General features: G+C 37.5%; 1 protein-coding gene across 7 annotated transcripts; it reads right to left on the bottom strand.

Moving 5' to 3' along the window:
- Nucleotides 1–44,529: 44,529 nt before the first annotated feature.
- On the bottom strand, nucleotides 44,530–111,578 carry PTBP2 (polypyrimidine tract binding protein 2). 7 transcript variants are annotated; one of them, XM_060202124.1, is made up of 15 exons: nucleotides 111,244–111,578; nucleotides 109,447–109,477; nucleotides 85,015–85,090; nucleotides 70,380–70,552; nucleotides 69,048–69,191; nucleotides 65,466–65,630; nucleotides 65,271–65,381; nucleotides 62,178–62,373; nucleotides 60,046–60,168; nucleotides 53,178–53,332; nucleotides 51,704–51,737; nucleotides 51,194–51,286; nucleotides 46,547–46,763; nucleotides 46,376–46,453; nucleotides 44,530–46,105 (listed from the first exon to the last, which is right to left on the bottom strand). In XM_060202124.1, exons 1-15 carry the CDS (start codon nucleotides 111,249–111,251, stop codon nucleotides 45,973–45,975), a joined length of 1,737 nt encoding a protein of 578 aa, XP_060058107.1. In that variant the 5' UTR covers nucleotides 111,252–111,578; the 3' UTR covers nucleotides 44,530–45,972. The 7 variants fall into 7 exon arrangements, with proteins under 7 accessions (XP_060058107.1, XP_060058105.1, XP_060058106.1 ...); XM_060202122.1 differs by having other exon boundaries at nucleotides 44,530–46,102; nucleotides 111,244–111,374; XM_060202123.1 differs by having other exon boundaries at nucleotides 53,178–53,317; nucleotides 111,244–111,374.
- Between the last annotated feature and the right edge of the window lie 32,601 nt (nucleotides 111,579–144,179).

Below are 144,179 nucleotides of genomic sequence, written 5' to 3'. Positions count from 1 at the left end.
GTGTTTATTTACATTTTCTGATAGTGAGTGATTTTGAGCACTTTTTCATGTCTGTTGACCTTCTAGATCTTTTCCTAGTGAAGATTCTGTCCATGTCCTTGGCCCACTTTTTAATGGTATATGTATATATATATATATATATATATATATATATATATATATATATATATCCCTTTTGTTGCCCTTGTTGTTCTTGATGTTGTTGTTGTTAGATAGGACAGAGAGAAATGGAGAGAGAAGGGGAAAACAGAGAGGGGGAGAGAAGATAGACACCTGCAGACCTGCTTTACCGCTTGTGAAGTGACCCCCTGCAGGTGGGGAGCCAGGGGCTTGAACCGGGATCCTTATGACGGTCCTTGCTCTTCGCATCACGTGCACTTAACCCCCTGCACTACTGCCCAGCTCCCAGGATTTAGTTTTTTTATTATTAATGATGCTGAGCTTAGTGAACTCCTTATATATTTTAGTTCCTAACCCTTGACCCCATAATTTCCTTATCCAGTTATCTGCTCCTGAGCATTTTTATGTGGCTTTCATATTTTGGCTATTGTAAATGGTAGTTATGCATCTAGGGATGAATTTATGCTTTTAAATTTGTGCTTTCATATTCTTTGGATATATTTCTAGGAGTGGTATTGCTGAAAAAAAAGACATTTTTTGCTATATGCTTTTTTGAAAAAATGCTGATTTATACTCTAGAATATTAGACTCAGAAAATGAATTGGGGGATTGGAAAGCTAATTATAACCATTACTGTAGTCTTTCCCTGCTTTCTTAGAAAAGTCTTGTCAAAAAACATTTGGTACAGTTCAGGAATTAATACTAATTAGATTTTAATACGTCATTTTAATTGAAGAGGAGGATACTGTTTGAACGACAGAAATAAAAGTATCCTTTATGTTTATTTTGTTATTTTCAAGTAAAATATCACTTTATTGAGGGAATTTTGATTTACAGGTTGTTGCCACAGTGGTACATTTCCTCAAGACAGGTGTCAGTACATTTCACGCTCCACTGAACCAGCATCTCCAAGGCCCCCTTACCTCACCTCCCTTCCCCCATCCAAATCCTCAGATATACTACAGTACATTACAGCCCATTCAGACTTATCTGAAGACAAAATAGAATTGTGTGCAAAGTATGCGAAGAAGCATGCATCTTGCTGTGGCTCTTTTAATCATATGTTTATACATCATGCCTGAAGTTTTGAGCCGGGATGATACCTGATAGCATTCTCTATGCAGAAGAGGTGAAAAGACAAGAAAAAGTCAAGGAGCCACTGACCCAAGAAAGGCATGTTTTCTATATTCCTCCATTTAGATTGTTGTCAATTTATTGTTGGTTATCATTGTTAATATCTTTTTTATTTATTAGTTTATATATTGTAATAATGAAAAGTTCCCCCAAACCACTTTTGATTTGCATAAAATATTTCTACTTTATTGTGAAATTAAATAAGATCTAGAAATTTAACAAGAATAATTCATATTACTTTAGCCAAATATTTATGTTTTAAAAATGATAATGATACATGTGGTCCAATGAGCTGTGAATGTTTGGTGTTGAGTTTCTATTCAGTTTGACTAGGCCCATCAAAATGTTCAAATAATGTTCCACAGAAATATTACACATCACCACTTCACTAAGTGTTGAAGTGAGTGTACTCATTTTTTAAATGCAATGGTACTATTTTAGTGATTATTCTCACTATATATAATACATAAAACAGCTCAAAAGGCAAGTTCTGGCAAAATTAAAATTCATTGTGTTCTATCTGCTCTTCAGATACAACAATGGGTAGGAGTACTAGCACCTTAGCAAAGCTAATAAGTTCTCCTCCCGTCTGCTGCAGTTCTAATATCTCACCAAAATCTACTCCAAGAACAAATCCTCAGAGTTTTTTTATTCTCTTTCCTCTATGACTTCAGCAAATAATCACTAAAATAGTCAACATAAACATTATTTCTAATTTTCATAGTATCTTTGCAGTGTAGTTTTTATAATTTATTTGATAAAAAAATCTAGTTTGAGGAAGATTAAATAACTTACGTATATATCTTCACTAAGTACTGAAGCTCTGAGTAAAGTCTGACACGTCTGATTGTAAAACCTTGATCCAGTAATTCCTAATTGTTCCTCTTTGTAAAGACTTCTGTTCTGTTCCTGATACCCTCATTAACAAAATTAAGTACACATCACTTTCCTCTTAACTTCAGAGCCTGCACTCCCCCACATTCATCTGCCCCATGCTGCTGTTACCAGTCTTAGAGTAATTTGAATAGGTCAAAAGGCTTCTTGAAAATCTCCCAGAGGCCAGGCAGTGGCACATCTGCTTAGGTGCACACATTACAGTATGCAAAGCCTGGGTACAAGCCTCTGGTCCCCACCTGCAGGGGGAAAGGGTTTCAGATGTCTTTCTGTCTCTTTCCCTCTTTATCTCTCCCTCCCTTCTCAATTTTTCTGTCTCTATCCAATAATGAATAAATAAATATTTAAAATTTTTTTTAAAAAAGAAAATCTCCCCAGTTGAGTCACAGAACAAGATCTCTTCTATTGAACTTTTATAGAATGAATTCCCTGTAAACTAATATTGTTCTGATATCTATTTATTTATTTATTTATTTGCCTCCAGGGTTATTGCTGGGGCTCAGTGCCTGCACTACAAATCCACTGCTCCTGGAGGCCATTTTTTTTCCCTTTTGTTGCCCTTTCTTCTTGTTTATCGGTGTTGTTACTATTATTGTTGTTGCTGTTGTTGAATAGGACAGAGACAAATTGGGGGGGAGACAGAGAGGAGGAGAGAAAGATAGACGCCTGTAGACCTGCTTCACCGCCTGTGAAGCGACTCCCCTGCAGGTGGGGAGCCGGGGGCTGGAACCCAGGTCCTTGCGCTTTGTGCCATGTGTGCTTATCACACTGCGCTACCGCCCAACGCCCCCTGATATCAGTTTATTTGTTAGTCTAAAATAAGGATTAATTTGTCTATGTATAATAATTTTGCCAACTCTTTTTCTATTAGAATCAGAGACTTTAGCAGGCAAGAATTTATACCTAATAAATATTGTTTACCACACGAAACACTTATTTTTCTGCTACCTAAGTAAATTGAGTTGGTTTTTTTCTTTGAAGTAGTTATTTTTTTCTTCCTTAAGATCAACAAGGTATTAAAGGAAATACAATAACAGATTTTACTTACCATGAGAAAACTTTTTTATAAATATGTTTACCTAGCACAAGAAGACAATTCATTTTCTCCAATGGAGACTCATGCATCATTTAAAATAACACTGAAATGACTATCTTTGCTAAATCTCCCATATTATTGCAGTCTTTGCTAAGAATCTGGGCACCTGGGAGTTCAAGGTAAGATTTTACCGACATTGGTATAAAGTAACACTGTCCCCTCCTGTATTTCAAAAATCACTTTATATTGTCTACACATCTCAAAATAGCATTGCCTTTCTTTGCTGTACCATTGCACTGTGAACTCCTGTTCAATTTGTTATCCACCATCCTCCTCAAATCTCACTCAGCATGACAGCTTCCTGAGTAATACGCTCATAATTTGAATCTGTACTGCAAGTTATTTTCTCTTGGGTGCATATATTATCTTGCATGTCTTTATATTAAACCCCATCTCACTTTTGTTCAACCAGTGCCCTGTATTATCTGTATCCTGCTGGATTTGGAATATATCATTGACTTTATCTCTCCTACCTGCAAGCCCTTATGCTGTTTGCAAATCTGGTCAATATCACATTGACCTTTACAAGGTCAATTGTGAAAATAATAGGATGGTAGTAATGAACTCAGGTCTATAACCTGATGGAACACATAGGACTCACATCCCAGTTCTGTGCTTGCCCTGATAACCATTCTTTATATCCTTTGTGTAAGCCAATCCAGTTTATCCACCAACTTTCATTGTGTTCCTAACAATACATGTCTAATCTCTCAGTAAGCTGTGTGTAATAGGGGGTCAAGTGCCCTGGGACTATTATAAGCATAAAGGTGAATAGGGCAACATGTAGTACAAACTTCTTTTTTTTTTTAACCTTTCAAATAAAGGTATTAAAAGAGCACACACCATTTGGTTAACAGCAATGGTGTGCTTTATCCATCATCTCATTTTTAGATGTTTTAGCCTTTCTCTTCTGATTTTTCAACACAACATGTGAAGTTTCTCCTCTTAGAGTTCATCATCTGATGTTTTTTTTTCAGCTGAGTACTTACTTATGAGTATTTACATCTCCCAAAATATTTGCCTATCTGAATTCACCCGTTTATGTTAGGCTTATTCAAATCACCAGAGTTTCAGACTAGCTTAAATACCCTTTCTCTACCTGTCTGGATTCCAAATAGGAGTCACTACTATTGCTACCGTGTAATTCTGAATATCTTGAGCAGGAGTTAAGAGGTCTGCTTTCAATCAGTGGCTAAAGGATTAAAAGGTATGACTGAGGCTGCTACTCAGTTCTGCGTAATCTTGTTTCTCTACTGTCATGGGATTATTTGGTGGTTTTATTTGGTGGTTTTTGTAAAGAGTGAATTTTGTGGGGTTTTTTTTTTTTTGGTCTCCAGGGTTATCACTGGGACTCAGTGCCTACACTATGAATCCATTGCTCCTGGAGGCTATTTTCTCCCTTTCGTTGCCCTTGTTGTTTATCGTTGTTATTGTTATTGCTGTCATTGTTGGATAGGACAAAGAGAAATCGAGAGGGGGGGAAGACAGAAAGGGAGAGAGAAAGACAGACACTTGCAGACCTGCTTCACCACCTGTGAAGTGACTCCTCTGTAGGTGGGGGACCGGGGACTCTAACTGGGATCCTTTCGGAGGTCCTTGCACTTCATACTATGTATGCTTAACCCACTGCACCACTGTCCAGCCCCCCAGTGTGGTAGTTTTAACATCTCTGAGAAACATTAAAATCTATGGATTGATTTATAATTTTTGACAAAAAAAAACTTGAAATGCCTCTTGCTTCTATTATTACTCCCCTTTAATGTTCATGAGTCTGTCATCTCCTCAAATATTGTTTTAGGCTATTCAAAGAACTCAGGGACAGTGCAGTGGTGCACTGGGTTAAGCACAACTAGTACTAAGTGCAAGGACCCACACAAGGATCCTGGTTTGAGCCCCCAGCTTTCCACCTGCAGGGAGAAGGGGTCTCTTCACAAGTGCTTAAGCAGGTCTGCAGGTGTCTTTCTTGCTCTCTCCCTTTCTATCATACTCTCCCTCTCAATTTCTCTCTATCCTATCCAAAAAAAAAAAAAATGGAAAAAATGCCCTCCAGGAGCAGCGGAGGCATAGTGCAGGTACCAAGCCCCAGCAATAACACTGAAGGCAAAATGAAATGAAATAAAATAAAATAATAAAAAAGAACTGTCTCAGAGACACATTAGCAAATGAATGTCATCATTATACCTGTTAGATCTAGCCAAGGTCAGGAATTTCTCAACATGTACAAAACTTTTAATTCATCCCACTGTGGAACACTGTGGAATAATCTAAAATCAGTGCAAGTTAACCATCAGTTTCCTGAGAACAACAGTGCAGCAGTAGTGTACCAGACTTGTATATCCCATGTTCAGCTCCAACACCTACTACATATGAGAGCTGGACAGTCTCTGTGCCTTCTCTCTCTCATTAAGATCTTATGTTTTATTGTTATCTGTTATTAGTGGTGTGTTATAAGATTATAATGTGTAGCTCCATGCCACACTCACCCGTAAAGTTCTGTATCTACACTATCCACACCTCCTCAAAGACATGCGCCACAGTTCTTACAAGTCTTACAAACAATGTGCTTGCTTCTGATTTGGATTTTGGTGATTTGTCTTTTTTTTTTTTTTTGGCAAGTTCATGGGACTCAATTCTCTAGATTCCACATATGAGTGAAAGAATCTGGTAGTTGTCTTTCATCTCTTATTTCACTAAGCATAATCACTTCCAGTTCCATCCATTTTGTCCCAAAGGACACAGTATCATCTTTTGTGATTGCCAAGTAGTATTCCATGGAACATATACCCCATAACTTCTTTAGCTGGTCATCTGATGATGGGCATCTTTCCTATGAGTCATCTAACAATTATTGTCAGGACAGTTAAAGACTCACTTTTAAAAAAAAAAGAAGAGACATTTTTTATAATGTTGTTCAAAGTGTCACATTGTCAGGGCTAGAAAAGCAAGATACACAAAATTTTACTCAGGAAGACAAGTTTAATGTCTGACTGAGAGCCTTAGAAATAACTATCCTGAACACACATCACTATAGGAATGGAGTGGCCCAGAAAAAACTAAAAACCCTTTCCTTCAGACCTTGCCTTTCATGTGGGAACAACAATGGCTGGGTCAACCTATACACCACTCCAGGAAGACTGGTCCTGAAATGAGTGCAGCCTAGAATATTCCTAGCTATCACCATGGAATGAGATCTCAGACCTACAGGGATACAGAGATTACATAGGTTCCTGTGCTGAATATGGGCCCTAGATTAGATCAATGGAGCTTATAGATAATGGTATTTATATATTTTTCCCATATTTGGGAGCTCTTCTCTCTCCTGATTCAGCTTTCTAGTCTTATTTCCAACTCTGACACCATCTCTCCAGACAATAACTTTAGCCTACTTGCATGTTAGCTATCAGACTCAGGCAAAAATTAGTAAAGTTATGGGTACCTTGGAATATACCTAAAATAGACTTCCTAGCTTTTCCCAAAATGGAGACCCCAAATCTCATCTGCTCTATTCTATCTCATCTGCTCTATTCTCTAGTCTTATTATAAAGATGTTGCTGGTTATTAAACAGTTTGTTCTGCTTTATATCTTAATGCTTTTCAACCACCAAGTTGCAGATCCTACCATGACACCAATTTGAATTTCCTGAAGTCCATGACCTCACCAATGCGTCATGGAGCCCCAGCTCTCCAGAGCCCTGCCCCACTAGGGAAAGATAGAAATGGGCTGGGAATATGGGTCAACCTACCAACACCCATGTTCATCAGAGAAGCAATTACAGAAGCCAGACCTTTCACCTTCTGCACCCCATAATGATCCTGGATCCATACTCACAGAGGGATAAAGAATAGGAAAAGTTCCAATGGAGGCGATAGGATATGGAACTCTGGTGGTGGGAATTGTGTGGAATTGTACCCCTCTTATCCTATGGTCTTGTCGATCATAATTAAACCAGTCAATCAATCAGTAAATAAGTAAATAAATAAATAAAAGAAGTCACATGCCTTATTCAGAATATGAGATCAACTGTCTTCCATATCCTTTGATCAGTGCTGTTTACTCTGACTCCAACTTGTAGAATACAATCACTTTTCATTGCTGGTCTCTCTGCTCACTAAATACTCATCAGTATTCATTATCTGTGTTGTCCCATTAAATCTGAAAGTAATATTTAGGGGAGTGCAGGACTATTTGATAGTGAAAGGTGTCAGAGGCTGTTACAGATAGCTGAAGCTTTCTTTCTGCACAAGTAAGGAAAAGGAAGACTGTGGTCCACAGAAGGAATGAATGAACAGTACCTCTTTCCAAATAATACCAGCCGACTCCATTCCACTCCCTAATTACAGGTCATGTTCACCTCTGAGTGCACTGCTGTGTGGAGGCTGCTGGTGAGGGGGTGGTTCTCCTCTTGAAGAGGTCTGTGGCTGTGAATTCTTGGCAGCATTAGGGAAAGTGACACAGCTATCACTAATCAGATTCCTGGTGAGTGTCCTCAACTGCATGAGGTAGAAAATTAATTGGAGAACAGACCTACCATGAAGAAGTGAGACAACCAAGAGAATGACTTGATGTATGTTGTACTTGGATAGAAAAAAAAAAAAAAAAAACACGAAATCCTTAAAATTAATTACCAGGTCAGAATGAAATGAAGTAATCTCTCTGGTCCAGCAGTCAATTTCTTTCATTTTTCTTCATCCCCTTCCCTTTTCATTTTTCTTCTTTTTTATTTCTCACTAGCCTCTTCTACCCCCTTATTAGGTCATTCAAGTTGATCACTTCAGGGAGGTCCTTTTGTCCAGGAAGGACATAAAAGTCCTGAACCCTCAACAGGAACAAGAAAAGAGAACGGGGAAAGAAATTGTTTTTGTAACAAGTCTTGTACACCTAAAGGAAAAGAAAATTGAGACTCTTGCTGAGACCTTAGTGCTAGCAAAGGGTTGTCAATCTATGGGGTAGTGGTGTCTGCTTTTATTCAATGAGGTCAAAATGGGATGAACAGACAAATTAGAGTACATGGAGAAAGAAGAATTGAGGCAAAGGGACTGAAGTTTACAGGGAGGCACTGAGAATAGGGAGCCATGATTTGTATTCTCACTTCAATTGACTTAGTACAGTGGGTGCTTTGTTCCAAATAATATAATGTTGTAAACGCATCAGACTAAAGTTTTTCATTCCTGAATAATTGACATCTTAGGGTGTGTTGTGATCTGTTTATATAGTGCTATGTTTATCTTAATGGGAGACAGAAGACAGAGGGGAGAGATGGAGAGACTGGAGCTTTGTTGCATTCTATCTCCCTGCCACCTACTTTATTTATTTAATTCAATTTAATTGCTATATTATGTGTCCATTCTAATAAATGGTGGAAGCCCCATCTCAGTCTAATTGTGGTATCTCTCTGGGGTATTTTCAGAGTTCTGCTGTATGTGTGTGTGTGTGTGTGTGTGTGTGTATGTGTGTGTGTATGTGTGTGTGTATGTGTGTGTGTGTGTATGTGTGTGTGTATGTGTGTGTGTATCAAGGGGAACATGTTACAGGAACCTTCCAATCTTTTCCAAAAGACTGATCTGTGCAGGTTGCACCCAGGTCATCCTGAACAACCAGAAGATGACGATTTCCAATTTACCAGACATCTCCACTGACCTTCATTTTATTGATGTACTTTGTGAAAAACTGTAATACTAAAATTCTCCTGCACTTTCTTCATAAGATCATTCTATCCCCACCTGCAGGGGAGTCGTTTCACAAGTGGTGAAGCAAGTCTGCAGGTGTCTGTCTTTCTCTCCCCCTCTCTGTCTTCCCTTCCTCTCTCCATTTCTCTCTGTCCTATCTAACAATGACGACATCAATAACAGCAACAATAATAACTACAACAATAAAACAAGGGCAACAAAAGGGGATAAATAAATACTAAAAAAAAAAAAAAAAAGGAAAAAAGGTCATTCTGACATGCCATAGCCTTCTGGACAGAGGTTCCTCTGTGGGGTCCATGGCCAAGCTGCTTAAATGGGTCTTAGATTGCTATGTTCTCAGTCACACATGCCTCCTTCTCTCTCTTTTTCTTCTTTTTTTTTTTCCTTTTCTTTTTTTAATCAGTGCAGCTTGGTACTGGCATTATGAATTCACTAGTTCTAGTTGCTATTTCCCCTCTTTTATTTTTTCTTTCTTTTTTATTTTTGTTAGAGACAGAGGGAAACTGAAAGGTGAATGGGGAGAGAGACAGCTGCAGCCCTGCTTCACTAATAGTGAAGCTTCCTCCTTCACCCCTGCAGTGGGAACTAGGAGCTTGAACCCAGGTCCTTGCTTATGATAATCTGTGAATTCTACAGGCTGTTCTACTCCCTGACTCCCATACATCTCTCTCTCTCTCTCTCGCTCTCTCGCTCTCTCTCTCCCTATCCCCCCCCCCTCTTTCTCTTAATTGAGGGGGTTAAATGCTTTACCTATGCTTATACTTTCATTGTGTACCAGATTCCCAAATTTTTCTCCCTTTCCTTTCTTCCCCTCTCTCCACAGAGTCTTTTGCCTTGGTACAATACTCCATGTACAATCTATGTTTCACTTTGTATTCTCCCTCTTCATCCCTACTTTATTAAATCCCATTAATGAATGAGATTATTTGGTATCTGTAGTCTTTTTGGTTTTTCTCACTCAACATGATGTCCTCAAGATTCATCCAAGAGGATGCAAAAGAGACAACTTCATCATTGTTAACAGCTGAGTAATATTCCATCACGTATATATACCACATTTTTTTAGCCACTCACCTGATATTGGACATTTGGGTTGCTTCCAGGGTCTGGCAATTACAAATTGTGCTGTTATGAGCATATGTATACATAGATCTCTTCTGATAGACATACCTCTCAGAACTCTTCTCCCTGGATATGGACAGATTTTTCAGCAAAGAAGAAATCCAAAAGGCCAACAGATATATTAAAAAATGTTCCATGTCACTGATTATCAGAGAAATTCAAATAAGGACAATGAGATACCACTTTAACCTGTGAAAATTTTCATATATTAGAAAGGACAATAACAACGAATGTTGGAGAAAATTGTGGGAATGGGGGGAGAGGGTTGGAGCCCTTCTACACTGCTGGTGGGAATGTGAATTGGTTAGACCCCTATAGAAAATGGTCTTTATGCTCAAAACACTAAAAACTGGCCTATCCTATGACCCGGCAATCTCTCTCCTGGGGACATATCAAATGAAACAAATATACCCATGTGGAGAGATCTATGTATATTTACTTTATAGCAGCATAATTTGTAATAGCCCCAAACTGGAAGCAACCCAAGTGTCCAATGACAGATGAGTGGCTAAGACATTTGTGGTTTATATACACAATGGGAAACTACACAGCTATCACAATTGATGAGGTTATCTCCTTTACTTCATCTTGGATGGAATTTAAAGTTATCATATTAAGTGAGGTAAGTCAAAAAGAGAAGGACTAATATCAGATGATCTCACTTATGAGTAGAACTTAAGAAACAAGCTAGAAAAGGACAATTCAAAGTAAATCTTGGACTGGGTAGGGTGAACTGCACCAAAGCAAAAGATTCTTAAGAAGGAAGATTTGGGAAGAAGAGAAAAGGGACATGGAGTATTGATTTGCCCATATGTCAACAACCATATTGTGAATCACTAACCTCCCCCCACCGCAAATAAAATTAAAAGTAGAATAGAAACTCCCCTTCCTATTCATCTTCTCTGATTTTTGGAGTAGCCTTCCACTTCTGTTCCAACTCCTTCTTCCCACAGTAATAGAGAATTCATCTTTGATGACTTCATCTCTGGGGAGATAGGAAGGCTGCCGTTATGATTTGTTTGTTTGTTTATTTATTTCTACCTCCAGGTTTATTGCTGGAGCTTTGTGCCAGCACTACAAATCCACTGCTCCTGGTGACCTTTTTTCCCATGTTATTGGATAGGGCAGAGAGAAATTGAGAGGAGGGTAAGATAGAGAGGGAGAGAGAAAGATAGACACCTGCAGACCTGCTTCACTACTTGTGAAGCATCCCTTTTGCAGATGGGGAGCCAGGGGCTGAAACTCAATCCTTGTACTGGGTCCTTGCACTTCATACTATGTCTGCTTAAGCGGGTGTACCACTGCCAGGCCCCTGGTATATTGTTTTCTTAAATCTTTGGTTTCTCTGACCCCAAGGGCCTAAGACTTAAAAAAAGAAAGAAAGAAAGAAAGAAAGAAAGAAAGAAAGAAAGAAAGAAAGAAAGAAAAAGAAAGAAAGAAAAAGAAAAGATAAGTATACGAGGTCAAAAGATAGCTCACCCCATAGTGCACACATTTTGCCATGCGTGAGGATTTGCACTCAAGGCCCTGGCACCATCTGGGTGCTATAGTGTCTCTTTGTCTCTCTCCTTATCTTCTCTCTTTCCCTCTCTGTCTCTGCCTTAAGTTTAAAAAAGAGTCTATGAGGAGTGGTGGGATTGCACACACAGAAAAAGGTGGACTTCTTTTTATTTACTTCTTTTTCCTGGTACAGTAATATCTGAGCTAGTATATTCCTGGGAAGAGAATTCTGCAGGAATGTGGAAAAACCACTAATAAAATTAGAAAGATAGTAAGTCTATATCAGCACCTTCACAATAGTAAGAACTTTTTTAGGTAGACAGTGTAAGGACTGAAGTCAAGACCTATGGACAGAGCACATAATAAAATAATGAAGAAAGGCAAGGCAGGTGATTTGGAATAAATGAAGTTCAGCCTGTAGGGTGAAAGGAGAGACATCGTGGGAGTAGTGGAGAAGCAGTACGGGAAAGCTTTTGAATTTGAGGTGGGAAATGATTTTAAAAGACTTTTTTTTTTTTGCTTTTTAAACTATATTTTTATTTATATATTTATTATTGACTAGAGATAAATCAAGAAGGGAGGAGGAGGTAGAGAGGAAAAGAGACAGGGAGACACCTGCAACCCTGTTTCACCTCCCTGCAGGTGGGAACCCGGGGCTTGAACCTGGGTCCTTGTGCACTGTAATGTGTGCACTTAACCAAGTGTTTCGCCACCTAGCCCCTAAAAGACTTTTTAGTGATGAAGTTGTTATGAACTGAATGCTTATAATATAACCCCTCCCCAGGGTTTAATATCTAATCGCCATTTTGATGGTATTAAAATGTGAGAGTTTTAAAGATAATTTGGTTTGGAGGTTACAAGGATGGAGTTCTCACAATGGAATTACTCTTTTTTTTTAAATTTAAAAATGTTTTATGTCTCTATTTATTTATTGTATAGAGACAGTCAGAAATCGAGAGGGAAGGAGGAGATAAAGAGTGAGAGAGACAGAGAGCCACCTGCAACACTGCTTCACCATTTGCAAAGCTTTCCCCCTGTAAGTAGGGACCAGGGGCTTAAACCTGAGTCCCTGTGCATGTGTAACATGTGTGCTCAACCAGGTGCGCCACCAACCAGACCCAGATTAATCTTTATGAGTAGAAGAAGATACACTCAATTTTCTATTCTGATGTGTGAGGACATAGCAGGAAAGCAGTTGTCTACAGGTCAGAGCATTTGTACCAACTCTAGCACCCTGAACCTGTACTTGCGACCTCTAAAACAGCAAAAAGTCAGTATCCTTTGAACACCCAGTCTGTGGTGTTTGTTACAGCAGCTTGTGCTAAGACAGAGGAAACTAATGAATTTATGTGTGAGAAACCTTGTCCTGGCTTTGCAAAAAACAGAAGCCATGTCTTTTAAGTTCCTTATAGTCACAATTCTGAAGTAATTGTGTAACCTGTTAGTAAAGAAGGCAGTTTGTCGCTACATTACCCTACCTGTAAAGCAATCGTGTTATTTGTTAACTTGGTTCCACACTAAAGTAACTTAGAACTGTGTGCTCAAGAGTAACATTCCAAAAGATGTTGTGACCTCAACAGGAGTTTGGGACTATTAGCATAGGAATGACGTCAGCCTGAGGCTAGGACACAAGAGAATGCAGGGACTTAGAGCAGCTGGCTCTTTGGCTGCTGCTTCTCCTGGTCAAAAGCATCTCAGTGGAGGTGCTCCAGGTATCTGCCATGGCGACTTCTCCTGAACACTTGTGACTCTGCTAGCTGGTAAACTTTTTTTTTTAGGTTATTAAACTTCTTTTTTTTTTATTTAAGAAAGGATTAATTAACAAAACCATAAGGTAGGAGGGGTACAACTCCACACAATTCCCACCACCCAATCTCCATAACCCACCCCCTTCCCTGATAGCTTTCCCATTCTCTATCCCTCTGGGAGCATGGACCCAGAGTCATTGAGGGTTGCAGAAGGTGGAAGATCTGGCTTCTGTAATTGCTTCCCCACTGAACATTGGCGTTGACTGGTCGGTCCATACTCCCAGTCTGCCTCTCTCTTTCCTTAGTAGGGTGTGTCTCTTCTTCTTCTAGCATTTGCCCTTCTTCCGTAGCCAGTCAACAGCGTCAGGTTGAGCCTGATGTAAAGTTTCGAGACCTCCTTTGAATCTGGAGAGGTGGCAGTCGTTGACTATGTGGGTCATAGTCTGTCTGTAGCCGCAGGGGCAGTTCGGGTCGTCTCTGGCTCCCCAGCGATGGAACATAGTGGCGCACCGGCCATGGCCTGTTCGATAGCGATTGAGGAAGGCCCAATCATAACGTGCTAGGTCAAAGCCGGGTTGACGCTTGCAGGGGTCTGTGATGAGGTGTTTGTTCTTTACCTCAGCTGACTGCCAACTCTGTTTCCAAGAGTCTGGAACAGAGAAGTTCAGTGTAGGCATAGGGGACCAGATTGGGTGACGAGACGTCAAGCGTTGGACAGGGTGGGCGAAGATATCCGCGTATATTGGCAGGTCCGGTCGAGTGTAGACGTGGGAAATGAACTTAGATGATGCCGCATCCCGACGAATATCTGGCGGGGCGATGTTGCTAAGAACTGGCAGCCATGGAACCGGGCTGGAACGGATGGTTCCAGAAATTATCCTCATGGAGGAATATAATTTGGAATCGACCAAGTGGACATGGGGGCTACGGAACCATACTGGGGCACAGTATTCTGCAGTGGAATAGCATAATGCTAGAGATGATGATCGCAGTGCGGAAGCGCTCGCGCCCCATGAGGAGCTGGCCAGTCTTGCAATGATGTTATTCCTCGCGCCCACCTTTGCTGCAGTTTTTATGAGATGTTCGTGAAATGACAGAGTGTGATCGAGAGTAACGCCAAGATAGACTGGCTGGGCTTCATGCCGGATTCTCGTATTGCCAAGCTGCACATTAAGCTCACGCGAGGCCGAGGCATGGTGTAGATGGAAAACAGATGATACCGTTTTTGCAGTGCTAGGGATTAGTCGCCATTTTTTACAGTAATCAGATATCAGAGACATGTCTTTCGTGAGTGTTTCCTCGGGGATGTCGAACTTGGATGCCTGAGTTGCACAGCAGATGTCATCGGCGTAGATGAACTTCCTTGAAGAAGTTTCTGGGAGGTCATTGATGTAAATATTAAATAGCGTAGGAGCCAGAACAGAGCCCTGGGGGAGGCCACTTGAGACAAGTCTCCATCTGCTAGACTTGTCACCCAGATGCACCCGGAATCTTCTGTTTTGGAGAAGAAACGATATAGTGTTGGCCACCCATGGAGGCAGGCATCTTGAGATCTTGACTAGGAGACCACGGTGCCAGACCGTGTCATAGGCTGCTGTGAGATCAACAAAGACAGCACCTGTCTTTAAATTCTTCTGGAATCCATTTTCAATGTAAGTTGAGAGGGCCAGGGCTTGTTCGCAGGTAGATCTTCCTGGGCGGAAACCAGCTTGGGCGGGTGATAGGAATTTCTCTGTAAGATGAGAAAAATACGTGACAGAAGCAGCCTCTCAAGGAGTTTGTAACACACGGAGAGGAGAGAAATTGGTCTATAGCTGGCAGCCAGTGTTGGGTCTTTCTTGGGGAAGCTGAGGTCTAGGACATATTGGTGGGGTGCTGGTAAACTTTTAAGACACATTTACAGCCATGAGCAACCTACGCCTCAGCTGATAGTTGTTTCTCTTATGGGACTAAACTTTTGATAACTATACTCAGACTTTATGGATCTAGCATACTCTTAACCCCAGATGATAATTGCTTATTTTGCCTTTTACCTGTTTCACCTTAACAAAACCTTCTATTGTTTAAACCTGTTCTCAGCTCCCGCTGTGAATCCTAAAGTACCAAAGTCCTTCTTCTTCTAGCGTTTGCCCTTCTTCCATAGCCAGTCAACAGCATCAGGTTGAGCCTGATGTAAAGTTTCGAGACCTCCTTTGAATCTGGAGAGGTGCCAGTCGTTGACTATGTGTCAAAGTCCTAACGCCTTTTAAGTCTCTAGTTACAACACAACCTCCTGAAAACCCTTATTTTAAGTTAAAATTACAACAAAAAGGGAAATTCTGTTACTTGGTCCTTTAAATTCTATGTTGTGTTTATCTTATTCACAAATATCTGTGATACTCTTAACACTTATGCTAAGTGATGATTATATCCCAAATTGGACTTTTTAAAATTAAAGAAACTGAAATGTAGTAAATAGCTAATCAGGGTATTTTTTTTTTCCAATGATCTTAATTGCCTAAGTTCTTAGATTAATCCATGGGAGAGAAATTGCTGAGTCATAAGGTAGATCTAGTTCTAGTGTTCAGAGAAGTTTCCAGACTGTTTTCCACAAAGATTGGACAAATTTATATTCCTACCAACAACAACACTTGTGTCCATTTTTACTCCACATCTTTTTTTTTGGGGGGGGATATAGACAAAGAAAGAGAGATTGAGAGGGGAAGTGGTGATAGAATGGAGAGAGATAGAGAGACACCTGCAGCCCGGCTCCACTATTTGTGAAGATTTCCCCCTGCAGCTGGGGACCAGGGGCTTAAACCTGGGTCCTTTCACATTGTAGTGTGTGTGCTTAACCAGATGCGCCACTGCTTGGCCCTATAAATAGAATTGTAACAGAATTACTAAGAAGAGATCTTATGTCTAAGAATTGTTGATTTTCTTTGAGATTTGGTTTTATTATCCAACTTCCAATACTTTTATCTGAAAGAGTAAGTTAAAATGGCTGGATCAAATTGCTTTTCCTTTAATGAAGGGCAATTTTTAAAATTTCAGGGACATTTGAATCAGACTAGTCTGAAAGTACCTAGTAGGAGAAATTGTCAGCCAATATTGCCTTCCTTGACATTTATTTCAATAAGACATGACTTATCTTACCTCCATGTTGAAACCTCAAGCTACCTGATTCTAGAGTATGTGTTTAAAATAAGAGTCACTAAAAAGAGATACTTTAAACTTTACAGTTGAAATATTGCAAACAATATACCTTTCTGACAAAATTAAGTGCACTTAAAATTTATACTATAAAGACAACCACATTGGGTAATTAAGGTGTTGAATGTCTGTAGAAGAAGGTTTTTTTTTTTCCTTTCCTTTTCTTTCTTTCCTTTTTTTTTTTTTTTTTTGCTATTTTTCAAACTCAGAAATAATCAGCAACTCATGAAAGATAATAGCTTATTTTTCACCAGTTTACTGAAAATAGGCTCGATTACTAGAGTCACAAGGATCTTCAGGAACTATACTTCACAATGTAATTAGTAATTTACATTGCAGTTTAAACTGTTGGCTATATCACTTTAACTAGTCCAGCTCTCAGTCCTAGAATCACAGTTTACTTGTATGGTAAGCTTAGTTATGAGTTGTTGCAAATAATTTATCACCTTTAATAAACACCAAGGTGTAAGGACAATTGGTGTTTCATAAACATTAAACCAGAATCAAGACTGCATCACTGCAGCCATTTAATTCACAACTTAATACTATCTTGAGTAAAAAGGATAAAGTGGACTTAAGACAAGGCTGTTGAAAATAGAACCTAAACTACACCCAGCCTGACCCTGGCCACGCCCTACAATCCAGGTTTAGCTAACACAGTGTGGTGCACATACAGCAGCCATATGCAGTACGAGTATTGGCAGACAATAATAAAAAAAAAAAGCCATTGATCTAGTGTCACCAAAATCTACAAAATCTACACTGAAATTCTCAAAGAAAGCAGACCCAAATCAAGTTCTAAGAGGGATGCTCGGGGCCTGGTCACTACTTGACCTAGTTAATAAATATGGAGGCAAAGCAAAAATAACAAAAAGACATTATACTTGAAACCTGAAATACTGCTTTGCTTTTCCTCTGGCTTTGATGAATTGCATAGATATTTTCCTTAATCAAGTCCCAGGGCCTGAGAAAAGCAACTTAAAGCAAACAGTCTGAAGACATGCTAACAGATTAATGGAAAGGTTGAAGAGTTGAGAGAGTATAGCATGAGATAAAGTGAATAAATAACTAAAATGTAACCGCCAGGATCTTTCTAATAGCCTCCTGGGCTGCAAGATGACTCTCAGTTGATTGGGCACTAGGACACTGCAAATACATCGTAATTTAATTACACTGAAAGGGAAGGCTCTGAAAGGCTATGTTCTGAGAATTTTTAATGTTCTTGCAATATCTTTGGAATTGAGGTTCTGAAACTACATGCAGTGTTCCCATATAAATTGGATACACAGTGTCTGTGGTGCTTTCATGATGCCTCAGTATAGTGATCAGATTGAAAAGGGGAAGTGGGCTGAGACTGGCATAATTTACTCTTCATTAATAATGTTGGTTGGTGGCATTAATTGTCCTTTTTTTCATGAAAGTGGATCTTTTCTAAAATATTGCGTTGCTTACCTCTTTGCAGTTTAAGAAAACTCTTTCTTTCTTTTTGTCAAGACTATTTCCTTTGGTTAAGGATTTTCTCTCCAGCATTCCCCTTTGTTGAAAAACCACTAAATAGCATTTGAAGGTCATACCTATAAATGATAAAACTAATCTGGGATAAAGTTCATCCATACAAAAAACATTTGAACATTTCCTTTTTTAAAGTCTTATATCCTGTTCCCTATACCTAATGTTCTAATGTAGTATTTTCTGCCAAATGTAATTCTCTTTGAGAGAAAAATAAAATGTGAGTTCAGTGATTTCTTTCCTGTATGTCTCTCATCAGTAGACCCAAAGTATTGATTCCTTCCATTTGCTTTCTTGACCTTTTGAAAGAAAAAACTGTCATTATAACAAGTCAAGGATTTATGTTGTTATGTCTTCTTTAAATACATATTTCTTCTTCTAGACCATAAGTAACCTAAAGGTTGAGACCATATCTTATAATTTCACTTCCTGTCTCTGAGTCATGGTACTTAGCATGCGCCTGGTGCTGAAAAGATTCTCAGTAAATGTCAAAATGCTCTATTTTACAGAGTTCGATATGAGGGGGATATGTCAAGGGCAATTGCCCTAGTTATTCTGATTTTAATTCCATTTCTCCCTGACCTTGTCCAGAAGGACAAAATATTGCCTACATCGCTGAGGATTCAGATTCAGTGATAAGAAGAGAGTTTTTCCTAGATGAAGTCATCTATTCAGTGAGTCTGTGCTTTCTGGATTCTTATATTTTCTTTTTTGCTGATAATTCTAGTTATTTTATGAATATTATAATTGTTCACCATTATGTAAAAGAGGACATTGTTTAACCTCATTCACTTATACATTTTACTTCATTTTTTTAAAAGTTTTTTTATCTTTATTTATTGGCTAGAGACAGCCTGAAATTGAGAGGAAGGGAGAGATAGGGAGAGAGACAGAGAGACCTACAGCCCTGCTTCACCACTTGTGAAGCTTCCCCCCTGCAGGTGGGGGCCAGAGGCCCGAACTCGGGTCCTTGTACTTTGCAACATGCGCACTCAACCAGGTGTGCCACCACCTGACCCCCACTTTTTATTGTTTTATTGGAGGATTAATGGTTTTACAGTATCTTTGTTGACACATGGGTAAAATGTCTCATCTCTCTATGACAGATGTCTGCAAAACACTCTTACCTCCAATGTAGTTCCTTTTCTATCATCATTCACCAGGACTCCAAGCACCCCTCCCCCAAACCCCACCTTCAAATCTTTGCCTACCCTCCTTCCCCAGAGTCCTCTGCTTTGGCACAATACACCAAACCTAGTCCAAGTGTTTACTTTGTGTTTCTTCTTTCTGTTTTTGTTTCTTAAATTCCACCTGCAAGTGAAGTCATTTCATATTCACCTTCTCTTTTTGACTTATCTTCCTTAACATGATTACGAATTACTGCAAAGAAGATCTCATAATTCTGCATCATAGGCACTGGCAATCCTTGTATGGCCTTCTTCACCCTTCCTATATTAAGCAGTCAATTGTAGTATAGCTTCTTCTAATGGTGCCCAGAATTTTCTAAGTTAGACAAATCTGCAAAATGAGCTAGATAATTTAGAAATGCTAATGTTTCCTACTAATTGGAAATTGTGTGGCTAGGGTTTGTCATGGCAGTATGTTGATTGTTCTGAGTCTGCAGCTAAGACAATAAAACATATAGGCAAATAGGATGTTATCTCTTCTTGGATGTCTAACCCCTGGCTCCCCATCTGCAGGGGAGTCGCTTCACAAGCGGTGAAGCAGGTCTGCAGGTGTCTTTCTCTCCCTTTCTTTATCGTTCCCTCCTCTCTCCATTTCTCTCTGTCCTATCCAACAACAATAACAACTACAATAATAACTACAACAATAAAAAAAATAACAAGGGCAACAAAAGGGAATATATATATATATATAGGCCCTGGGGCTGGGGAGATAGCATAATGGTTATATAAATACTTACATGCCTAGGACGGACTCTGTGGCCCCAGGTTGAATTCCCAGCACCACCATAAGCCAGAGCAGAGCGGTCTCTATATCTCCATCTTCATCTCCATCTTTCTCTCCTTAAAACAAATTTTAAAAAATATTTTGTAATAGCAAAGGACCTGATTCCCATGGCTATTCTTCCCAGGGAGGATAGAAGGGAACAAAAAACTAAAGATACCAGTATTAGTCTGTGGAAAGACCAATAAATAAGATAGTTGGGAGCCTGAAAAACAAATTCTGGATGAGACATGGAATGCATCCAATTGATTTCTGTGCTTTCTAAATCCAAGAAGTCAGTTTCCTAACTTGACTGAAAAAAAATAACTTTCAATGAGGGGCAAAAGGTAGAGTTTCATTCTGCCTCTCTCTCTCTCTCTCTCTCTCTCTCTCTCTCATTACTTATAGTATGGTCAATTTTGGCTATAGAAACACCATTTAAGGAAGCTTTTGGCAAAGACAAATCCTTAAAGAATCAGCAGAAGTCGGTAAGGGCCCTGGTTGGCAACTGATCCCTAGAAGGTTGCTGTTCTTGAACACAAATCCCTTCCTAAGTCATGCCACCATTTGAAGCTGCCATCAGATAATCATTCACTTTCCACCAGCCAGATGATAAGTATCTTCTGGCAAAGTTGAAGTCCCCCTGGGACTAATCCCTTTGATCAGAAATTTTGTTTTATTTCAGCTTATGGAGACAGATCACAGTGAGGCTTCTGAGAGTCAATAAGCAAATGTTAATAGATTTACTCTCACTGGGGAGGCCTGTACCAGTGTTTTAATCATCTTGTGGCTGCTTAATTAACATTTGTTGGCATTATTTCTGCTACTGTTAGCAAAATGTAAATATTTAAATGGCATGTATTTTTCATGGAGCCAGAAGAGTGAGCACAGAACCTGAAGCAACGATCTGGCCTCATCTCAGTCTCAGTTCTCATTAAAAAAAAAAAAAAAGAAAAAGGAGGAGGAGGAGGAAGGAGAAGAGGAAAAGGAGTAGAAGGAATAAAGAAAAAAGAGGGAAAAAAGGAACTTTTCAGTTTGTGGTAAATGTCTTAACTTCCAGAATCTCTTACCTCCATCTCTCTCCACTCATAAATGGGGAAAACATGCAGGACTCTCTAAAAATAGTTATAAAGACTAGGTGCCAACTAGCTGGTAAAATTCTATGAAAATCAAAGTAGGCAAATACAGCACCTCCACCAATAAGTAGAATGACTCTGCAGAGAGAGGATACGATGAGCGGTGGGATGAAGTGTAATCATCACTCTATTCATTTTGCTTTCAATCTATTTGACCTGGTCAGGGTGCTTGCAGACTGTGATGGATAATAGAAGGTTTGAGAGAGTAAGCTAATGATAACTCTAAATATAAAACTGTTCATGGTAATTAAATAAAATAATATAATTTAAATGATAATAAAATAATATAAATAAATAAAAAATAAAACTGTTCATGGTGATAAAAGAAAATGGAGCCAAAAAATTTTAGGGAAAAAAAAACAAAGTAAATTAATTTCAAAAGTATGATGAGGATGTATGAAAAGGAAAAACTAATATGAAGAAATCATGGGACACTTAGAGAAGAAAATAAATATAACTTTATATCAAAGAATAAATCCAAATATCAAAGGAGCTAGACATAGGTCTCTGCATTTTTATGTGTGAAAATTCACACAACATAAGAGACTTTGACATAATCAATGGATAATGTACTTTTAAAAAATCCTCATTCGGATGGGGGAGATAGCACAAAGACCAAGCAAAAAAGACTTACTTTTTTTTCCTTCTTTCTTTCTTTTTTTTTCTTTTTTTCTTTTCCTTTTTTTGCCTCCAGGGTCACTGCTGGGCTCAGTGCCTGCACTATGAATCCACTGCTCCTGGAGGCTATTTTTTCTCTTTTGTTGCCTTTGTTATTTATCCTTGTTGTTGTTGTTATTACTGTTGTTGTTATTGTTGTCATTGTTGTTGGATAGGACCGAGAAATTGAGAGAGGAGGGGAACAAAGGGGGAGAGATAGATACCTGCAGACCTGCTTCATGGCTTGTGAAGCGACCCCCCTGCAGGTGGGAAGCCGGTGGCTCGAACCCGGATTCTTGAGCTTTGCACCATGTGCGCTTAAACCGCTGTGTTATGACGCAGCCCCTGCAAAAAAGACTTTCATGCCTGAGGCTTCAAAGTCCCAGGTTCCATCCCTGGCACCAGATATGAGCTGTGTACTGGCGTCACGCCCCCACCTCTCCTCCCCTCTGTTTTTCCCATTAAAAAATAATATGCATAAATCCTAGCTCCACTTTTTTTTGGCTTTATTTTCCTTCACTTTAACTTAAGGTTTTTTTATATTACACATCTTTACACATTGCCTTAAAACTATCCTGAAGCAAGAAGCAGTCAAGATAAACAAACACCGTGTGCTCCTTTCTGGTCATCTTTCTGTGTCTGCTTGCTCTTTTGGGGGTGGGTATGATGTACGTGGTTCTCACCTTGTGTCCCACTCAACCCAAGTAGTTATTATATGGCTACAAACGGAAAGTATAATGTTCACTGAGGTGGTACTGAAACGTTTTTAATTTTGTGATTAACAAAATTGGTCCATTTAAAATTTCCGTTTTCCATTTCCATGTACTATCTCAATCAGGTAAGAATTTTTTTTATAAAATTATGATTGGTTTTTGGCATAATGAAAGGTCCTCAGACCTGTGGGGCTGGGCAGTGGCACACACCCAGTTAAGCACACACAGTATGAAGTTCAAGTGGTGAAGTTGGTCTGCAGGTCTTTCTCCCTATCTCCCCCCTCTTCACTCATTTCTCTCTGTCTTATCCAATAAAATGAAAAGAAAAAAAAAAAAGGCCTTCAGGAGCAGAAGCAGGAGCAGTGGAGTAGTGTCAGCACCCAGCACAGCGATAACCCTGGAGGCAGAAAGGAAGAAAGAAAGAAAGAAAGAAAGAGAGAAAGGAAAGAAAGAAAGAGAAAGAGAAAGAGAAAGGAAGGAAGGAAGGAAGGAAGGAAAGAAGGAAATGTAGAACCCTATAGAACAACATTGGCTACATTCATGAATACTTAATATCTATGGAGTAAATTGATATGTTGAGGAACTAAATGGCACTTACTCTAAGAAATTATTTTAAAACTTTAATTTATTGATATAATCTTTCGTGTGTGTAGGAATTAGGAATAAGGGGGTAGCAGAGGAATTTGTTTTATCAGAGTTACATGAGTATGATGCAGATTTTTAACTAGAATAATGGAAGCCAAGGTGGGTATAAACATACACAATTCAGATTTTTCGGAGGAAAACAAACATCAGGTGTGTTTTAAAAATACTTCTTGGGAGTTGGGAGATAGCGCAGCGGGTTAAGCCCAGGTGGTGCCAAGCGCAAGGACCGGCGTAAGGATCCTGGTTCCAGCCCCCAGCTCCCCACCTGCAAGGAAGTCGCTTCAGAGGCGGTGAAGCAGGTCTGCAGGTGTCTTTCTCTCCCCCTCTCTGTCTTCCCCTTCTCTCTCCATATATCAGGACCCTAAGGCCCTCTCTAGCCCCCCACCCCCCTTCTTTGCCCGAGTCCTTTGCTTTGGTGCAGTGCACCACATCCAGTCCAAGTGTTTTTCCTTTTCTGTCCTTGTTTAAGTTCCAACTAGAAGTGAGATCATCTGGTATTTGCCTTTCTCTTTTTGGTTTATCGCACTTAACTTGAAGGCATCATTCTTTTTTTAAATATATTTTTATTTATTTCATTTTGTTTCCCTTGTTTTATTGTTGTAGTTATTGTTGTTGTTACTGATGTCGTTGTTGTTGGATAGGACAGAGAGAAATGGAGAGAGGAGCGGAAGACAGAGAGGGGGAGAGAAAGACACCTGCAGACCTGCTTCACTGCCTGTGAAGCGACTTCCATGCTGGTGGGGAGCCAGGGGCTCGAACCCGGATCCTTATGCCTGTTCTTGCACTTAGCGCCACGTGGGCTTTATCCACTGCGCTACCGCCCAACTCCCCAGCATTCTTTTTTAAAAAATAATATTTATTTATTTCCTTTTGTTGTCCTTGTTTTTTTTTTAAATTGTTGTAGTTATTGTTGTCATTGTTGTAGGACCCAGCATTCTTTTTTTAACCCATAGGATAAGAGGGGTACAACTCCACACAGTTCCCACCACCAGAAGTCTGTATCCCATCCCCTCCCCTAATAGCTTTCCTATTCTTTATCCCTCTGGGAGTATGGACCCATAATGGGGTGCAGAAGGTGGGAAGGTCTGGCTTCTGTAATTGCTTCCTGCTGAACATGGGCATTGCATACTCCCAGCCTGTCTCTCTTTTTCTCTAGTGGCGTGGGGCTCTGGGGAAGCAGGGCTCCAGGACACATTGGTGGGTTGTCTGCGGAGGGAGGTTCCGTTGGCATCATGATAGCATCTGGAACCTGGTGTCTGAAAAAAGAGTTAACATATAAAGCCAAACAAATTATGAACCTAAAGGCTGGAATATTGCAGATGAGGATTTGGAGGTCCCTGTTTTGAAGATAGCTAGTAGGCCTATTTTAGTTATATTCCAAAGGGCCCATGACTATACTGGTTTTTTCCTGAGCCTGACATCTGATATGCAGGTGGACCCAAGTTGTTGTCTGGGGAGATGATGTCATGGCAGGATAATGAATATGCTGAATATGGGCCCCAGATCAAATTTGATGGGGTCTGTAGTCAACAATATTTATACACCTTTCCCATATTTGGCAGCTACTTTCTTGCCTGATCCAACTTTCTAGCCCTTTTTCCAGGCATCAATATTCTTAAGGAAACCAGTCTCTTCCCTCAGCTTCTCTGGCACTCTTTTTTTCCTATCAAAGAGGGAAATCTTTCAGCTTTTCTCTCTTGAGTTATGATGTTAGCTGTCAGCTTGTTGTATGTAGACTTTTTGGGTTGAGATATGTTCCCTCTATACCCAGTTTGTTGAGAGTTTCTTTTTTAATCATGCTTAATTTGAATTATGTCAAATGCTTTTCTGCATATGAATTAGCCACATAATTTTTAGCTTTCATCTTGTTAACATGGCCTATCACACTTATTTGCAGATGTTGAACTATCCTTGTGTCACAGGAATAAATCTAACATGGCCACGATACTTCCAATGTATTATTCAATTTTGTTTGTTAACATGTTAAGGGTTTTACGTCTATGTACATTAGAGATTTGGGCTGCAATTTTTTTCATGTATTTTTATTTGGTTTGGCTATCAGGGTAAAGCTTGCAAAATGAATTTGGATCTATTCTGATCTTCTGCTTTTAGTTAAGTTTGTAATATAAAAGTAACAGCTTCAGGGGTAGATAGCATAAAAGGTTATGTAAAGAGACTCATGCCTGAGGCTCCAAAATCCCAGGTTCAATGCCCTGCACCACCATAAGATAGAGCTGAGCAGTGCTCTGGTTAAAAATAAATAAATAAATAAATAAATAAATAATGATAAGAGTGTGATTAATAGGTTGTTTTTTTTTTGTTTTTGTTTTTCGGTTTTTTTTTTTTTTTGCCTCCAGGGTTATCGCTGGAGCTCGGTGCCTGCACAACAAATCTATTGCTCTTGGGGACCTTTTTTTTTTTTTTTTTTTTCATTTTATTGAATGGGACAGAGGGAAATTGAGAGGTGAGGGGAAGATAGAGAGGGGGAGAGAAAGAAAGATAAACATCTGCAGGCCTGCTTCACCACTTGTGAAATGACCCCATGCAGTTGGGTATCTAAGGGGATCCTTGCTTGGGTCCTTGCAGTTTGTACTATGTGTGCTTAACTCCGTGCAACACTGCCCTACCCCCAGATTCATAAGTTTTCGAAAAGGATAGGAAAAACATTAAGAGGATTAGCCCTGGATATAAAGAACTGTTCTCAGAAACTTCAGAGAAAACATGGTTATGTTGGCAAACAGATGAGTTTTCATTTGATTATTTTTATTGGTGTTGAAATTATGAAGTTGAGAAAAAGCGTTATGAGCAGGTAATTTATGGAGTAATCTAATATATATATATATTTTTATTAAACCTACATTTAACAAGTAAGCTATATGACACTTTGCTGAGGTATGATTTCATGTTTAATAAATAACATGGCTATTAAGTTATGTGCTAAAAATGGAAATTTATCAAGATCAATTAAAATGACTGATAAGAAACCCTGAAAACTAAGTAAGAATAGAAAAACCAAAATTGTGATGGCCCCATCTAATAGCTGTGAGTCTGTCTTCATATTTGTATCCTAAGCCAAGAATGTAAATGAAGTCTGATTTTAAGACTACACTGGCAACACAGACAAAATACACTACCAAATGGCAGGTATTTACTGCCAGAGCTTGTAGGGACTTGAAATGTGGATCCTGTTTAATATACTTTCAAAAATAATGTATTCTTAAAATTTAACATTACATGTGTGACAAGCTTTCATCATAATAAATTATTATCTCTATATATTACATTAAATTCACTAAAGTTCAGTTCCAGCCTTTAATGAATTCCATTCTTTATTAGCAACTATAGTAATCTTCCAAGGAGATATTATCCTTTTATATTCAATATATATTAAACCTATGATGATCTTGAATCAGAGATGCTAGATCTTAAAAGTCTTATAGAGATCATTTAGGACAAACATAGTTTTCAAGAAAAAAGGTTTGGTGTTCAGAATTGTAGAGCTAGTTATGTATGGTAAAACCTATTTTGGGGATTTAGCTATTCTCATGTATTACAGATCAGAATGTTATTGACACGGCTATAGTGTGACGTTTTTCCTTCTACTTATTGAATCTTTTCAGTGTTCAGTTTTCCTTAGATCAAATCTCCACTTGATCTACCATTAAAATCATTACTGCTGGTAGAGTATAGCTCACTGAGTAGGATTTCTCCCTAGCCCTTCATATGGCACAGGTTCAAGCCTTGGCACTAAGTAGGAAGTGGCACTACCCTGTGGAAGCTCTAGTGCTGTGGGACCTTCTCCTTGCTATTTGAATGAAAAAGGTAACCTGTAGAGATAAAATTACACTCATAAGCTTTTCCCCTGCAGGTGGGGACTGGGAGCTTTAACCCTGGTCCTTGCACTTTGTAACATGTGCACTAACTAGTACCGGTACGTCTGTCACCCAGCCCTATTTTCAGTATTAAAAATAAAATCTGTTTTCTGATTTCTGATTTCTGACTGTCTCTATCCAATAAAAAAATAAAGATTTTTTTTTAAAAAAGAGTAATATTCTAATTTCTACTTTTTTCTTTTATCCCCCAAGGATTCCAAAGTCATACTAAACTCAATATTGCATTATTTCAAATAAGGAATCACTCTGGGTCTCACAGTCCCCAGAAGATCAAATGTAAATGAAATATAATTAATCAACCCTTCTTCATATGGACAATTTATAATTTAACCATAACAAAGAGTTCACATGTAATTTTAGGTTTGAAAACAACTTAAAATTTAGGCGCACCAAAGTAAAAGACTCTGGGGTGGGGAGTAGTGTTCAGGTCCTACCAAGAACATGATGGCAGAGTAAGACCTAGAGGGGGTTAGATGGTTATGTGGAAAACTGAGAAATGTTACACACATACAAACTACTGTATTTTATTACTGGGGCTGCACTGGTTGAGGGGGCAACACGCCACTGCAGGGAAACGAGTGGTGAAGGTGAGCGGCAGAGAAAGATATGAACCCACAGGAGTGCTTCAGAGAGACAGCAGGCAGGGTTAATTGTATAGCAGGCAGGGTTAATATACTGTTAATATACTGTTGTTTAGGGAAAGGGAAGTAGTAGCGATCCAATCACAGAGCCACATCTCATGTCACACCACGTAATGTCAGTAGCATAAGACCATATATGTCCCCAACAGGCGCTGGCCACGCTCCTGGTCATGAGTTAAGGAATTTGTGATGAGGAAGTCTCCACCCCCAGTCTTGGCGCCATTTTAGGTCCACTTCTGCCATCTTAGGTCCGTCCATTTGATAGAGAAGGGACACACCTACTGCCTCTCTTTGGGAGTTCTTGGATCTACCCTCTCAAGAATCGATGTACGAATGATAGGCTTCGACCCAGCCCAGGGGTCGATCTCTCCCACAGAGTGTAAACCATTATTCCTAAATATTAATAAAGGAAAACAAAAATTGAGTGAAGACACATAAATCATTTTCATTGCAATATGTGGTGTATTAGATATTTGAACATGTTAGATTCCTCTAAGAATAGATTACTTTTAAAAGTAATAGATAATGGCATTCAAATTGTTTATTTTTTTTAATGAAAAAAGAGTTTGAAATAGGCCTACTATCTATAAAATGGAAACCCCCAAATCTTCATCTGCACTAATCCAGCCTTTAGGTTCATGATTAGTCAATAATTTGTTTAACTTTATATATTAACTCTTTTTTCAGCCACCAGGTTCCAGATGCTACCGTGATGCCAACCAGATGTCCCTGGGCAGACAACCCCACCAATGTGTCCTGGTGCCCCACTTCCCCAGAGCCCTGACGCACTAGAGAAAGAGAGAGACAGGCTGGGAGTATGGATCGACTTGTCAACGTCCATGTTTAGTGGGGAAGCAATTACAGAAGCCAGACCTTCCACCTTCTGCACCCCATAATGACCCCAGGTCCATGCTCCCAGAGGGATAAAGAATAGGAAAGCTATTAGGAGAGGGGAGGAGATACGAAGTTCTGGTGGTACGAATTATGTAGAGTTGTACCTCTCTTATCCTTTGGTTCTTGTCAGGGTTTCCTTTTTATAAGTAAAAATTATAAAAAAATAAATAAAAATTAATATAAATGAAGAGCTTTTGTTTTCTTGAAAGGACATTTTTAAAAATTTTTATTAGTGATTTAATAGTGATTAACGAGATTGTAATATAACAGGGGTACAATTCCAAACAGTTCCCAACACTAAGAGTTCTGTGTCCCACCCCTCTACTGGAAGCTACTATTTACCCTCTCTGGGAGTATGAACCAAAATTCCTTTTTTTAATTTATTCCCTTTTTTTGCCTTTGTTTTATTGTTGTAGTTATTATTGTTGATGTCATCATTGTTAGATAGGACAGAGAAATGGAGAAAGGAGGGGAAGACAGGGAGAGGGAGAGAAAGATAGACACCTGCAGACCTGCTTCACCACTGTGAAGCGACTCCCGTGCAGGTGGGGAGCAGGAAGCTTGAACCGGGATCCTTAGGACTATCCTTGCACTTTTCACCACCTGTGCTTAACCCACTGCCCTGGCTCCCTGGACCAAAATTCTTTATGGGGTTTTGAAGGTGGAAAGTCTGACTTTTGTAATTGCTTTTCTGCTAAACATGGACGTTGGTAAGTCGATCCATACTCCCAGCCTATTTTTGTCTTTTCCTAGTGAGGTAGGGCTCTGGAGAGGTGTGGTTCCAGGACACATTGGTGAAGTCATCTATTCACAGAGGTCAGGATGGCATCATGGTAGCATCTATAACTTGGTGGCTGAAAGGCTACGGCATGATATAAAGCAAATTGTTCAATAAACAGGCACCCAAATGTGGGAAGAGGGCAAATGAAACTTGGGGTATTTGTGTGGGAGGAAGCTGGGAAGTCTCTTTTAGGTGTGTTCCAAGGGACCCATGAGTTTAGTAGTTTTTGCTGGAGCCCAATAGCTAACACATAGGTGGACTAAAAATCTTGTCTGGGAAGATGGTGTCAGAGTTGAGAATAGGACTAAAAAGCTGGGTTAAGGCAAATAGTAGCTCCCAAATATGAGAAGAGTATATAAATACCATTAACTATTAACCCCATCCATCTGACCTTGGGCCCATGTCTACTCATATTTAGCATAGGAGTCTGTGTAACCTCTGAGTCCCTCTCAGTCTAAGCTCACAGTCTGTGGTCATGGCTAGAAATGTTCTTGGCTGCACACTCATTTTCTGACCAGAGATCATTGAGTGGCAGAGTATGTTGACCCAGTCTTCTTTCAGAAAGTGGGGAAGTTGAAAGGATAATTTTAAATGAAGTGTTATATAAAATTTCTTGCTATCAGTGAATAGTTTTAAAAGAAAAATGTCCTTATTTTAATAAATAGCTGGCCTAATATTTTTATGGGTAGATCATGTATTTGACTTGGTACCAGCAGGTTACTTCCAGAATGTTAAGCATTCTTATATAGGCTGGCAAAATAGCTCATTTGGAGTGTGCCTGCTTTGTCATGAGTGCAACCTCGATTAGGGCTGGATTTCCACCACCCTAGAGGAAGCTTTGGTATGAGGGTATCTTTGCCTCTCTTCCTAGCTGAGTAAGTTGACTCAGAGCAGTAAAGTCCTGGTGAAGACACAATTTTTTTTTTCTTTCTTTTTTACTAAAACACTGCTCAACTCTGGTTTATGGCGATGCTGATGATTGAAACCTGGGACCTCAGAGCCTCATGAATTTCCATAACCACTATGCTATCTCCCTGCCCCCAAATAAAATTCTTATATAGCAGATAGTACTGTATGTATTCTAATCTCTGTTAAATAGATGCATAAAATCAGCCGTCATCTCAGATTTTTTAGTTAATAAGTAGCTCAAATCTTTTTATTATCACTACACAACTAAAATAGGCTATGGCAAACTTTCTGATGAATCTAGTTAAATAAATGAAGGTGTGTGATAATAGTGGTAGTACATACAGTACTGACCCTCAGAGGATGTGAAATTGAAGTTTATATTAAAAATCAATATAATAAGCAATAAAACATCTGTGATTGACTGATAGACATTTCTCAAGGGCTTTATGAATAAATTTGAATCCCAGAGTCAAAGCAGTATTTTAGTGCTGACTGATTTCCTATGATAAAATAAGTTTCTTGAGATTTAACTTGAAAATAAATGAAATTTCCAGCTGCTTCATTATTGCAGCAAGATAACTTTAAGATCATATTTGTTGAAATTATGATTTTATGAATTTCAAGCAAAGCTCAAGTTTAAAATGCCTCAAGCTTGTGATTATATAATTTTCTTTAAAGTGATATAAAATAACTGATGAAAATATGAAATTCTATAATATAATTCTTGTTTTAGAACCTTAATGTATTTTGAAAACATAATGCTCTAGAAAAATACCACTGAATAGCACTGATAAAAAGCTTTTTAAATATTTCACAAATCAGATAGCTAATAATCTCAACTACAAATTATAATTACATAACAAACACTAGCCCTCTATTAATGTATTGAAATGTGTGGAGTAATTTATGATGTAAAAGACTTACTACAGACTTGATAGTTATATATTAAGATCTGATAAAAAATGATAAAACTGAATGATAGGAGATTTTGAAGAAGTCAGGAGAAGATTCTGATAAATCAATCACCATAAAGGTTGCTCTTCATCAGCTAGATACAAGATATTAATTACTTACATTTTTAAATGACTCATTTGGCTTAGCAATCCTATTCAAATAATTTCTATAGTATCTTCTGACTAGGACATCTCAAAAGTTGCTTATTTAACTGAGAATCTAGTGGAACAAGGGATGTGTGGAAGGAAAGGAAACATTAAAAACAAAACAAAACAAACTTCACTTAATCCAACAGAAGCAAATATACAGAAAAAAGCCAAATCATGGAATTGAAATTCAAATGAACTGGGCTTGGATTATTTAGTCTGATTATTTAGTAGTTGGAGAGATTGACAATGAACTGATGAACTGGGTATTTAACTCTAGTAGTTGGTATGTAAGCCAAGGACTCAAATCTGTCTTCTTTCCTGATAGTTACAAGGCGGAATGTGGGCAAGGGAAATCTGGGTCCTGACCTTCTTTCCCTCCCCTATCTCTGTCCCTATAAGCAACCATTACCAGAAGAGAGGTCTGATTTGAATAAAAAGTACTCCAGTATTGGATAGCACAGTATGGCAGGCAGACTTTTCCTAAAGACTAGTATACAAGGTTTGGCTTACTGCAGTAACAGGCAGTGAAACTTTTTTGGCCTGCATCAATGTAAAATAATAAAATTTTAGCAAGTATCAGCTCATTCTCACAAAGTTTGCACGTAGATGTGAAATTGTGTGATTTCTCTGATAGATCCCTCCGTAACATATCATTACAGAATAAGCACTGATATTTTAAGCCCTCTTTTATACATTTGGTAAAAAACATACAGTAATATGTCTATTGGTCAGCCTTTCTGATTCACATATACTTACACTTAAAATAAGAGCAATAGAAATAAAAATATATCATTCACATCATTAAAAAAAAAACTTTCCAATGTTCTTGAAAAGCCTCTAAGGTGATGCTATGTCTGGAGTTATACAGTGAGTTCCACTAAGCATTCAAAATTTTCCCTGTGGTGGAATTTCATTATATTATACACCTTGCTAGAAATTACTTTGCAAATTACTCTCTTCTGCATTGAATAGAAAGCACATAAGCAAAGAAAGAAAAGTGCTTTAAGGATAAAAGAGCAAAAGGGGTTAGTTCTTAAGCAGGCACCTTTTCATGTTCCAAGTATCATTTTCTTCTGATGGGCTCTTAGAAGTATACAAGAGTTGACTCATTCTAAGCCTGCAATGAGCACAGTCCATATGGGCACAGAGAACTGGCAGAGCATGAAAAAGGTAAACATAAAAATCTCTATTCAAAGTTGTATTGCTTTCAACGTTACTAATTATGCCATTCAGATTAGGTATGTGGGGTATGGGTAGAGGGATGTGCAGCTGTAGTGCACCAGATTTATGTCAGAGACCCCAAAGGTCCCAGGTTCAATCTTTAGTAGTATCATGCGCCAGCATTAAGCAGTGCTCTGGTCTCTCGTCTCTCACGAAAACAAATCATTAAAACATAAAACAAAAACTCTACTCACTCTATATGTAACCCTATCCATTCCTCTTGCTTAAACTTGTATCTCTATAGTAGGGCCATAACACTCCCTGCTTATTATCTAATGCCACCTCTTCATATATGCTTAAATACCTAAGTGAGTGTTGCAAAAGTTCTTTAAGGGGGTTGGCGGTGGCGCACCAGGTTAAGCGCACATAGTATGAAGCGCAAGGACCCACGCAAGGATTCCAGTTTGAGCAGCTGGCTCCCGACCTGCAGGGGTGTCGCTTCCCACACGAAGAAGCAGGTCTGCAGGCGTCTTTCTCTCCCCCTCTCTATATTCCCCTCCACTTGCCTCTCAATTTCTCTTTCCTATCCAATAAAATGGAAAAGAAAAAAAAATGGCCACCAGGAGCAGAGGATTCCTACTGCAGGGAGGCACCCAGCCCCCAGAAATAACCCTGGAAGCAAAGAGAAAAAAAAAAAAAGTCTTTAAACTGAGTCTAAAGCACAGGTGGGGAAAATTTGCCCTGTAGGCCCCATAAGACCCACAAAATCATTGGCCTGTAACTGGATCTTTTTTCATAATAATATTAGGTGCTCGTTTTTAAGTTGGTAGTTCTGTATTTAGATGTTACACATATCCAAATGGCCCTTGGCAGAAAAAAAGCTTCTCCACCCAGCCATTTAATTTAATTTTTTAAAATATTTATTTTCTTTTTGTTGCCTTTGTTGTTTTTATTGTTGTTGTAGTTATTATTGTTGTTGATGTTGTTGCTGTTGGATAGGACAGAGAGAAATGGAGAGAGGAGGGGAACACAGAGGGAGAGAGAAAGACACCTGAAGACCTGCTTCCCTGCCTGTGAAGCGACTTCCCTGCAGGTGGTGAGCTGGGGGCTGGAACCGGGATCCTTGTGCTTCGTGCCACGTGCGCTTAACCCGCTGTGCTACCGCGGACTCCCCACAGCCATTTTTTTTTTCCTAATACAGTGTAAATTCTCCCTTCTTCAAATTCTCAGTTGCCACCGCCTGCACCAATAGCATTACTTTCGCTCTGCATTATTCTAAAATGTTGCCTATCTAATCTCAGTCTATTTATTGCAATCCGTCCTTATCATCCCTACCAGTTATACAAATTTGATCACATTAGTCTTTATAAAGCATCTATTTAAAAGGAAGGTTAAAATTGTCAGCATTCAACAAGAACAACTTCCCAAATATTTTACTTTTATCTCGTGTCACTCTCTACTTCCCGTACTATTGGGCTATTGGAAAAGACATGATACATTTCTGCATAGGAAAACTGACTTTTTTGAAACCCAATATATAATGTCAGTATTGAGCCATTAACACTGTAATAAGATAAAACTTTGTGCTCCCTTTCTTCTACAATCTGAGAAGTCTCTGGATATATGCAAGAAATAGTACATTTGACTAATTTTATTTTTACCTTATTTAGATCAATAAACACATTTTTTACTCCCCTAGACTCACAGCTGGACAGATCTGACCAATAGAGTCTGACAGTGGTGTTCTCCTTCCCCTTTTATTCCCGTACTAAAATATACACCCCCAATGTATCTTCTCTATATGTAGTGTATGTGCCTCCACTGAGCATGCCCATATTTCCCCTTTATAAATATGATTTCCCCTAGAAAGCTCCTAAATATTAAGAGACTTTTCTTTTTTGAAGATTGCTCTATAACTTCCGCTAGTTGGAAACTCTCACCAACTTGGGTTTCTTTCCAGTCCTTCATTTCCAGTAAAGTCCTTCATCTGTACTCAGTTGTTCCCATGATTTTTAATAAAATGAAGCATGTTTTCCCATTACTTAGTGCCTTTGGCATCCCTTCTTGCACCTAAAATTCTCTCCCTATCCGTTTTTTCCTAGGAAATAATTACTTCCATAACTCTAGCTAAATGTCACTTAGGCTGTAGCATTCACTTTCTCCCTATGCTCTCATAGCACAATCACATATATATTTCTTTTATATCAATATGGCTATTTAATGTTCATTATTGTTGTTATTACTGACGTTGTTATTGGATAGGATAGAGAGAAATCGAGAGAGATGGGGAAGATAGAGGGAGAGAGAAAGACAAGACACTTGCAGACCTGCTTCACTGCCTGTGAAGCGACTCCCTTGCAGGTGGGGAGCTGGGGGCTCCAACTAGGATCCTGATGCTGGTCGGCGCGCTTTGGCCCATGTGCGCTTAACCCACTGCACCACTGCCCAGCCCCCTGAAAATTATTTTTTAACTTAAAAAAGTTTATTATCTTTACTTAGTTATTGGATAGACAGCCAGAAATTAAGATGAAGGAGACAGAGAGGGAGAGCGACAGAGAGACACCTGCAGCACTGTTTCACCACTTTAGAAGCTTCTCCCCTGCAGGTGGGAACTGGGGGCTTAAACTCAGGTCCTTGTGCATTGTAATATTTGCATTCAACCAGATGCATCACCATCCCCACCATCATCCCCTGAAAATTATTAGTACAGTCAGATTACCAATTCTATGTGGAGAAACCAGGGAATGACTCCAGTAACACAAGTGTTTCAGAGTAAGTACAAAATCAGCAAGTTAGGAAAGAAGGAAGAACAAGCATTACTGTCAGGAGGTAAAATATGTGCAGAAGTGAATGAGTCATCTTCAAGTATCTGCAAAGTAGGAACTACATGGGCAAAGGGAAGTAAGAAAAAGAAATTGACACATGACCCAGCTTTGAGTCTGACCCCCTGACCTCTGTTCTTCCTTTCTTTCTGAAAAAAGTCACCTTGAAGCAATGAATTCTTAGCAATGACAAAAAAAAAAAAAAAGACCCATTTTCTGACTCCGTGTGATACACGTAAAATGGGAAGAACCAGGCTTTGCTTAGGAAGTAAACTCTCAAGGACTCTACCTTGGATTGAGGATGGTTCCACCTCCAGTAAAAAGATTTAAAAAAAAAAAAAAGCAGTGGGAGGGTGGGGGTAGATCACATCATAATGGTTATGTGAAGAGTGTCTCATGCACAAGGCTCCAAAATCTCAGAATTCACCTGACACTCTCTCTACACACACCACCACCACAAGCCAGAGTTGAGCGATGCTCTAGTTAAGCAAAATAAATAAAAATATATTTTAAAAACTCAGTGGGAAGTTGTTTCAGAAGAAACAAAAAAGATGAATATACAGTAGACAAATGGCTTTAGGAAGTTACATTATGGGAAATGATCAAGGAGTGTATTTAGTTAACTTTAATGTACAAGAAGTAGTTGCAGGTTCAAGAATGAGAGTCAATCAGAGCCAGCTGATGGAGTCAACAAGGAGGAACTTTATTAACATTAACAGGCCACAGAAGGAGCTTCAGCTCTTAAAAGAATTCTGGCCCTGAACAAAGGAAAGGCACAGCTTCTATAGGTGGCTGCTGAGTTGAGAGCAGAAAGTATTCTCATAGAAGCAGAGGCTGCAGGGTTAAGGGGGTGGGACTTGTACCCATTGCTCGGGGTCTGTTTGCCTCAGTTACTGCTACCTTTTCCTGCATAACAGTGCCTGGGCAAAGGTTAGTCAGCCTCAGGACTTAGAAGTTTTATGTCAGGACAGGTGATACTCAGGGGGTGGGGAGTTGGGGAGCTTTCTCAAGGCCTCCTGTAACTTGGAGCTTCTTTCCTTCTTACAGTTTGGTTAGTGAACTCTATTTTTGCCATGGCATTCTTTTTTCTATTTCACCAGTTGAGTCCAAGTAATAGAGACAGACTACCTACATTAGGTTGCCAGCCTCACCACCTGTGATTTTGGTAAATATACACTTGGGTGTAGTACTTGTCCATCATAATTTTTATCACTTATAATTAATGTGCTGAAGCCTAAAGAAGTACTGGCAGTTGAATGAAGCTAGTCACTGAAGCTAGCTAGTATGTAACCAGTATTTACTTAATACCACTGCAACAGGAATTAAATGAACAAATGCATGTGGAGTTCAGCATGTTTGTGTGTGTGATCATTTTTGAATTCAAGGTATTCCATCACTAGGACCCCATCAGTCTATAGCTACTGTTTCAGATTTCTGTTTCTTGCTACCACCCTAAGGTCTGTTTTGTTCTCTGCTGATAATATGCCTATGTTTACTTTAGTATATGCGCTTAACCAGGTGCGCCACCGCCTGACCCTGTTTACTTTAATAGGGAAATAACATTTAAAATTATCATTAGAAAAATATGCAGCATGTTTTTTTGTCCAGGACTTAAATATTGACAAATGTAAGGCCAAGGAGTTAGGTGGTGAGACAATGGAACCTTATATAAACGGTCTGAACACTGTCTAGCTCTGACATATAGTGGCGTAGGGATTTGAATCTGGGACTTTGGAGTCTCAATTATCAGTCTTTTTGCAAAGTCATCATCCAAGACTTTTAAACTATCAAGTTTTGTCTAAGGTTCTTAAGGTTAAAATAAAGTTAATATTTATATTTCATTTACTTTCTTTAATGGGGCTTCACTTCTCTGGGTCAAATTTCCCCCCAGCAGGTAGAGAAAAGGCAACATAGCACTGAAGCTTCAAGTGCATGCTGTTTTTTTAGATTAGAACACACACACACACACTTTTAAAGTGGGGAAATCTACAAGCCTTGTCATGTCAGTCCTGCACACTCTCTTAAATCCATTTTACTATTAATTATGTTAAAAAAAAAATCACTGATCTGGGGCTGGGCAGTAGCACACCCTGCAGAGCACACACACTAAGGATCCCAAGTTCAAGCTCCCAGTCCCCACCTTGAGGATATTCTCATAAGTGATAAAGTGGTGCTGCAGCCTTTCTCTCTCTCTCTGTCGCCCCCTTCCCTCTCAATTGGTCTATATTGAAGGAAGGGAGGGAAAGGAGGCAGGAAGGACCACTTGGACAGCTGGATTCATAGTGAAAACACCCAAACCCCAGTGACAACACTAGTGGCAAAACAAAAAGGCATTAAAAAATATTCATGAAAGATGAGTGTAAAATCTTTATTAAGTGAAGTGGCTACTCAGTTGGGATCTGTAGGTGACTATGTGAAAGGATACAGTATCAGAAATAGCTATATGCCATAAAATAAAAAACTAATCTTAGGACAGAGTTCAAATGCTTTAGTTTGGCCTATAATCTGACCTTTTTTCTTATACATACTCCTCTATTCCTTCCTTGCCTCATAATCAGGTCTCATTTACTTCATTATTATTATTATTTTTTTCTACCATAGCACTACTCAGCTCTCCTTTATGGTGGTGCAAGGGATTGAACCTAGGACCTCATAGTGTTTGCATAACCATTATGCTATCTCACCCAGCCCTATTCGGGTCTCTTAAACCAAACTATTCTCTCTGTACCATTTCTTTCTCATCCCTCCCTGCAGCCTAGCTAACCCTTAAACTCTCTCCAAGAATTCTAGTTGACAAAGAAAAAAAAAACCCAATAGTTTTCCCACGAAATTTAGAAAATTATGTAACTGCTTAGTAACCTAGCTCACAGGGACAGCTCCATGAGGGACAGTTTCATTTGCTGTCTCACAGCATCTGAGCTGACACATATTCTGTAGTTGTTGAATTCAACAAAAAATGTTTATGGAGCTTTAGCTTCATCTAAGTATAAAATTAGCAAACACATTATTGGCAGAATTCATGGTTCTAGTGCTTAGTATTTCATTATCAAGTCAAACATTGGCTTGGCGAGATAGCTCATTAGGTAAGGCATGTGTTTTACAATGTACACATTCAACTTCAAACCCTGTCACAACACAGGCAAGTCAGGGGGGAATTGCTGGCTTAGCAATGAGGACCATGTCCTCTAGCTGAATGACAAAACTCATGGGAGTGGTGAAATTGCCTATGAATGTGGTTCTAGTTACACAAAAACAAGAATATGTATACTGTATATGAATGAAAATCCATAAAAGTGGAGGCTATTGCTTCTGGTGTCCTGTAAATTCATAAAACTATATAATTACATCATTTTTAAGCATGTAAATGAAATATGAATAATCACAAATAACTTGTGTACTTTACACCATTTACTGCCATACAGAGAGCATGCCCTTTGAGATTAAAAAAGTGATGCCACTTGCCAAGAAAATTCATATAATCACCTTATCTTAAAATTGGTGCAAAAAACATTTTAAAAGGTCATTTCTGTACCACTACAGGTATATTTCTATAGGAGTGGGTAACTTGTAAATCTTCATAACTTGTATAAAATGAAAAACAATCTGTAAGACAAACCATTAGGTGAGAAAATAAGCTCAGTTAACATGTCTTGCTTAAGAGCTACCATGATGAATAAGTGACAGACAAGGTTCAAGTCCTTTTTTTTCTGCCTCCAGGGTTATCGCTGGGGCTCAGTTCCAGTACTACCAATCCACTGCTCCTGGCTGTCATTTTTTCCTTCCTAGTTTTTATTGGATAGGACAGAGAAATTGAGAGGACAGGGAGATAAGAGAGGGAGAAAAAGACAGATACCTGCAGACCTGCTTCACTGCATGAAGCGTATATCCTACAGATGGGGAGCTGGGCTCGAACATGGACTGTGCACTTGGTAATATGTGCGCTCAACCAGGTGCACCACTACCCACCTGGCCCTACGAATCCTATTTTTTGATGATGTTTATTTAATACCACATTACTTTGTTAGTGTCTATCATATATGAATTAAACTTGAAGGTCCTTGAAAGTAAATTTTGTTAAAACACAACATAAGCATTTTCCCAACATTACTGTCATACATTGTAAAATATAGCAAAAAAAATCATTTACAGGAAAAATATCAGTGATACAAATACAGAAATAAAAAAACATAGCAGTTGTACATTTTCATAAAAAGAACATATACAGCTAACCCTCCCATCTTACCTGTATGTGTGAAAGACACTGCAGATACTATAGCATCCTATATTATGCTATATTTCTTCTTATATATACCTAATGTAAAATTTTATAAATTAGCAGCACAATGGTAAGACTTTTATGCTTGAGACTCTGAAGTCTCAGGTTCAATCCCCTACACAAGCCAGAGCTGAGCAGTCCTCTGCCATCTCTCTCTGTGTATCTCTCAGTAAAATAGTTGATACTGAAAAATTTTAACTTTACTTATGGAGGTAGATGGCAGAAGTGTTGCAGCTTATGGTTTATTGCAAAGTAGTGGAAAGATATCTGAAATTGGGTGGAAAGTTGTTTAAGCCAAATGTGGCAAAATATGGCACCGGATAGCAAGTTAAAGTAGTTATATCTGAGGTATGTACATGTGCATTTTGTGTATTTCTACACAGTGCCTAGAAGTAAAGTATATTGTAGTTTTCTGCTTTCCTATTTCTGACAAAACTACACATATGTGAAGTATGCTAGCATTTGTTCTGTAATATATTCAATATAATTGAACAAGTTTGTTTTCAAAGTAATTTTCAAGACTATGGTTCTACTGATGTTTATATTTCTTACAATGCACATAACAAGTTTCCATTATGGTAATGCTTACCTTCCTTCCATAATAAAATATACAACATATAAAACATAAAATTCCATACTAATGGGAAAGGCAACTAAAGCAATACTATTATGTTTTCCCTGCAACTTTCATTTTAAGAAGTATCAATAATTTTTCCTTTGCACATATGTTGTACTATTTAGGCACAGTAATTAAATGAACTGGAATCACCTTTTAGAATCCATCTTTATAAAAGGTTTTTATTTTTTTTCCCTCCATGATTAGCGCTGGGGCTCAGTGGATGCATTATGAATTCACTGCTCCTGTGGTCATTTTCTTCTATTTTTTGGATAAGAGAGAGAGAGAGAGGAGAAGATAAAATGGGAAAGATAAAAGATAAAGACACCTGCAGACCTACTTCACCGCTTGTGAAGCGACCTCTTTGCAGATGGGGATCCAGGGGCTTAAACCAGGACCCATGCATGGGTCCTTACACTTACTACGTGCTTAACCCAAGTGTGCAACGGCCAGGCCCTCTTTAAAAAGGGCTTTTGAAAAATTGTTATGAAAGGGGAGGAGAGAACTGGGGATGGCACTCTCTAGCACGTGTGATGCCAGGGATAGAACTAAGGATCTCATGCTTTAGAGTCCAATGCTTTATCCAAGTCATCACCTCCTAGGTCACAAGTCTTATTTCGAACTAATCCTTTGACAAATTCTTCTCCATTAGAATTGACTACATTAGCGACAAATACACAAATGCTTCTGACTTCTGATTTTTACCGCATGAAATCTTTTCAATACCAGAAATTTTAAATAAAATGTGTTGGGGTGGTAGTTTATATTGCTTAGACAAATATAGGTAAGCATCTGAATTACATAACAATGCACTAAAATTTGTTACTTCATCGATCAGAGGTAAAAAAAAATAATATACTTTGTTGGCTATGGTTATAAAAATGTAAGTCACAGGAGCAAAAGACTTGCAAAGAAAAAAGGAAGAGAAATAAAGAGCAAAGTGATGAACGGCTAAAGCAACAACAAGGTTTGAGATAGCAACACAGCATAAGTGCTAGCTCTAGAATGTAAGAAAACCATCCTAATGGTAGAAGTAACAGCTCCTGAGACACAACATGATACAACTAAATTTATACTTAGATCACAGCTCTCTCAGAATTATCACCAGTAAGATTTAGATATCTCAACTATAAAATATGCTACGCAAGTGGAGTTGGTAAAGTGAATGAACAAACAGTAAAAAGGAATGGCATCATTTTAACATTCCAGAGTCAGGGAATGAGAGCTAATGTAGTCATCTGGAAAAAGTCAGTTCATACAGAGTGCCATGTCGGGTTGAATTTGATATTACTAAATAAAATACTTCAACTACTAGCTATTTTTCTACTATACATTAAAAATCAGAAAAAATAAATAAATCAAGAGTGGTGTAACTAATTGCAGGCTGCTTCCTTTCAGTAAAGCACCGAAGGATTGAATTGGAAATCCAGGGGCCTGCATTTTGATTATAGGTAAGCCATTATGGAATGTTTCTCAACTATCTAACCTGTTCAGAACTGTTTTAAGAGGCTGGAAACTATATGGTCCTTTTCAATTTTATAGTAGTTTCTTAGTATTAACAACATTAATCTAAGAGTAAATTAAAATTCCCTATAAAAGCAATGTTTATACTCACAAGGTGGAAAGAACTAAGCTGATATTCACAAAACTAAAAAAAAGTCACACTAGAGGTACTTTTCAAACTTTAATATCCAAATGGATCTAACCTGCCAACCTTGTCAAAATGTAAATTCAGTTGGTCAAAGATCAGATCAGAGATAGTTTCTAATAAGCTTCCAGGTGATACTTTTTGCAACTTGTCTGGGGATTACATTTTGAGTAGAATATTCTAAGATCTGAAGAAACTGGAATGTTAGACAACCTAGGTTCACAGATACTTTATTTACAGACTAGTGACTATAACCAGGAGTAAAATACATTTAAGGAAAAAATGTAGTGATGTCTAATGATGAAATCTGTCTGGAACTTGCACTTAATAAGGGAGGTGAGAAGTTGATGGAGGTAGTACGTTCCTAAGCTGGGAAGTACAACTGAATGATGGAGGTAGGTCTCTTAAAGCCCATTTTCTCAAAAAAAAAAAAAAAAAGGAAAAAATTAACATTGACTTTATGATTTAATCAGTTTACAAGATTATAAGGGTATAGTTTTACACTACATCAACTTAAATGTTAAGATGGTCATTATGTATATGGAGAAATAACTTTTGACTTAGGCTTTGCTACCAACCTTTACAGGGATCCTATTATGGATGCACCTAACTGACTAAAGATAAGAGGAGCAAAGCACAAATGGTTTATCTGCAGGATCAAAAAGAATTCTATTTTCTGTATGTATGAAAATTCTCATCAAAATTTCTTGACTCAAAAAATGGATACAACACTAATTAAAAGGATAAAAATAGTAAGTCAAATACTGTCTACTGAAGTAGGAGAGGAAGTAGGAAATTGTAAAGTGTGAAGATATGTTTAAAATTAAGTTTCAGATTTAAAAATACTAACAACAGTTTTAAGTGCTTAAACTTTTACATCTATACCTAACGAAAAACTGGAGACTCAAATGCCTCAGTATTTATTGAAAGGAACTGACTTACAAACTGCTTCAAACTTTAAGCTTACACTCATGAGATTTGGGAGTGGTGGTATGTATGGAGTATTAATATCCAATTGTTCTAATATTAAAAAAAATTACGAACTGGGACAGAAGGTCTTACCCTTGACACTGTAATGCCTCAATAAATATATTCCTCATTAAGGCATAATCTTCTCAGCTGCTTTCAAATGCCCTATTTCTAACATTAAAATATGTGATTGCATTCTTTAACTAGATGCTTTAGAACTCATTTACAAAATAAAAACTTTGTCAATTTTCTGCTATAGAGAAAATTCAAGTTACCTCTTTCTATATAACCACAGTAAGGCATCTATTAAGAAATTGAGTCTTAAAAACACACATTATTGACTGTAAGAGACTTGAAACTATGAGACACAGAATAGTAATGATGATAACAAAGTTGGTCTTTCCAACTTACATAGAAGCCATTTATTATATGTCAAGAACTGAGATAAATGTATTTAATCTGTCAGATTATCACTTCACTGATTTAGTGCTTTAGAAAGAGGTTGTAAAAGAACACACTAAGAGACTATAGATTCTGGCATACCCCAACCTGGAAGAATTTAAGATTTTGCATTATGTTTACCATATATATTATGTACTCTTACCAGTTCAACAAATAGCGCTACACCTGCACATCTCCAGAATTAAACCACCACCAAATACTGAGAAAAACTGCACTAAAGGATACTTTGTTTAATTGTTCACTAATCATGATATTGGTTTTCCACTGGTTTTTGGCACATTTGCTATGGTTCCAATACTTCTGCACTACAATGCTTTCCTAAGAAAAATTTATGAGATCCACTGGCTTCCAAATTAGCTTTGTGTTGATTTCACTATAAGCAGTTATTTTTAGATTTTTTTCTTAAAGGTGACTAAATTTTATTAACACACGTGTTTTTATCCTAATATATGGATTTCATATTATTTGTCAGCTATAAAGAACATATGCAACTTCTCAGTTAGTTGAAACCAATATACCTGTTTTAAAATGATCATAAAGTACCCTAACCTGAATTCTCTATGAGTAAGTTATATGGCTGGGAAGACAGTATGAGTATGCAGAAAATTTTCTTTACTAAGGTTTGAAGCTCACAGGTTCAGTCACCAGCACTACTATAAACCAGAACTGAGCAGTGGTAAAAAATTATCTTTGGTTTTAAAACATTTTGAATGTGTGTTTTCCTTCCCGCCCAAAGCAAAGCCAGATGCCTTCTGCTTCTTCCCAATAACATAAAGTATCCTTTGTTACAATTCATACTCTAAGATTAGTAGGAAATCTTTAGCAGACACAAAAGATGAAAGATGAAACTGCAGCAAGAGCATGGCAAATTTAAAAGCCCTATTAGTGCATAAATCTACTGGAAAACAACAACAACAACAACAAAAGAGATAGAAGAATTAACAAGCTACAATAAAAATCATGTCATTAAAGCAGTAGTTTTCACAGGGTGGGAAATATTTAATATCGGTCCTCCTGAAAAACAGTTACCATCTTTTAAATTAAAAGAAAAGAAAACAAACAAACAAAAAAAAAAAAACAAAAAAAACCAGCTGGTATATTTTCACAGCATCTAGGTTTATTTATGGTGTAAAGCCATAGAATGTCTTATTACTCCTTTCCCACCCTGGCAGAGAATAAACATGAATTCAGAAGCACAGTGGAGTGAAAACAAAGAAAGAGGAAAGGCAGCAGAGAAAGACAGAAAAGGTGAATACAGAGCTACAGAAGTGTTTATTGAGCATGCTACAGAGGTAAGCAGAGTACACACAAAATGAAATTAAACAACCATCAAACCTCCCAACTTTGTTAGAAAATTAATTTTAATTGTGCCGCTTTCAAACTATACTGAATTTTACATTTCTAAAGATGTAAAAACTCAACTAATAGAAAATATACATGACCATTCTGTCTACATAGATAACAGAATCTATGAATCTTGAAACTAAGTACATCAATTTCAAAAAGTATTGGTCGTTTAAACAGAATCAACAATTCAGATTGACAAGAACTATTCAAATTAATTTGACCTGTAGATTCTGAGCCATGTTTTTATTAAAGTCAGATCTATTCCTAAATACAAAATATTTTGAAGATTTATTAAAACTGAATATTACAATGCAAGGTAAATTAAGACTAAAGGCACATAAACTTTGGTCCCACCTGGATGTCAGTTTTAGAAAACTGCCACAAAATTAATCTTCCTGCAAATTTTCGCAGTACACTTTCTTTATCTTTGAAAAATACATGCACCAGTTCCTGAACTAGCTAGACCAGTCTGCACATGCTCAGAAATCCACAACCATATTCCAAATCTTAATTACAAACTAAGGATGGCAATATATATTTAAATGCACATAAGTCATGTCAACTTCAAAAACATCTACGAAAAATATTCAGCCACAAACAAGACATTACTTAGTGCTGACATTTATATGATACGTCCCACAAGAGTGTGTACAAAAAGGTTAAGATTCCACAATGCTTTCCACATAGGGCTCAAACTTACAGAAACCACTTTGTCATCTTAAGAAATTAATACTCTGCATCTTGTTAATTTTAACTAATGCCTACATTCATAACTGAATCTAGACCAGAATTGTGAGATACAAAAGGCCAATGTTTTTCAAAGCAATAACGCCTAAGATAGTAAAAACTGAAAATGCTGCTGTATACTTTCAAGATTATGTATCTTATTTGATTAATAGAAAGAAATGTGACAAGCCAATAATTCAAAATAAGTTCCAAGCAGGAGAAACAAAAACTTAACCTTTTTACACACCCCTGCCTAAACATATTGTAATTCCATATAACAATGTGCCCTAGACAACCAATTCCTTTTTCTAGTAAATGCACAATAGCAACACTAGTTTTCCTTTTTAAGGCACGTATGTCAACTAAGTTGAAAAAAAAGTAAAATCAAACTGAAAAAATTAAACAGACAATAAAAATGGCTTCGCTAAACAGATGAAATATAGCAGTTAATAACTCTGCTTTACAAACGCCATTTTGTTATCTAACCAAGGAATGATAACAGCATGAAAGAAAAAAGGAAACAAACAGAAAAAAATCAAACTCTGGTCCCCACTTTTCTGAACAGTCATTAGGTGATGACACCAAACAATGTGATTCACCCCCAATTAATCATCTCCCCATTTTTAAATTGTTGACTTAGAGAAAGACACTCTCAGATGATGGTTTTCACCAAGGTTGTAATTATGAAGATCAATCAAGGCCTGAATAGCTTCTTCCACAGTTGCCATTTGAAGAAGAGCCATTTTGTGATCTCTTCTGAAACAAAATTATGAAATTAGATACATCATAAAAAACTAGTAAGAAGCCAGAGCTGAACAGTGCTCTGATAAAAAATAAATAAATAAATAAAACTAGTAAGGATTTAAAGTAGTTAGTTTTTACCCATTCAACTCGAAAAGTTTTATCAAGTCATTTTCTTTTTTTATTGAGGTTACACTAATTTAATCTCTTCATATTGTATACGTATCTACAGATGTTTTACTTCCCCTCCCATGAAATTCACTGTTTAAAGAAAAGTTTGCTTACTGAAAAAATTTGAATGCTTTCACAGTGCCTCCAGTGTTAGCAAATAGTGTCCGTAGATCCTCTTCTGCTACTGAAGGACTAGGTAAATAGAACACAGAAAAAGTAAAAATTAGTTAACATTTTATGGCTGCTGCATGTATTCTTTAAATGAATTCCAGCTTTAATACTTACGGGATATTGGACAGATGAAGGGTAGCAGAAGGTGGAAAAATGTTCTGAAAATTTTTGGATCCAGGTTTCTTAAAACGATGTAATGGGGAATTACCAAAATCTTTTGTTAGCCCTTGATCATCAAGTCCCTCTCGAGGTAGCTGTACTGTCTGATGTTTAGACAGAGTAACACGAATAATTTTCCCATACATTTTCTGTCCATTAAGATGGTTCATAGCTATAAACAGAAAAAATTCTATTTAAATACAATGTTAACAAAGCTCAAAGGAAAAATAAAATTTCTAAAAATATTTCTGTTGCCCTTTGTTTTTATTGTAATTATTGTTATTGATGTCACTGTTGTTGGCTAGGACAGAGAAATGGGAGAGAGGAGGGAAGACAGAGAGAGAAAAATAGACACCTGCAGACCTGCTTCACTGGCTGTGAAGCAACTCCCCTGCAAGTGGGGAGCCGGGGGCTTGAACCGGGATCGTTATGCCGGTCCATGCGCTTTGTGCCATGTGCACTTAACCTGCTGCGCTACTGCACAACTCCCAAAAATAAAATTTTTAATAGAAATAGTTAACAAATCTAGATTCTCTTTTGTTTGCAATAGCCATTGTCAACTGGACTTAAATTCTATAATCATTGCACTAGACAAGGTATCTGGGAGAAAATCTAACTGCTCTGATAGAAATTCCAGGTTGTCTCTGAATGCCCAAGAAGAAACTTAGTAGCCAGCCATTAATATTTTCACCCTTTTGTCCTATATCCTATAAGTCAAATCCTATGATAATCTTCTTCCAAATCTCTCCATTTTTCTTTTTCTTTCGAGCAGAGCTCAGTGCCAACCACTCCTGGAAGCTATTTTTTCCTCTTTTATTTGATACGGTAGAAGTCATAGAGAGGGAAAAAAGAAAACTACTTCGTTGGTTGTAGGGTCCCCTCTGCAGGCAGGAAGCACTGCTTGATCCAAATTCTTGCACGTGGGTGGGAATGTGTGTGTTCAACTGGGTGTATCTCCAACCAGCTGCCTCTCCCTTTTTCAAATGGTTAACTCATCTCTTAATTTGACTTCCTACTGAATTTTTCTCCCATTTTGATGAAGCAAGAAAATGACCTAACTATATCACTATCTAAAACTGTCAAGAACAAAGTCTAATCTCATTCTATTTTCCAGTTTAGCCCTATCATTATTTTTCAGTCTCTTTTTGGATGTTTACTGATTATGCAAAATACCAGCCACATTTGTCCTCATGCAACTTACACTGTACTAACTTACCTTTTATGCTTTAAGTACACTAAACATTTTCTTTAAGTGTTAGTTTTTATCACCTCTAGCTCCTTGTTCAAATAGCTCCCTAATTTATTCATCCTTCAATATTATTACTTTAGAAAGGGCTTTCTAAACTAAACTGGTCTGAGATTAGAGTCAAGCATGTTTTATTTACTACTCAACATAGCTTAAAAAAAAAAGCATATATTCCAGCTATGTTAAGGGTCAGATTTGAACAAAGTATTATAGAGTATTGATAGAGGTGCAGGCAAAATGGAATAAAATCCCTATTCTCAAATGTAGTTTCAAGTAGATTAGTTTATCTTTCTGAAAAATGTAAAGGTGTTATTGAAATAATTTAACATGGCTTCTAAGATTTTAACGATACCATTCACTTTTATTTTCTAATGCAATATCATGGCCTCTCAACTGTTTTTCTATTTCTCCCAAAGCACCAAAATTATATATATATTATAAAACCAAGTACAATTGGCCCCTGAACAAAGGCTCACTTTTCTGTGAGTCCACCTTATACACAATGTAAACTCTGAGGGTGTCAAGTTACACACAGACTTCTCAGTTTTGTAGGGATTGGTGCCCCTATCCCCCATCCCCCCCCCCCCCCCAGCTATTCAAAAGTAAACTTACGGGAGTTGGGTGGTAGCACAGCAGGTTAAGTGCAGGTGGTGCAAAGCACAAGGACAGGTGTAAGGATCCCAGTTTGAGCCCCCAGCTCCCCACCTGCAGGGGAGTCACTTCACAAGTGGTAAAGCAGGTCTGCAGGTGTCTTACCTTCTCCCCGTCTTCCCCTCCCCTTTCCATTTCTATCTGTCCTAGCCAACAACATCAATAACAATAATAATAACTACAATAAAACAACAAGGGAATAAAAATAAATAAATATTTTTTTTTACAAAAGTAAACTTACCAGACTCCAAGACCAAAAAAGTGCTAATAAGTTTAGGCTGGTTATTTTTTTCGATCACTTTTTTTTTTTGTGGACTTTTGAGTATGTGTGTAGTTTAACAAATGAGACTAGTTTATCAGAAGAGACACAAGAGAGCTCAGAGGAAAGGTCATGGGAATAGACAGTGAGAACTAAAGTAATGCATATTTTCAATAAACTTTATATAAATAATACCTAGAAGAATTTAAATTGTACTGATCAATCATCATCTTGCATTCTTTATTTATAGGCAGGTAGTGTGAAAATAAGCATTTAAAAATGATTAGTTAGTGGTAAAATTACTGTAAAATGCTGCTTAGAATGCTTATTGACAATGGCAGTAACCGACATGCAACAGAGTAAAAAATTTTACAGATCTTTCATCATGGGCTCATCTCCACTAAAAGAAATGCAAGAGTGAGATAAACAGATTTACATATGGTCTGAGTTACCATAAAAGATAGCAAGAAACAATGATGTTAAATGTCTAATTCCAAAGGTCAAAAGATACACTATATCACAATGTCAGTTTGTTGAATCTCACTGAATATAAATAACAAATGCGTTAAGCTTCAAAATTAATACTGTGAACGCAACTATTTTGAGGAAGCATCATCCTTGAATCTGAGAATATACTGGTATTTACATTCAGTCACACTGAGTACACAGGGAGGGGTATTTTAGAATTCTGAGACTTAACTAAAGTACACTTTAACAATGGTGTTCCATTAAAGGTTTTTCATTTAGCAACAATCTGGTAACTCAAATATATTTTCCATGACTAAATTTAGCCAAAGAATTAAAACAACATTTTTTTCTTACATCTCTCCAAAGCAGTGGTAGATGGATTAAAAGTATGTACATTTGGTTGATAGAAAAACCTATTTCCTTTTATCTTCAATTAAAGCCTTTGTGATTTTGTTGATTTAGCTACCTCATCTGCCCATTTAAAAGGTTACACATCATCAGCTCTTGTTTAAGAAGTAGTATGTCCCAGGTAAATATACTATGCAGTTATTTGATTGGGGTGAATATGTCGAAAGTAATTAGAAACTATTTACAGAAGAAACAGGCCAGTGCTGACTCCTCCAAGAAATATGGCACTCAGGATGTTTATCTATTCTATTACAAGACTAGTAGGAGATGGAAAATGCTGTAATTCTTAATTTTCACCAACAGTAAGATTATATACATTCTATGATATGAAATACTGAAATCACAAAAATATCCTTATTAAAGCAACTTTTATTTCTTTTGACTTTATACTTACTTACTTTATACTCCCCACAATGCAAATGGAAGAGTTTTTTAAAATCTTTGAATTTATTCTGTTTGTAAAATATTTCATATTTCCCTATAGGGTTTTGTGTATAATACTGATATATTTTAAAATTCTGTATATTTTGAGTTTGAAGAAATGTATACTAGTATTAAAATTATCTTAATAAATCTTGGTCTTGGGAGTCGGGCAGTAGTGTAGCGGGTTAAGCGCACGTGGCGCAAAGTGTAAGGACTGACTCAAGGATCCCAGTTCAAGCCCCCTACACCCCACCTGCAGAGGAATCGCTTCACAGGCGGTGAAGCAGGTCTGCAGGTGTCTGTCTTTCTCTCCCACTCTCTGTCTTCCCCTCCTCTCTCCATTTCTCTCTGTCCTATCTAACAATGATGACATCAATAACAATAATAACTACAACAATAAAACAACAAGGGCAACAAAAGGGAAAATAAATATTTTAAAAAAATAAAAAAAAAAGAATTAAAACAACATGCATTAACCAGGATTCCATGGATTATATGAAGTAAACTTCTATTACAAAGAGTGACCATGAATGACAAAAATGAAGAACTGGGTTAAATCCCCATACTACCAGAAGCCAGAGCTGAACTGTGCTCTTAGTGGGGGGCCCACTAAGGATTTTTAGTACAAATGGCATAATTATGTGAAGTTACTGGCCTTTTAGGAAGTAAAACCTTTTTCTTTAATCTATGCCTGAGAAGGTAAAATGGACATTAAAGAAATACAAATATGTTTATGTGTAAATAAGCATGTGTGTATGTGTGTTGGAGGTGGGTGGGGAGTTTGCCAGAAGCAGTAGAATCATGCAGATGCAAATTCCCAGTGACATAATAGAGATGTGACATTCCAACTGCTGACTAGTTGAAAATGTTTATTCATCTGTAAACCTTTAAGCCTATGCCTGCAGAACTGAGGTAACTGGGGAAAGGGTACTAAAGAGGTAGAGACCAATTGTCCTACAGTGGGAGAAGGTAACACGATAGGCAAGCTAGCAATTATTTTGGGAGGTGTGGAATTATATTCTCTAAGACAACAACAAAAGAAAAAAGTTTCTTATTGACACAAGGGGTTTGATTTTATTCACAAGCTGATAGTACATATTTGAAATCAGACTTAAGGATATATTGATCACATGTGACTTAATCTTACCAAGTTGTGACTGGTTTCCATCAGCCATTTGTATCAGAGCACTGTCTTTCTTATTGTACAAAATCTTCACACGCTGCACATCTCCATAAACACCTTTTTTGGAGTTACAGAGAGGTAATTCAAAAGTGGAATTAATTTTATGTCCAAGTCAGCTAAAGATTATCTCTCTGACATATTAATGAAACATTCAGACATCAACATGATCACTCACTCAAATTCATCATTCTTACAAATGAATAAAGAAGATCAAGATTTTGAACAGTGAATTTTGAAAAGAATAATTTCTGATAAACCCTCAAAGCTATGTGAATGACATTAAATTAAAGACCATGCAAAATAAATCAGCATGCATTAAAACAAATTTCGTGTCTATGGAGAGTTTTAAATAGCAAAGAAAAATAGCAAAAGATTTACTATTCAACTTTAAGCCAAAGTGCTAGCTACAAATAAGAATTAAGGTGAAATAAAAATCAAATCAATAATAAAAGTATAGTGCTAACAATAACATACCGAAGAGGGTAAACAGACTTTGGGGCGTAACCATCTTTAGAAGGAGAGAAGAGCAAGCAGCGTAAGACAAGAAGAGAGAAGAGTCGAGGAAGAGCGGAGATGAACAGATCATCCATAACGAAGGGTGGTTCCCGCAGAATGGTGAGGTGGTCATGGATCATGGTTCAAGGCGGTTAATTGGGGCAAGTTGGTCCGAGGAACATTTGTTCAAGCACAGAAGCATGAACATAGGGAATGGAGACAGGGAATGGAGACAAGGACAAGGAAAATAAAGGATAAGACAGGGAAGGGAATGGGCATTGGGAGAAGACAAGGGAAGGTGAACACACAGGGAAAAGGATGAAATGGGGGAGGGGAACAGCAATGCAGAAGAAAAAAATAAGGAATTGGGGAACAAAAAAAAATAAAATATAGGTCAGTACATAGGAAATGCAGGAATTTGGTCAGAAAAATGGTTGGTTTATGTACTGTACAAGAAAAACTGAGTAAAATGTAGTCATCCAAGACAAATATGGGTAAAGTACATCTATATATCAAAGAGTAAATTACAGCATTTCATCTCAACATAGGGAAGGAAAGCATGCATAGGAATTTTAAACTTTGAATTTAACTGGCATAAGCATGGCTGGTTATGAAATGCAGGCAAAAGTCTTAAAATAAAAAACAAAGGCACTCTGATTCAAACATTTTAGCATGCAAACCGTGAGTGACAACAATATTAAATGATAAGCTTTATGTTCATATTAACAGAGGCCAATTAAAATGAAACAAATATTCAAATTAGACATCATAAACTGATACACTGAACTTCCCACATTTCATACCAGCTTTCATAGCAATCAAAATAAAATATACTAGACATAAAATGTACAACTAAAAACAAATCAGTAATAAATTTTACTTAACAAGAAGGTGGGGGAATAAAATTGAAAATATTTTTAGACAACAATTGACTAATAACTGCAAAGAAAAAAATTACTAAGAAAGACTGGAAGAGTGCCTCGCCAAGATCTTTGGAAGAACCTTCAAAGAAAAATGTATTAGAGTAGTTCACATAAAATAAGATTTAAAAAAAAAAACAAAAAACAATGACACATAAGCATGAAATGAACAAGCAAATAATTAGAAAAGGCAAAGAGCAAAACTGTCTTAGTTAAATTTAAAAATTGGGTATTTGCCTTTAAGAGTAACAAAAAAATAAAAAGCCAAACTATAGTACTTCACCATATTTTTCTCAGGAAAAATAGGTAGATTAAAATAATTTATATATATATATAAAGAGATATGACCATTTAAGAAAATAAATTATTATCTAAACAAGTACATAGATTTTATTCAGAGTAGAAACATACAGAAAATACTGACTAATGAATGTACATAAAAATAAAGGCAAGTGCAAAATGAAATAAACATGAAAAACTTTCACAAATGAAATGGTGTTAAAGTATGAAAATTAGAAAATTATTTTACTAACCTCTTCATTTAAATTGCTAACCAACAGGACTGTATTGCCACCAGCTGAGACTCCAGGCATACCCACTCGGCCAGCAGCAGCTGCAGCAGCTGCTGCAGCAGCATTTGGAATAGCCAAAGGACTCAGAGCTCCTGGAACAGCTGCAACAGGAAGCCCTAATTTTAAAATAAAGCATATTTTACGAAACACACACAAGTCGTTTACAAAAACCAATTTTAGCATGATGGCTGCACGGCTTAGGGCTGACCATTCCAAATGATTCCTGCAAGTTAATTTCGAGAAATGATTTGCAGATACATAGCAGAATAAAATAACTGGTTTTAACAAAATGATGAAATATTAAAGATAACATACATACCTGCATTTCTTTATAGCGCGCGAGCACGCGCGCGCGCGCGCACACACACACACACACACACATTCCATTTCATATGAAAAGCAAAGTATAAAAAGTACATTCCCAAGTAAGACTTGAAAAATTTACTTCTATGGTTTAGTGAGCCAAACTTCAAGTCATCAATATAAATTATACTTTTTAAAATTTAAGTGCTATCTTATTCAAACTCACACTTGGATCAGACAAATCACAGCTCATGAAATAAATGTCGAATGCTTGCCAGTTCCAAGACACACACATCATTTTAGTCAAATGACCTAAAGAAACTCTTATCACCATGTTTGCTTTAGTTCCATGCTCAAATAGTTGTAATGAACGTAAGTTTCTCAAACACACTGTTCCAATGTGACTAAGAAAACATATCACATGGGACTCTTAAATGTTCTTATTCTGTCTTACCAGTTTAAGCATTTATATCTGTTGTTCTATTTGCTAGTTTTATTACTGTTATATCACCCTTAAAATAGTAGCATCACTTATTCTTGGGAGAATTTGTCTAAACATCTTTATCCCCCTTTCAATTACCAATGAACTTGGAAACCTTTCATGCCTTAAATGCTTAAATATTTATTTTCAATGAATATTTTACTAAAACATTTTAGTAAAATATTTATTGAAAAGTCAAATTGTTTCATTATGATAAAGGAGAAAACATTCAAATTAAATTAGCAATGCTAATATACACCTAAGAGAACTGGCCTGTAACACAACCATCTCACAAATTAACATTTTATTTTTTCTGCTTTACAATTTTTTTCTGTCTTATGAATGTGTTTTACCTTTCATTTTAGGTTATCTTATTATTACTTTTTGGCATTTAAAAACCCTCTTTTATGCTACAGAAATTACTATGGCTTTTTATTGGTATTTTAAAGTTCTTACGCACAATAAATTTTATCTTCATTAGGTTTTGACTTAAAATTTTTTCCCTTCCAATTTCTTTTTACAGAATTTAGTGTATGGACTCCATTAGTGAAAACACATGCTTCTCATTTACAATTCTGATATGTACTGGATTTATTTCAGCAATTTTTGCTTTTTTTTTTTTTTCCTCCAGGGTTATTGCTGGGCTCGGTGCCTGCACCATGAATCCACCCCTCCTGGAGGCCATTTTTCCCCCTTTTTGTTGCCCTAGTTGTTGCAGCCTGTTGCGGTTATTATTGCCATTGTTGACGTAGCTTTGTTGTTGGATAGGACAGAGAGAAATGGAGAGAGGAGGGGAAGACAGAGAGAGAGGGGAGAGAAAGATAAACACCTGCAGACCTGCTTTACCGCCCGTGAAGCGACTCCCCTGCAGGTGGGGAGCCGAGGGCTTGAACCGGGATCCGTACGCCGGTCCCTGTGCTTTGCGCCACGTGCGCTTAACCCACTGCGCCACCGCCCGACTCCCGCAATTTTTGCTTTTATCATATTGGGGGACCCTCTTTTTTTTTAATCTTTAAAAAAAATTACATTTTGTTTTATAAACATTTATAATGAACTCCCATGGACAATGACTTAAAAATTACTAATTCATTCATTTGATTTAAAAAAAAATCCAGAAATAAGATTATACTTTTAAAATAGAAACCTCTCATATATTAACAATATATAGTAGTTTTCAGTGCCCTTTTGGGAACCACCAGTAAGGATTGTATTAGCCAACTATATTCATGACATTACTAACTTCAAGTTAAATACTGTAGATCTCACTAATTCTTAATGTTTAATGTCATAACTAATGTCTCTAATGTTTAATGGGTAACTAGGCTTGCTTTGTCAATGTACAAACACACATTACTAATTTTTGTGTACGCACTCACAGATTTTATTCTTGCATACTCTTATAAAGTGACCCTACCACTTATTCTTTAAACACTGATTTTTGGTAACTTCTTAATAAGAACATTAGCTAAATACATAGTATTCACTCAAGTTGACAAACTATCTATAATGGCAGAAATAGACAAGTACGAAAAAACTGTCAAGCTATTCCCTTGACTCCCTGCCTTTATTATGATTTAGTAGAAAAGTAAAAATCTATTAAATTTCTCTTGGTAAGATCCAGTTGATGGTCCAACACACATATACAAAACTACAACTCAAGCCATGTCAAAAAAAAGTTCTCTTAACAGTAAAGAGTTAAAACAATCCACTGTGTATTACTATTCAACTACTAAGAATAATGGAGTCATTCCTTTGCCTCATCATGGATGGAACTTGAAAAAAAGACCATGCTAAATGAAATCAGCCAGAAGGATGAATGCTATCCTTCAATTACAATTTGCCCACTGGAATCCATTCACTTTGCTATTATTAACAACTGAATTTTTATTCAACATGCTCCCTAGAGAAAATTTTTAATTAAAAGCTTGCTTTGTCCTAATGAAGCTTCTCTTACAATTCTCTCATTTTTTTTCTTTAATCTTTCTGAAGGGAAGAAAATGGATCCATTATTTGTCATTGTATTTTACCACCCAATATTACTTTTAAATTAATGTTCTAATATCAATTAGGGTAGCTTTTGATATCAATACCATCTTTTTATCAGCCATTAGGATGTTTTCTTCATTACAAAAAGATTTTAACCTGACTTTATTTTCTCTTCTACCTATCAATATCCTGGGGTCCAACTAATACGATCTTACAATTCCTCTCTGACAATTATTTATCAAATTAATTCACTTTAGCAGCTTATATTGGTACATTGTTTTAATATTGTTTTTCTCATTTCTCATTTATTTCCAACATCTACTTCTCCTTTCTGGCTTCATTCTTTCACCTTCTTATTCCTTCTACTCTGACATAACCATTGAAACCACTTTTATCCTTTATAGTGGGGCCAGTTTCTAATCTGTTGTTCCTTGGTTTGACTGTCTTTTATCTAGGTGTTTTGGGTCACTTGTTACTAAGCCTTTAATATGATGTCATACTTGGATAAAATTATTTCATCTAAATATGTCAAAATTAAGTGTGTGCGCATGGGCGCAGACACACACACACACACACACACACACACACACACACACACACACACTGCAAAACTCATCCACAAACACTGGTATTGAACACTAGCTGATTGCTAGTTTTCCAGAGTTCCCTTAAAACTCACTGGACTTCTATACTGTACTTTCTCATTATGTTCAGGATCTTGTAAGATTGATATTAAATGCTCATCACACATTTAATCTTCATAACAGAGACTATTCATTATATTATTCCTTACAAAAGTGAACTGTAAAACCCAGGACTGTTGGTGTATGTGTGTGTGTTTATCAGGATAGGGGGGGATAGGGGTTGCAGAACTGGAATCTCATACAAATGATCTTGCTGTTCCTGGGCTCATTTTTTCATCCAGGGAGATAACACAGTATTAGAGTTCCTTGATCTTCTATTTGGTGCTGGGTTTTAAGCAAAGTTCTCATGTATGGCAGGGCATATACCTTGTGAACTATCTTTCTGTCCCTGAGCCCAATTTTGAATTTAGTAAGTCTGGATTTGAAATAATATTCACTAACTGTAATGTATACTGTTTCACTGCAAACATAGGCCCAGCTTTACTAAACCGCCACCTTACTTCTCCATTCTTGCTACAGCACATTTCTTCAAAGTGATTTTTAATTTTAGTTATTGAATAAAGGGACAGAGAGAAATTGAGGAAGAAGGGAGATAGGAAAGGAGAAAGAGATACCTGTAGCTCTACCTTACCACTTGTGAAGCTTTCCCCCTGCAGGTGGGGAAAAAGTGCTGTTTTTAACTTTTATATTTATACACTAAGTCTGTTATAATTATAATATACACTCTCATGAGTAAGCTTAGAAACAAGTCATTTTTTTATTCTCCCTCCTCCCTTCCCTCTTAATACTCTCTATCTTTTGGATAGAGGGTAAAAGATCAACAGGGAGTCAGGCGGTAGCACAGGTGGTGCAAAGCTCAAGGACTAACTAAGGATCCTGGTTCGAGCCCCCGGCTTCCCACCTGTAGGGGGGTAGCTTCACAAGTGAAGCAGGTCTGCAGGTGTCTATCTTTCTCTCCCCATCTCTGTCTTCCCTTCCTCTCTCCATTTCTCTCTGTCCTATCCAACAACCACAACAATAACTACAACAACAAAACAGCAAGGGCAACATAAGGGAATAAATAAATACTTTAAAAAAGGTCAACAGAGAAGTGGGTCAGATAGTGGTGCACCCAGCTGAGGACACATATTACCATGCACAAACACCTGGAATTGAGCCCCCTGCTCCCGACCTTCAGGGGAGATATTTCAACAACAGTTAAACAGGTCTGCAAGTATCTTTCTTTCTCTATCCCCCACCTCCTCAATTTCTCTTTCCTATCAAATAAAAATAGGGAGGGGAAAAAAAAAGCCTCTAGGAACAATGGTCAGACCGAACTCCTGCAATAACTCAGGTGGCAATAAAAATAAATAGATAAATAAATAGATAAATAAGATCAACAGAGAAGGAGTCCCCGCGGCACTGCTCTATGCTAATGATGCTTTCCCTCTGCAGGTGCTCCTACATGGGGGCTCAAACCTAAGTCCTTACACATTTAAGTGTGAACTATATGACAGAGTGTGAATGATCTCTTTTTCAACTCAATCTGCAGAGAGCTAAAGTATTCTTTGTCCATATTATCTGCCCCAAATTTTAAAGTGTAGACAACACAATCATAAAAAAAAAAATCAGTCATTTCTTAGCAAGTATTCTAAAATGACTCACTAATAATTTCCTAGGCAAGATAAAATAATCATTATAATGATATCTCAGTTTGTAATGTCAATTTTTTGATTACTCTGTTTTTTAAAGTAGGAAGTATGTTAAGAGAGCTCACCAGGATAGTGTGCCTGCTTTCCCAAATATGTCCATGAACCAGGTTCAAGCTTGGCCTTTTTCAATACACTGAAGAAAACTTTGGTTCTGTGATGCCCTTCTTTTCCTCTCACCCTGTCTGTCTTTCTATCTGAAAAAGTCAGCCTAGAGAAGTGAAGTACCAGTGGCAAAACAAAAAGTAGGCCAGATTTATGACTATGTACTTTACATGTCATTATTTCTAAGTGATTAAAAAGCACTGCCTCCTTTTTTTTTCTGAATTATAAGTTTTGAAACACTGTGATCCCTAGCACTAAAAAAAAAAAAAAAAAAGCCAGAATTTTAAAATACTGATTCTATAGTAATTGCATTTGTCACATGCTTTCTAACAATCTAAAAATCAAAGAAGGTGGGAGCCGGGCAGTAGCGCAGCAGGTTAAGTGCACGTGGTGCCAAGCACAAGGACTGGCTTAAGAATCCCAGTTTGAGCCCCCGGCTTCCCACCTGCAGGGGAGTCACTTCACAGGCAGTGAAGCAGGTCTGCAGGTGTCTATCCTTCTCTTCCCCTCTCTGTCTTCCCCTCCTCTCTCCATTTCTCTCTGTCCTATCCAACAACCATGACAACAGTAACTACAACAATAAAACAACAAGGGCAACAAAAGAGAAAATAAATATTTTTAAAAAATTTAAAAAAAATCAAAGAAGGTTAAGTGAATGCCCCAAATGTATACGAGAAAAGAGTTATCATCTTATACCTGTGTTCTCAGAGAATCTTTAAATAAAGTGATTACCTATTAAAAGCATTTCACTTTGAGTAAGTACTTTTTGAGCAAGATTCAGCAGGAAATGGATTACATCAATACTAGTTTGGTTACTCTTTTTAGGACCTGACTGATTAAATTATCACTGGAGAAAAGTAAACACAGAATATAGTTACTATTCCAGAAAACATCACACCTCACTAATGTTGCTGCAAATATGTTTGAATATTACTTTAAAAAACAAAATAGTAAGTAGTTCCTCATAAATAATATAGTACTCAAGAAACGTCTGAAGGAAATGTTACCTTAACCAACTATAAATAGATTCTTCAGCATAAAGATGACTTAAAAATAGAAATAGTCAGTCTAAAATTTAAGGAGTTAAAGGCTCAGCTCATATCAAATATGAACATAATATTCATAATAAGCATTTTATAAATATTATATATTTCAATGGGAAGAATTCAATTGGTTAAGAGATTTCTAATATCTAATAATCACTTTAACAATAAAGTAACACAATTCTATTAAATCAAAAACAAATATTTAAATTTGACAGCACAACGTATAATATTGGGTTGTCAGAAAAGCCATGACACATCCTTTCATAGAAAAATGCATCATGACTTTTCCTACAACCCAATAGTCAACCTCATATATCATTCATGGTAAGCTTAAGTTATCACTTTTCTAAAAGAAGTTAATAACATAAATCAGAAGATTAACATTCTCTTTGACCTAATAATTTAGGTTCTAGAAACTGAGTCTATGGAAACAATTTTGAGACAAACATGCTATGTATAAGTTATAGGTCACAACGCCATATATTTACATTAATAAAAATTATAGGATTAACAAAAATTTTAGCAAAGTGATAAAGACTAAAAATTGCAAAGTATTGGGCCGATAAAATAGCTCACTTGGATAGTGTGCTGCTTTGCCACGTGCGCGACCCAGGTTCGAGCCCGGCCCCCATCGCATTGAAGGAAGCTTCGGTGCTGTAGAATCTTTCACTCTCTCTCTGCCTCGCTGCCTCTCTGTCTCTATCAAAAAAAAAAAAAAATGCAAAGTATGATTTCAACTTAACATAAAAATATGTATTTACATAGGAAAGAGAAAAGTATCAAAATGTGACAGTGGTTATCTTTAGTAAATTATCAAAATGACATAAGTCAATTATTTGATTTTTAAAACCTGCAATTTACCCATTTTTAATGACTTTTTGAACATACTAAAATACTTTCAAAACCTTTTTGAAGGTACTAAAGGAATCCAGTTATAAAATTACATTAAACCATTAAAACAAGCAGGTGATTTAGTAAGTTACATAAAAAAGTCATCATTCATATATATATATATATATATATATATATATATATATATATATATACACACACACACCACAAAACATGTTTAATAAGAACTGAGGAACTTTAGTCATATTTCTCAAAAGGAATAAAATGTAGAATACCTGTAAAATGAATAATAAAGCATATATTAAGACAGCAATTTATAAATCCAGTGTTTTGTAATTTTTAATGAAAAGCTTTTATAAAAATGTTACCATGAAGTCATATAAAGAAAATAGAAATAAAGTCACTTGAAGAGAACCCAGGTAACTTTTAATCACAATTCAGCCCAGAATGGAAACACAAATAGATACAATACTTAAGTTTGAAGTGATTATTGTGGTTATATGTTTGATGCCAGCTGGAGTTTTATTATTTTACCCATAACACTGTTTCTTTGATGAACTTTTAAACTCAGAAACTATATGTAAAATTGGTGCCATCTACCTCATCTGGTTACTTTAAAAATTAAGTAATATCTGCCAAGTTTCAGCAGAATGCCTAGAACCTAGTAAACAAATGATGATTTTTCATCTATAATTTCTATTAGCAAGGAATTTAAGAATCTAAAGTAAGAAGAACAAGCAAAGATCAATGAAACCATCAATATTAACTTACAAGCTGAGCTGAGGAAATAAAAAGCTTAGAAACTAAATTCAGTGACAGTGTTTGTTAGATATGATGCTAAAACACCTATTAGGGTCATGGTAGCAGCTGTGGTCTGTGATCAATGTAAGAAAGAACAAAGAATCCATTTTATCTGAAGTGACCAAATTTCAAATATGTAAGTATATCCTTTACATTAGATATACAAATAAACAGTAAAATTGTTACATATTCACAGTAAATATCTGTCCCCAATTACTCCAACACAGTATTTTTTCTTTGATAAATACAACAAACTAAAAAGAACTAGTTTGTCACGCACCGATCTTTGTTTCCATATGAACAGAAACTCTAGATTTACAGATAACAGAAGTCATGAGCTTTCCAAAATCACGAGCTTTCCAAACACATCAAATAAAACTGAAATTTCATCTTAAGTTGTAAAAGTACTCATTTTACTTACAAATTACATTTTCCTTTATTTTTCTTCTTCTCGATTCCAACTATTGCAAATTTTTGCATTGTGTTATTTTAGGTGGGTGAAATCCATTGTAGAACAAAGTGAAATATAAATAATTAAGACAAGATGCAAATATCAAAGTAAATTTTATAGAAAATGGTAGTTAAACTTTTTTGAAAAATATTACAATGTGCTTCAATGATAACCCATACACCAGCTCACATAACCTGTTGTCTGCTAACATTTCATTGCTCTTAGGAAGTGCAAATTAAAACAATCATTATCCCTAAAGGATATTCACAGAACTGTCTTGACTTAGACTAGACTTACATCTATCTAGACAATATGATATCAAGTTTAAATTGTATATATTTTATTAAAGATTTGAGTTATTTCTAGACGATTTCATTAGGCTATTCTTCTGTTTTGGCAAAATAAGATAGCTGATATCATACTGCAAGAAACACTTCTACATTTTTCTCTTAACAGCATTCATAATATGCCTTTTCCCTAGGAAAAAATAGAATCTGAACGTTTTTCAATTTTAAAATAGGTATTTGTTGTACTTACTGGAGATTAGCAGCACGTTCCATTTGGCAAAATGTGGGGAAAATGGTATAGATAATAAAAATCATACCTAGGAGGGATGTCTCCTTGGCAAATGCTGCAGCAATAGCTGGATCCAAAGCAGGTTGTCCATCCCCAGAGGGAAGATCAGGTCGAGTATAATCCCTACTTTTATCATTATTGTATTTTACATTCAAATTCACAAGTTTGGAAAAATCAATCCTTAGGGTACAGCAAGCATTATAAATATTCTGACCATCTAAAGCCTGTAAAAGTGAATGAAATATGTCATCAATTTTAAACGTAGAATGGAAAGCAGCAAAATGTATGCCTCTGGCAATAAAACTTAACAATGGAGGCCTATATATAACAAACATGGGGGTAGGGGGGAGGCTGGCTGGACTGTGGTATCCCCAGTTAAATGCATGTTACTATGAACAAGGACGGGGTGACGGTTTTCAAGTCCCTGGTCCACACTGACATGGAAGAAACTTCATGGGTAGTGAAGTAGTGCTGCAGGTCTCTCTCTCTTTCTCTCCATTCCCTCTCTACTTCTCTGTCCTATTTAAAAAAAAAAAAAAAAGCCACTATGAGCAGCACAGGCACCAAATCCCTGTGATAACTCTGGAGACCAAAAAAACAAAAAAAGGGGGAAGGGATCACATTTCATTCATTCTTTGCTATTTCAGTTATATATACTATCTTCACTAATAAGAAAATCCTATACTCCAATCTAAAACAGCTAAAATTAGCTAAGCAATTAGTTTAAAAATTACTTGAGTCACAAGTAAAAGTCAGTCTGGTCAGAATAGTACCATAATAACTGGCATAACTTTAAAAATCAATTTTATTATACTCTTTCTTGTTAGGAACTTATAAAAACTGAGTTTTATAAATTCTGTTTGACAACACATTGTATGAGATGCTTAAGTCTGATCGTGGAAATTTATATAACATGACATGAAATGAGGCAAAACTTAGTATCTTCCCAACTCAAGGTGTTCTCTGAATAGGAAAACAAGCGGTACACCCGATTAAGCACACAAATCAGTGTGCAAGGACTGGGGTTCAAGGCTCTGGCCCCCACTTGCAGGGGGGAAGCTTCGTAAGTGGTGAAGTAGGGCTGCAGACGTTTGACTATCTTCCTTACCCATCTCACTTTCTCTGTCTCTATCTAATAAAAAGTAAAAGAAAAGAAACATATGCTAAGTTAGTAAATCAAACATTATCCCAGAGAAGGTCTAGAATAAATGAGTGCCAGTTCTTCCATTGAAGTGTATACTAAATAAGGTCATGTTGAGCCTTAGTTACTCAACCTCTCTGAATTGGGGTGGGTGGGATAGGTAGATGGATGTGTGTGTGTGTGTGTGTGTGTGTGTGTGTGTGTGTGTGTGTGTGTGTGTGTGTGTGTGTGTGTGTGCGCGCGCGCGCGCATCTGTCTAAATAAAGGTCACCTTGAGCCTTAGTTACTCAACCTCTCTGAATTGGGGTGTGTATGTGTGGATGTTTCCTCCCAGGGCTACCATAAGGATAAAATAAAATTACCAATGTGGAAACTAGAAACAGGGAAATATATTGTTACTTTTCACTAAAAGAATAAACATTTACTGTTCAGAAATACGTAGCATATTTAAATCTGTGTATCATTATGAAAATGAAACTACAGTTCTGATAATCAATACATAGAAACCGATCAAATGTTTACAAAAATCAAGATTTATCTGATATGTAAATCTAGAACTATTTTCATGGAAGACCAACATTTTTTCAAATACTTGTTTGAAGAAGTTTTAGACTGCCTCAGTATGACTTTTAATTGTTATGTAGTTAATTAAGGAAAGTAACTGGAGTGTTGGATATTAAAAAAAAAAAAGTCATGACATACTTTTCCCTGTAAAAATGCACCATAACTTTTTTAAAAACTCAACTAAAAATAGAAGTATCCTGTTATGGAAAAAGTACTTTAAAACTGCTTGAAAGTATGAGCCTTATAATTTTTTATTACCACCAGGCATCACCACTTTAGGTCGACTTTTTCAGATATGGACAATGTGTACAGCTACAGCAACATAACTTCCTCCACGGAGGTAGGAGGAAGGCTCAGCATGGGAGTCATGCAATGTCAAAGAGGTACACTATCCAAATGAGCTTTTCTGTCAGCTCCATGAGCCTTGTAGTCCCTCTCTCTAGAAAAAGAGAAACCTTTTCTTTTAATATACATATAATTAAGCTTTAAGTGAATATATTTATCAAGCTAATAACTAACCTAAAAAATAATTCAACAGCTCAAAATTAACAGTAATTCATCAGAAATTCATTCATGTCAATGGTATATTGATATAAATTCATGTGGCCCTTTCATAGATTAGGAAAAAAACCCTAACAATTGCGAGCATTAATTTACTCTTAAGTGAACATGTTAAGGCTGAAATAAATTATTAATTTTTCACTGTAAAAATAAAATATGAGTTAGATTCATCTAGTGAACCTTTGGCCAAGAAGCGTTAAAAAATGATGTCAACATCACGTTTAGGAAGACTTTGTTTTCTAGGATTTGACATTTTCAATTACCTAAAATTACCATATTTTATAGTACCACTAAAAAAACCAACCAAACAAACGAGCAAAAAACCAATGCTTTAAACAGAATGATTATCTTGTTTCCAAAGTTGACATAAAAGATTGATGCTAAAAATAGTAGTAACAAGCTAGTTCATGACAAATTTTTGGGATCAATGTAGGAATGTAATTAGTGATTTATCTTGAGGTAAATGCTGCAGCTCTAAGTGCTGCTGGTGAATATTACTGGAGCAAGTGGTAAATGAGTTAAATTGGTGAAATTTTAAAAAATAATGAATGGAATCTGGGTGTGTGTCTACTTTGCCATCTGTGTGACTCATGTTCAAGCATGGTCTTCACTATATTAGGGAAAACTCTGGTACCCTGATGTGTTAAGATATAACTTCCTTTTCATCTGAACTTCGGGAAACTCTTTCAGGATCTCTTTGCAGAGATGCTATGTGGTTATTACTAAGTAAATATTAATAATACTGACCATCTATGTACTTTTATATATATACACACACACACACACACACACACACACACACACACACACGCTTGTTAAAAAATAGCACTATGAAACACCTAGCTCTAGACTTACTAGTTTTGCTTGTTGAGCATTTACTGGATCACCATATTGAAGGAGAGCTTGAAACTGGTTGTTTTTTGTAAATGTGATTATCTTCAATACAGCACCAAATTTAGAAAATATCTGTTAAGATAAAAGCAAGACATTTTCTATTACAGAATTACTTTTTCAATGTGTAAGTAAACATGCAAATGACATTAAACTTACTTGGTGAAGAACATCAAGTGTTACAGGGTAGTACATATTGTCAATTATTATTCTAAGCACTGGACTCTGGGCTGGAGTCACTGCACTCTCACTAACTGTGGTGCCACTAAGAGGGGTATTTGCTGTCTGGACAGCTGTCACAGCTTGAAGAACTGCTTGAGCACGCTGAAAATGCAAAGATATGTACGTTAGAAGTGCAACCAGTATTTTCATTTACACAATGCACATAAAGTCCATTTCCTAGTAAATAAAAATTAACATTCACTCAATAGAGGCTCATGAACAAGGTTTAAGCTAATAATAAACTACGTATTCTAGTAGTATTTACTTCAAAACATTTCATTCAAAATCTATAATTTAAAACTAAGTTGAATGGGCAAAGATAGTCAATGTAACTTATCCAAAAGAGTAAGATGCAGTTTGCTAGATCCACATAACCAGAGAAGTGTTATAAAAAGAAAACTTTAGAGAATATTAGTCACTCCATAAAAAAATCATATGGCAAATCTCAACAAAGGAATTCCTCTATAGTTACAGTAATACCTAATCTGTTGTTTCTTATATAGTCATAAAAGAGAAACTCAGAATACAAATAAGTTCTTTTCAATAGCGTAACTCCTGAAACAAATTTTATTTCATAAATTTTCTTTTTATTATTTTTAATTTTTAACTGGGGGGATTAATAATCAACAGTAAATAAAGTTGTTGGTTAAGTATATAAAATTTCTATTTTCTGCAAAACAGTCTCACCCCCACCTAGGTCCTCCTACGTCATCTTGCACCAGGACCTGAAAATCCTCCCCCCACCCCAACTCCTTTACTTTGGTGCAATACACCAAACTCAGTTCTTATGTCTCAACTTCTGTCTGTGAGTGAAATCATCCCATTCATCCTTCTCTTTCTGGTTTATCTCACTTAACATGACTCCTTCAAGTTCCATGTCAAATGAGGTAAAGAACTTAAATTCATTATTTTAGGAACTGAGTAATATTCCTTTACATATATGTATCCCAACTTTTTCAGCTACTCGTCTATTATTGAACACCTTGGTAGCTTCCAGGTTTTGGCTAATACATATTGTGCTGCTGTGAACATTGGTATAGACAGATCATTTTGGATGAGTGTGTTTGGCTCCTTAGGATATATCCCCAAGACAAATTGCAGGGTCATAGGGTAGATCCATTTCTAGCATTCTAAGAGTTCTCCAGACTGTTCTCCACAGGGGTTGGGCAAATTTACATTCCCACCAGCAGTATAGGAGGGTTCCTTTGATCCCACAACCTCTCCAGCATTTGCTTAATAAAGTGATCCCGGAGGTGGCGCAGTGGCTAAGGCACTAGACTTTAGCATGAGGTCCCGAATTCAATCCCCAGCAGCACATGTACCAGAGTGATGTCTGGTTCTTTCTCTATCTTTCTCATTAATAAATAAATAAAATCTTTAAAAAAAAAAGCTCAATAAAATATTACCAATATTGAACATACATATGTAGTGACTAATTAAATTAATGACTACTAATAATTATCAATACTACAGAAACCACACTCATGTTTTATCCCAATTATATAGATAAAACTATATGTGTTCTGTATGGTCCAGGAGGTGGAGCAGTGGCTAAGGCACTAGACTGTCAAGCATGAGGTCCTGAGTTCGATCCCTGGCAGCACATGTACGAGAGTGATGGCTGGTTCTTTCTCTCCTCCTATCTTTCTCATGAAATAAACTCTTAAAAAAAAAAAAACTGTATGTGTTCTACAATGGCCTTGATTCTTTCATGAGCATTATTTTTATGATATACATTTATGTTTTACAGGTGCTGGCATACTATTCAGTCTTTTCACCAGATAGTATTTCAGTGAATATGAACTACAATAGTTACTCTGAGACAGAAGCACAGCTAAAATAGGATGGGAATAGCCAAAAGGAGAAAGACAAAAACTGGCCGTCTCAGAAAGGACTTTTATCCTGAGCTTGAAAAAGATCTACTGCGGTTAAGCGCAGGTGGCGCAAAGCACGAGGATCGGCAGAAGGATCCCGGTTCGAACCCCGGCTCCCCACCTGCAGGGGAGTCGCTTCACAGGCGGTGAAGCAGGTCTGCAGGTGTCTATCTTTCTCTCCTCTCTGTCTTTCCCTCCTCTCTCCATTTCTCTCTGTCCTATCCAACAACAACAACAACAATAACTACAACAATAAAACAACAAGGGCAACAAAAGGGAATAAATAAATAAAATAAATATAAAAAAAAGAAAAAGATCTACTGCAAGGAAATGACTTAGTCTGGTGTATTTTAGAAAGATAATACTTGGCTACACTAGGAAGAACTCAAAAGAGGAAGTAAAGTAGACTAGTAGGAGTTATAGTAGAGTAATACAAGGTAAATCAACATGTTATTGAAGCAACAAGATGAAGTAATTATATATGAAGAATGAGCCACAGGCTGAGAAGACAACATAATGGTTGTCAAGCAAATAACTGTCATGCCTGAGCCTCTCAGGTCACAAGCTCAATCTCCAGCTCCACCATAATCCAGAACTTAGCAGTGCTCTGATGTATCTGCTTTTCTCTCTCTCTGATATCTCCTCTTGTCTCTAGTATCTCTCATTAAAATATTTTTTAAAAGTCAAAGTGAACTAACAGAACTTGATGTTCAATATAGAATTATAGAAGAATTCACAATCAACACACACTCCCCATTTTTAAATGTGAAACCCTATTAAAATATCTACAATAAAATATAAAATGGGATACATGTAAACACTGAAGAATGGTCATTATTAACTGATAATAATTTTATGAAATTCTTAAAATACAGAAAATGAATCAAACTAAATTGACAAAAGATACTGTGAACACAAAGTGTTTTAAACGGAAAAAATGGTTAACAAAATTTGGTCAATGAACAGTTAAATTCTACTTTCTCTCTCCTCCACCATCATCTCTCATTTTTGTTATTAAAACACAAAATATAAACACAATCTTCATTAGGTGTCTTGGGCCAGAATAAAGACCTCTTTACTTTATGCAAGAAGAGAAATAAAACCCAGGGGCCTGCTGGTGGCTCATCTGGCATAGAGCAAGCACTCAGGTTCAAACACTTGGTCCTGCAGGCAGCATTCCCCACTGTCACTTTCTCACCCACATCTCTCTCACCTTCTATTAAAGGGATGGTGGGGGTGGGGGGAGAAAGAAAAAAAAAAAAGACTTGGCATATTACATCAAAACAAAGGACTCTGGGGAGGGGTGGAGGCTTTTAGGTCCTTTTTTTTCCATGATTACTGTAAACCACTCATCCCCCCAGTAAAAAGACTTGTGTGCAAAAAAGAAAAAAGGAAGAAAAGAAACCACCAGGGTTCATTGACTTGTATAGGCACCAAGCCCCAGAAATAACAGATGGCAAAAAGAAAAAAGGGCTACATATACTTTCTGTGAATTAACATAGTACCTGATATTTTGTATTATAATGCAAGAAAATGCCCATAAAAGCATCTTCTAACGAGTCAATCTTTTTTTTTTAATTGACTATTGTGTTTATATTCTTAATATGATCTAGGTCACTTCAGTTATGTACCTACACATACTTACTTGGTTTAATGTATTATCTGTTTTCAGTTCTTTGTGATTAGAGTACTGTATATAAATTGGTTGGTTACGAAGATGAGGTGTCACAGCAGAATAATAATTAACCATTGTAATAGCTGCTTCTTCTGTCGCTAGTTCCAAAAAAGCCTGAAAAATTAAATACCATAAATTTTAAAACCATGAATTAAATTCAAATAGATTTCAGTATCTATGTAATCCATTCATCTATCTAGGAAAGTATCAGACTTCAACTTTTCTAGTTACATTTAGATGATCTAATAAATAAAATTTAAAGGCCATTACTGAAATTTAGGTATACAATTAAAACTAATCTCAGAAGAGATTCTTGACTACATGGTGTGACTGCCCTCTACTTCTGACTTTAGACTTCCATAGACCACAAATGTTCTTCTGTAAAGAAATATCTAGAAATAATAAGTGTTAACTATTGTGACTGCCCTCTACTTCTGACTTTAGACTTCCATAGACCACAAATGTTCTTCTGTAAAGAAATATCTAGAAATAATAAGTGTTAACTATTTCTAGGCATCAGAATTTTTACCACTGCTAAACAAGAAAACATAAGATGTGTCAAAAGCCTTTTTGAAACAATGCTAATAGACAAAGAGAAAATTAAATGTCAGATTTTCGCTGATATTAATGCTAAATTATATCATACATTTTTCTATATGAGGTCACTGAAAATTTTAAAAACAAAATGTTGTATTTAATATACCCATGCTCTACTGTTAGATGTATAGTAGGCACATCTAACTTAATAAAGACTATTATGGACTAAAAATGTTTTCTAATGCTACAAGTAAATATTCCCTATGTTAAGTTTAAAAATAAGATGGGGCCAGGTGGTGGTGCACCTAGTTGAGTGCACATGCTACAGTGCGCAAGGACCCAGGTTCGAGCCTCTGGTCCCCCACAGGGCTGCAGGTATCTCTCTCCTCCTCTATCACCCCCTTCCCTCTCAATTTCTGACCGTCTCTATCCAACAAATAAAGATTTAAAAAATTAAAAAAAAAGATGTTACTAGTTGCCACACTTACTCTAATATTACAAAAAAAAAAACCTATAATAAAATATGACTTTAAATTACACTAAACAAGCAAAATTAGAAAATTATGGTGACCCATTCATCTTAATTGCTTAGTATGCATTTCTTCACATAGCTACCAAATAAATACATAAATCAAGAGTAAAATTTCTATTATATAACTTACTGTAACTATATATATATATCTCTATTTTTTTTTTCAAACAACAGCTAATGCACACCTAGTAAATAGTTTGGGCCATAATATTTTAAAAATTCTCAAAGCATACCTGATTTTTTCCTTTCAGCATAAGGATGTTGGTCACCTTACCAAAAGGTAAGCCTAAAGCAATAACTTCAGTTTCTGTCACTTCACCAGGCAATTTTCGAATATGAAGAACACGAGAAGGAGCACCATCCATTTTATCTTCTCCTTTGAATTTTTTATTATCATTACCATTGGCTGAAAGACATAAAAAAAACTTAGTATTATTTACTAGCATGCATGCATGTGCAAATATACACACACACTAGTTTTTAAGAGTACTTATAACCACAGTTGAGTGGAGCTGAACAATTTTCAAAAAATTTAAACCGGGGGTGGGGTAAGATAGCACATGGTTCTGCAAAGAGACACTAATGCCTGAGGTAACAAAGTCCCTGGTTCAATCCTCAGCACCATCGTAAGCCACAATGCTCTGGTAAAAATAAATGATGAATAAGTAAATAAAATGAATAAGTAAAGTTAATTTTAATAAAAGAGAGAGAAAAGAGAAGGAGGGGTGCCATAGCACCAAAATTTTCCCCAGGACTGTGGCATCTACCTTATGGTACGAGGACTCTAACCTAGGTCCAGGGAATGGCAAGGCAAGTGCTCAATGCAGTAAGCTACTGCTTTGGCCACAGCCTCCCAGTCTACTGACAAAATGAATCGAAATACTTCTGAGAACTCCTATTGCTTTAAGTAAATAAATCTGACATTTTTACAGGAAAGGAAAAACTTATAACCATCAATTATTATTAAATTAATTAAATTATCAAATTACTTAAGATTCATATTGGGTGAATATGTTGCTGAATGGTATATGTTAATAGTTAACAAGAAACACCAAATTAAAATGCAATTTTATTAAAGAAATTACGGTAACTAAAAACACAATTATCTTGAAACTTCATCAACTTACTACAGACTAATAAACTATAAGAAAATAGAAAAATTGAAGTAAAATTATAAAATTTTTAATTTTTAGAATAAACAGTTCAATATGGATATTTTAAAAATGAGATAAAAATGAAATGCTCTACACTATTTTGTAATTAAGTCAAATTATGGAATTGCTACATATTTTTACAGTATTTGGGAGCAACCCAGATGTCCAACAACAGATGAGTGGCTGAGTAAGTTGTGGTATATACACACAGTGGAATACTATTCAACCACTAAAAATAGTGATTTCATGGTCTTCACCCCATCTTGGATGGAGATTGCTGGAATCATGTTAAGATAGACAAGTCAGAAAGAGAAGGATGAATAAGAAGAATGAATATGGGATGATTTTACTCACAGAGACCCCAACCTTCCCTCCCTGGGCAGATAACTACCTCCCCAGGGCCCTATCCCACTAAGAAAAGAAAGGTAGAGACAGACTGGAGTTATGGATTGACCTGTCAATGCCCATGTAGAGCAGCAAAGCAATTACAGAAGCCAGACTTCCAACCTCCTGTACACCAGAAAGATCTTTGGTCCATACTCCAAAAGGATAAAGAATAGGGAACCTTTCAGTAAAGAGGATGGGATATGGCACTCTAGTGGTGGGAACTGTATTAATTGTACCGTTCTTATCCCACAATCTTCTCGATCATTATTAAATCACTAATAAAAAAAAGTTAAAAAGAAAAGACAAAGCAGAAGTTGGACTGGGTGGTAGTGGTGGTGGGGTTTGTTGAGAACCTGGAACATGATGGCAGAGGAGTACCTAGAGGGGGTTGAATTGTTATGTATAAAACTGAAACATGTTACACATGTATAAACTACTGTGTTTTACTGTTGACTGTAAGTCATTAATCCCCCCAATAAAGAACAAAAAAAGTATTTTGTAATCACTTCAAATTGTGGAACTGCTACATATTTTTACATATGACTACAAGATTAATGACTACAATAAAGCTTTAATTTGTTAATGTTACCATAAGTCTATCAGATATTTGCCAATTTCTATATATGATAAGCCATTCAACTTGATTACCTGTTACTGTTAAAATAAGCTGATATATTTTAATCAATAATTAGTGCATTTCTACCATAACTAAAAAACCTTTCTATAGGTGCCAATGCATTATGTTTCATATAAAAATGAAGAATCAGCAGTCCATATAAAGGTTTTAAAACTTCCAACAGCTCAAAATTATTTGAGATACTAATATGAATGAATCTTAACACATTTTAAGAGCGCCTATATATCTTAGTGTATATGGTTCATTATAAATATGTGTGTGCACGCACATGTGATTGCCAAGATACTCAGCATGAGCTGTGAATATTAAAAATATTCAACATTTATAAAACTATAAATTATCTTGGTTTCTAAGTATCTTCAGAAATTTTCCACATTGGAAAATTGTCTCTAAACAAATATAAAGTATCAAGTTTGCTCAGCAATGTTTTATTTTTCCTTTATTTTATTTATTTTTTATTTTTGAGAGTGATGCAGAGAAAGACACAGAAACACCAGAGCACTGTGCAGCACTGGTTTATGGTGGTGCTGGGGATTGAACTCTGGGACTCTGGAGCCTCGGGCATGAGAGTCTCTTTGCATAACTGTTATGCTATCTACCCCCACCCAGCAATGTTTTATTTTATTTTTCTATTTTAATTTATTTTATGGGACGTAATGCTTTACAATGTAGTCTTTAACACGTACACAATCTCTCATTTCCCCCCTGATTGGTGTCTGGAAGACACAACAGGACCCCAACTTCCCCAGGGTCCTTTGTTTTGGTGCAATATGCCACACCTAATCCAAGTTTCACCTTGTGTTTTCCCTTATTTATTTTTAAATTCTATTGTTCCTTATTAAGTTTTACCTAGAAGTGAGATGATTTGGTACTGGTTTTTCTTCCTGGCTTGTCTCACTCAACATGATGCCTTCAAGTTCTGAGTTATATTGCAAGAGATGGCCTCCTCATAAGAGCAGAACAGTACTCCATACCCCACCCCCAACACACACTCTCCCTCTCTGTACCACAACTTTCTTAACTATTCAACTGTTGGGCATCTGGGTTGCTTCCAAATTTGGGCTATTAAAAAATGTGCTACTATCAACATTGGTGTGCATAGGTCTTTTCAGATCGGTATTTTTGTTTTTCCGTGAGTATACATAGGAGAGGGACTGCTCATTCATAAGGCAGGTCCATTTCTACAGTTCTGATGAACCTCTATAGGGTTTGGACCAATTTACAGCCCCACTAGCAATGAAGGAGTGTCCCTTTCTTCCCACAACCTCTCCAACAGTTAGTGTTTCTGTCTTTTCTGATGTATGTCATTTTAACAGATGTAAAGTGGTATCTCACTGTTGTTCTCATTTGTATTTTCCTGATCATCTGTAACTTTGAACCTGTTGGCCTTTGGATCTTTCTTCAGAGAAGACTCTATCCATATCTTTCTCCCATTTTTCAATGGGGTTTTCTTTTTATTATTTTGATTGTTGAGTTATTTATGTATTCAGTCCTGCCTGATGTTGGACACATATTACTTATTTATTTGGGTTAGGGAGAAAAAATAGAGACAACACACCACTTTGATGCACGAGGCACTAGAAGTCATTGGTTTAATCCCCAGTACCACCAAATGCTAGAACCAAGTAATGTGCTGATGTCAGGAGAATAAAAAATGTTTTAAATTTATTTAGAGAGAAAATACTGAAACCAGAGCGCCACTTCACTCTAGCATGTGGTGCTGGGAATTAAATCCTGGACCTAACACATAAGTGTAGCACTCCACCTGCTACATAACTTCCCTGACAAGTGGAGTAAGATTACTAGCGCTCTCCTACAGTGTAGTGGAGAAGCACAGGTAACCAGTACATAAGCCAGACAATTTCTCATAGCGGTTAAATACTGTGAAAAAGTGTAACAGACGTGGCCAGGTGATAGCACAACCAGTAAAGCACATAAGTTCCCATATTTGAAGACCTCATTGGAGTCTCCATTCCCATGTGCAAGGAGAAAGCTTCATAAATGGTGGAGTAGACTATAGGTGTCTCTTTTTCCTTTCCTGCCCTTATTTGTTTCTGTGATATATATATTTAATTTTAGAAAGGAAAACAAAATAATATTTAAGAAACTACTGTGATTTGGAAGAGAATGGCAAGAGTAGTGATTTTATCGGATCAGGGAAGGTATACCTACTCTAGAAAAGATGTGAACTAATTTGATAATTTACTTGTCAAGTTACACTTAAATCTTTTTTTAAAAATTTTTTTATTTTCTAGTTTGATTTCATACAAGTGCTTTTTTTTTTTTTTCCTTGTTGCTGTTGTTGTAGCTGGACATTTCCACATTTCCTCAAGGTAAGTTATCAGTACGTTTCACCCTCAGCCAAATCATCATCTTATTCCATTACAAGAACTTAAGTCTTCCAACCTGACTGTTTCTCCCTTCCACTTTTTATGTTCCCTAATCTGCCGCAATAGACTATAGTTCATTGAGAAGTCACCCCATATTGTCATCTGCTTTATTTTTATGTGTTTTTTTAAGACTTTATTAATTCACTAATGAGAAAGATAGGAAGAGCAAGAGAACGAACCAGACATCTTTCTGTAGTTTTCATTTTTCTGCAGTGATAACTAATGAACAAGAATTTTTTTTTTCCAAAAGTTCTAGCTAAATTTTTTTTAGCTAGAATGTACTATACTATACAAAACCAATCTGAGGGAATTTTCTTTTTAGTATATTGGCTAGGCATGTATACATTAAAAAAAAAAAAAACTTGAATGAAATATGAGTTAAAAAGCAAAGAACAGTGATCTGGATGGTGCCACAGTAAATAAAGCACTGGACTCTCAAGCAGGAGGTCCCGAGTTTAGTCCCCTGCAGCACATGTACCAGGGAAGATATCCTAATCTCACAGTAGTTTGGTGTGTGAGCCAAACTTCATATCTGATGCCCCAGGAGTATCAGTTTCAATCCCTGGGATCATAAAAAAACAAACAAACAAACAAAAAAAACCAGATCTGAGCAGTGAGTGTTCTTGTCTTTCATTAAAATAAACTATGTAAGAAATCAAAGCAATATGCAGAAAATGTTTTCATCTGAATACCTATCATTTAAACTACATTTTCTACTTCAATTCTAAAGCAAACACCTTCACCTCTATTGAGACAACTAGTATTCAGACTGACCTTAGTTCTGTATAGTTTTGTTTTTTTTTTTAACATGTAGCTTTCACTTAAACATTGTCTTACCAAGATCCAACTAAATCTATTAAATCGGTCAAGACACTAAGTCTTCTCTTAGCAAATTAATCTTAGAGTAATTGTTAAAATTCATTTCTCCTTTCTAGCCTGTCTAGTGATAAACATTCTACTTACTCATTCAATCCCTAAATGGTTAAGTTTACCAAGCTGCGTTTTGTCCCCATATTTTCTTTCTTTTTAGGTCAAAAATGCATGTCCACAATGATTACAACAACCTACATATCATATGACTGAGGTGTACAAAATCTCTAACATCCAGATTTATGTAATTCCACTCTGATATTTCCACAATGACAAAACAGCCAAACAATCCATTTCTCAGTAGGTAACCCACAGTTTAAGAAACACGATATATACAATATTCACCAGAGAATATGAGTATTCATCATCTTCAAATTCTATTATGCTTCTTGTAACCCTTCTCCTCTTGCTATTCTTCATCCTCAACCTACTAACAACGCCCAACTTGTTTCAGTTAGTATGTACATGACTTTATAGAGATATACATTGTTTTATGGTACTTTTTTCCATTTAACTTGGCACATACTGGGTTTTTTTTTCCCCCAAAAGTGGCTCTGGCAACTCTGTCTACAAGTCTACTAGAAACATTTTTTTCGAACTGCATTGTACCTTCCTGTCTCTATACCATGTTTTGGTAATTATTGCAATATTTAAAAATTATGAAATGTTTGTCATGATGATCAAGATCTTTAATGTCGCTATGATATCTTATGGAGATGACACAAACAATGTATAAGACAGTGAATTTAATCAATTAAATGTTGCTTTAAGTCAGACAGTTCAGAATTCCTTTTCCCTAAGTCACAATATTTAAATGAGGACAGATAATAATCCCACAATGGCTTCTAAGAGTTCAAAGTGAATGGAAGAGCTATCTATGTCTTATGTTAAATAAAAAGTTTGAAACAAACTTAGTGGCCTGAATTCACCTATTAAAAGGCACAGAGTAGGAAGATGGACTAGAAAACACAAATCATATGTTGTCTGTAGGAATCCACCTAACTCAACAAGACAAACACAGGCTCAAAGCTAAAGGGTAGAAAAACACCATATAAGCCAACAGACCACAAAAAAAAGGGCAGGAACAGTTATTCTCAATCTGACATGATAGACCTTTATAAAATAAATAAAATTTAAAAAGATAGATGCCACAGGTGCCACCATGCAAGCTGCTTGACACAGTACCAGCTTCGCAGGAGGTTCAGCACGGCTGAACTCTCTAGGCCAAACTGAAACCATCTTGCCTTTTGCCATGTATAGGGCTTGGGATTAAGCTCTGAGTGGTCTTAATAATATTTCCTATGGCCAAGCTCAGAGCCTGACCAATAACAAAAGTAATGACAGAACCTGTACTGTACTCTGTAAGACTGATCATAATGAACAAGCAATATCAGTTATATAGAATTTTTCAGGAGGCTCCAATAGGAAAAACTGTTTTCCCTTTTATCTACACCATTTCCTTTAGTATTCCCCCTAAAATACAGGGAAAGATTGGTGGTTCCCACAGTGGAGGGGCCACCTTACATAGCACAATTAATTAACGGAAAGTTATGGTACCTGCCTAGATACAATGGGCCTTTTAATCTACCACCCACCACTATTCTCCCACTTCCTTATGCAGGAATACTACAAGAACCTAGGTCACAAAGTGAGCATACACAGAAGATGGATTCCAGCTAAAGAACTAAACTTAATGGAGAGACTGGCCAGGTCAGCACCACCTTGGTGCCTTCTCAGTAAAAGAACAAAACAGAACTACTTGATCAAACAATGGAACAGATTTTATGTGCTGTTCTTACTTGGTGATTTTTGTATTAATAAAGCCTTGATGATTTTTGTTTTAATGATCTAAGCCTTATGAGACTATAAGCCTTATGAGACTATAAAAATAAAGCTCTGCTGAAGTATGACAGAGAAGTCTACTTGAGCTTGATTCAGCATCAATTCGTCTCTCATTCTTCGCCGACGTCCCTCCTCCTCCAAGATACCCTTATTACCTGCTGGGGCTGGCCCTCGGCAGATAGGGATGGACATTACTTACTGCTCAGAGGATCAGTCAATCAAAAGTACTTAATGATTATTAACATCTATACACCCAAGGAGAGGCCATCTAAATATATCAAACATCTACTAAAAGAGCCACAGCAATATATTAACAGTAACACAGTAACAGTAGGGATTTCAACACCCCTTGGATGTTAGACCAGAAACTATGAAATACTTAGATAAAAAGTATTGGCAGAACTCTTCCATCTACATTTTAAAGGCAACTTCAATTAAATGAATCCAAATATATATATATATATTTGAACAATAAACACAAAGCAGAACTTGGACGGGGTCTTGTGTACTGCACCAAAGTAAAGGTATCTGGGGTAGGGGAGGAGCATTCAGGTCCTAGAACATGATGGCAGAGGAGGATCTAGAGAGGCACTGAACTGTTATATGGAAAACTGAGAAATGTGAACAGGGGTAAATGGCCTAATGGTTATGCAAAGAGACTCTTGTTCTTGAAACTCCTAAATCTCAGGTTCATGGTGAATTCACCTTCTGTACCCCATCTTAGATGGTGCTCGAAGATATCATGTGAAGTGAGATAAGTCAGAAACGAAAGGATGGATATGGGACAATCTCACTCATAGACAGAAGTTGAAAAACAAGATCAGAAGGGAAAAGTCTAAACAGAACTTGGACTAGTGTTGATGTACTGCACCAAAGCAAAAGTCTCTGGGAGGAGGGAGGAGGGTTCGGGTCCTGAAACATGATGGCAGAGGAGGAGGACCTAGTGGGGGTTGTATTGTTATGTGGAAATGTTATGTATGTACAAACTACTGTACTTTACTGTTGACTGTAAACCATTAATTTTCCAACAAAGAAATTTTTTTTTTAAAAAAGCCGTGTGTAAACCAAGTTGTGAATACAAATGAAAAGTTGAAGAAAATTTTTAAATGTTACTCTAAAAAACATAAAGTAAAAAGTTTTATTGCTTGTATGGAGAAATTTTTAGTAGTTTGAAGATCTGAAGATCAAATTTACCATATCATCCCAAAACAACAACGAATCTACAGCCTGATTCTTTCCCAATTCTACTAATCGTAACAGATGAATCATAGAGGAGAATGACACCTACCAATAAGATGGATTCTGCAACAGCTTTTCCAAACAAGTTGTCAGCCTCCAACAGCCATCTCTATTTGCTTTTAACTATCAATACACTTCTTTGTATTTTTAGATACTGCTTCAACAGGCCAACTTTACAAAGTCTACTGTCTCTAATCATTTAATGTAATTTAGAATGCTACAAGAGAAAATTTCCATTTTTAGTAACTATGTCATATAAACCTCTATAAAATGAAAAAACATAGACTAAAATGTGTATGTTCAAAATAGTTTTTCAATGGTATTTAAAGGACTGATAAACATTTTTCAATGTATACACTTAGTTAAGTTGGCATGCAATCTTCTTCTGGTGATCTTAAAGACTCTTCCTAAGGAGTCAGAACAAAAGAAACCACAGAAATCCAAAGTATCATGCAAGGTTTCTTTGAACTATACGCCACCCAAACTAGAGAACCTGGAAGAGATGGAAAAGTTCAAGAACCCAAAAGTCAAGGCCCAGATGGTTTTACAGATGTATTCTACAAAAAAAAAAAAAAATTTTTTTTTAAATGTATTATTGGATAGAGACAGAGAGGTAGATAGAGAGAGAAAGTGAGACAGACACCTGTAGCTCTACTTCATTACTCAAAGCTTTCCACCTGAATGTGGGGAAAACCAGCATTTTTGCATACTGTAGTATGTCCATCTAACTAAGTGCACTGCCTGGCCCCTTCTACAAAACCTTTAATGAAGAGTTAGTACCCATAGTTTTTATGGCTTCCAAAATATTAAAGACACTAGAATACTCCTTAACACATGCTATGAAGCCAACACCATCCTAGTAGTCTCAGTAGACAGAGATATAGCAACCAAAACAAAACAAAACGAAACAAAAACCAAACTAAAAGGAAGAAAGGAAAGAACTAGAGATCAGTATCTCTGATGAACATATATGCTAAATTCTTGAACAAAATTCTAGCCAACTGAATATAGCTGTATATTAAGTAGATTGTACATCATAACCAAGTATGATTTATTCAATCAATGTGACTCACCACATCAATAAAACAAAACAAAACAAAAAACAAAAAAACACATGGTTGTTTTGTTAGATGCCAGCAAAGCATCTGACAAAATCCAACACTCTTTCATAATTGAAACACTACTACAAAAAAAAAAAAAGTAATGATGGAAAATTCCTAAATCTAGTTGATTCCTAAATCTATCTACAGTAAACCTATAGTAAACTTCATACTCAACTATGAGAAACATATTCACACTAAGATCATGTACTAGGCAAGGCTGCCCACCATCACTTATTATTCAACATAGTCATGGAAGTTCTTGTCATAACCATTAAGAGAAATTAAAGGATTACAGATTGGAAGAGAAGAAGTCAAACTCTCACTATTTACAGATGGTAAGATGGTGTACACAGAAAAGAAAGGTATACCTAAAGAAAGGAAGCTCCTGGAAATTATTAAGCAACATAATATGGTGTTGGGCAACAAACTTAATATACAAAAGTCAGTGACATCTCTCTTCACAAACATTGTCATCAGAAGAAGAAATCCAGAAATATGTTCCACTCACTATAGCAGAAAAAACAATAAAAAATCTACAAAAGAAGTAAAAGACTTACATATTGAAAATTAGGAGTCATTATTCAGCGAATAGAAAATGATAAAAAAAAAGTGGAAAAATATTCCATGTTTATGGATTGGGAGAATTAACATTGTCAAAATAATTATTCTACCCAGAGACATATACAAATTCAATACAATCCCTATCGAGGTCCAACCAAAATTTGTAAAGAGAACAGAACAGAACAAAAACTACAATACTTTATCTGTAACTAGAATTGCCAAAGCAATCTTTAAAAAAAAAAAAAAACTGAACAGGGTGTACTGCACCAAAGCAAAGGATTCTGGGGCAGGAGAGAGAGGGTGAATAGGAAGAAAATTCGGGGGGGGGGCTATTATATAATGAAATTGTATCCATATGTCAATGACTGCAGTGTGAATCATTAACCCCCTCAATAAAAATGAAAATAAAAAAAATTAAACAAAAGTGGAGGCGTCACGCACCCAGATCTCAAACTACATTACAAGGTTATTGTAAACAAAATCATCTAGTACTGGAACAAAAACAGACACACTGACCAATGGAATAGAACTGAGAGACCAGAGCCTCCATACCTATGGATATCTAGTTCGACAAGGAGGTCCAAGTGGAAAAAGGAAGAGACTCTTCAACAAATGGTGCTAGGAAAACTAGGTTGAAGCATACAGAAGAATGTAACTGAATCACTCACTACATTTCACCAGATAATAAAGTAAACTCCAAATGGATCATGGACCATTTGCTAGACCAGAAATAATCTAGTATTTATTTAGCGGAAAATATTGGCAGAACTCTTTTTCATCTAAGTTTTATAGGCATCTTCAATGAGTCAAGTCCAGTCACAAGAAAAAACAGTAACAAAAGTAAACCAATTGGACTACATCAAATTGAGAATGTCTGCATAGTGGAAGGAACCACCACCCAAATAGACTCTTTACAAAATGAGATAAGATCTTTACATGTTGTATATCAAAAGGCTAGTAACCAAAATACATAAAGTTCACCACAGAGAAAAAAAAAATTACTCCATCCAAAAGTAGGGAGAGGATACAAACAACTTTCATCAAGAAAAGACCCAAAAGGCAACAAACATGAAAAAAATGCTTCATGTCACTGACTGTCAAGAAATGCAAATAAAGACACTGAGATACCTCTTCACCCCTGTGAGAATGCCATATATTAGAAACAACCACAACAAATGCTGGAAAGGTTGTGGGGGGCAAAAGGAACCCTCCTATACAGCTGGTGGGAATGTAAATTAGTCCAACCCCTATGAAGAGCAATCTGGAGAACACTCACAAGGATAGACATGAACTTACAGGCAATATATATTTTAAGGAATCAAACATACTCATGCAAAAAGATCTATGTTTATCAATATTCATAGTAGCACAATTTGTAATAGCCAAAGCTTGGAAGCTACCTAGGTATCCAAAACAGATGAGTGGCTAAGAAAGTTGTAGCATATACACAATGGATTACTACTTAGCTATTAAGAATGATGAATTAATCTTTACTCATCCTGGATGAAGTTTGAACGAATGATGTAAAGTGAGATAAACCAGAAAGAGAAGGATGAATATGGGATGATGTCACTCATGGACAGAGGTAGAGAAATAAGAACAGAAAGGGGAAACACAAATGGTAATTTTGACTAGGTTTGGTGTATTGTACCAAAGTAAAGGACTGAAGCAAGGGGATATCTTTCAGGGCCTGCTGCTTGGTAGAGGAGGTCCTTGGTGGATGGTAGAGGAGGACCTAGGTTGAGGGTGAATATTCACAGACAGCTATCATGGTGGGGTGAGAAATTTTACCCATGTGTCAACAACTGTATTTATTGTAAACCATTAATCCCCCCCAATAAAAAGTTAAAATAAATAAGTTTTCTCCTTTTAGGGTAGGGTGTTTATATCCTGTGAGATGTCTTTTTCTATTTAAGATGATCTCTATCATTTGTTTTCAATGTTTTGACAATTATGTGTGTTAAGTGTGATTCCACTGATTTAATTTGGGGACTCAGGTGGTGGTGCACCTGGTAGAGCGCCCATTGATTCAATTTGATATTTTAAACTTCAATTACAAACAAATTTGGTTTCATTCTCTTTATTCTCTTCCTGGATCTCCAATCATACAAGCAAGACTACTTAACTGTGCAAAAGACATGGTTTGTACTCTCTGGTAAATTGAGTAATTTTTATTCATATGTATTCAAATTTCTCTCTAGTTTCCTCTGTTGTCTCTGACATGGTTAAGACCAGTCAGCAAATTTCTCTTTTCAAATGCGGTGTTTTTCAGTTAAGGAATTTATTCTGTATATTTTCTTTATAATTCTCATTTACACATTAAGTTCTCCACATGCCCACTCAATTTCAATCTTTTACAGCTTTAAAAAGACTTTTATCTTTATCAATTACATAGCTGAGGCCATTTTAGAATCTTCACCTATTGAATGCTTCCAGATTATTTTCATAGTTCTTCATATGGTTTGTCATTTTTGATCATATGTAGATAATACTGCGGATAATAGTTTATCACACTGTGGATAATAGTTGCAATAAGACCGAATCATGTCTTCCTTGGGGTGTTTGCTTCACATAAACAGGCAATTACTGGAAAATCTTTCACTATCTTGTCAGGTTACACTATTTCAATTTTTTAGTTTTATGGATGGCAGTTTAGTGTTTTATACATAGCATTATAGTGTGTAATGCTTTCTTTTCAATGTTAGGCTTTCTGTAGTCTAAACTGAATACCAGAGGCACTTTGCAAGATGTCTGCATTCTGACTTCCCATAACTCAGACATATCAGAGCAATGCACAGCCTCTGCGATGGCCATTCTTGTTCTCATTTCCAAAGCAGCTCATTTCTGACAAACCATAAACCTCAATCTGTACAAATACAATCCAGCCACTATTTAAAAATCTGAATGAAGTGAACCCACACACAGAATCTGCCTCTGTCTTATGCTCAACCACCATAGCCAATTTCCCTTTTTTTCTTTGGATTTTCTCCAACAATTCCATGTATCTGAGCAGCTATGAATTCCAATTTCAGATTCATTAGTTCAGTGAGATATCTATGTTCTGCTTGTGCTCCACCACTCTGTGTTACCCAAGAAAGTCAAAGTGATCATGGAACCCACCTAATGTGTTTCCTTTATCTCAAGGATTACAGTCTTACAGGTATGTGTACAATTCCAGGTATTATATGTATTATAAAAGTATTGCATACCTTTTACTTAAGACAGAGTAAGAGGCTGCTATCACTTATTTTGTCAGAGCCCTACATAATAAACTTCAAAAGATATTTCTACCAGCAATCCATGTTTTAACATGAATCTGGCAAAGTAAAGTTATAGATATATGAGCCTACTTATTCAGGGTTTTTTTTGCACATGGCACTTAAGCTATCAGAATCACAGTCAGGTAGTTCTGTTTTGTAATTACGACAGAAAAATCATTGCTAATGTGCTGGCAAATTTATTTCCTAGCAAATATATAACTGTGTTTGTTAAGTACTTCATGTTATCTTTTACTTCACTAAACAGAAATGTTTACTTTAAAAATCAGGAATGTGTATCGTAAGCTATGTTATGCATGCACACAAGCAATAAATGGTAGGAAATCAAAGTACTTCCAAGTCTTTTACAATCCTTTTTCTGCCAATACTAATTCTCAAACAAGTACTTCAGAAAGGGTTAACAAAAATATTATTTTTGGTAAATAATGTAAACTTCAAGTGGGAGCCAGGTGGTGGTGCACCCAGTTAAGCACACATAATATGAAGCACATTGGGGGCCAGACGGTGGCATAGTTTGAAGCGCAAGGACCCGCCCAAGGATCCGAGTTTGAGCCTCCTGTGGGTGGGGGTTACATTTTTGTAGCAAAGCAGGTCTGCAGGTGTGTCTCATCTTCCCCCTACCCCGCTCTATTTTCCCCTCCTCTTTTCTTCCAATTTTCTGTTTTGCCCAATAAAAAATAGAAAAAATGGCTACCAGGAGCAGTGGATTTGTAGTGCCACACTGAGATAACCTTGGAGACAAAAAGAGAGAGAATACAAGGAAAGCATCTGAAAATAACAATCCCTCACATACTAGCAATAAAAAAAAATTAAATAAACCACCTGAAATTTTCAAGTAGATGATATTAAACAAACCTTAATAACTAAAATATAGCAGAGAGGAATGATTGGAAGCATGTGTGCGCACATGCGCACACGCACGCACACACATCATTGTAGTAGAATCTTTTAGCTCTCATTCACTATCTGTACTTTAGGAATCATGTGATAAGAAATATACACGAACACAAAACCAAAAATGGAAGTTCAAAGAGTAGAAGGGGACTTTTGTGAGTAAAAACAAAGGATCAGAGTTCACTCAGTATAGTGTACACATGCTTTTTTATTTTTTCTTGTAGAAATGTACCCTATTGAGAACAAAAATTCTGTAAATCAAGACTTCCTCAAAGCGATACTGGACTTAAGGGGGGAGGACCAAAAAAGTTGGCTCAGACTTTCATTTATACACAGAAGTTAACAACTTCAGGTTTTTCCACATATACATGCAGAAATGAAATTTTTACTAAAATGTTTCAATAGACAGCATTTAAAAACAAATGATATTCTGGTAAAAGCAATTAAACATTAGTTTCAACATTTCACCCCACAAAATGGCAAATAATGATACTTTAAGAGAATAACACTTACCAGTAACAACCATGTTGCTCATATTAGAGTTCGGACTACTGAGAACACTGCCTGAGAGTAGTTCGTCAGATCCTCTCTATAAAAAAAAAATCAAATTATCAAAACAAAACAGAAGCAAACAAACTGTCTCTAACAATGTGTGAGAATTATGGTGATTATATTTGTGAGGGTGAGGACACAGACCTTGTGGTGGATGTACTGTGGAATTATACCCTTATTTTACAATCTTATAAACCACTATTAGTCACAAATAAAAAAATGGCTTACGGAAAAAAGAAATATGACAGATCAACAGAAATGAATTAAGTATAAAAGCATAGTTTAAGTGAGAGTTGGTATTCATCACATTGATAAAAAATTTCTTCTTTATTTTTTTCCTCCCCTTCTCTGTTACTGAATGAACACTATTCATCACAAAAGCTCAATTTAGCTACTATACCCCTAGCTAGAAAATGCTGTAGCTCCAAAGCAAGTAAGAACTATTCCCAAGTTTGAGCTCACCTGCTTTGCAATGAGTCGAACCCAAGTTCAAGCCTGGCCCCTGCAAGCACTAGGGTAAGCTTCTGTGCTATGATCCCTTACCCCCAGACTCTGTTTCTATCTGAAAAAGTTGTCTCAGAGCAATAAAGTCAAAAACTGTAAATGACCCAAATGCCCAACAATAGATGAGGTACTATTTATCGAGGAATATTACAAAGCAATGTAAATGAACCTTGAAATGGTGCTACTACATATAAGTGTATTTTATGTGATATGTAATATTTATGTATTATGCATACCATTAAGTTAGCATAGTGTTAACAATAATATACAAAATAACTTAAAATACAAGTCATAGAAAACAGTGGTGCATCCTTTTACATCATTTTCATTAAAAAAATAAAACATGTAACAGTTATATACATGAAAACATTAAAAACTTCATGGCAGCCATCACCCATAGAATGAAAGCCGATAGGAGGATCAGGGAGCTAGCATAAGGCTGGCACACCAAATCTGCATATTTATTCTATACTTTCTCTTCAGAATATAAATCTTTCCTTTTTTTTTTTTTATCAGATTTGCATGTCTGAGGTCCCAGAGGCCCCAAATTCAACAGTTGGCACCCACCATGTATCTCAACTGAGCAGTTCTCTGGTGTGTCTGTCAAACAATCTTTTTCAAAAATTTTTTTTTAATATTTATTTTCCCCTTTGTTGCCCTTTTTCATAGTTGTTGTAGTTATTATTATTGTTGTCATTGCTATATAGGACAGAGAGAAATAGAGAGCGATGGGGAAGACGGAGGTGTGGGAGAAAGACACCTACAGACCTGCTTCACTGCCTGTGAAGTGACTCCCCTGAGGTGGGGAGCCGGGGGCTCGAACCAGGATCCTTAGGCCGGTCCTTGCGCTTTGCGCCACGTGCACTTAACCCACTGCGCTACCACCCGACTCCTCAAACAATCTTTTAAAAGTATATGTATATTAGAAAAAGGGTAGATAACCTAATGGTTATGCAAAGAGACTCTCATATGTCTGAGGCTCCAAAGTCCCAGATTCAATACCCTGAACTACCATAAGCCAGAGCTGAATACTGCTTTGGTGGTAACAAACACAACCACCACAACAAAAAATGTGTAAAAGTGTATGTATATTAGAGTACTAATAGCATCCAATTAATTTTACATGTGAATATAAGGAAATTAAAGTCTAAAGACAAAAAAAAAATACAGAACTTCTATCACCTCCTCAATTTATCACTTCAAATGTTATAGTCCCTTCCAAAATATACATGCTACTATTCATATAACAGTATCACACTATATGCCCTACTTAGCTATGTCCTCATTTCATTACTAACATAGTGTAAGTACTTTTTTTAATCATCACATACTGCTTTATTTCACTTAATAAACAGCTTCATATTCTCATATACTGGTATGCCAGGAGTTTTTAATCCCTTTATTAATGTAAATAATATGCATTTCAGTTACAAGAATTTTGCCCACCACAGTTCTTACAATGTCTTAGTTTGTCTAGCCACTGTTTTTCTTTTGCTTTGTAAGTTCTTGTGTTTCAACTCTCTAGATTCCACATGAACAAAACCATCTTCTTCTCTCTCTCTCTCTTTTTTTTTTTGTCTTTTTCTCTTTTATTTGATAGGACATAAAGAACTTAAGGGGGGTAAGGGCTAGAGAGACACCTGCAACACTGCATCACTTGTGAAGTTTCCTCAGGTGGGAATCTGGGGTTTAAAGCTTCTTGAGCATGGTAATGTGCATGTTCAACCAGGTGCACTGCCGCTTGGCCCCTTGATAGCTGTCTTTTACCTCCTTAGTTACTTCACCAAAAACTCAAATTCTATTTGGATAAAATGGCTAGTTAGGGAGTCGGACGGTAGCACAACAGGTTAAGCGCAGGTGGCGCGAAGCACAAGGACCAGCTCAAGGATCCCGGGTTCGAGCCCCCAGCTCCCCACCTGCAAGGGAGTCGCTTTACAAGCCGTTAAACAGATCTGCAGGTGTCTATCTTTCTCTTTCCCTGTCTTCCCCATCTCTCTCCATTTCTCTCTGTCCTATCTAACAATGACATCAACAACAATAATAACTACAACAATAAAACAAGGGCAACAAAAGAGAATAAACATTTTTTAAATGACTAGTTAACATTTCTTTAAGCAATGAAGTATTTATTAAACCATATTTTGCACTTACTACATTTATGAATCCCTTTATTGTGCTAGTCACTTTATTATAATGACCTGGGACTAAACTGTTTACAGCAGTAAGGTATGCCTATATATGACAAAATTATCATAATCAAGAGTATGAAATTGGTATAAAAAGAAACAGACCAATAGAGAATACCCCCAAATAAACTCATACATATATTATTAACTTACAAAACAAAAGAGCCAAGAACATACAAAAGGGAAAGACAATCTTTCCCATAAATTACAGTAGGAAGGCCTCAAAGTACACCTGGAACACTGGCTCACCTATATAATATGATGCTCTGTAATGTGTGTGACCCCAGTTTAAGCCCAGATTCTGGCCACATTGAAGCAAACTCTGGTGTTCTGATCTCTTTCACCCTCTCTGCGTTCTGTCTCAGGAAGGGAGAGAAGGGGGGAAGGGAAAGAGAAAAAAAAAACGAAACCCCAACACCTACATTTATATCATACATAAAAACTAACTCAAAATTAATTTAAGATTTAATTAATTAATTAAGATTAAATTAATTTAAGGCTTAATGGGGCTGGGTAGTGGCACACCTGGTTGAGTGTAGTCCCCACCTGCAGGGGGGGAAGTGGTGAAACAGTGTTGCAAGTGTCACTCTGTCTCTCTTCCTTTCTATCTCTCCCTTCCCTCTGGATTTCTGGCTGTCTCTATCCAATAAAAAAAAAGATAATCTTTTTAAAAATATATTCTTAAAATATTTTAGAAACTCATGGAATTCAATAGAAAAATAAGGGATAAATAGATATATTCCCAGAGACATACAGATAGTCAATAGGCACATGTAAAGAGTACATCACTGGTCATCAGGAAAATGCAAATCAAAACTCCAATGAGGTATCTGTTTGAATGGTTATTATCAAAAAGACAAGAAATAGGTCTGGGAGATAGTACGTTAGAACACAAGACTTGTTTGCCTGAGGTCCTAGATCTGATCTCTTGCACTATGACATGCCAGAACAAAGCAATGATAACATAAGTATATTAAAAAAAAAAAAAGACAGGAAATTAACAATTGTTGGAAAGGATATGAAGAAAAAGAATTTTTGTGCACTGCTGATAGTTAAATTGGTGCAGCCACTATGGAAAAACAGTATTTCTAGATGTTCTGTACTTATTTCTTCAACTAGATTTCCTAAAAATAAGAAAATAAACAAACAGCTCTTTTTGAGCACCAGAAGAATCCTATGAAATAAAATTGTTATTTATGTTTTAATTAATAAATGGCTCATGAGATTACCAAACTATTGAGGTCAAAGACACTTCAAGAATCTCGGAGAAGCATGATGGTTAGGCAAAAGACTTTCATGCCTGAGGCTCCAAAACCCCCAGGGTTCAACCCCCAACACTACCATAAACCAGAACTGAACAGTATTGTGTCAAATAATGATTTAATAATAATAACAAAAATTTAAAGAATAATTAAATACTTAATTCATATGTACTATTTAAGATGTACTATCGATGCTAAGGTCTTTGACCTCAAGAAGGTAGTCTCAATTTCTAACAGCACTGTAATTTAGTAAACACACGTGTAGATATTTGTGCTTTTTTAAAAATTCTAATATACATCTCTAAACCAAGCATTATATTATTAATTTAAGAAAATCTAACCTACCTTACAACATAGTTAACAATATAGCTATTATACTTATTATTATTTCAGGAATAAGGAAGTCTATGATGATGATTTAAATTGCCACTCTACAACTATTTTTTAAGACTTATTTTATTTTTATGAGAGATAATCAAAAAAGACCAAAGTACTGCTCAGCTCTAATCGATGGTAAAATTAGAGATTAAACCTAGGTTTGTCTTCTGGGGCCTCAGACATGCATCCCCAGTGCTCTAACTGAGCACATCTCCTGACCCTATAAACTATATTTGAGTTGATGAACTTCCATAAGAGTCTCAAAAACTAGTGAAATTCAACTTTTAATAAACTAAATTATTTCAGCAATTAGATCCTTTACTAATTACACAAAAAGGCCTGATCTACTTAACTTACTAACAAAAAAATTGTTATAAATATCACGTTAAATCTGCATCCCAAAAGTTAACAATTTACCTAATTGAGTATCATCTTATATTATTCTTAGAAGAATTTCAATGACAAATGGTCAAGAGTAAAGATCACCCTAAAACTACAAATAATAAAAAAGTCACTTGAAAGAAATGCAAAAAACTTTATAGTAGACATTTGCTAGCTGGGGAGCTAGATCAGTGAGTTATATAATAGAATTTGCTTGAGAAAGACCTCAGATTTAAACTATGCAGTATTCTGGTTTCATAAAAACAAATATCTACAAATGTCCTCTCTTGTTTTATAGTATTTCTGAGCTAATAGTCTAAAAATTTCAATGAAAACTGAATTTGGCAAAATTTATAAGAATATGTTCAACAATTTGTTTGGCTTTGTATATTAACTCTCTTTTCAACCGCCAAGTTCCAGATGCTAGCATGATGCCAACCAGACTTCCCTGGACAGACAAGCCCACCAATGTGTCCTGGAGCTCCATTTTCCAGAGCCCTTCCCCACTAGGGAAAGAGAAAGGCAGGCTGGGAGTATGGATCGACCTGTCAACACCCATGTTCATTGGGAAGCAATTACTGAAGCCAGAACTTCTACCTTCTGCATCCCACAATGACCTTAGGTCCATACTCCAGAGGGTTAAAGAATAGGAAAGCTATCAGGGGAGGGGATGGGACATGGGAGTTCTGGTGGTGGGAACTGTGTGGAGTTGTACCCCTCTTCTCCTATGGTTTAGTCAGTTTCCTTTTTATAAATAAATTAAAAAAAAATAAAGTAAACACAAATAGAAAAAATTATAAGGATAATAAAAAATGGGATTTCAGTAATAAACCTGAATATTCTAACCTAGTTTATAGAAAATTATTTCTAATGTGTCATCACATTTACTCTTTAAAACTATTATATAACACCAATTTTTAAGTTGAACAAAATGAGTCTAAAAATAAGTATCACATAGACAAAGTAAAACTTTGCTAATTAATTCAAATATCCATATGGCCCCAACTGTATAAAGTATAAAAGTAGGGAGCCAGGCGGTAGCGCACCTGGTTAAGTGCACATATTACAGTGCGCAAGGACTAGGTTCCTGGTCCCCACCTGCAGGGGGAAAATTTCATGAGTGGTGAAGTAGGGCTGCAGGTGTCTGTCTCTCTTAACCCTCCCCTCAATTTCTGTCTTGATCCATTAATAATTTTTTTTAAAGTATAAAAGTATACAATAAAGAGAACCAACAATACATATGTTTTGCTTTTTAAAATTTTTATTTATTCTGGTCAAAGACAGATTGAGAAGAGGGAGGGGGGAGAGGAAGGAAGAGAGAGAGAGATAGAGAGAGAGAGAGAGGAAAAAAGTAAGGAAGGAAGGGAGGGAGGGAGAGGAGGAGAGGAAGGAGAGGCAGGCAGGCAGACACAACACTATGAAGCTTCACTGCTCAGAAGATTTCTCCCCTACAGGTGGAGACCAAAGGCTTGAACCTTGGATTCTTGCAAATTTAAACATCCAAGTTCCCTACAACAATGCATGTGAAATCAAGTTTTTATTTTATACAAAGAGCTGTAACAACATAAAAGATTATTCAATCAATATGATGTAATAACAAAGAACAGATTTCTGCTATTCAAACAAAAAGTCACAAAAGCTTAAGTCTTCAAGACCACTAGAATTCAAACATTTACCCATCAACATCAGAAAACTAATGAGTAAAATTCAAAATCACCTCAACTTATTCCTTTGAAAAAGTTCAGGGGGCTGAATGTTGGAATACCCAGTCCCCTTCTGCAAGAGAGAAAGCTTTGCAACTGGTGATGCTGTGTTCCTTCCAGGTGTCACTTTTCTTTCTCTCTCTCTCTCTTCCCTTTCCCTCTCAATCTGTCTCCATAAAATAAGAAAATGTGTTTAACTTAAAAAAAAGAGGAGGGGGGATAGAGAGAGAGAGACAAGAGACACACAAACAGCCCTGCCTCACCACTCAGGAAGCTTTCCCCATGAAAGTGGGGACCAGGGGCTTGAATCCAAGTACTTGCACACTGTAACGTGCGCTTAACAAGGTGTGCCCTGAAGATATTTTTCTTATTTCTTAAATCTTTTTTTTTTTTTATTGCCACCAATGTTATGGTCAGAGCTCAGTGCCAGCACTATGAATTCACTGTTCCTAGCAGCCATTCCCTCCCCTCTTTTTTTCCTTCTGCTTCTATTTTATTTCACAGAATAGAGAGAAATTGAGAAGGAAGGTGAGACAGAGAGACAGACAAGATGCCTCCAGACCTGCTTCTCCACTCCTAAAGTGTTCTCCCTGCAGGTGGGGAATGGGGGCTCAGACCCTGGTCCTTGTGCATGGTGATGTGAACTTAAGCAGTGTGCCACTGCCCAGCCCCCCTTTTTTCTTAAATCTTTAAGAGATAATTAGCTCTTTAAACAAAAAGATGCAGTGAAAATGTATGGTAACAGCACAAAGATCAAGAACAGAAACATCCTATTATAATACTCACATAGTACATATAAAATATCAGAAATCATCCTTGAGGGAACTGGCTAAATTAAATTTATAAGATAACCAATAAACAAGAGATAAAAAAAAGAAAAGGTTTGCTCACTTGTGTTCCATGAAGGAAGGCCTGATGTTTTAGCCCTAGTATCAATTAAATAACTAAAGAAAATAATACAGAGAGATGTGTCACAGACCTCTTAACAGGTCCCTCGCTCTACAACCAGTGGTCACATCCATCAGGAATGTCATCATAAGCCCTTTTGTAGGCCTCTCCAGGGCCCTACCCTCACTATAAACTAAGCAATGGTAATGACTGCCCCAATCTCAGGTTTGGGTCAGCATATTCTGTCACTTGAGGAAGACTGGTCCTAAAATGAGTGCAGCCTAGAATGTTCCCAGCTGTGACCATGGATTGTGAGCTCAGTCTGACAAGAGTCTGAGGTTATACAGGCTCCTGTGCTACATATGAATGAATATATGTGGGTCCTGGATCAGATTAAGGTAGTAAACAGTCCACTGTATGTATATATATTCATAAAGTTTGGGAACTACTCTCTACCCTCATTCAGCTTTCTAGTTCTATTGTCAACACTGACACATCTTCCCAAACAATATTTCTAGTTTACCTCCATGTCAGGTATCAAGCTCAAGTAAAGATTACCAAAGTCATGGTCCCATAGGAACATTCATAAAATAGACTCAACTTTTTCCCAACCTAAAGTTCCTATTCACAACTGTTCCACTGCTGTTTTATGATTTCAGTTTATTAAAGATTTTCTCCTGCTTTATCTCACTGTCTTCCAGATACCAAGTTGCAGATGCAAATATAATTCTAACCTGACTTCCCTGGGCAGATGACCTCACCAATGTGTCCTGGAACCTCACCCCTCCAGAGCCTTATCCTACCTAGGGAAAGACAGAAACAGGCTGGGAATACAGATTGACCTGCCAATGTCCATGTCCAGCAGAGAAGCAATTATAGTAGCCAGAACTCCCACTTTCTATACCATTGTAAGAATTTTGGTCCATACTCTCAGAGTGGTAAATCTTAGGGGAAGACGACGAGGGGGCTCTCAAGTCCAATTCCACCAGGACCTAAAGTGTCTGTCACTAAGAATTTTGTTTTTATCCTATCTCTGAAAGGGTAGTGCATCTGGAAAACACCAGAGGAAGTCAGGCACCGTTTTCTCTGAGGGGAAAAAAGGAGGACGCTCTGAAGTAACAATTGGTGTAAGGTGTTCCTTAGAAAGGAAGTGAAGGCAAGACAATAAAAGAGGATAGGCAAAAACAAAAACAAAAACAAAAAAACCCATAGTTATAATGACAGATATAAAGTCGACCTGTATTGGTGACCTTGGGAGAACTACTACAGTTTTGAATGAAGAGAGTGGGAACACAGAACTATGGTGGTGGGAGTGGTGTGGGATTATACACCTTTTTACCTTATAATCTTGTAAATCAATATTAAATCACTAAAAAAAAGTTGCATTGCCAGAACTAAAATTTAGGTGGGCTGGGAAAATAGCATTAATGGTTATGCAAAAAGACTTTTATGCCCAAGGTTCTGGGGTCTCACGTTCAAACCAGCACCACCAAATGCCAGATCTGAGCAACGGTTTGGATTTTCTCTTCCTCTCCAGACTCCTCTTTCTTTGTATCTATCTATATCCCTCCTTAAATATTTAAAATGAAATAAAATTAAAGTTACTATATAGCAGAGGAGTCACTGCATCAAGAGGATGTAGTGTTCCTAAAAATTTGTATACAAATCACAAAGCAAAACAAAAAAGCTAACAACTACAAGGAGAAATCCATGCATACGTTTGAGTAGAAATTTCAATACCCTTTTTCCAGTAAGTGCTAGAATAGAAAAAAAAAAAGATCACCTGAACATATCAAACAAACATAGACCTGACATTTACAGAAGACACCACCCAATAATATCACAATATACATCTCTATCAAGTACACACACAACAATATGCTCAATTTGGTCCAGACGCAAGACTAAGCAAATATACAAAGATAAACTCTTACAAAGATGTAAGACTTGAAAATCATACAAACTATATTCTCCAGCCACAATGGAATTAAAAATAATTGACATGGGCCTAGGTTGTGGCACACCCACTCGGTTGAGCATACATCTTAGAAAGTGGAAGGACAGGGGGTGGAGCCAAGATGGTGACTTTGGAGCCACAGCTGCCTTGAGCTCCAAGCAGCAGCAGCTTGCAATGCAGGGTCCGCTGGATAGGATAAGATACTGGGCTGTCTGTAGGAGGGTGAACAGGGCTGGTCAGAGTGACACCAAAATAGTCCCATAACTCTCTCTTGGGCTGAAAACGGAAGTCAGGGGGACAAAGGAAAATCCTCTGACTATTTCTGAGCTCACCCCTCCCCCCCACGCCAGTACCAGCCCCCAAGGGCAGCACAGCCACTTCAAGCAGGCTCCCTGACAAGATTCCTGGCTGACCAGGGGTGTCATTCCAAGTCTCTTCCTTTAACTTTTTTTAAGTGGCTACAGCTCTATTAGAGTGACAAAATACCTGACCAATCAGAGCCTCATCCCTGCCTGGGGAAGACTATCCAGAGGATTTTTTTTTTTCATATGTCTTACAATTGGCTGTCTTTGCTCAGGCTGCCTGCAGCCAATCAAGCAGTCCAAGATGCAGACTAACTGTTAGGGGTTTTCTACTTCATTTTATTTTATTACTACTATTACTATATACACATGTCCCTTTTCCATCAACCTTCTTCAGGTTGACCAAAATTAACCACTGTTGTTTTCTCCATTGCTAGGTGACTGGGTGTCCTATCCATTGTGAGAGGAACTTGTTTCATTCTACCTCTTCCATCCACTCTGCCCTTTTTCCCTCCTCCTAGCTAATTAAAAACAAAAACCTCTTTCCTTTCACTGCTCTTCCTTTTTACTTCTTTCCTTCCTTTTTTTTTTTTAATTCTTTCTTCCTTCCTCCTGTTTTCTGAATTCACTGATACTCGATTGTGAATTATTTTGGGGAAGAAATCTGACACAGAATGGACTCTGTGTGTGTCTTCTCTACTTTCCTTTCTCCCCTTTCTATCCCTAGAATTTACAGTGGACAACAGATTTGCATAATTATCTACGCTTGCTATCCCTTTTTTCCTGTCTCTTTTTCTTTTGCTATTTTTTTCTTGGACTGGAGGTGATGTTTGGTGTTGGTTGAATCCTTGCCTCAGTTACTATTGTTGTAATTTCTGAGGTTGGTAACTGCACTTATCATAAAAATCTTTAGTATAGTATGGTTTGTATTAAGAACACAACTGAAGAACGACAGAGCAGAAAAATAAAAACCACATCAATTTAAAAAAAAAAAGGGTTAAATCAAGAGCAAATAAATCTGTTACCACAATATATAAGGACAGGAGCCCAGAAGAAACTCCAAATCAGTCAGAAGTAACCATATATAAGAAAAGTATGAAAGCAATAGTATACCTAATAATCACAGAAATGAAGACAACTATGGAGGAAAAAGCTATCAGGAAACAACAGAGGAATACCTCAAAGAAAATACAAGCTACTTCAAGGTAATTAGAGAAATGAAAGCTGAAATAGCGGAACTAAAAGGCCAACTAGCAGAACTAGCTAATACTATAACTGAACTGAAGAAGATGAGGGAAGGGAAAGCAGATTGACAGAAGCAAAAAACAGAATTAGCCAGTCAGAGGATGAGCTAGAGAAAACAAAGAAACAGGTAAAAGAGCTCAAAGAGATTGAGAGACACTGAAAACAAGAAGCAGAAAACAGAATTAGCCAGTCAGAGGATGAGCTAGAGAAAACAAAGAAAGAGGTAAAAGAGCTCAAACAGAGATTGAGAGATACTGAAAACAACATCAGAGACATATGGGATGATCTCAAAAGAAGTAACATTCATATAATTGGCCTACCAGATGAAGAAAGAGAGGAAGGGGAAGTAAATATTCGAGAGGAAATTATGGAAGAAAACTTCCCAGACCTAAACAACAGAAAGGACATTAAGATTCAAGAGGCCCGGGAGTTGGCTGTAGCGCAGCAGGTTAAGCGCAGGTGGCGCAAAAGCACAAGGACCGGCATAAGGATCCCGGTTCGAACCCCGGCTCTCCACCTGCAGGGGAGTCGCTTCACAGGCAGTGAAGCAGGTCTGCAGGGGTCTTCTTTCTCTCCTCCTCTCTGTCTTCCCTTCCTCTCTCCATTTCTCTCTGTACTATCCAATAACAACAACAACAGTAACTACAACAATAAAAAAAAAACAGCAAGGGCAACAAAAGGGAATAAATAAAATAAAATAAATATTAAAAAAAAAAAGATTCAAGAGGCCCAGAGAGTACCCAAACAGAATCAACCCAGACCTGAAGACATCAAGACACATCATAGTTACAATGAAAAGAAGCAAGGATAAAGAAAGAATCCTAAAGGCTGCAAGAGAAAAACAAAAAGTCACATACAGGGGAAAACCCGTAAGACTATCAGCAGGCTTCTCAAAACTCTAAAAGCCAAAAGACAAAGGGAAGATATCTATCGAGCCATCAATGAAAAAAGGTTTGACAAGGATAATATATCCTGCTAGACTTTCATTCAAACTAGATGGAGGGATCAAAACCTTCTCAGACAGACAACAGTTATAGGAGACAACCATAACCAAGCCTGCCATGAAAGAGGTACTAAAAGATCTCTTATAAACAAGAACATCACTGTAATACTTGCCATATAATCAAAGCAAATCAAATTGTTGAATAATGGCACTACAAAACATTCAATCCATAATATCAATAAATGTCAATGGCTTAAATTCACCCATTAAAAGGCACAGAGGGAGGATAGATCAGAAAACACAACCCAGCCATATGCTGCTTGCAAGAATCCCACATGACCCAACAAAGCAAACACAGACTTAAGGTGAAAGGATGAAAAATTATCATACAGGCTAATGGACCACAAAAAAAGGCAGGAACAGCCATTCTCATCTCTGACACCATAGACATTAAATAAAGTAATAAAACATAGGCAAAGCCATTACATAATGATTAGAAGATCAATCAACCAATAAGATTTAACACTTATTAACATCTTTGCACCCAACGAGGGACCATCTAAATACATCTAACAGCAACTGAAAGAATTACAAAAATACATCAATAGTAATACAATAATAGTGGGAGACTTCAACACCTAACTCTCACACTTAGATCAACGAAGCAGAGAATCAACAAAGGAACAAGAGATTTAAATGAAAAGATGGACAGACTACACCTACTGGACATTTTCAGATTCCTTCACCCCAACAAACTGGAATACACATTCTTCTCAAATCCACACAGCACATCCTCAAGGATAGACCACATGTTAGACCACAAATACAGTATCAACAAATTCAAGAGCATTGAAACCATTCCAAATATCTTCTCAGACCACAGTGGAGTAAAGCAAACTTTCAACAAAAAACAGAAAATTACTAAAAGTCACAGAATTTGGAAACTCAACAATAGACTGCTTAAGAAACGCTGGGTCAGAGAGGCACTCAAGCAAGAAATTCAAATGTTCCTGGAAACAAATGCAAACGAAGACAAAAGTTATGAAAATTATTTGGGACAAAAGCAGTATTGAGAGGGAAACTCACAGCCATACAGTCACATATTAGAGAATAAGAAAAAGCTCAAACAAACGACCTTAATACACACCTTAAGGACTTCAAGGACGAAGAACAAAGAAACCCTAAAGCAACTAGAAGGACGGTTATCACTAAAATTAGAGCAGAAATAAACAACATTAAAAATAAGAAAACCATACAAAAGATCAATGAAGCCAAATGTCAGTTCTTTGAAAAATTAAACAAGATCGACAACCCCCTGGCCAAACTCACTTAAAGGGGGGGGGGGGGGGGCGGGAGAAGACCCAAATAAATAGAATTGTAAATGATAGAGGAGCTATCACAACTAACACCACAGAAATTCAGAAAATCACGCAAGGCTTCTACAAAGAACCATATACCACCAAGCTAGAGAATCTGGAAGAAATGGAAGAATTCCTGGAAACATATACCCTTCCAAAACTGAACCAAGAAGAACTACAAAACATAAATGCACCAATCACAGATAAAGAAATCGAAAGAGTTATTAAGAATATTCCCAACAACAAAAGTCCTGGACCAGATGGCTTCACAAACGAATAATACAAAACCTTGAGGAAACAGTTAATACCTATACTTCTAAAGCTCTTCCACAAGATCGAAGAATCAGGAAGACTCCCTTCCACGTTCTATGAAGCCAACATCACCCTGATACCAAAAGCAGATAGGGACACAACAAAAAAGAAAAACTAAAGACCAGTACCTCTGATGAACATAGATGCCAAAATATTAAACAAGATCCTGGCCAACTGGATACAAAAGTATATCAAAAAGATTGTTCATCACGACCAAGTGTGATTTACCCAGGAATGCAAGGCTGGTTCAACATACATATATCAATCAATGCCATTCACCAAATCAATAAAAGCAAAACCGAAAACCACATGATTATCTCAATAGATGTAGAGAAAACCTTTGACAAAATCCAACACCCATTCATGCTCAAAACACTACAAAAAATGGGAATAGACGGTAAATTCCTCAAGATAGTGGAGTCCACATATAGCAAACCTACAGCCAACATCATACTCAATGGACAGAAGCTGAAAGCATTCCACCTCAGATTGGGGACTAGACAGGGCTGTCCACTGTCACCATTACTCTTCAACATAGTATTCAAAGTTCTTGCCATAGCAATCAGGCAAGAGAAAGAAATCAAAGGAATACAGATGAGAAGTCAAGCTCTCACTATTTGCAGATGATATGATAGTATACATAGAAAAACCTAAAGAATCCAGCAGAAAACTACTGGAAGTTATTAGGCAATATAGCAAGGTGTCAGGCTACAAAATCAATGTACAAAAATCAGTGGCATTTCTTTATGCAAACACTAAATCTGAAGAAGAAGACATCCAGAAATCACTCCCATTTACTGTTTCAGCAAAATCAATCAAATACCTAGGAGTAAAGCTGACCAAAAAAGTAAAAGACTTGTATACTGAAAACTATGAGTCACTATTCAAGGAAATAGAAAATGATACCAAGAAATGGAAAGACATCCCATGCTCATGGATTGGAAGAATAAATATCAAGATGAATATTCTCCCCAGAGCCATATACAAATTCAATGTTATATACCCATCAAAGTTCTACCAAGCTTCTTTAAGAGAATAGAACATAAACTGCAATCATATATCTAGAACCAGAAAACATCCAGAATTGCCAAAACAATCTTGAGGAAAAGAAACAGAAATGGAGGCATCAGAATCTCAGATCTCAAACTATATTATAAGGCCATGATCAAAACAGCCTGGTACTGGAACAAAAACAGGCACACAGACCAGTGGAACAGAATTGAAAGCACAGAACTAAACCCCCACACTTATGTACATATAATCTTTGATAAAGGGGACCAAATTATTAAATGGAGAAAGGAGGCTCTCTTCAATAAATGGTGCTGGGAAAACTGGGTTGAAACATGCAGAAGAATGAAACTGAACCACCGTATCTCACCAAAAACAAAAATCAACTCCAAATGGATCAAGGACATGGATGTTAGACCAGAAATTATCAAATACTTAAGAGGAAGACATTGGTGGAACACTTTTCCAGCTAAACCTCAAGGACATCTTTGATGAATCAAACCCAATTGCAGGGAAGACTAAAGCAGAAACAAACCAATGGGACTACATCAAATTGAAAAGCTTCTGCAACCAAAGAAACTATCACACCAACAAGGAGACCCCTCACAGAATGGGAGAAGATCTTCACACGCCAGACATCAGACAAGAGACTAATCACCAAAATATACAAAGAGCTCAGCAAACTTAGCACCAAAAAAGCAAACGACCCCATCCAAAAAAGGGCAGAGGATAAGAACAGAACATTCACTGCAGAAGAGATCCAAAAACCTAACAAACACAGGAAAAACTGCTCCAGGTCACTGATTGTCAAAGAAATGCAAATAAAGTCAACATTGAGATACCACTTCACAGCTTTGAGGATAGCATACATTAAAAAGGACAGCAGCAACAAATGCTGGAGAGGATGTGGGGACAAAGGAACCCTTTTGCACTGCTGATGGAAATATAAGTTGTTCCAATCTCTGTGGAGAGCAGTCTGGAGAACTCTCAGAAGACTAGACATGGACCTTCCTTATGACCCAGTAATTCCTCTCCTGGGCATATACCCCAAGGACTCCCTAACAGCCAACCAAAAAGATATGTACACACCTATGTTCATAGCAGCACAATTCGTAATAGCTAAAACCTGGAAGCAACCCAGGTGCCCAACAACAGATGAGTGGCTGAGAAAGCTGTGGTATATAAACACAATGGAATACTACACAGCTATTAAGAACAATCAACCCACCTTCTCTGACCATCTTGGACGAAGCTAGATGGATTTATTTTAAGTAAGCTAAGTCAGAAAGACAAAGATGAGTATGGGATGATCACACTCTTAAACAGAAATTGAGAAAAAAGAAGAGAAAAGGAAACTCAAAGCAGGATTTGACGAAATCTGGAGTAGGGCACCAAAGTAAAAACCCTGTGGTGAGGGTGAGGGTGGATATTTGGCTTCCCTGGGCAGTGGGAGTTGGGTGGGTCGGATGGGACACAGTTTTGGTGGTGGGAATGGTGTTTATGTAGACTCCTATTAATTTGTAGTCATATAAATCACTAATTAATATGAGAGAGGAAAAATTGATTTTGTCTCAAACTTTTTAAAGCACAGACTGAGTCTTTTTAATACATAGGCTGAGTCTTTGATATGTTGACTCTCTCAAAAGCCTAGAACAGGGAGAACAGAAGCAACCGGTGGCACAGCTATATACAAATAATGTCAAAGGACATAAATTATGGTGATGTTGTGTATTACACAGCAAATCCTAACAAAGAGATTTTTCAAAGTGAGCGCAATTACCAAATAATGTGATAACAATAACTATATTGTCTTCTTGAACCCTAAGAGCAGGAATGTCACATTTCCACTAAAGAGCCTATATTTACCCCAGTCCTGGAACCTTAGGGTGGGGCGCATTTTCCTGCATACTTCTCTTAATTCATACCAAATAACATTACATACGCTGATCCCAACCTAATCAACACAATGAGTACCACCTTAGCAGGCTTCACTTCAGACTGTGTCCAGAGACATCAGGCATGGAATGACAATCCTTTAGCTTCATTACTTGGGTGAGACCTTTCCTGTCATAGTATTATTTAATTCCATTCCAGGCAGTTAACTTCCTCACAAACTCCCAAAGCCTAGATATAGAGTAGGTCCCATGAGATAGAGCATATGTTTACACATATCCATAAATTAGGGCAAAATATATACCTAAAAGCAAAAGTACACAATAGTCTGCAGTGAGTCAGTATAAACTTCCTAATGAAATAGTATCTAATTAGACTTAAATAGCCATCTCACCTACTTCCTATTACAATTCTCTCACTCACTCCAAAGCTAACTTTAGCAAAGCAAGGACTGCAAAAGCTGAATAAGGGCAAGAGACTGGCATACTTTAACACTGACTCTTTAGTCACTTTCAGGCCACCCAATCAGCTGGGGCCCTAGTTGGGGAGTCCTGAGATTCCCAAACTGACATGATGGACCTAGACCTCGAATAAATCCCTCTCTCCATTGTTACAGGTCATCGCTATCAGGAACAACATAAAAGACCCCTTTGTGGGCCCCCATAGGACCTACCCCTTAACTTGAATCAACAACGACAGAGAATGTTCCATCCTCCATTGGGAGGCTGGACAATATATTCTATGCTACCACTTGAGGAAAATGGGTCCTGATATTGGGGTAGCTTGGAATGTTCCTACTCATGACCACAGAATGTGAGCTCAGATCTAAAGGGATGCAGAGGTCACATAGGCTCCTAAACTAAATATGGGCCCCAGACCAAATCAAATCGATGGGGTTTACAGTCAACAATATTTATACCACTTCCCCATATTAGGGAGCTACTTTCTTCCCTGATCAAGCTTTCTGTTCCTTTTCCAGCCATGACATCACCTCCCCAGACAATAACTTGTATCCACCTGCATATCAGATTTCAGGCTCAGACAAAAAAAAAAAAAAGTATAGCTACAGGCCCTTTGAAATATAACTAAAATATGCCTACTAGCTTGCTACAAAATAGACGACCCCACCCCAACACTTCATCTGCACTATTCCAGCCTTTAGGTCCACAATTGTTCAACAATTTGTTTGGCTTTATATGTTATCAGATGCACCAGGTTCCAGATGCTAGCAGGATTCTGACCAGACTTCCTGGACTGACGACCCCACCAATGTCCTGGAGCTCTGCTTCCCCAGAGCCCCACCCTACTAGGCAAAGAGAGAAGCAGGCTGGGAGTATGGATCCACCTGTCAATGCCCATCTTCAGCTGGGAAGCAATTACAGAAGCCACAGACCTTCCACCTTCTGCATCCCACTATGACCTTGGGTCCATACTCCCAGAGGGATAAAGAATAGGAAAGCTATCAGGGGAGGGGATGGGATAAGGAGATCTGGTGGTGGGAATTGTGTGGAGCTGTACCCCTCTTATCCTATGGTTTTGTTAATGTCTCCTTTTTAAAATAAACAAACAAAAAAATTAAAAGAAAAAAAGAAAAAAGAAATCTGGGTGATACTGGAAAAAAAAAAGTGAAAGGACCTGCATTCAAGTACCCAGTTATGATGTACAGGAAGGGAAGCTTCATAAATGGTGAAGCAGAGCTGTAGGTGTCTTTATCTTTTCCTTTCTATCTCCCTTTTCTCTTACAAACTCTCTGTACTAGCAAACAAAAAATAAATTAAAAATAACAAAGATATATGGGAACTCCAATTGTAATAAATACATTAAATAATCCTAAGAGCAAAGAAATTAAAAATACTAGAATATAACTCCAACTGAGTGAAAAGAGACATGCATGTCAAAATTTGAGATATGACATAAAAGCAGTACTTAAAGGGGAATGAATGAATATATGGCAGCAAATCTCTGGAAATGGGACACCAGTTTTGATATTACTTAAATAGAAAAAAACATACTAAGTTAAAAACAAAAGAATTAAATACAAAATAGGAACAAGAAACTCAAGAAAACCAAAAACTTAATTTCTGATAAGATCAATAAACCTCATGCTTGACTGACAAGAGAAAAAAAAAGGCACAAATTATCAAAGTTCACTCAAGAGCAAACAGATAATCTAAACAGTCCTATATTAATAAATTAACATAGCATTTAAACCTTTCCTAGAAAGAAAATAAATGCCAGGTCTACACACCTTCACTGGCGAACTGTACAAACATTTCTGGGGGGAAAAATGTCACTTAGGGTTCCCATCTTAACACTAGGGGAAAAAATGACTGCTCTCATCATTTCTATTTACATAGTACTAAATAACATACTCGAGAAAAAATTTGCATCTTGATAGATAAAAGTATGTCTATATAGAAAATCTAAGAGTGCCTACATAAAGCTTTAGATCTAAGAAGTAAACCTGGCAAGGATACAAATTCTAGGAGGATTATCCAATATTTGTTTGTATTTTATTAAATTATTTGCATTTCTATACAATAACTAGATATTCTATTTTATTCTATTTTTAATTGCCACCAAGGTTATTGCTCCTGGTGGCCTTTTTTTCTATTTATTTTGATAGGATAGAGAAAAATTGAGAAGGTATAGAGGGAGAAAGACACCTGCAGACACTATCTACCACTCATGAAGTGTCCCTCCTGCAGGTGAGGAGCAGAAACTCAAGCCAAGGTCCTTGTACATGATAACAAGTACATTCAACTAAGACACCGCCTAGCCCCTGAATTTTAAAAAAGTACTTACAGTGACATAAAAAAATAATAATAAATCTAATTAAAATAATATTGAACATCTGTACATTGAGAACTAAAATAAACTGAAACAAGGAAAAAAATTGTACTCCAGAGTGGGGGAAGAGGGGAAGCAACATCAAAATTTTCCTTACTCTACAGACTGAAGTTAATTCCAATGAAATTCAAACAAGATTTTATAGTATGTGACTCATATGAAAACAACGAACTATATACATTGGCACCTAGATAAGACATAATGATCAATGAAAAAAGAACATAGTACAAACAGAATCATTCATGTTTTTTATTATAGGTATAAAGTGAGTTTAATGAAGAAAAAATAGTTGCTTCAACTAATGGTGCTGAAAAAAATATAAAAATTTTAAAAACAAAAGTGTTAACTCATAACTCATTACATTTAATAACAGAAATATTATTTCAAAATGGAAAACAAAATTAAACCCACAACTAAAATCTATAAAAATTCTGTTAGATATGCAGATGATCCAAGTTATTATCTAGGGACATATCATGTCTGGAAAAAGGACCAGAAATCTGGATCATGGAAGAGAGAAATACAGAAAAAGTGTATAAATATTGTTGACTGTAAACCCCATCAATTTGATGTGATCTGGGGCCCATATTTAGTTTATAAGCCTATGTGACCTCTGCATCCCTTTAGATCTGAGCTCACATTCTGTGATCATGAGTAGGAACATTCCAAGCTGCCCCAATATCAGGACCCATCTTCCTCAGGTGGGAGATAGAGTATGTTGTCCAGCCTCCCTTAAGTGATGGGACATTCTCTACTATTGTTGATCCATGTTGAGGGCAAGGTCCTATGGGGGCCCACAAAGGGGTCTTTTATGTTGTTCCTGATAGCGATGACCTGTAACAATGGAGAGAGGGATTTATTCGAGGTCTAGGTCCATCATGTCTGTTTGGGAATCTCAGGACTCCCCAACTAGGGCCCCAGCTGATGGGGTGGTCTGAAAGCGACTAAAGAGTCAGTGTTAAAGTATGCCAGTTTCTTGCTCTTATTCAGCTTTTGCAGTCCTTGCTCTGATAAGGTTAGCTTTGGAGTAACTGAGGGAAGCATAATAGGAAATAAGTAATAACTTGGATCCACCTGCATATCAGATTGAAGGCTCAGAAAAAAAAAAAACTAGTATCTTCATGGGCCCTTTGGAATATAACTAAAACAGGCCTACTATCTAGCTACAACCACCCCCCCCCAACTTTTCATCTGAACTATTCCAACCCCTAGGTTAATGATTAGTCAACAATTTGTTTGGCTTTATATGTTATAACTCTTTTTTTCAGCCACCAGGTTTCAGATGCTACCATGATGTCAACTGGACTTCCCTGGACAGAGGATCCCACCAATGTGTCCTGAAGTCCCAATTCCCCAGAGCCCTGGCCCACTAGGGAAAGAGAGACACAGGCTGGGAGTATGGCTTGACCTGTCAACACCCATGTTCAGTGGGGAAGCAATTACAGAAGCCAGACCTTCCACCTTCTGCACCCCATAATGACCCGGGGCCCATACTCCCAGAGGGTTAAAGAATAGGAAAGCTATCAGGGGAGGGGATAGGATATGGAGTTCTGGTGGTGGAAATTATGTGGAGTTGTACCCCTCTTATCCTATGAGTTTTGCCATTGCTTCCTTTTCATAAATCAAAACTAGGGAAAAAAATTGTTAGAAAATAAAGGGCTAGGGAGATAGCATAATGATTATTCAAGGCTTTCATGCCTAAGGCTCCAAGTCCCAGGTTCAATCCCCAGCACTGCCACATGACAAAGCTGAGCAGTCCTTTCAGAGAGAGGAAAAAAAAAGGAGAAGATTTTTGTAAGCTTGGGCTGGGTGATGATGGCTTAGGTATGACATCATAAGCATTAACATAAGAAAAATAAACTGGTAAGATGAATTTTATCAGTTAATAGCCAGTTCTTCAAAAACAGTATTACTATTGAGAATGAAAACATTAAGTAGCAGAAAATATTTATAAACTGTATTTTCTGATAAAGAGCATCTAACCAGAATGAAGACTTCTCAAAATTCACTATTAAAGAGCCAGTCCATTAAAACAGTGGATAAGAAATGTAAATGCACATCATCTAAGGTGATACATAGTTGGCACAAATAGAACATAAAGATATTCAACACAAGGCACTAAAGAAATATGAAATAAGCACAAGGACCGGCATAAGGATCCCGGTTCGAACCCCGGCTCCCCACCTGCAGGGGAGTCGCTTCACAGGCGGTGAAGCAGGTCTGCAGGTGTCTATCTTTCTCTCCTCCTCTCTGTCTTCCCCTCCTCTCTCCATTTCTCTCTGTCCTATCCAACAACGACAACAACAATAATAACTACAACAATAAAAAAAAACCCAGCAAGGGCAACAAAAGGGAATAAATAAATAAATATTAAAAAAAAAGAAATTTGAAATAAAACTACAAGATTACTTTATATCCACTAGAATTTCCATAATCAAAAACGCAAAAACAATAGATCTAAAGACCCCATCAGTAAAAGTTTCGAACGCTGAAATGGCTATATATAATACTAGAAAAAGTAGGATGTAGAAGCACCTGCTGGAATCTCAGACACTGCTAGTGGTAATGGTACAACCATTTCTGAAAAGTTTGCAGTTTCTTAAAACAATAGGCACATGCTTACCAATATGATCTAGCCATTTGTAGCATAGGTATTCCCCAGAGAAGTGAACACATATGTTCATACAAAAGCTTACAAAAGATGTTCACTGTAGACTTATTCATAATATGCCCAAACTAGAAACAATACATATGACTAACAAAAGCTGAATTAAAGCACAAGAAGTAATGTCTGTACATCCATATGATGTAATTTTACCAAATAAAAAAAGTTGTTACAACCCAAGAGAGTATCAAAATAGTTATTCCTAAGTGCAATAAGCCAGACAAAACAGACACATATTGTAAGATTACATTTATCTCAAATTCTAAGAAATATAAACTTATTTATAGTGACAGTAAGTTTGGGATTGCCTGGGGAAAGAAAGATAGATGTGGTAGGGGCTATGAAAGGACATCCCTTTTGGGGATGAAGGATGTTCCTTATGATGGTTTTAACAGCTTCATGAACATCCTAAAATACATTCTTTAAGTATGTGGGGCTTTATGTCAAACTATATCTCAATAAAGCTATTTTTAAAAAGGTAATGTGAGGCAATACTAAAATTATAAATTCATTTATGAAATTAAATGTTTGTATGTATAAATTTCAGGGGATAATGCACCAGAAAATAAAATACAGGAATAGGAATACTTTTTTTTCTTTTTTGACTAGATAATAAATGCTACTTTAAAAAAAAAACTGCTTAAAGAAAATTAAGGGCTAGGGAAACAGCATAATGGCTATGCAAAAGACTTTCATGCCTGAGGCTCTGAGGTCCCAGGTTCAATCCCTCACACCACTATAAAGTCGAGTTGAGCAGTGCTCTGATTGTTCTCTTTCACTATTATATAATACTTAGAAAACTGGAAATATTTTTAGAAAGTTCTACACTAAAGTAAAAAAAAAGTTGTTTTTTTTTTTCAAATCATTTTATTGGAGAAATAAGTATTTTTAGGAGTTGAGGACATATAGGCATGGGTTCTCATCTCATGGTCAATGTATACACACCACTCTAAAACACTCTTAATTCACTGTCCTAGAAAGTTAAAACACAGAAGCCATTCAAACTTATGTATTAAATAATGGATTAAAAATGCTCACCACTTTTACAGCATTTTCTAGTATCAGCTCCAAACTACTAACATAATAAACTGGTGTAGCCAATAAACTATACTTGACACTCCAAGTTCCCCTATTCCTCCCTAACTTATTTTGGGTAGTGCCTAAGAGTTCTTGCTCAACTCAGACATCTGTCATTTATTTTATTATTTTTTTAATTTATTTTCTATAAAGCTCCCTTCTGGAGGATATGTGTTTATAGGGAAACTACAAATTAGCATCTCACATTTTTGTTGTTTTATTTTGACAGAGATAGAGGAGTGGGAGAGAGACTATAGCACAGAAAGTTCTTTCAGTATGGTGGGGGCCAGCTGGAAGCTGAGTCGTGCATGTGGCAAAGCAGCCCCTGTATACAAGTGAGCTATTTCACTGGCCTTAGCATCTTCCAACTTTTGAACAAGTTACAAAATCAGCTCCTACAACTACCTCTACTTAAAAAACATCACTGCCAAATTAAGTATGCGCTCTCCACAAAAACTTCATTTCTCTCCTAACCTTATGAACAAAAAGCTATTTTATCAAGGGTCAGAGGACAGAACATAGGGGAAAAAAACAACAATCCTGTTACAACATTCTAGGAATTAAAAAAAAAAAAACTGGGGGGAGTTGGGCTATAGCGCAAAGGACCGGCCTAAGGATCATGGTTAGAGCCCCTGGCTCCCCACCTGCAGGGGAGTCACTCGCTTGACAGGCAGTGAAGCAGATCTGCAGGAGTCTATCTTTCTCTCCCCCCCTCTGTTTTCCCCTCCTCTCTCCATTTCTCTCTGTCCTATCCAACAACAATAACTACAACAATAAAAAACAAGGGCAACAAAAAAGGGAGTTTTTTTTTTTTTTTTTAGTTTTTTTAGACAATACCACTAAACACAGAGCCTTTCAAACCTACTCATATTTGAAAATGTGAAATTGCATCCAAAAAATATTTGAAAGGGGGGGGTGGAGAACTTAATGATTATGCAAGGAGACTCATGCCTGTGGTCAAAGGCCCAAATTCACCCCTGCACCACCATAAGCCAGAGCTAAGGAGTGCTCTGGTTAAAAGAAATTAAAAAAAAAAAAATTGAATATCAGATTTGGTGCCAAGCTTGGAAAATTAGAAAGTTATCTTTCTTTAATAGAAACAGTTCTTAGCTTCTGACTCAAATGTGAAGCTAACTGCCTAAGCAAGTTTTTTCTTTTTAGGGGTTAGGGTTAACTGATAAAAATATTTATCTTTATAAGACAACATAAAATCATAATTCATAGCATCTTACTTATCTGTATATTTAAAACCATAAATTTTCCCTCAGGAAAATTGGGGTTTGTCATTTTATAGCCACAATTCCTTGAGCACCATTCATGACTGCTTTTACATGAACTTTATTTACTAGCTGTAAGAAACTCCAAACTTTTTCTTTTTTGGTCTGTACTTGAAACAAAATTCTCTTCTATTAGAAAAGTGCATTGTTGCATATCTAGGTTATAAACTATTTTTATACTAATTTCAAACAATCTTTTCCTACCTTCACACCAACTGCAACCTCAGTGACAATTCTGTAAAGAAAAAAAATTGGTTTTAAACTTATTATTCTTATAGACAAAGTCTGAGTCAAACTTTTAGTTCATATATGCATCATTCAAATATCATCCATTCACAATAAATACGAATGAAATACTGATGGTGAGACTTCTGTGTACTTATACAAATGTGGCTTTGTAGAAATGACTGCAAAATACAGACAATATTCACTAAACTGAAGATATTTTAATAGAACTTAGAAATAGCAAAAAGGACACACACAAAAAAATCCCAAGAACCATGATATTTCTACAGAGTAGAAATATAAAGTAGTAACTTGAACTGTTAGTCATTTAATTTAAAATTTAAATCCGTCATCTTGATAGAATCAGGAAACATAAATCTGAAGTTTGCCATCCATGTTCAGTATGATTTGGTGGAATTAGAGTTTCACTAGAACTATGTTCCATCTGGGAATAGTTTCTGGAAGACTGTTAACGTGATTTAAGTTCTGTGAGTGCTATTATATGAACTTCACCTGCAATCTTAAAAAAAAAAAAAAAAGGCACAAAAGATAATACACTTTTGACTTATGATTGATTCTAGTCCAAGTGCCTTTAAAAACTATTTTTTTTTAAATACTCACACACACATCCCCTTCCCGCCACCCCACAACTGGGCTGAAAGAAACCTCTATTTTCGTTCTTAAAGGGTGCCTCCTTTCTGAAAATGGGTCACATACAAATGTTTTCGGACCAGGAGCTTAACCGAAGTGCCAAGAGACCGGCCCACATCTCCTGGTGCCCTGGTATCACCACCTGGGCTGTGGGACGAGGCAGCACAGGCCATAGGCCTGGCTTTTTTTTTTTTTTTTTGGGGGGGGGGGTGTAACACACGTGTGTGTGTGTGTGTGTGTGTGTGTGTGTGTGTGTGTGTTCGTTCAAAAAATGGTCAAAGTAGTTTAAAAAAAAGATGGCCCTGTGTGCTCCTTTCCGCCATGGCTGCTTGGCCTCGACCACACACACTTGGGGTTTCAGACAATTATATTCTTCTGCGCCTGTGTGTCGCCAAGTCTGATTCAACGCCCCACAAAAAGGCTTTTTTTTTTCCTTTTTCTTTTTTCCCCCCTTTCCCAGCCTCCCGCCCCCACAACCAGACTCCAGCGAAAACAAAGGAGGGTGACATCTGCCCTCCCCCCTTCCTCCCGCCGCCGCGCGCCGTCCCCGCGCCCCTCCCCCTCCCCCGGCCCCGGCCGCCGCCGGCAGCTCCCCCCCCCCCAGGCGAGGGCCGCGCGAGGCCGCGGGGCCCAGGGATGCGGGGCAGCGAGGGGGGCGCCTCCCGCCGCCCAGAAATCCCCGCACAGGCCCCGCGTCTAGCCACAACGCTCGCTCCCGAAGGCGCCCCCACCCCGGGGTTCGGGTCCCAGGTCGCGGATCGAAATGGCTCCGGGGAGGTGGGGGGAGGGGGCAGGGACGAGCCAGACGAAGCGGGGTTCCTGCCCTGCCCCCCGCCGCCGCCTAGCCGCCGTCCCCTCGCCCTCCAGGGTCGTCGCCACTACCACCACCCCCCCCCCCCACAAAAAAACAGCCTTCCCAGCCCGCGAGGCTGCTTTCTCGGCTTTTTCTCGGCCCGAGCGGCCGGGGGGAAGCCAGGGGAGGGGTGTGTGCAGTGGGGCGGGGGTTGGGTAACGGCAGCCCAGCCCAGGGAGGGGCCGCCGGAGCCTTTCGGCCCGACCTGAAACCGGGCCCGGGAACCGGCCCACTCCCCTTTCGCACACCTCTCGCCCACCCCCATTACATACCCGTCCATTGCCGAACCGGACAAAGCTTCGCTCACAAGAACCGAGCCACGCAGCCAGCGACACACACAAGCGGCGAGAAAATGGCGGCCAGGGCTCGACGGAAATTGCCGAAGGTGCCGGGGCGCACGGGGCAGCGCGCGGCAACGGCGGCGGCGGAAAGAGCCGAGTGCGCGGGCGCCGGGCTGCAGGAGGCGAGCGGCGGGGCGCTGGGACCTAGGGGAGTGGGCGCCGCAGCCGTTGCCTCTTCCGCGCCACCGCGCGCCTGCGGCCCTCGGCTCTCTGTGCTCTGGGCCCGGGCCTGCTGCTTCGTGGCATGGCGTCGTACGGGAAGCTTTCTGTACGCCCCTTTACGAACCCCCTGCCGTCCTTCCAGGGCAGTGTGCGTGGGCTACCTCCCAGGCCTCCTCCAGAACCACTGCACTGCACTGCACTGCGCTGCACTGCCTCCACGCAGCCTCCCTCGGGTTTGCCCTCTAATCTCACCCCAGATGGGCTGCCCGGACCTCTGTGGGCTAGGGAGGAACTACTTCATGGCTTTCCCCTCTGCCCCCTTGTCTTTGAAGATTTCCTCCCGGCTTTCAAAGAGAAAGCAAAAACTTTATCGCTCTAGACCAGTGCAAGTAGACTTTTCTTCCAGGTTGTTGTTAGTTCCCTGCCCCGTGGAAGAAAAACGATTTTAATCTAGTATTCGATTAGAGAGGCATCTGTAGGAAATGGTCGCTATACTCTGGCTGGAAAACATACACGCAGGTTGAGCGGTGTGTTAAGTTGGTACGTTAGGCTGGGGAGGCAGCTTGATGGCTATGCAAAGGACTTGCATGCCTGAGGCCAGGTTCAGTGCCCAGCCCCTCCAGAAACCAGAGCTGAGCAAAGCTCTGGTCTTTCTCACCGTCGTTCTCTTTGTATCTCTCATTAAAATAAAATATCTTTTTAAGAAGGTACTTAAAATACAACCTATTGTGAAAAAAAAAATCACATTTGGTGGAATAAAAGGAAATGTGAAATGGGCGTGCTTAGAGGAGGCATCCTCATTGATTAGAGGGGCTAGAACCACTAAATCAACTATATAAAGTGGCTTCCTTTCATATATGCCTCACAGTCTCAATTTTTATTTTAATAGCATATCAGTCCTTTTCTTTCAAAGTTGTTTTATATCAGAGGTTCAACACAATTTGAAGACTCTAGTTTTGGGAAATGTGCTCAGTGACTACCAGGTCCTTTAGCCTTCACTCTCAACTTTAAGGCTTGAGCATCACACATCTTGAGAAATGAAATACATTCTGTCTTCAGTTACTCTCAATGGGTCTGGCGTACTGATGTCTTAACTTTTCACTAACTGGCATTTCACATTACTAATTGGTGGTTTCTATATAGTTACTAAAGTATTATTTTTAAGTTAAACAGCTTTTAAGAGCAATCTTGTTGAAATACTTTGTTGTAAACTCTTCAAAGGATGAAAAATTTTAAAATACTTGATTTGTCTTTGGGGTTGGCAAGAGTTCATCTCTATTTCCTAAAATATCTTCTTTTCAATTTTACCAATCAGTGATTTATAATACATAAAGGGCCCATCACCAATGCCATTTATAATTACTTTTCATATATATGTGGTTCCATGCATGAATTTTTACTAACCAGTTAAATGTGTAAGCTTCCAAAGGGCAGGGACTCTAGCATGATTTTTTTTTTGTGTTCCCCATGTTGACTTAATCCATATTATTTGGTTCTTGCTCTATCTTGACAAAGACAAACTGTTCCATGAGGGAAAACCTGTCCTTATGTAGCCAAAAAAAAAAAAAAAAAAAAACACTATTGCATTCACAAAGGAAAAGCTTAAAGGTCATTAATAAGTAAAGTAAGTCACAAAAATACTAGATGAAATTAATGAAGGAAGGGGCTGGTGATGGCACACCTGGTAGAGCCTGTGCATTACACTACTCAAGGACCCAGCTACAAGACCCCAGTCCCCAGCTGCAGAGAAAAGCTTCGCAAATGGTAAAACAGCATTGCAGATGTCTGTCTCTGCCTCTCTCCTTTAGCACTCCTTGATTTCTCTCTGCTTCAGTCAAATAAAGGAATAAATATAATATGTTTAAAAGTAAATAAATGAAGTAAAATTTTAAACAAGAAAAGAAGACTAAATAAAGGAAGAAAGAAAAAATGACTAAATAAAACATGGAGTCAGGAATGAGGCTAATGTAACAATACCACACAAAATCATGTTATTTAAATTCTGTTCAAAATAAAGCTTCATTTAGTAGCTGTGTGACACTAGACGTGTTGAAAAACCTCCCCAGGAAAATATTTATTTCAAGAAAATAATGAGGTTTCTTTTACTGAAAATGAAAATAGGATTAATAATAGGGTCATCTTCCCAGATGGTTGTTAGTTCTGCTTCCTTAAATATATGTAAAATACATCCTTAGCTCAGTCACAGAATATAGTAAATGCACAATAAAGAGGACTATCATCCTTACTGCTTTTGTTATTAAATTATTCATTTGTGAAGAAACCTCTTAGGTTTTTAAGTCAACAATATACATAAAAATAAACATATAGGGAAATTTTCACAAAGGTCACACATATCACTAAAGTAATTAGATCGGTTGATAGCTAGTGGAATGAATATAGGAAAATGTCATAGACAAATTTCTGAAGCTCCATCAAAATCTAAATTTGTATGATTATATGAGTTAACCATAGGGTAGATTATAAATCTTAACATTAGCAGATGGCCAACCTTTGTAATGCACATAAGTTCATAATAAAATACAGTATTAAAAACTAAAGTAAATATAGAGTATTATTTTCATACCCATATCTCTTTTTGGTATAATAATGTGTTCTTTCTCTTTCAAATAGTAAATGTTTTGACCTTTTGCAGAAATTCAGGCATATGTGAACGATGATAAAATCTAAATTTCAGTGTCTGCTAAGTCAAAATAAGGTCCAATATTGATGCAGTAAGAAAAAGAAATAGGGCCATGGAGTAGCAACAATCAAAAGATCATGTCCTCAAACAACTAGATAAAGCAATGGAAAATAATAACACTAACACTGCTAATAATAATAATATCTGGAACCTCACAGTGTTTCAAGGAATAAACAGAACCAAAGGTGGGTGCAGGTGTACTTGGTAGGTGATACAGGACAAACATTCAAGATAAAAACAGCTTGAACTGGGAGTCAGTAGCTAGCAGTCAGCAGCAGGCACCATTTTGGTACAGAGTCACAACAGAACACAGGTTTGGCTGAGAAAGCAGGGCAAAACCTGATCAGATGACAGATTTGTGTGACCTGCCCAAACTGGCAGAGAACTGCTAGAGGCCAGAGTACAGTATGAAGCAAAAAGCAAAGCAGCAAGAGCCTATTCTGTCAAGACCTACCCAAGGTTATATGACTCACCTCTCCCCAACCCCAACCATGACATATAAAGAACACAGCCACAGCAACAACTGCTGGCTGAACAGCAGAATTTACATTTAACCAAAACATAGGGGGAAAAATTCAACAGTTCAAACTCAAAATGCCTGAGTTTGATTCAGAAAGTTTACCATGAAGACAATTCAGGACTCTAACCATACTATACAGACACAAATTCAGGATCTCAGAGATCATTTTACCAAAGAGCTACAAGACACACAAAGAAAACTCCAAACTGAGCTACAAGATATTAAGGACACTTTGAATGGAGTTAGGGCTTACATAAGAAGCCTAGTAATTAGAATAAATCAGCTTGAGGAGAGAATATCAGGGCTAGAAGATAAAACCAACACACTTCCTGAGTGCAAGGCTATTTGGGAGGTAAGGTTCATGAGAAATGAATTAATTTCCTGTGAACTATCAGACTCCATTAGTAAAATGAATGTGAGAGTTATTGGGATACCTGAGAATGAAGAAAAGGAGGAGAAGAGAACATACTCAAAGTAATTATAGCAGATTTTTTTTTTTTTTTTTACACTTAGCTAGCATTCAAAACATAGACTGAAATGTCAGTCAGGAAACTGAATGAACACTCAAGTTCCTGGATCCAAAATGGGCCTACACCATGACACGACATAGCAGAACTATCCAAAAACAAGGACAAGGAAAAAATGCTGCAGGCTGCTAGTCAAAGTAAGAATCTGACATACAGAGGTAGAACCACCAGGCATTCATAAGATTTCTCATCAAATACCCTAGGGGCAAGAAGGGAGTGGAATGACATATGCATAATAAAAATTTCCAGCCATAAACACTCTATCATGCTAAATTTTCCTTGAAGTATGAAGGAGAAATCAAAATCTTCCGAAACACACAGAAACTGAAAGAATTCGCTACCAACCTTCCTGTCTTGCAAGTATTACTGAAAAGAATCCCTGGGAGTCCGACTGTAGCGCAGTGGGTTAAGCGCAGGTGGCGCAAAGCACAAGGACCGGCATAAGGATCCCGGTTCGAACCCCGGCTCCCCACCTGCAGGGGAGTCGCTTCACAGGCGGTGAAGCAGGTCTGCAGGTGTCTATCTTTCTCTCCCCCTCTCTGTCTTCCCCTCCGCTCTCCATTTCTCTCTGTCCTATCCAACAACAACAACAATAATAACTACAACAATAAAACAACAAGGGCAACAAAAGGGAATAAATAAATAAAATAAAATAAAATAAAAAAAAAAGAAAAGAATCCCTAATAAGATAAGGGATGCTAACTCTATAAATGAGATGATCAGTAGTAGAGTAGAATCAGTAACCCAAAAGAAGAAAGTAGATACATAGGAAAAGGGAGGGCAAAATGGAGAGATGAATGTTATCAATGTTAGCTAACAAAGGCTAGTATACACTCACATGAATGAATCTTTTTGTGGTCCTTAAATCTCTAAGCTTAAATTTTAGACCTCAACTGAAGAAGCTGGGAGAGGGGTAAGATAAAATAAAAATGGAAAGATATGAAGGATTCAGCCATCACACCAGAGACATCTTACCTATCCCTCCTCAATCTCTCCCTGACCCCCCTCCGTTAACCACCGTTATTTTCAGAGGTTAAGAGTCAGTTTGATTTTTTTTTTTCCTCAGGTGCATTTGTTATAGTTATTGATATCCCATCTCCAAATGAACTCATCTGCCTTTCACACCTTTACTTATTTCATTTGTCATGTAGATCCCCAAATCCTAAAGGTCAACCAACTCAAAGGATGTAAGTGTTAAGCTCTTTCTCTTTGTATCTAGTGCATCTGGCATAGCCATTCTAATAGCTCAATTAAAGATTTACTAAACTGAAAAAAAAAAAAGGAAATATATTACTTTTTGTAAAACTGGACAATGGATGTATGAAGCAACATATTTATTGGGAGATTTGAAATGTATCATAATAGTTAAAAAATTAAATTAAGGGGCCGGGTAGTGGCACGCCTGGTTGAGCGCACATGTTACAGTGCCCAAGGACCCTGGTTCGAGCACCCGGTCCCCATCTGCAGGGGGAAAGTTTCACGAGTGGTGAAGCAGGACTGCAGGTATCTATCTCTCTCCCCTCTCCATTTCTGACTATCACTATCCAATAAATAAATAAAGATAATAAAAAAATTTAAAAATTAAATTAAAAAGCCCTAGATATTAGACCAGACACCATAAAATCCTGCTCTTTGCCTCACCTTGGGTGGAACATAAAGAAAAAGTATTGGATTGGTTGAGTCAGAAGGAGAGAGATGAATATTGTATGACTTCATATATAGGTGGAACTCGGAAGACAGGGTCAGAAAGGAAGAACACTGGGTGAATCTTGGACTGGGGTTAGTGTACTGTACCAAATCTCACCTAGACCGGGGTAAGAGTATTTTGCAGACATCTGTCATATAGAGCTGGGAAATTGTGCGTTTCTAGAAAACTGTGTTGTAAAACATACACTTCCCAATAAAATGAAAGGGAGAACACAAATAGTATCATAGTCATAATCTGATTTTATATCTAACCCACTCAAAATGTCCTTTAACTTTTTTTTTTTTTTGCTGTCGTTTCTCCTAATGGGGAAAGGAAATAAAACAGAATCAATTAGGTAAGATTAATTTGGAATGCTTTTTCTGAGGAGTGATACAAGTTCAAAATAGAGAATATAAATTCATAAGCTACAGAACCTATACAAAATTTTCAGGGAGGACAGATATTTAGACAGAAAGTAGATTAGTAGTTTTCTAGAACTGATAATGAGAATGAGAAGTTATGGATTTTTTTTTTTTTTTGGAAGATGAAAGATGTTAAAACAGGATGTGATGATAGTTTTTGTGCGTTTCTTACGTGCCATCAAAGTTATGTCTGGGGCTTGGTGCCTGAACAGTGAAGCCACCATTTCTATACTTAGCGTGGCCACACAATCTGTTGTTTGTTTGTTTGTTTGTTTTTAATAAGGTAGGAGAGAAATTGAGGAAGGAGGGGGTGGGAGTGAGGAAGAGAGAGAGACCCGTAGTACTGCAGGTGGGGGTAGAGGGGTTGAACCCAGGTTGTTGTTCATGGTGATATATGCACTCTACAACTCTGTAAAAACAAGTAAGTTCATAGAAATATACATTTAGTTCCAGTGAAGTTCATAATCTATAAGTAATATACCAATAAAACAAGAGAGTGAATAAATCTTTCTCCCCAGCTACTGAAACCTATGTTACAAAGGCAATCCATCTTGTCTGTTTACTGCATATGTTTTCAGAGGCAAACTTATGCATATGCTGATTAAAATATAGTTTTTTTGCTTTTTATTCCAAAGTAGGAAATACTGTGCATATTGTTTAGCTAATTTCTAACTTAAAGATGTATGCTAGATGTCTTTCCTCATCAGTACATTTTACACTATTTCATCCTTTCCTTCCTTCCATATGTGTGGCTGTGTGTGTGTGTGTGTGTGTGTGTGTGTGTGTATGTATGTATGTGTGCCCTAGGCAGATATTTATATTATTTCATTATTATTATTATTATTATTATTTTATTTAAGAAAGGAGATATTAACAGAACCATAGAATAATAGGGCTATAATTCTGCACAATTCCCGTAACCCGATCTCCATATCCCATCCCCTCTCCTGATAGCCTTCCCATTCTCTATCTCTCTGGGAGTAAGGATCCAGGGTCATTGTGGGTTGCAAAGGGTGGAAGGTCTGGCTTCTGTAATTGCTTCCCCACTGAACATGGGCATTGACTGGTCCGTCCATACTCCCAGTCTGCCTCTCTCTTTCCCTAGTAGGGTGGGCTCTGAGGAAGCAGAGCTCCAGTACACATTGATGGGGGTCGTCTGTCCAGGGAAGTCTGGTCAGCATCTTGCTGGCATCCGGAACCTGGTGGCTAAAAAGAGAGTTAACATACAGAGCCAAACAAATTGTTGAACAATCATGAACCTAAAGACTGGAATAGTGCAGATGAAGTGTTGGGGGGTATTCCCTGCATGCTCTTGTGTACTTCTGCTTTCAGGTATATATTTTTCCCCTATTTTATGGGCACAGGTGAACCTATGCTCTATCTCAGGGGACCTGGACTATATCTAGGTTTGGGGACTTTATTGGGGAGTGGAACACCTGGAATGGAATTAGAGAATACTATGAAAGGAAAGGTCTCACCCGAGTGATGAAGCTGAAGGGCTGTCATTCCACACCTGAAGTCTCTGGTCACAGTCTGAAGTGAAGCATGTTGGGGTGGCACTCGTTGAGTTGATTAGGTTGCTATCCACAGATGCAATATTATTTGATTTGAATTGAGAGCAGTATGCAGAAAAGTGGGCCCCACCCTAAGGTTCCAGGACTGGGGGAAATATAGGCTGTATAATGGAAATGTGAGGTTCTTGTTGTCTTAGGGTTCAAGAATACAATGGATAGTTATTGTTATCATCACATTATTTGGTGATAGGGTTAACTTTGGAAAGTCCCTTTGTTAGGGTTTGGGGTATAATACCCAGCATCTTGTATATAGCTGTGTTACTGGTTGCTTCTGTTCTCCCTGGTCTAGGCTTTTGGGAGAGACAACGTATCAAAGCCAGCCTATGTATTAAAAAGACTCAATCTGTGTTTTAAGAAGTTCTAGACATATGATCAATTTTCCCCCTCTCATATTAATTAAATAGTGGTTTATATGTTTATAATCTAATAGGATTGTACATAAACACCACTCCCACCACCAAAAGACTGTGCCCCATTCCCCCCCCACCACGCCGGGAAGCCCAATGGCCACCCTTCCCTTCACCACAGTGCTTTTACATTGGTGACCCTGCTCTCGATTTAATCAGATCCTGTTTTTAGTTTCCCTTTCTGTTCTTTCTCAACTTCTGTTCATGAGTGGGTGCATCCCATACTCATCTTTATCTTTATGACTTAGCAGACTTATTTCATTATGTTAAGACCACTTTTCTATCCACATAGACAAAGAGAGTGAAAGAACTACAACAATGGCAAAGATTTCCCCCAGCTCCCAGGTGCCATGCACAACAAAGCATGCACTCTACTCATGAGCTATCTCTCCAGCCCCGGCGCTACATCATTCTTTATATTATGGTAGCCTATTATTCCACTAAATATATAAGCCATGATTTATTGAAGTAGATCTTATCAATACAAAATTAATTTGCCTTAAATTTTCCCATTTCCAAAAACTTGAGCAATCAATATCCTCGATTCTAAGTCATTTTCTACATGTGTGAATATACTTTCTGGATAAATACTATAAATTAAAATTTCTGAGTAGAATACATTTTTTTATTTTAATAAAGTCATTCAATTGTGGATCTTTCTGAAGAAATATTAGCAATTTACATCATAGAAAATTGCATGTTACTTTAATAATGGTTTCTAAAAATAAAAAGTCAAGGTCAACAATGAAATAGAAAATGGACAAAGCATATAAATAGGATATAAGCAAACATTACAGAAAAGTAAAAATGAAATGTTCAGTCTTACTTAACAATAAAAGAAATTCAAGGTAAAATTGTATTGCCTTTTTCACATGTCAATACCCACCTGACTTATGGTGGCAGACTTACTTTGCACAAAGCTTCCTAAGTACTGAGAGAAAAGAGCTTTTTCTAAAATATCATTAATGTGTGAAAATAGAGTAAAGATACTTCTAGACATATGAAATGTCAAAAAGTTTGTTTGATATGCATTTTTTTGTTTCAAATCTTCTGGAAGATGTTTCTCAATAGCAGATTTATTAGTAAAGAAAAATAATGGGCCCAGGTGGTAGTGTACTTGGTTGAGCATACATATTACAGTGTGCAAGGACCAGGGTTTGAGCTGGTCCCCACTTGTAGGAGGAAAGCTTTGTGGGTGGTGAAGCAGTGCCACAGGTGTTTCTTTGTCTCTCTTCCTCTCTATCACTCCCTTCTGTCTCGATCTCCAGTTGTCTCTATCCAATAAATAAATAAAGATAAAAAAGTGTTTTCTTCTAAAAGAGAAAAATAATATAGAATCTAGGAAACCAAACACCTGGCATATAGAAAGCAATCAGATGTCAAAGAAGACCTAGCTCTGTTGCTTAATAATTCTAAAATAAGCTTTTGGGTTCCAATATGATAGCAGAAAGGATGTGTGCAGGAAAGATGTCTCCAAGAGAAATTGTAGATCAATAAGGTGTGACTTGTAGTGATGCTGGGAAGGAATGGAAGGAATGGAAGTTAGGTGATGTAAATGTAGATTTGCATTTGGTTGAGATCAGCAGGTGCAGTATCAAATGGTATGGATTAAGAGAAGCATGAAAAAGATTGAGCAAAGCCCCAGAAGTTCCAGGACTGGGAGAAATAGGGGTACTGTACTGCTGGTGGGAATGTAAATTGTTCCAACCCCTGTGGAGCGAAGTCTGGAGAATCCTTACAAGGCTAGAAAAATACCTTCCATATAACCCAGTAATTCCTCTCTTAACCCCCTGTGCTACTGCCTGACTCCCAATAATTCCTCTCTTAAGAGTATATCCTAAGGAGTCAAACACACCCATCCAAAAAGATATATGTACACCAATATTCATAGCAGCACAATTTATTAATAGTCAAAACATGGAAACAACCCAGGTGTCCAACAGCACATGAGTGACTGAGAAAGTTGTGGTATATATACACAATAGAATACTACTCAGCTACTAAGAATAACGAATCCTTAGGGTGGGGCCCACTTTTCTGCATGCTGCTCTCAATTCAAATCAAATAATATTGCATCCGCGGATCGCAACCTAATCAACACAACGAGTGCCACCCCAACATGCTTCACTTCAGACTGTGACCAGAGACTTCAGGTGTGGAATGACAACCCTTCAGCTTCATCACTCGGGTGAGACCTTTCCTTTCATAGTATTCTCTAATTCCATTCCAGGTGTTCCACTCCCCAATAAAGTCCCCGAACCTAGATATAGTCCAGGTCCCCTGAGATAGAGCATAGGTTCACCTGTGCCCATAAAATAGGGGAAAAATATATACCTGAAAGCAGAAGTACAGAAGAGCATTCAGGGAATACCCCCCCCCAACACTTCATCTGCACTATTCCAGTCTTTAGGTCCATGATTGTTCAACAATTTGTTTGGCTCTGTATGTTAACTCTCTTTTTAGCCACCAGGTTCCGGATGCCAGCAAGATGCTGACCAGACTTCCCTGGACAGAAGACCCCATCAATGTGTACTGGAGTTCTGTTTCCTCAGAGCCCACCCTACTAGGGAAAGAGAGAGGCAGACTGGGAGTATGGATCGACCAGTCAACGCCCATGTTCAGTGGGGAAGCAATTACAGAAGCCAGACCTTCCACCCTCTGCAACCCACAATGACCCTGGATCCATACTCCCAGAGAGATAGAGAGTGGGAAGGCTATCAGGGGAGGGGATGGGATGTGGAGATCGGGTTATGGGAATTGTGCGGAATTGTACCCCTCTTATTCTATGGTTTTGTTAATGTCTCCTTTCTTAAATAAAAATAAAAAAGAATAATGAATCCACCTTCTTCACCACATTTTGGATGGGGCTAGAAGGAATTATGTTAAGTGAGATAAGCCGGAAAGAGAAAGATGAGTGTGGAATGATCCTACTCATAAACAGAAGTTGAAATAGAAGACAGAAAGGGAAATGCAAAGCAGAATTTGACTGAGTTTGGAGCATTGCACCAAAGTAAAAACACTTTGGTGGGGCAGGGGTAGATAACATAATGATTATACAAACAGACTCTTATGCCTGAAGCTTCAAAGTCCCAGGTTCAATCCCCCACACCACCATAAGCCAGAGCTGAGCAGTGCTTTGGTAAAAACAAAAAAAAAAAACGACACTCTGGTGGTGGGGAGGGTATATTTTCAGCTCCATTTAGGGGATTGGGGGTAAGAACACAGACCTTTGGTGACAGGAATAGTATTAATATACACTCCTATTAACTTATAGCCATAAATCAACATTAATTAACATGAGAGGGGAAAATAGATTGAATGACTCAAGCTTTTTAATGCACAGACTACAGTTCTGAGCATATATTCCACAAATCTAAGCACTCAAGTTTTCCTAAAAATTAGTAAACTGATCGAATTTGAACACTGTGCTTAAATTGTTAATGCATTTCTAATAATAACTTTTTTTTTGGCATATTAAATCACCTATAATCTTAGACCAGGGAGGCCAGAAGCAGTCATTCTTGTCAGTATCCAAGATATAGTTATTTATAAATAGCATTAAATGACATAAATAATGGCAAGTTTTTGTATGGTACAGTAAATCCTAACTATGATTTTCAAAGTAAACCAAGTTTTCAAATAACTTGTTTATAATAATAATTATATATTACATTCTTATTATGTGCACTTAACCCAGTGCATCACTGCCTGAACCCCATCTATTGCATTCTTTTTTTTTCAGGATCGCAGATTCTTTTTTTTTTTAATTTAAGAAAGGATTAATTAAAAAAACCATAGGGTAGCTGGGTTCAACTCCACACAATTCCCACCACCCAATCTCCATATCCCACCCCCTCCCCTGATAGCTTTCCCATTCTCTATCCCTCTGGGAGCATGGACCCAGGGTCATTGTGGGTTGCAGAAGCTAGAAAGTCTGGCTTCTGTAATTGCTTCCCCACTGAACATGGGCGTTGACTGGTCGGTCCATACTCCCAGTCTGCCTCTCTCTTTCCCTAGTAGGGCGGGTCTCTGGGGAAGCTGAGCTCCAGGACATATTGGTGGGGTCTTCAATCCAGGAAAGCCTGGCCAGCATCCTGATGGCATCTGGAACCTGGTGACTGAAAAGAGAGTTAACATACAAAGCCAAACAAATTGTTAAGCAATCATGGACCCAAAGCTTGGAATAGTGGAGAGGAAGTGTTAGGGAGGTACTCACTGCAAACTCTCGTGTACTTCTGCTTTCAGGTATATATTTTGCAGTAGTTTATGGATACGTGTGAACATATGCTCTCTCTCACAGAAACTGGTGTATATCTAGGTTTTGGGACTTTGCTAGAAAGTGAACCACCTTAGATGGAATTAGAGTATACTATGAAAGGAAAGGTCTCACCCGAGTAATGAAGCTGAAGGGTTGTCATTCCACACTTGAAGTCTCTGGACACAGTCTGAAGTGAAGCATGTTGAGGTGGCAATCGTTGTGTTGGTTAGGTTGTGATCGGCGGATGCAATATTATTTGATATGGATTGGGAGAGGCATACGGGAAAGTGGGCCCTATCCAAGGGTTCCAGGACTGGGGGAAGTAGGGGCTCTATAGTGGAGATGTGAGGTTCCTGCTGTCTTAGGGTTCAAAAAAACAATCAATAGTTAATGTTATCATCACATTATTTGGTAATTGGGTTAACTTTGAAAAGTCCTTTTGTTAGGGTTTGCTGTACAGTACCCAGTATCTTGTATATAGCTGTGCTATGCTGGAGAGGTTGTGGGGACAGAGGAACCCTTTTACATTGCTGGTGAGAATGTAAATTGGTACAGCCTCTGTGGAGAGCAGTCTGGAAAACTCTCAGAAGGCTAGACATGGACCTTCCATATGATCCAGTAATTCCTCTCCTGGGGTTATACCCCAAGGACTCCATAACACCCAACCAAAAAGAGGTGTGTACTCCTATGTTCATAGCAACACAATTCATAATAGCTAAAACCTGGAAGCAACCCAGGTGCCCAACAACAGATGAGTGGCTGAGAAAGCTGTGGTATATATACACAACTATCAAGAACAATGAAGCCACCTTCTCTGACCCATCTTGGACAGAGCTAGAAGGAATTATGTTAAGTGAGCTAAGTCAGAAAGATAAAGATGAGTATGGGATGATCCCACTCATCAACAGAAGTTGAGTAAGAAGATCTGAAAGGGAAACTAAAAGCAGGACCTGACCAAATTGTAAGTAGGGCACCAAAGTAAAAACCCTGTGGTGAGGGGTAGACATGCAGCTTCCTGGGCCAGTGGGGGGGGGGAGTGGGTGGGAGGGATGGGTCACAGTCTTTTGGTGGTGGGAATGGTGTTTATGTACACTCCTAGCAAAATGTAGACATATAAATCACTAGTTAATTAATATGAGAGGGGGAAAATCAATTGTATGTCTCAAAGTTTTTCAAAACACAAACTAAATCTTTTTAATATATAGGCTGTGTATTTGGTATGCAGACTCTCTCAAAAGCCTAGACCATCTATTGCATTCTTAAACTCTAAGACAGCAGGGAACCTTCCTCATTCTCTATAAAACCCATATGTATCCCAGTCCTGGAACCTCTGGGTTCCTGGGGCTTTTCTCCTTTTCTCTGGGGCTTTTCTCCTTTTCCTTCATGCTTCTCTTGATCCCTCCTACCATTTGATACTACATCTGCTGATCTCAAACAAATCAGTGCAACCAGTACTACCTCAATGTTTCACTTCAGACTGTGTCCAGAGACTCTAGGCTTGGGATGTCAACCCTCCAGCTCCAATAGGACTCCTTAGTTCCATAGCAGGTTGCACACTTACTAACAAAGTTACAGAACCTAGATATAGGCCAGGGCCTATGGAATAGGGCACATGTGCACATGTATCCATAATTTAGGGGAAAATATACACCTCAAACTAAAAGTGCACAATAGTTTGCAATGACTTAGTAAGTGCCATCACATAAATCATGGCAAGGTCTTGTATGGTACAGTAAATCCTAACCATGATTTTCAAAGTAAACTAAGCTCTCAAATAACTTGGTTACAACAAAATTATATATTATATAATTTGTTAGGCTTTATTCTTATTATGTGCACTTAACCCGGTGTGCCATTGCCTGAACCCTATCTATTGCATTCTTAAACTCTAAGACAGCAGGGAACCTTCTTCTTTCTCTATAAAAACCATATGTCTAAAAAGGCCTAAGAAAGACATCATATAGTACTTGATCAAATATTTTCTATTTAGACCTAGATAGCCTCCTCACCTACTTCCTATTTCACTTCCCTCAATCACTCTAAGTCTAAATTTGTCAGATAAAATAAGGACTACAAAAGCTGGATAATGGCAAGAGACTGGCATACTTTAATGATGGCTCTTTTGGTCACTACTAGCTCATCCCATCATCCAGGTCTCTAGACAGGGAATCCTCAGATTCACACACAGATATGATGGGCCTTGACCTCTAATAGATCCCTCTCACCACCATTGCTGGTCACATTCATCAGAAACATTAAAAACCCTCTTATGGTCCTCTACAGGACCTTGCCTTCAATGTTGAACAGCAATGGCAGAAACTGCCCCACTCACTGAAAGGAGGCTGGGTCAGCCTACTCTGCCATTTGAGGATGACTGGTGCTGAGATGAGTTCAGTCTATTATGTTCCTAGCTGTGGCATGGAATGTGAGATCAGACTGACAGGGATGCAGGAGCTGCACAGGCTCTTATGATAAATGTGAATAGATAGTTAATGGTATTTATAAATTTTCCCCATATTTGGGAGTTGCTCTCTTTCCTGATCCAGCTTTCTAGTCCTATTCCCAACTCGGACACCATCTTCCCAGACAATACTGTTAGCCTCTTTTGGCCCACCTATATGTTAGCTGTTGGGCTCAGGCAAAAATTAGTGAAGTCATGGACCCCTTGGAATATAGCTAAAATAGACTTTCCAGTTTTTTTCTACATGAAGACATCAAAACTCATCTGCTATAGTTGTCTGCTCAGGACCTTTAGGTTTCTGATTTTTAAACAATTTGTTCTGCTTTATATCTTAATGCTTTTCAGTCACCAAGTTGCAGATAACTACACCAACCTGATGGCCCTGAGCAGACAACTTCCCTAGAGCCCTACTCCACTAGGGAAAGATAGAAACAGGCTGGGGGTATGGATTGACCAATGAACATCCATGTCCAGTGCAGAAGAAATTATAAAAACCAGACCTCCCACTGTCTGCACCCTATGAAGATCTTTGGTCCATACTTTGTGAGGGTTTAGGAATGGGGGACCTCCAGTGGAAAAGATGGGATGCAGAACTCTGGTGATAGGAACTGTGTGGAGTTGTACCACTCTTATCCTGCAATCTTGTCAATCATTATTGAATCACTAATAAAAAAAATAATATAAGGGGTATAATCACAGTATACTCTCAGAGTGAAGTCTAAAGATGTGCATGTGTGGTAGGAATATAAATTCCCATATTCCAAAGTAGGAAGTCAATAGATGATTTCTGAGTTGATAGATGAACATATTATTCAGAAGCATGACAGTAACTATTAAAAACAGATAAGAGCTAGAAGTAACTGAACCAAAGACATAGCTTACCTGGGATGGTACCTTATCTTGCACAAAATTTAGGTTCAAGCCTCTCCCTCACTGCACTAGGGGAAACTTCAGTGCCATGGAGTCTTTCCTTATCTCCCTTTACTTCTGTCTTCCTCTATCTACCTGAAAAAGTTGACTTAGAGTGGTAGAGCATCAGTGACAACAGCAGAAAAAAAAATTAAAAAGAGATAGTAGCTGTTTCTGGGTCATGCTACCAGGGAATAAGAAAAGATTAAGATAGCATGGGATTGTTTTGGGTTTTGTTTATTTCATGGTAAATTTCCCAGAAATATTTACTTTTTAAACTACATGCATGTGTTACATTGATAAAATAAATTTTACATTAAAAATGAGGATTAGATGGCAGCAAGAAAAGGACTGCCTTAGCACCAACATTGCTTCTTTTGTATTCAGCTACAGTGACTGCTTATCTACATGTTCATGGAAAAAAGTTCAGCATAACTGGCTGTCCCTCCTATACTGTGAATATAATAAAGATTATTCTTAGAAGAGACCACAATAGTTAGAGTGGGTCAGCAGTTTTTGGAATGATCATACATAAAAAATTAAACTAGGGGACAGAGAGAAAAGTAAAGAAACTACAGAAAAATAAAGATAATAAAATCTAAGTACAAAGAAAACAGCATCATTTTGCATTATAATATCAAGATTGTCAAATAATAGAGATATAATTTAAATTCACATTATAATTTAGGTGGCATTATGTAAATAGCCACATATATGAGGCAGTGATTTGGTAATGAAGATGTGTAAATTCATTCCTGGCATTTTCTTTATTGGGGGATTAATGATGTATAGTCAATAGTAAAATACAATAATTCATACATGTGTACCATTTCTCAGTTTTCCACAGTGTACCTCCTTCAAAACAACAGTGTACCCCCTCCAAAAAAAAGACTTTCAAATCTGAGGCTCTGAAGTCTCAGACTCCCCCACCCTGCTATATATGCCAAAACTGAGCAATGATCTGGTAAATATACACACACACAAACACACACACACACACACACACACACACACACACACACACACACACACACACACACACACCAATGAAGTGAGTCAGTGTGATTCCACTACTGCTTTATATATTTGAAGTAGGAATATTTTATATGAGCTATAGAAAGCAAACTGACTTGTAAAATAGAGAAGGATAAGGGATGCATATCATAGAAAGAATATTTGAAGGAGTCAGAGATGATTACCCTCCAGAAATCTGTTGATGAACACACTAGTCTTCTTTCAAATAAATAAAATGTGGGTATAGGAAAAGAAGAATTAGACATATTATTTATTGTTCCATAAAGTAAAATGGACTAAGGTTATAGTGAAACAAATTTTAGCTCAATGTACTAGTAGACCTAACCATAAAACTACCTCACACTGGAATGAGCTGCCTCATATTTTGAGCTCTGTATTCATATGAGCTCAGGCAGAAAGTAAATGCATCAGCTAGAAAGAGGAAAGACAAGATTACTTTACTGAGCAGTGTATTAAACTTGGTTTAATCTGGTATGAAGTATTTTGATGTGGGCTCTTTGTCTATAAACAAATCTCTGTGTGTGAATTATCTTTTTATCATTCCTTTATTCTTTTTTATTAGTAATTTAATTATGACTAACAAGATTGTAAGATAACAGGGGTACAATTCCACACAGTTCCCACTACCAGAGTTCTGTGTCCCCCATACTCTCCATTGGAATCTTCCTCTTTTTTTTATTTCACTCTGGGAGTGGGATAATTCTTTATGGGGGTGCAGAAGGAAGAAGGTCTGGCTTCTTTAATTGCTTCTCTGCTGAGCATGGTCATTGGCAGGTTGATCCATAGCCCCAGTTTATTTCTATCTTTTTTTAGTTAGGTATGACTTTGAGTATTACTGTGAGGTTCTCGGACACACTAGTGAGGTTGTCTGTTCAAGGAAGTAAGGGTAGCATCATAGCAGTGTCTGCAAATTGGTGAATGAAAAGGAATAAGATATAAAGCAAATCGTTCAATAAACAGGGACCCAAAGGTAGAAATCAAATGAATGAAACTAGGGATCTTCAAGTGGGAAGAAACTAGGAAATCTATTTTAGGTGTGTTCCAAGGAGCCCATGAATTTAGTAGTTTTTGCCTGAGCCCAATAGCTAACACACAGGTGGACTAAAAGTATTGTCTGGGAAGATGGTGTGAGACTTGAGAATAGGACTAGAAAGCTGGATTAGGGCAAAGAGTAGCTCCCAAATATGAGGTCATAAATAACATTAGCTGTTAACTGCATCTATCTGACCTAGGGCCCATATACATTCATATTTAGCAGAAAAGCCTGTGTCAGTCTAAGCTTGCAGTCCCTCTCACATCTGGGAACAAGGCTAGGCTGCACTTATTTCAAAAGAAAAGGGGGAATTGTTGTATGCTTTACATTGGGTTCTAGTTCTCCCCTGCCAAGAGAATTGGATCAGTCCAGTTAGTTTCGTGGGCCGCTTGGCCCTGCCCCAAGGAACCCCGAGAGAGGGTTCCTGAGTGCCAGAGTTTCAGAGTCCGGAGTTGGAGAGGGTTCCTGAGTTCGAGAGTTCGGAGAGTTGCAGAGTTGCAGAGTGGCAGAGTAAGAGAGGGTTCCTGAGTTCCAGAGTAAGAGAGAGTGCTTGCGCCGCCGCAAAGAGACAGCAGAGTTCTGTTTGGTGATTAGTTTGGTTTAGTTTATGAATCGTTGTTCCTGAATAAAGAAATACAGCTTCCCTGCCCAGCCGTTGTCTCCGCGTCTCTGTTACCCGCCCGTGAAGCTAGCCCGCCCAGCAAGAGCCTTCTAAATAATTAACAACACCCAAATATGAGGTCATAAATAACATTAGCTGTTAACTGCATCTATCTGACCTAGGGCCCATATACATTCATATTTAGCAGAGAAGCCTGTGTCAGTCTAAGCTTGTAGTCCCTCTCACATCTGGGAACAAGGCTAGGCTGCAGTTATTTCAGGTCCAGTCTTCCTGGAGTGGTAGAGTAGATTAACCCAGCCTCCCTTCGGAGATGGGGCAGCCCCTATCATTACTACTCTACAGTGAGGGCAAGGTCCTGGCTAGGCCCACAAAAGGGCGTATGATGATGTTCCCAATGGAAGTGACCAGTGATGGTGCAGAGAGGGAGCTATTAAAAGTCTAGCTAGGCCCATCATTATCTTTGTGGGAATCCAAAGATTTCCTGGCTAGAGCCCCAGATGATGGGGTGGCCTGGTGTTGACCAAAAAGACCATTTATAATGTGTGCCAATCTCTTGCCTTTATCCAGCTTTTGTAGTCCTTACTTTATCTGACAATGTGATAGATAAAAGTGACGTAGGGGGTAGGAGAGGAGGGTTTCTGGTCCTAAGTAGTATTTGATTATGTACTTTGTGGTGTTTTCTTTAGGTCTTTCTACTGGCTTGCTGAATTCATTGAGTCTAAGTCTACTCACAGCAGATCACTGAGCAATTTTACTGTGAGGTATATATTTTCTCTTAACCTATGGATACATGTGCACATGTACACTGTTCCTTAGCCTCTGGTCTATATCTAGGGTCTTTGAATTTGTTAGGGAGCATGCCATTTGAGATGGAACTAGGGATTTCTAAGTGTTAGGAAAAAAATAATCTCACCAGATTATTGGAGTTGGAGGCTTAACATTTTGACTTGGCATCTCTAGATAGAAATGGTGTTCATCATTACTCCTTTTAACTTATAGTCTTATAAACCACTGTTAGTTATTAATTAATATGTCAGGGGGAAATAGAATGAATGTTTCAAGTCCTTTAAATGCACAGATTTCAGTTCAGAGTGTATATTCCTTGAGTCTAAACTCTTAATGTTTCAAATTTGTAGACTGACTGAATTCAGATACTGGGATTAATTTGTTAAAATCATTTCTAACTTTTTTTTAATTTTGAAATACTAAATATCTGGATAAAGATAGTAAGAAATCAAGAGGGAAGGGGGCGATAGAGAGGAAGAGAGACAGAGAGCTACCTCAGCACTGCTTCACCACTCATGAAGCTTTCCTCCTGCAGGTGGGGAATGGGGACTCGAACCTGGGCCCTTGCACACTGTAATGTGTGTGCTCAACTAGGCATGCCATCACCCAGACCCAATTGTGGAATTTCTTAAAGAGTTTAAGGAAACAGCAGAATCAGAAAAGTCATTATGACTGCCTTCTAGTCCCCTCACCCTTACTTCCTGAAACAAATAAACACACCTATGTAAAAGAAGCTCTCCCTGGTTCATTCTCTGTCTTTATACAGAAGAAATAAACAGCAACAACAAAAATCTTGTTAAGTTCACCCTTCTCAAGGATGACAGAGGACCTAGTGGGGGTTGTATTGTTATATGGAAAACTAGGAAATGTTATGCATGTACAAACTATTGTATTTAATGTTGAATGTAAAACATTAATTCCCCAATAAAGAAATAAAAAAAAGTTCACCCTTCTCTCTCTAGTTGCTACCCCACTATATCCTATATATTAATACTTTCCTATTTGTACTATATACTATATGCTACATGTTTTATGCTATATGTTATATACTAGCTGCTATATACTATATGCTTCCATAGATATGGAAGACAGTCTTACCATCAGAAACAGCAATTTGGGCTTAAGAAATATTTACAAAAAGTCTTTGTAAAGGGCCCAGGAGGTTCAGGTAAAATGCATTCCTTATAGTGCATGAAGCTATAGGTCCCGCTCCTGGTACCACACAGGAGCACCATGGACAGCACTAAGACAACTATATGAATGGTGAAGTAATACTTTGGTTTCTCTATCTCTCTTTAAAGAGACAGAGTTCAATGTTTTTTATTAGTGATTTAATCATGATCAAGAAAATTGCGGGATAAGAGGGGTACAATTCCATAAAATTTCCCCCACCGGAATTCCATATCCCATCCCCTCTATTGTTAGGTTCCCTATTCTTTATCCTTCTAGGAGTATGGACCAATATCTTTATGGAGTGCAGAAGGTGGGAGGTCTGGCTTTTGTAATTGCTTCTTCACTGGACATGGACATTGAGGGGTTGACCCAAACCCCCAGCTTGTTTCTATCTTTGCCTAGTGGGGTAGGGTTCTGGAGAGGTGGGATTCCAAGACACATTGGTGAGGTCATCTGCCAAGGGAATTCAGGTTGGTGTCATAGTAGCATCTGCGACTTGATGTCTGAAAAGCACTAAGGTACAAAGCAGAACAATTTTTTTTTTTTAATAATCAGGAACCTAAAAGGTATAAATATAGCAATTAAGATTTGGTGTCTTAGGGAGTTGGGCAGTAGCACAGTGGTTAAGCCTTAGCACGTGGTGCAAAGGGCAAGGACCAGAGTAAGGATCCTGTTCGAGCCCCCCCGGTCCCCATCTGCAGGGGAGTCGCTTCACAGGTGGTGAAGCAGGTCTGCAGGTGTCTATCTTTTTCTCCCCCTCTGTCTTCCCCTCCTCTCTCATTGCTCTCTGTCCTATCCCACAAAGACACCACCAACAACAATTAAAAAAAAAAAAAGAAAAAAACAACAACAAGGGCAACAAAAGGGAAAATAAATAAATATAACAATTAAAAAAAAGATTTGGTGTGTTGATGTTGGAAGAAACTAGGAAGTCTATTTTAGGTATATTACAAAGGGCCCATGACTTTACTAATACATACTCCTATTAACTTATAGTCTTAAAACTCCATTTAATCAGTATGAGATAGAAAAAGTAGATTGAGTGTTTCAATATTTTTAATGTATAAACTTCTGTTCTAAGTATATATACTTTTAATATAAGCACTTAAGTTTTCAAATTATCAAATTGAATTTTAACACTGGTTTAAATTGTTAATGAATTTATAATAACTTTTAAATTTTTTGAAATATTGAATCACCTATAATCTTAGACCAGGGAGACCAGAAGTAGCCAGTCTTATCAGTATATAAGATGTAGTTATTTATAAATAGCTATAAATCACGGTAAGGTCTTGTATGATACAGTAAATCCTAACCATGGGATTTTCAAAGTAAATCAAGTTCCCAAATAACTTGGTTATAACAATAATTATCTATTGAATTCTTAAACTCTAAGACAGCAAGGAACCCTCATCGTTCTCTGTAAAACCCATATGTCTCCCAGTCTTAGAACTTCTGGGGCTTTGCTCCCTTTCCTTCATGCTTCTCTTGATCCCTACCATTTGATATTGCATCTCCTGATCTCAACCAAATCAATGCAACCAGTGCCACCTCGACATGTTTCACTGCAGACTGTGTACAGAAACTCCAGGCCTGGGATGTTAACCCTTCAGTTTCACTACTCTGGTGAGATCTTTCCTAATTCATAGGCTTCCTTAGTTCCATTTAGACTGGCAAACTTACTAACAAAGTTACATAACCTAGATATAGACTGGGGCCCACAGGATAGGGCACATGTGAGTTAGGGGAAAATTAATATCTTTCTTTTATATAATTTTTATTTATAAAATGGAAATATTGACAAGATCATAGGATAAGAGGGGTACAATTCCACATAATTCCTGTCCCCAGAATTACATATCCCACCCCCTCCCTTGATAGCTTTCCTATTCTTTATCCCTCTGGGAGTATGGACTCAGGGTCATTATGAGATGCAGAAGGTGGAAAGTCTGCCTTCTGTAATTGATTCCCCTCTGAACATGGGCATTGGCAGGTTGATCCATATCCCCAGCCTGTCTCTTTCATTCCCTAGAGGGGCAGGGATCTGGGGAGGTGAGGCTCCAGGACACACTGGTGGGGTCATCTGCCTAAGGAAGTCAGGTTTGCATCATGGTATCATCTGAAGCCTGGCAGCTGAAAAGGAGTTAAGGTATAAAGCAGAACAAAATGTTGACTAATCATGAACCTAAAAGCAAGAATATTGCAGATGAAGATTTGGGGTCTCCATTTTAGAAAAAGCTAGTAGGTCTATTTTAGGTATATTCTAAAGGGCCCATAATATTACTAGTTTTGCCTGGGCTTGACATCTAATATGCAGGTGGACCCACATTATTGTCTGGGGAGATGGTGTTGTAGTTGGAAAAAGGCCTAGAAGTATGTATCAGGGAAGAGAATAGCTCCGAAATATGGGAAAAATATATATTGTTCACTGTAAATCCCATTAATCTGATCTGGGCCTCATGTTCAGCACAGGGACTTATACCAGATCCCTCTAGCCACTGTCACTGGTCATCTCCTTTAGGAGCAACATAATGCACCTCTTTGTGGGCCCCTCTAGGGACCTTGGTCTCAATGTGGATCAACAATGGTAGGGAATGGTCCATTCTCTAAATGGAGGTTGGACAACATACTTTACCTACCACCTGAGGAAGATGGGTTCTGAAATTAGTGTAGCCTGGTATGTTTCTAGACGTGACCACAGAATGTGAACTCAGACCTACAGGGATGCAGAGGAAAATATGTATCTTAAATTAAAAGAGTACAGTAGTCTTCAGTGACTCACTAAGTACAGAAAGGAAATAGAAAGACCTAAAAAGTACACCATAAAGTACTTAATCACATGTCTTTCACTTAGATCTAGTTACCCTCCTCATCTACTTCTTATTTCACTTTCCTCAATCATTCTAAGGCTAATCTTGTCAGATAAAGAAAGGACTACAACAGCTGCATTAGCAAGAGAACAACACACTCTAATAATAGCCCTGTTCACTACCAGGCCACCCCATCACCCAGGTCCCTAGTCAGGGAATCTTAGGATTCCTATATAGATATAATGGGCCTAGATCTCTAACCAATCCCTCTATCCACCATCACTGTGCATCTCCATCAGATAAAACATCACAAACCCTCTTCTGGGCCTCTACAGGACCTTGCTCATAATGTAGGTCAGCATTGGTAGGGACTCTCCCACTCTCCGAAGGGAGGCTGGGTCAACATACTCTGCCACTTGAGGAAGACGGGTCCTGAAATGAGGGCAGCCTAAATTGTTCATATCTGTGACCTTGGAATGGGAGCTCAGGCTGACAGGGATGCAGAGGTTACACAGGCTCTTATGCTAAATATGAATAGACATGATCTCTAGGTCAGATAGATGGGGTTTACAGTTAATAGTATTTATATACTCTTCTCATATTTGGGAGGTACTCTCTACCCTAATGATACTTTCCAGCTAATATTTTTATCCTACCTGCATGTTAGCTGTGGGGCTCAGGCTTCAATTTTTTAAAGAATATATTATTTGTTATTGGATAGAGACAGAAAGAAATCAACAGAGAAAGGGGAATAAAAGAAAGAAAAAGAGAAACACCTACAGCACTGTTTCACTGCTCATAAGGTTTTCCCCTACATTTTACTTATTTATAATATTTTAATTTAATTTATTTTAACTTTATTTTAATTTTCCAGAGAGAAATTGAGAGGGGAGAAGAAGATAGAGACACCTACAGCTCTGATTCACTGCTCATAAATCTTCCCCCTGCAAGTGGGAAGCAGGGGCCTGAAACTCTGTCTTTGAGCATGACAACATATGTGCTCAACTAGGTCTGACACCACCTGGTTCCTTGCTATTTACTTTTTAACAGTTTATGTAAAAATTCACTAAAGCATGTATGATTTTTCCCCTGCTATCTGTCACCTACAATTTAATTTCCAGTGATTTTATGTTTCCAGGAAATCTAAGATTGTTGAGAGAGACTTTTTACTTTCCTACACTTCCCAATATACTTTCTTTTTTTTCCTTTATTGGGGGATTAATGTTTTACAATGACAGTAAATACAATAGTTTGAACATGCATAACATTTCTCAGTTTCTATATGACAATACAAAATATACTTTCATATTAAAAAACATATAGGATCTGTTCAACACACTTTCTTATAATGACTACTTGGTTGCCTTGCATTAAGAAAAACAACAACTTCCCTTGATTTGTGGACATCCTAAACACAAACATAGCTGGATTACTGTTGAATTGAACTTTAGTATCCATATGACCAATCCAGCAAGCATTTTACAAAGTCCTAGACAAGCCAGAGGAGAAATAAGACTCACTATTTACTTGTAGAAACAAATGTAGTAACTATATTAGTTATGAGGGTGGCTTTACCTGGAGTTTACAATAGTTACTCAATGCAATACATACGTTTCTGGTTTCCTAATTTCAGAAAATTTGCATGGGCTATCAGATTACTCTGATTGAAAAGGTCATGCCCTATAATCCTGAGTTCTAAGTTGAGCTGCTTATTCAAAGGCAGTGAAAGGCCATCCATCCACACAGTCATTCTTTTCTCTCCTGCTCTCCCTAAAAAAATTTTTTTTATTATCTTTATTTATTTATCGGATAGAGACAGCCAAACATTGAGGGGAAGGGGGAAGTAGAGCAAGAGAGAGGGACAGAGAGACACCTGCAGCCCTGCTTCACTACTCGTGAAGATTTCCCCCTGCAAGTGGGGACTGGAGATTTGAACTTGGATCCTTGGAAGTGCGCAACCACCTGGCCCCTCCTGCTCTTCTTATTAAAGGTAGCACAAAACATTGAGAGAGAGGACTCAGAATAGTTTAGCTATTGAACACTTTATGTGTGTAAGGCATATACTAGAGAGACAGAGAAGGAACAACTTGAATTTTGTCCTTGAAATATTTTAGTGGGGGAGCTTCCTACCATTGAAAGTAAACCAAGCATGAATCAATCATGTTCACTTATGATAACTTAAATTCTCATGATATACTTTGCTGCTGGTTCCTGTGTTTGCATGGCTTGTAATCAGATACCTTGTGTTAACCTACATGTGCAATCTAGCCCCTTTGTCTAGTTTACATGGTGAGTCATTTCTGGAGACTGCTGTTGCATTTTTGGAGATGACAATGTTACACAGGGAACAGATTCTGCAAATTCTTTTTTTTTTTCCTTTTAATTGCCACTAAGGCTATCAATGAGGCTCAGTGCCAGCAATTTGAACCCACTTCCAGTAGTCATTTTTTTCTAAGTTTTTATTAGACAGGACAGAGAGAAATTGAGGGGGGAGGAGATAGAAGAAGAGAAAGATAGTCAACTGTAGACCTGCTTCACTCCTTGTAAAGTGTCCCTCTGTAGGTGGGGCATTTGGATTACAATATGGGTTCTTGTGAGCTTGGTAATATGTGTGCTTAGCCAGGTGCATCACCATCCAGCCCCCAGATTCTGCAATATTTTTCTCTTTCCTGTCACAGCTAGAAACATTCTAGGCTGCACTAATTTCAGGACCCATCTTTGTCCTTCCTTGGATAGTAGATAGAGTATGTTGTCCAACCTCACTTCAGAGAATGGGGCAGTCCCTACCAACGTTGACCCACATTGAGGGCAAGATCCTGTAGAGGCCCACAAGAGTGTCCACTATGTTGTTCCTGATGGAGATGACCAGTGACAGTGGAGAGAGGGATGTTAGAGGTCTACGCTCATCATGTCTATATGGGAATCCAGGGTCTGCTAAGGCCTCAGATAATGGGTTGGGCTGGTAGTGACCAAAAGAGACATCATTAAAGTATGCTGATATCTTGCCCTTATCCAGTTTTTGTAGTCCTTTCTTTATCTGACAAGGTTAGCCTTAGAGTGATTGAAGAAAGTAAAATAGGAAGTAGATGAGGAGGGTATCTATGTCTAAGTAGAAACTATTTGATTAAGTACTTTATGGTGTCCTTTTTTTTTTTTTGTTCTTTCTATACAATTCCATATAATTCCCTCCACCAGAGTTCTCTATCCCATACCTTAAATGAAAGTTTCCCTATTCTTTATCCCTCTGGGAGTATGGACCAAAATTCTTTATAGGGTGCAGAAGGTGGAAGGTCTAGCTTCTGTAATTCTGAAGGTGAGGTTCCAGGACATATTGTTGAGGTGATGTGCCCAGGAAAGTCAGGATGGTGTCATGGTAGCATCTGAAACCTGGTGGCTAAAAATTAGTAAGATACAAAGCAGGGCAAATTGTTTAATAAGCAGGAACCTAAATGTAAGAATAGAGCAGATGAGGCTGAGAGTCTTCATATGGGAAGAAGCTAGGAAGTTTATTTTAGGCATATTACAGGGGGGCCATGACTTTAGTAGATTTTGCTTTCCATAACTGAGTTAATTTTTGTTTTTTTACTCTGATTGTACTAACTCAGGCGAGAAGTCTATTCTTAAACTAATCACCTAGCTTGGGAATCCCATGTGTGTTAGTAAGAGTAGGAGGTGAGATTGATTCTGCTAAAAATTCATGGCTAGTTCAGTGTGTGAATTTGTGGAATATTTGCCAGAGAGGAGTTACACTATCTACTATGTAGTTAACAAAAGTCAGGAAAAATTGAGTTAGTTAAAATTATCTTGACAATTGGAAATCTAGCTCTTAATTGCTATGGTTTTTCAAATAGGCCATCTAATTTAATACCTGCAATTTTAGGCAAGATTCCTGCTTAAAAGTGACAGAAAATTCAATTTTCTAAATAGTGAAAGGGAATACATTGGTTCATAAACCTAAAAAAAAAATACTGATACAGAAGAAGTCAGGCAGTTCTATTAAGGGACTCAAAATTTGTCAGAAAGCTCCAGTCTTTGTTAGTTCTACTTTCCTACATGTCAAACTTACTCATAGAAAGTCCTCTTGAAGTTATAGGTTTACAATCTCTTAGTTTAGCAGGCCAGAGGAAAGAAGGCTTCTCTTTTTCTTAGAGTTCAGCAAAAAGCCAAAATTGGTTCTGATCTGGATGATTTGCTGTAAGAGTATTAGCCAGTATCAGATTTCTTGCATACCCAGTTTCTACTTTTAGGAGAAAATAGAAGCAAAAGTGAAGAAGCAAAGTAGATATTGAATTTGGCTATCTAGTTTGTCCCTTCACCTATTTATAAGACAAATATTTAGAGGTGTGGCTATAGAGTAGGAGCTATTTCAGATCTTGCACCTGATAAACTAAACAAAGAAAAAAATCTCCTGAAAACTCGATACAGTACAACCAGAATCACTCTAGAAACTTATTAAACCACAGCCACCAAGTTGTGGATGCTACTATGATTTCATCCTGACATCCCTGGGCAGATGGCCTCACCAATGTGTCCCAAGACCTCACCTCTCCAGAACCCTACCCCACTAGGTAAATAAAGAAACAGGCTGGGGATGTGGATGGACCTGTGAACACCTATGTCCAATGGAGAAGCAATTATAGAAGTCAGACCTTTCACCTTCTGCACCCTATAAAGAATTTTGGTCCATACTCTCTTTATTTTTGTAATTTAGTTATATAATTTCAAGTGTATATATGTATTATTTATTTTCTACACTGCTGGTGGGAATGAAAATAGGTCTAACTCCTTTGGAAAGCAGTCTGAAGTTTACTTAGAAACACAAAAAAGTAGATATACTCTATGACCAGTGATTTCTCTCCTGAGAATTTATCCGAAGGAAGCAAAAACATCTATTTAAAGAGATCCTTAAACACCTATGTTCATAGCAGCACAATTAATAATAGACCAAGCTTGGAAGCAACCCAGATACCCAGTGGCACATGAGTGAGTAAAAATATTGTGGTATATATACACTATGGAATGCTACTTAAATGTTAAAAATGACATAGTCATATCCTTTGCCTCATCTTGGATAGAACTTGAAGGCATCATGTTAAGTGAAACAAGCTAAAACAGAAGGACAAATACCAGAGGATCCCATATATAAGTGGAATTTAAGAATCAAGGACAGACAGATAAGACAAAGTAAAATGTGGACTGAAACTTATAACAAAGCAAGGGACTCTGATGAGCTAAGTGGTTTGAGAGGGTCCAGGTGCATGCTGATAAAAAATAGACCAAGGTTAGGGGTAGAATTATTTTTCAGACACCCATCATGGAGACATGAGAAATTGTACCTGTGTCAACAACTGTACTATAACCCTAATATAGTGATAATAAAGGACATCATGTTACAGCTATTTGTATGACTTTTGTGTCTCTTTGTGCTTTTATAAACTTCTTGAGAGGCTGAGATTTTATTTATTCTGTTTCCTTTGTGGCACCTAGGACATAGTAGAGTTTAAAGAGAACTGAGTCAAATGAAAAAAGCCTGATATTAATCATGATAGACTTCATCTAATCAATGTCCAAATATTTCTTTGCCTCTCTTTGAGCTATGTCTGATTTAAATATATGATGCTGAAATTGCACACACAAATGTTCTCTATTACCTATAAACAATTTATGGTTCTGTGGAGTAGTTAATTTAGTTATCGTCAAATCTTATAAAACCGCCTATGTTAGATTTGCATTTCTTTTAAAAAATATTTATTTAATTTATTCCTTTTTGTTGCCCATGTTGTTTTATTGTTGTAGTTATTGTTGCTGTTGTTGATGATGTCGTCATTGTTGGATAGGACAGAGAGAAATGAAGAGAGGAGGGGAAGACAGAGAGGAGGAGAGAAAGATAGACACCTGCAGACCTGCTTCACTGCCTGTGAAGTGACTCCCCTGCAGGTGGGGAGCCGGGAGCTCAAACTGGGATTCTTTTTTTTTAAATTTATTTATTGGGGAATTAATGTTTTACATTCGACAGTAAATACAATTAATTTCTACATGCATAACATTTGCCGGTTTTCCATATAACAATGCAACCCCCACTAGGTCCTCTATCATTCTTTTTGGACCTGTACTCTCCCCACCCACCCACCCACCCCAGAGTCTTTTATTTGGTGCAATACGCCAATTCCAGTTCAGGTTCTACTTGTGTTTTCTTTACTTATCTTGTTTTTCAACTTGTGCCTGAGAGTGAGATCATCTCATATTCATCCTTCTGTTTCTGACTTATTTCACTTAACATGAATTTTTCTAGGTCCATCCAAGTTTGGCTGAAAACGTTGAAGTCACCATTTTTTATAGCTGAGTAGTATTCCATTGTGTATATATAGACCACAACTTGCTCAGCCACTCATCTATTGTTGGACACCTGGGTTGCTTCCAGATTTTGGCTATTACAAATTGTGCTGCTAAGAACATATGTGTACACAGATCTTTTGGGATGGGTGTGTTGGGTTTCTTAGGATATATCCCCAGGAGAGGAATTACAGGATCAGAGGGAAGGTCCATTTCTAACCTTCTGAGAGTTCTCTAGACTTTGAACCGGGATTCTTAACGTCAGTCCTTGCACTTTGCGCCATGTGCGCTTAACCCACTGTGCTACCCCACTGTGCTACCGCCTGACTCCCTAGGTTTGTATTTCTATGTTGGTTCCTTATATGAGGTAATAATTTTTACAGTTCTTCTGAACCACCTCCAAATACAGGATGAGTCTGGAAAATTCAATATTAGTTTTATAGTATATAGGGGAAGGCCTGGTAGAGTAGCATCTTCACTCTTAGTAGAAATTAATTATAGATGTAGTGATAATGGGGTGGAAAAATGATAAGACCAAACAGTTTTAACAGAGAGTAACATTGTTCAGAGAAGCAGTACTCAGTAACATAAAAACATTCCAGGAAAGGGAGGGGGACTCTTTTAAATATTGTTTTAAAAGAACTTCAAAGAGGATACCCAAGTCACGCAACTGTTTTTTGACATGAAAATCTTCAAAGAATACATTTCCCATGCAATGCTTAAAATTCTCAAAGGGGGCTCCCTCAGGAGTAAAACTCTTTGAAGGTGAAATCTCTTCAGTGATATGAGTTTTTTCAAAGAGAAAACCTTTTCCAAATTTTCTTAAGCCAGGGATATTCTTTAAGGAGGAATTATTTCAGAAATAGAAAAACTGGGTTTTTTTTTCCAGTGATATGTACATTTTTATATTCCTCCAAGTGAAACCCTTAAAAATAATGAAAAAGATATAGCCATAATATATACTACAGCAGAATCTGGCAAAAAACAGAAGAAGAAATTTTTTTGTATGAGATAGAAAATTTTTGCCTGCATTGTCCATAGTACATTTTATTTCCACATTGTATAAAATGTGAATGATTTGACTTGAAGTTATCAGACACATAAAACATACATTACATATATACATAAAACATAAATTACATATAAACATAAAACATACATTACATACTTACATAAAACATACATTAAAACAAAGTAAAAGTTTTTTCTTAAAAAGAAGAAACTCATTATTTGTGACTTGACTTAATTTCTAGCTTTTACGCCTTGGGTAACATTTGTTGTTACCTAGAGTTTCTCTTCAGCTGTTACAAAGCTTAGTTTACAGGTTATTCTCACACCTGAAGGGAAACATTGCAGGCCAGTTTGGTCAAATCCATTGTTTGTGGAGCCTAGTATTCTGTCAGTGGTACAAAGAGATGTGTTTTGTAGCTTAACCGTACAATCATTCAATTATTCATTCAGAAAATGTTTATTATAGTTTGTGCCAACTAGTACACTATAGATCATTCCTGTGATATCAAGAAATTTAAGTATGTGCATGCTGAATGGATTCTCTTGTTTTCATCCTCTCTGGTAGCTGCTGAGATCAGTAACTAGAAGGACCAAAACGGATAGAGATTTCATTGCCCAACCATTGAATGTAGGCCTTCATAACCACTCTAGACTAGGGAAATATTAAAATGTTGACCTAAATTCTAATATTAAGAATTTGAATTAAACTGATCTGGTAAACAAGAGGACTTTCTACCAGGATTTTTAGGTTTAGCACAACACAAAAACTGACATTAGTTGCATGCACTACAAAATACATCACTTTGTAGAATGCTTATATTATCTGGAATATTAAAAGTCATGGGCAATTATATGACTCCATATTTAACTCTTCTCTCTACTCATATGATTTCCCCTGATTTATCTGACTCCTCTGGTCAACTCCATCTTCCAGAGAGTGAACTACTTTGTCTGGAATATACCTACAATAGATCTACTAGCTTTTTCCAAAACGGAGACCCCAAATCTTCATCTGCAATACTCTTGCCTTTAGGTTCATGATTAGTCAACAATTTTCTCTGCTTTATATCTTAAGTCTTTCAGCCATCAGGTTCCAGATGCTACTATGATGCCAACCTGACCTCCCTGGGCAGACAACCCCACCAATACGTCCTGGAACCTCTCCTCCCCAGTTCCTTGCCCCACTAGGAAAAGAAAGAGAGAGGCTGGGAGTATGGATAAACCTGCCAACACCCTTGTTCAGCAGAGAAGCAATTACAGAAACCAGACCTTCTGCCTTTTGCACCCCACAAAGATCCTGGGTACATACTCCCAGAGGGATAAAGAATAGGAAAGCTATCAGGGGAGGAGATGGAATACAGAGTTCCTGTGGTGGGAACTGTGTGGAATTATACTCTTTTTATCCTATGGTCTTGTTAATATTTCCATCTTATAAATAAAAAAATTAAAAAAATATCTGCCAATAAAAACATGAAAAATAAGACTGAGGTTAAGGAATACTAACAAATTCATGAGCTAGAAATTTAAGAATTTTTATGAATGCTCATGATTAAATGCAATATGCTATTATGGATTGAATCCTTGAACAGAAGAAGATTATTAGTGGAAAAACTGGTGAAGCACAATACCAATGTTAATTTTATTGTGCTGTCAAATGTGCCATAATTGTGGTAGATGTGAAATTAAGAAAATTAGAAGAAAACTAAATGGGAATACTCTTTGCTATCTTTTTTTTTCTTGTTGTCAAATCACAATTTTATTTTATTTTAATTTTTTATTTATAAAAAGGAAACATTGACAAAACCATAGGGTAGGAGGGGGCAAACGCTAGAAGGAGAAGAAGAAGGGTAGGAGGGGTACAACTTCGCACAATTCCCACCACCAAACCTCCATATACCAACCCCTCCCCTGATAGCTTTTCTACTTTTTAACCCTCTGGGAGTATGGACCCAAGATCATTGTGGGATGCAGAAGGTTGAAGGTCTGGCTTTAAAAAGTTTGAGATATTCAATCAATTTTCCCTCTCATATTAATTAGTGATTTATATGACTGAAAATTGATAGGAGTGTACATTAACACCATTCCCACCACCAAAAGACTGTGTCCCATTCCCTCCCAGCCCCCGCCACCCCTTCCACCCACCCCCCCACCCCTGGCCCCATGAAGCTGGACATTCACCCTCCCCCTCCAACCAGGGTTTTTTCTTTGGTTCCCTACTCCATACTCTTTGCTATCTTTTAAAACTCCCCTCTAAGTATGACATTGTTTCATAATAAACATATTGAAAAATATAGCCATATAGCTGAAATTTGGGAGAAGCAGCAACTCTAAAAGTAACAGGTGGTGAAAGTGACATGTGAAAATTTGATGTCTGACAAGTGCCATTCAACACAATGCTCTGTCCTGTCCTGAGAGATACATAAACTTCTGTGTGAG

The sequence above is a fragment of the Erinaceus europaeus genome, chromosome 11 (assembly GCF_950295315.1).
Source record: "Erinaceus europaeus chromosome 11, mEriEur2.1, whole genome shotgun sequence".
NCBI lineage: Eukaryota > Metazoa > Chordata > Mammalia > Eulipotyphla > Erinaceidae > Erinaceus > Erinaceus europaeus.
Note: the sequence above shows the minus strand (reverse complement) of the source record. Positions and strands in the feature narration are given on the sequence as shown.

Excerpts from the sequence above, each read along its gene's own strand:
- PTBP2 (XM_060202124.1), bottom strand. Across the intron at positions 65,382-65,465 it reads CACTTGATGTTCTTCACCAA|ATATTTTCTAAATTTGGTGC; the intron begins GTAAGTTTAATG and ends TTATCTTAACAG. Across the intron at positions 46,106-46,375 it reads AAAGCATTCAAATTTTTTCA|AAGAGATCACAAAATGGCTC; the intron begins GTAAGCAAACTT and ends ATTTTGTTTCAG.